At 49.4% G+C, this 133,665-nt stretch overlaps 6 protein-coding genes across 13 annotated transcripts; 1 reads left to right on the top strand and 5 right to left on the bottom strand.

Moving 5' to 3' along the window:
* Positions 1 to 5,354: 5,354 nt before the first annotated feature.
* Positions 5,355 to 17,729, bottom strand: RNF40 (ring finger protein 40). Its single transcript, XM_082856513.1, has 20 exons — positions 17,643 to 17,729; positions 17,330 to 17,533; positions 16,734 to 16,901; positions 16,458 to 16,599; positions 15,595 to 15,801; positions 14,906 to 15,027; positions 14,638 to 14,784; positions 14,466 to 14,540; positions 13,355 to 13,474; positions 13,078 to 13,257; positions 12,736 to 12,871; positions 11,763 to 11,884; positions 11,250 to 11,677; positions 11,046 to 11,163; positions 10,774 to 10,923; positions 10,383 to 10,595; positions 10,177 to 10,302; positions 8,797 to 8,937; positions 8,605 to 8,706; positions 5,355 to 6,587 (listed from the first exon to the last, which is right to left on the bottom strand). Exons 2-20 carry the CDS (start codon positions 17,459 to 17,461, stop codon positions 6,411 to 6,413), a joined length of 3,006 nt encoding a protein of 1,001 aa, XP_082712639.1. The 5' UTR covers positions 17,462 to 17,533; positions 17,643 to 17,729; the 3' UTR covers positions 5,355 to 6,410.
* A 497-nt stretch (positions 17,730 to 18,226) lies between these two features.
* On the top strand, positions 18,227 to 22,303 carry CFAP119 (cilia and flagella associated protein 119; the record flags this gene model as incomplete). Its single annotated transcript, XM_082858259.1, has 9 exons — positions 18,227 to 18,430; positions 18,764 to 18,795; positions 19,378 to 19,443; positions 19,616 to 19,785; positions 20,326 to 20,396; positions 20,581 to 20,697; positions 20,779 to 20,848; positions 20,921 to 21,010; positions 22,128 to 22,303. The coding sequence occupies 9 exons, from the start codon at positions 18,227 to 18,229 to the stop codon at positions 22,301 to 22,303; spliced, it is 996 nt and encodes a 331-aa protein (XP_082714385.1).
* Positions 22,304 to 22,429: 126 nt separating this feature from the next.
* LOC309973179 (phosphorylase b kinase gamma catalytic chain, liver/testis isoform) lies at positions 22,430 to 41,769 on the bottom strand. Of its 5 annotated transcripts, XM_082857197.1 has the most exons (11): positions 41,734 to 41,769; positions 40,515 to 40,685; positions 33,812 to 33,924; positions 27,075 to 27,250; positions 26,765 to 26,819; positions 25,669 to 25,734; positions 25,422 to 25,585; positions 23,521 to 23,611; positions 23,272 to 23,425; positions 23,074 to 23,199; positions 22,430 to 22,975 (listed from the first exon to the last, which is right to left on the bottom strand). In XM_082857197.1, the coding sequence occupies exons 2-11, from the start codon at positions 40,680 to 40,682 to the stop codon at positions 22,682 to 22,684; spliced, it is 1,407 nt and encodes a 468-aa protein (XP_082713323.1). In that variant the 5' UTR covers positions 40,683 to 40,685; positions 41,734 to 41,769; the 3' UTR covers positions 22,430 to 22,681. The 5 variants fall into 5 exon arrangements, with proteins under 5 accessions (XP_082713323.1, XP_082713320.1, XP_082713319.1 ...); XM_082857194.1 differs by lacking the exons at positions 40,515 to 40,685; positions 41,734 to 41,769 and adding an exon at positions 34,329 to 34,363; XM_082857193.1 differs by lacking the exons at positions 40,515 to 40,685; positions 41,734 to 41,769 and adding an exon at positions 34,256 to 34,324.
* Positions 41,770 to 42,076: 307 nt separating this feature from the next.
* On the bottom strand, positions 42,077 to 74,508 carry SRCAP (Snf2 related CREBBP activator protein). Of its 2 annotated transcripts, none has more exons than XM_082858116.1 (33): positions 74,495 to 74,508; positions 72,980 to 73,053; positions 72,149 to 72,411; positions 70,709 to 70,960; positions 69,192 to 69,377; positions 68,814 to 68,954; positions 67,224 to 67,446; positions 66,831 to 67,108; positions 66,095 to 66,188; positions 65,867 to 65,956; positions 65,186 to 65,374; positions 64,768 to 65,096; positions 64,118 to 64,295; positions 63,086 to 63,222; positions 62,690 to 62,859; positions 62,381 to 62,573; positions 60,474 to 60,610; positions 60,199 to 60,385; positions 58,520 to 58,689; positions 57,837 to 58,102; positions 57,338 to 57,625; positions 56,651 to 56,815; positions 55,707 to 55,973; positions 53,866 to 55,361; positions 50,459 to 50,724; positions 50,120 to 50,322; positions 48,162 to 48,331; positions 47,816 to 48,012; positions 47,606 to 47,720; positions 47,278 to 47,397; positions 45,746 to 45,940; positions 45,506 to 45,589; positions 42,077 to 45,402 (listed from the first exon to the last, which is right to left on the bottom strand). In XM_082858116.1, exons 3-33 carry the CDS (start codon positions 72,200 to 72,202, stop codon positions 42,712 to 42,714), a joined length of 9,531 nt encoding a protein of 3,176 aa, XP_082714242.1. In that variant the 5' UTR covers positions 72,203 to 72,411; positions 72,980 to 73,053; positions 74,495 to 74,508; the 3' UTR covers positions 42,077 to 42,711. The 2 variants fall into 2 exon arrangements, with proteins under 2 accessions (XP_082714242.1, XP_082714243.1); XM_082858117.1 differs by lacking the exon at positions 74,495 to 74,508 and adding an exon at positions 74,201 to 74,213.
* Positions 74,509 to 103,294: 28,786 nt separating this feature from the next.
* Positions 103,295 to 115,660, bottom strand: FBRS (fibrosin). Its single transcript, XM_082857106.1, has 18 exons — positions 114,145 to 115,660; positions 113,683 to 113,862; positions 112,908 to 112,943; positions 112,758 to 112,787; positions 111,643 to 111,691; positions 111,251 to 111,551; positions 109,580 to 109,881; positions 109,169 to 109,374; positions 109,009 to 109,053; positions 108,638 to 108,733; positions 108,333 to 108,401; positions 107,523 to 107,552; positions 107,071 to 107,142; positions 106,640 to 106,760; positions 106,454 to 106,534; positions 105,467 to 105,550; positions 105,134 to 105,341; positions 103,295 to 105,035 (listed from the first exon to the last, which is right to left on the bottom strand). The coding sequence occupies exons 1-18, from the start codon at positions 114,598 to 114,600 to the stop codon at positions 104,444 to 104,446; spliced, it is 2,958 nt and encodes a 985-aa protein (XP_082713232.1). The 5' UTR covers positions 114,601 to 115,660; the 3' UTR covers positions 103,295 to 104,443.
* Positions 115,661 to 117,162: 1,502 nt separating this feature from the next.
* PRR14 (proline rich 14) lies at positions 117,163 to 122,253 on the bottom strand. 3 transcript variants are annotated; one of them, XM_082856330.1, is made up of 12 exons: positions 122,074 to 122,253; positions 121,210 to 121,281; positions 120,917 to 121,085; positions 120,152 to 120,273; positions 119,890 to 120,079; positions 119,560 to 119,603; positions 119,248 to 119,357; positions 118,360 to 118,948; positions 118,154 to 118,223; positions 117,980 to 118,071; positions 117,636 to 117,707; positions 117,163 to 117,545 (listed from the first exon to the last, which is right to left on the bottom strand). In XM_082856330.1, the coding sequence occupies exons 2-12, from the start codon at positions 121,230 to 121,232 to the stop codon at positions 117,266 to 117,268; spliced, it is 1,761 nt and encodes a 586-aa protein (XP_082712456.1). In that variant the 5' UTR covers positions 121,233 to 121,281; positions 122,074 to 122,253; the 3' UTR covers positions 117,163 to 117,265. The 3 variants fall into 3 exon arrangements, with proteins under 3 accessions (XP_082712456.1, XP_082712455.1, XP_082712454.1); XM_082856329.1 differs by having other exon boundaries at positions 117,163 to 117,485; positions 118,148 to 118,223; positions 122,074 to 122,103; XM_082856328.1 differs by having other exon boundaries at positions 118,148 to 118,223; positions 122,074 to 122,103.
* Between the last annotated feature and the right edge of the window lie 11,412 nt (positions 122,254 to 133,665).

Here is a 133,665-nt window from a genome sequence, read left to right on the forward strand (position 1 = left end):
GGCTCTCTGTGGCAACGAGGGACAGCAAGTTGACAGAATAGAGAGCTTTGATTAGCCAGCAACCTGATTTTAAACCTCACTCTTTCATCTGAGCTGTTAGCAAGGCTGCTAGCAGGACAAGCCAGCCTGCACACTGTGATGGGTGTCCAAACGCTCCACAGACTGGACCGTGGGTCCCTGAAGAGTATATGGAGACCTGACCACCTGACCACCTCACCCTGGTACCTGGAGCCCTCTGAGGTTGTTAACAACCCAGCCCGACTGTGGGCTTGCAAAGGGACAGATTCCACCCACTTGGCTCCTTTCCTCCTTAGCCAGAAACCTTCAGAGGGAAATGGAAGGATGAGAAACACACTCCCTGGCCAGGCTTGTCTCCAGTCCTCACACACCACACACAGTGACATACTTTCATTAACCCAGCCAAACCCGCTCACATGACTGGGAGTGTGTGGCAGGGGAAACAGACTGTTTTCTTCTAAAATGGTTGGAGAGAGAAAACTCTTGAAACATCTGTAACAAGAACCCCATCCCCTAACCCTAGAGACCCTTAAAGAAGGAGAGGACTCCGTCCAGTGCTGGGTTCAATGGAAGTGCCCACTGACCCCACGCTGGCCCCTGTAACGCACTGTGGTCCTGAAGTAAGAGGACTGAGATGCCAGGTGAGGAGTCACATCCCTGGAGAGGGTGACCCAGCTTCCTACAAACTTGTGGAAGAGACCTCTGATTCCACTACCTAAAAGTTCAAAAGGTGAAAGTCCTTCACCCTTCGTCTATCCTGTTCCCAAAGGGATGACCCTCAAATTCAAAGATCGAAGTCATAGAACGCTGTAGGAGGAAGAAGCGAGGCCTGCTGGGGAGAAGGAAAAGGCAGGCCTTGGATGACTACGGGGAGACCCTTGTTAACATCTGCATAAAGCCCCGCCCCACCCAAGTGCCAGGTCAGAGAGCACCACCAAGAGGGGAGAAGAAGGCTGCCTGCCTCTACTGACAGCATGGACCAAGGGGGTGTCCCTCTGAGACTGAGGAAGAGGAGACGATTCTCCAAGCAGGTTTTTTTCCCTGTAAGATGGCAGCAGAAAGAAACTTCAGTTGTAGAGACAAACCCCTTGTAAAGCTAGAAGCAGATCCTCTCAGAAACAGGTCTGAGGAATCTGTCTCCAGAAGGGTCCTGGAGAGCCCTTGGGGCTCCAGGGTCAGTCCAGGGGAAGATGGTCAGTGTGGTCAAAGGCCGACTGAAGGCCAACCGAGGACTAGGGTGTAGCATATGTAGTAGGATGCTCGCATGTTGTAGGGTGAGGGCCAGAGGTCTTGGCTCCGGTACTGAATGGATGATGTGGACACGATTAGTTGGGGTCTGGGGTTTCATAGCAAGAAAGGGGGCAGAGTCAGAGACCTTTGGGGCGTCACCTGTTCTCTGTTGCCCACCTCCCCAAACTCTTTTAGCTGGGTACTTTCCTCCCAGAGCAAGCTACATCTTGGGAGGAACTAAACAGGGAACAGGCTGGGGGAGGTGGCAGTGTCCAGAGTCCCTCTGACCAGCTCAGGCCAAGGCCCAGGTGTCGTGGCACTTTCCCACCAGAACTGGGTCTGGAAGGCAGAGCGTAGCCAAACCCTCTCGTTCAACTCCACGCAAGCCTGACTCTTAAGAAGGGCCCTCGTGGAGGAGTGCGACACAGGGTCACAGCGTCATTGGTGAAAGCAGAGGGGAGAATAGAAACTGATCTGAGCTTAGGCTGAAACTTGAAACTGCTATGGATATGGAGGTCAGAAGGGAGCATGGGCATGAATCCTGAATGGTGGGGCAACTCGAAACCATCACAACCAAGAGGTGGGTTCCATGGCACCCGCCCCTCAGGTGAGCAGTCCCGACTCCTTTGCCCCCGTGAGGGAAGCCCCACTCACCTGACTTGTCCCCCCTGGAGTGAAGAGAGGCCCCACTTTTGAGTGTTGTGTGTCAATAACAGTGTTGTGTCACTGGTGGTCATGTTGAATAGTTGAAGAGAATAAAGGGAATAAGATTTCCCAGGTGGTTTCTGTCTTCTCTTTCAAGCCTAGAGCAAGCTGAGAGAGCCCGTCCTCTCCCAGGGCAGCTTCCATGTGTAACCTCAAAAGCTCAGCCCAGCCCCAGGCCGCCCTTGCAGCCCTCTTCCCAGAGGCCTAAAATCCCCATCCAGAGCTTGCTGGTGGGAGCCTGAGGGTTTATGGAGTTTTAAAATCTGCTCCCTTGGGAGACAGGGGCAGAAATGTGTTGAGAAGGTGGCAGAGCCAAGCAGCACGACATGCCGACTTCTGGGTGGCAGCCTGGTGACTCTGGCACTCGCTGGCTCAGGTCCAGCTGTGCTGCCCCAGGGAGGCCTCTTGGACCCCAACACCTGCACCCTCCCCAGATGGCCACAAGGCAAAGTGCCTAAGATTCTAGTTCCAGAAGCCGGCAGCCACCTCCCCTGGTTCGTCTGGGTCCTGGCCCTGGCCCAGCTCTTCCTCTGGACCAGAGCCTCCTAGCCCCCGAGGAGAGGTGGGTGGTGACCTGGCTCGTCATCTCACTCTCAGGATGTAGCCCGTGAGCCCCCAACGTGTGGAGAGGCTGAGGCTAACAGGAGGCAGCCATTTGCCTAAGATGCGAGGGAAACCAGAATGGCCAGGAGCAAGCTCTGCACCCAACCAAGCCTCTCCTCCCCCACCGCTGGGCCTGCCTGGGCCTGGCCTGGGCTCCACACTGTCTGGGCCAGGCAGGGGTTGCTCCGCTGAATCCGCCTTGCAGGCTTGCCTCAGCGCTATCTCCTGAACCTAGACCTGGCCATGGCCCCTGAGTGGCTGCTTGAGGTCAATACTTGCTCTAACCTGTTGCCTGCCTCTGCCGCAGTCTGCCGGGGGCCCCTGCCCCAGCCAGGAAGCTGTCTCCCCACCTTCCCTGTGCTTCTCTGACCCAGACTCCCAAGGCAGACTCAATTGTCTCTCCTTCCCCTTTTCCATCTGGAAAGCAAGGGGTGGGGGACGGTGGGGAAGGGGGGAAGAGAGGAGGGAATTGTGTTTCACGTAGAAGCGAGTAAAGAAGGCTATTCTATATTCCCTGGGGACACTGAGGTACCTCAGCACAGGAGGATCCTCAGCAAAGTGAGGGGACTACAGGGGAAGAACAGACACTGGAGCACATTGGTTCATACTTAGCAGAAGGGGCTGTGTATCCAGACGTGGTACCTGCCACAGCAGAGGGTCAGGAAACTGGCAGAGGAAGTGACCTGAAGGTTGAGGGCTGCAGGAACAGGAAATAGTAAGTGTAGGGGCCAGGGGTGTGGTGGGGGATAGAAGGTGCATAACAGTTAGGTGTAGGCTTAGAGCATAGTGGAGTAGAAACTGAGAAAAGGGAGAGAGCAGAGCCTGGAGTGTAGAGCATCCTGTTTGAGTAACTTTGGAATAAGGGCACCATTGGGGGAGAGGGGGTTAAGGAGAGTGATGTGATCTTATCCCCCTCACCCAACCCTGGCCACGAATGGTGGTGATTTACCAGGTCTGGAGCTCAGGAAAGAACTGGGTTGGAGGACTTGGGCCTTAGCAGCCTAGCTGTAGCCATGGTCCTGGATAAACACACCCAGGGAGAGCAGTAGAGTAGAAAGGAGAGGGTCTAGCTTATAGGTAGAGGAGGACCATGAGAAGATAGTAAGTATGAGGAAAAGCAGGAGAGTGCAGCACCACAGGACCCAAGGGAAGTTTTAAAGAGAGTGGTTAATGTCAAATGCTCCCCTGGACCCTGTGGCCACAGACAGCAGCCTTAATTCTGGCTAAAACACGTAACTTTGCCACTGAGGCCAGCATCTGCTTACCCTCCGAGGCCAGCCAAGGTCAAGATTGGTTCAGGAGGAGCTTTGGCCTGCCCATCCCAAGGGCCCAGGGTATCACACAGCCACTGAGGTTGTAAGGGATCAAACATCCTGAGTGCAAGGGGCTGACCAGCCCCTAAGGCAGATCCTCCCAGCACTGGGCAGGCTCATTGCAAACCAACGTTTACGGTGAGTTTACTCTGTTCTTCCTGCAGCATCAGTGCTTGCTCTTCCCACAAACTCTGGGATTTTTATCCCACTCCCTTGGTCTGGAGCTTGAGAAAGTGGTTTGGGCATACTTTATTAAGTATGAGGACTCAGAGATTTTAGCCCTACTGGATATGGAGACTAGCCCAGGAGAGATATTTGGGGAGGTGTCGCAGTCACTTGCATTTGTTAAGGAGCTCACGTGGAGGTGACTCCTGGGAAAGAGGGTAGTGCTCACAGAAGACTGGCGGACCCCGGCCCGCTCCAGGGCGCAGCGCTCCCCTCAGAGCCAGACGGCATCTCTATGATGCAATGTGCTGCGTTTTTTCCCACCTTGGCCACCACTGCCGGGAGCCACGGACACCTCCTCGACGGCCCGATGCCATCCCCCGCCACGGCGAGAGCCTCAGCGAGCGCGCCCACTGCCGCCAGCCCTGAGCCGGAAGTCACTGTAGCCCCCGTCTCCGGTCCGACCTGGTCCAACCGCTGCGGCCCCGCCGATACCTTGGGCACCATGTGGAGCCCGAAAGCGGACAAGGCCGCGAGCCCCAGCAAAGGTGAGACCTCTGATAAAGCCTCAGCTTCGCGCAAGGGCGTAACTGCTGACAAGTCGGCGGCCGCTCCCGTGGCCATGGCTCCAGCTCCAGCTCCGGCACCAAGCCCGGTCAACACCGGCCCGAGCGCGAGCCCCAGTGCAGCCTCCGGCCGCGGACTCGACAGCACACTGAACCCACAGGCGCCGCTGGACACACAGTTCCCGAGAACAAGGCCAGTGGCCAGTGCAGGTCGCAATGAAATAAGTGACCCGCTGAGGCGTCCTGCTTGTCCGCCCGAGGGGGAAGGGCGGGTGAAGCCATTGGGGAAAAACGGCCCACAGACTGGGCCCAGGCCCGCCTCTGGCCAGCACAACCGGGGAACCGGCTCTCCCCTCTGAGGATCTTGCCTAGAAGCACCAATGCAGAACTACATTTCCCAGGATGCACCTCGGGGTTCCCAGCACCCCTGCCGCCAATGACTGCGCGGGCTGCGGCGAGCCCGCACGGACCGGGCCGGCAGAGATGCGGAGATCCAGGGTGTCAGCCCCTCCCCATGGGAACAGGTGGGGCCGGCTGGCGACAGAGTGCTGACCACGACGCTTTCTCCCTGCAGACGCGCCCCTCCCAAAGGCCCAGTCTAACCAGCTGTTGGGAGTGGGGTCACATCTGTGCAGGCCCTCCAGGTTCACACGCCAGCCAGGGCAGCGCTGGGAACAAGTGTAACAGCCAAAATCCGGAACCACATTTAGGGCAGGAAGCCTGGCTACCCGGACTATAGGCTGAGGGTTGGACGTTTATTCAAAACAATTAACAGCCTATACAAGACATCTCTAGAGCAGGGGCCGAGAGGAGCCTTGCACCTCTCAGCAGCTCCACCTTCCAGGCCCCTGCATATTGCCTTCACAGCCCATAGTGTGTGCTTGGGCAGGCAACACAGGAAGCATTGTGGGTATAGGCTCAGTCACAGGGTGTTAGATGCTCTTCTACCTGGAATGATTGGAAGTCGGCCCAGCACGCTAGTCTGTCCCTTTTTCCCCCTGGAAGTTCTGCCTCCACTAAAGTTAAGGCCACCAGGATGAAAGCAGGGTCAGGGCTGGGGACCCAGCGGAGCCCTGGGAAGCATCAGGGCTGTAAGTGGGGCCTGGGAGCGAAGTAGAGATTGGGAGAGGTCTGATTAGAATAGAAACTGATGATCTTAGTTCAGCACTCCCAAGATGAGTGCAAGGTGACTGCAGCAACCTTAGAGCTTCCCAGAAGACAGTGCCCCCATCAAGGAGGTGCTCTTAGTATAAGACCAGACCAAAGAGCCCAAGGAACTCCACAGGAGGGAAGGTCTGCCTAGGTCTGGGGAGCAGAGGGTAAAGAAACTCCCTGGGCCCCAGAGCCCAGTCTCAGAGCAAGGAGCTGGGGATCTGACCCATCCCTGGTCCTTACTTGTGGGTGTGTAAGCAGGTAGTGAACTTCCACTTGTGTGGGAAGTCACAGCCTGGGGAATTTCCCCTTTAGGGCTGGGATGGGCCCGTGGAGTCAGTTGGAGAAGGTTTAGGGCCAGGTTCCAAGAAGTTCTGTTGAGTGCTCTGGGCCCCTCAGGCCTCTCACAGCAGACCTTTTGTGCAGGGCAAGTGCCCCCTAGGCTGTAGTTCTGACCTTGGGGAAAAGGTGAAACTGAGCTTGGTTAATCCCACTCCCACTAGCATGCACTGGGGCCCCCAAAACCAACTACATGGGGAGGGGCTGGGCCCACAGGGTCCGGAATGGAGGGTGGGGGCCACTGGGTGTGGGGTGGGGAGGGACTGGAGGCACAGCCCCCAGGGTCCATGGGTGTTCCAAAGTCCCCTGAGTTACGGGTTCAGCTGATGTAGACACGGTGGAAGTCATGGGCACCAAAGGCTGCGTTGCACTTGGGGCACTTCCTCTGGCGGGCCTCATAGCGGCCCCGTACGCACTCGAAGCAGAAAACGTGGAAGCACTTGGTGAGGACTGCATCCTTCTTGCGGGTGTTACAGCAGGGGCAGGTCAACCGCGCCTGGGCAGGGCACAGGCATCAGCTCAGGAACAATCCTGACAGGGCCCGGATCCCAAGCTGATAGCAAGAGGTGGTCCAGACTAAGGCCACCACAGAGCAGACTGCACCTAACTCTCACCATAGCCCTAGGAGGTAGGGATAAGCATCCTCCAGATGAGGAAACTGAGGCTCAAAAGCCCAGGTTTCAAAACTAGAAAGTAGCACAGTCTAGCCTCTAATCTGGGTGGTGATGGCCAGTGGTCACATGTCCCCTCTAAAGGTCAATGACCCACAGGCTCCAACCTGAGCTCCTCTGCCCTGGGGCTTCATCTCTTGCCCCTTTGGCCTTCTCTGGCAAAACCCCAATCCTGGCTTAAGCCGACTGTCTACCTTCTCTCCACCTGCATCTGGTAAGTCACAGCTGGGCATGGCAGTGCCACTAGAAATCTGCTGTTCTCAACCCTCAACTGGGCCCATCCCTGGTGCTGCCCAGAAATCCTGCTGTGGGTCCTGGGATTCATTTCTCTCTAAGGAGGTTTTACAAATCTCCTCTCCTATCTTGAGACTTCCCACCTGCCACCAGGTCTCACTTCCAACTCCAGACAGGAAATTCCCACAACTCAGCATTCCCAACATTCATCCTCTGCCCTGCCCGCCACCTCAGCAACTCCCCACAAGCATCACCTCTTCCCTAGCTCTCAGAACCCTACCCATCAGCATTTGACAGGCTGCAGTCTGTTGTTTCTCCAAAAACCCTTCCCTGCTCCCTCATGGCTGCCTCGAGCTGCCTCTGCCCCTTCAAGGCCAAACTGCTTCAACAGGTTGTCTACTTACTGACTCACTCTCCACCCTTTCCTCACTGCAGTAGGTGAGAGTCCAGGTGATCTGACCTCCACCTCCACCTCTGCCCAAGAACTCCCACCAAGGCTGCCAAATCCAAGAGGCATCTCTCAACACCTGCTTCATTTGCCTTCTTGGCAGTTCTGAGCTCACCCCTGCCTCCTTGAAACTCTTCCCCAATCAATTCCCTCTAGATCGCTCTCCTTCCTCCTAAGCTACAGGCTCCTCTTCCTCTGTCCATCATTTAAGTTTCGAGGCTCCTCAGGGGGAGTGACGGCCGATGCCATCCCCCGCCACGGCGGGGGAGGAGTCAGAGCTCCTCAAAGGCCCTACCTGCCCTCACCTCATGACACTGTTCCGTGTCATGCCACAGACCCTCCCTGGGTGACGACAGTTATATGTGGCTTCTACCTTTGCCTCTGCTGACAATCCCCCACAAACTCCTGTCCTCCACACCAGCCCTTTTGCTTTGAGTGCCTTCCCAGACAGCCTCCCAAGAAGTCCCACAGGCACCTCATCCTCAACATCCTTGAGACATCGCTCTCTGCACACTGACTACAGGATACGCCAAGCAGCTCAACCTGGTTTACAAACCCTTCAGGATCTAACACTGCCCAACCCCCACCAGGCTTGTCACTCACCACAAAACCCATGTTCTGTCCTCCAACTACGACTGTCCAGCTCTGTCCTCCAGCACGCCTCTCTCAACTAAAGGCCTCCACCTCTGCCTTTCCCTTTGCTGGAACCCTTTCATCCCCGTTCATCACGGCCAACGCTGACTCACTCTTCAGTTTTTCTTTGGATGATATTCCTTCCAGGAAGCCTGCTGACCACCAGGGCTGTTAAGGGGCTCCCCTGATTTCCCACAGCTCCTCTGGCCTCTGCCATCACACTGCTCATCACTCAGATGGGAGAATTACTTGGCTGCCTCCTCCAACAGACTGTCAGTTTCAAGAGATCTGAGACCAGGTCTAGTGCCTAGCCCTCTCATACCTAGCCAGGCACTCTGCCTGGCACGTAGTATGTGTACCATACTTGACAGTTATCTGATTCTCCACATCGGGTTCTGCGCAGGTTTTGCCATCCTACCTTATTTCTGGGTTCCCCAGACTACCCACCAGAGCTCTCACCAACCCCCCATCTAAGATTCCTAGGTCACCTAAGATTCCTGGAGCACAACCCAGCCCCAAGGCCCCACCTTGTACTCCTTGATCTCCTCCTGGAGGATTTCATCGGCATCTGCGTAAACCTCCACCTTCCTCTGCTTCTCCAGCTTGCGCCGCAGCCGTGAGATGTCCTCCTGGGGCAGGAGAGGGGCTAGGCTGAGTGCAAGGGTCCTCAATCTGAACCTCCTGCCCCCACCCCGCCCCCACCCCTGCCCACCACACACCTGAGCCCTCTTGAGGTTGAAGCTCTCTTTCTCACGGGCAGCCCGGCTCTCTGCCAGGCAAGGCTGGATCTCTCGCAGCCGTGTCTGTACGTGCTCCAGCTGTACCTTCAGGTCCTCGGCCAGCTGAGCTGCTTCCACAGCCTGAGGTGGGTGGAGCGGGGAGGAGGGGCACCGTTTGCCTGAGCCTGGGGAGTCAGGCATGTGGAGCCATGGCCCACAGATGCTAGTGTCAACCATCCAGTGATACCTGCTCTTGGGGTAAGTCCAGTATCTTCACTGGAACTGGTTCTGTCTCCTGACCTCTGAACCCTCACCTCCTCCTAGTCTACCTCATTCCCAACACCTTCAGTTCCTCACCTGCATAACGCTCTCTACTGTCTTTGAGGCTTCACTGGGCTCCTCTTTCTGCTCCCCTCAACACACATTTTTTTCCTGCAACCCCCTGAGGCCTCAGCTCAAATGTCACCTCCTGAGACACACTGTCCTATTTTTCTTTCATCCGCCCCTATTTCCTTCATAAGACATACTGTGAGTTCCCTGGTGGCCTAGTAGTTAGGATTCCAGGCTTTCACTGCCGTGGCCCACAAGTTGTGCAGCGTGCCACCCCACACACACACACACAAAACACATGCCATGATCTGTAATGATGTTATTTTGTCTGTGGGATTATCGGCTTGCTATCTGCCCCTCAAAACTGGAAGTTCCCACTTCCAGCAGGGCGGTCTTGTTCCCGTGATCTCCCCAGCACTCAGTGCAGGTCCTGGGATATAACAAGGGTATGACTAATACTGCTTAAATGAATGAGCCAAATGGAGAAGAAAAAAAGTCCAGGAGGGGAAAAAAGATGAAAGTCAATGTTAATCTTAAGCCTTTACCATAAGCTAGAGGAGTGATATCACCAAGAGGGCGCCACAGATCATTCCTAACTCTGTTACCCTCAGAAGAACAACTACCACAAGCTAAACATTTCTTAGGTTTAATACAACTACATGACAGAGACCACCATGCACATTTCACAGCTAACCAATGCAGTCAGGACGTGGGCTGAGGAGCCAAGGAGACCCCGGGCCCAAATTCCAGTTCCACTCTTTCTTGAGCAAGTCAGCTACCTCCCTGAGCCTCAATCTTCTCACTTATGAAAGGTAATAACAAAAACTGTTGTAGGATTATTTTCAGACTGAAATGTGACCAAGCATGCAAAGTCCTCCAGCACACAGTTTGGAACACAGTAAGTGTCTGAGACCTGAGCTGGGCTGTGAGATGAAGCAGAGCCAGACTTCGGCCCAGGTCATCTGCTTCAAGTTCTCTAGGCAGAGTCACGAAGTGAGGCTGTGAGCCAGCATCCCAGGTTGCTGTCCCCTCGCATAGGTCTGGCCTCACCTTCCTCTTGTTGAGCTCCAGGGCCTGGCTGCGCAGTGTCAGCTCCTTCTCCACACCCCCGAGGCTGCCCTGCAAGGCCCGCTCTTTTTCCTCCAGCTTCTGCACGGTCAGCAGCTGGGCATCCACCTGAGGACAGGGGTGGGGACTCAGTGCTGGGGAGCCCCTGCCTCTCCAGCTCCACTCTAACAAGCCCAGGGCAGCCATACCTGAGACTTGAGGCCAAGAACCTGCTCGCCCAGCTCATCCTTCTCCTCCCGCAGTAGCTTATGAATCTGGTTGGCCTTGATCCGCTCTGACATCAGCTTAAAGTTGGCATCGTCCTTTTCCCGCAACTGCTGTAGCAGCCGCCCATTCTGCTCCTGCATGTCCTCAAAAGCCTGGCCTGTCACATCCATCTCTGAGAGCAGAGCCTCCTCCTCCTGCAGCAAGTGGGCAAAGACAAGATGGAATATAGTAGATGGACAAGACGACAGTGGGGAAACCACAGGAAAACATGGCTGAGCAAAGAACCACAGAATGGACCCAGGCCATGTGCTAGAACAGGAGATTTAGGGAATTCCAATATTCAGAAGCAAGGGGACCAGAACAGGGTCGCACCTGCTTGGTGGCACCCAACTTGCGTTGCAGGTGTTCTATCTGCTCCTCTGCCTGACGAATGCGCCGCAGGGCATCCTCATCCGCGATCTTCTTGCTCTCCCTCCGATCCCTCTCCTCTAATTCCCGGATACGGCTCCGTAGCTCATCGACCTATAACCACCAGAAGGAGGGAGCTCTCTTGTCACTGCTTCCTGCTGACCTAGGGCTCTGCTCTGGTTACAACCCCCTGGGGCAGCCTCTCTGCACACCTCATAGGCCCTACCTGCCCTCACCTCAGCCTTGGCCTTGCGTTCTGCTGCCATGAGCTGCACCTTATCCCGCTGCTCCTTGGGTGCAGACTTATACATGTCCAGCAGCAGTTTCATCTCCTTCTGACTTTCCTGGGCCTTCCTGGGGGAGGCATAGGAGGAAGCCTTGGTGAGTAGGGTTGGAGGCCACTTGGCAGGGGTGGGAAGGAGAAAGGAACAGGGCCTCACTTGAGCTCTGCTCGGAGACCTTTGAGGAGCTCTGACTCCTTCCTCTTGGCCTCCTCCACCTTGACCTTCTCCCGATCAGTCCTTGAGAGAGCTGAGGCTACAGATGGGGGTCCCAGCCCAGGCCCTTCCCGTTCCCGAAGCTCCCGCTTGGGTTTAGCCTCAGGTTCTCGGGCCCGGGAGGAGGGGCCCTGGGCCCCGGGGGTCAGGGCCTGGGCCTCTTCCTCAGAAGGGACCAGGTCTTCCTTCTTCACCAAGGAGGTAGTAATGGCAGTGCCAGGCATTGAAGCCATCTCCTTTCTGGCATCAGGGGCACCAACAGGGCCTGGCCCACCCTCTTCTTTCCCTGGGGCTGGGGCACTCAGGCCAGAGTCCTCCGGGTGGCCCAGGGTGGGGATGGAGTGGGTAGAGCCACTGGCCTGGGCCCGGAGCTGCAAAGCACAGAGAGAACAGGGCTGAGGTGAGACGTGCTCACTGGGGTCTAGCCGCAGCTTTCCCCAGGCAGCCCCTCCTCACCTTGGCAATCTCAGCCTGCACTTCCCGCAGCTTCCGCTTGTATCGCTGAGCGTCCCCCTTTAGCTGGTGGTTGTGGTTTTGGAGGCTGCTGATCAGGTGGCGCATCTCCCGGTTGATGGGCCCTGGAAGAGTACAGGAAACCAAGGCTGGGTTGAAGGCTGGGTTGGTCCCTGGGTTAGGGGCCCAACCCCTCAGTGGGGGAAGGGGCAGGGCCAGAGCCATCACTCTCATTACGAAGGAGATAACAACTGAAGCCTTATGTAGAGAGTGTGATCTCATCAAACAAATGAAGAGAATTCACCTAAACATAACTTGACACTGCCTATGTGTGTTATTTCTGCTAATGCAGACTTCTAAAATATTTCCAAATTTCCTTTCAAAGGAACACGTGACTAACCGTAAATTCATAAAAGTAAGTTAGTCCACTTCTTTTAGCTTTTTAAACAAATATCATCTTCTTAGTTACATTTCCCCGGCATTTCTCATAATACTTCCTATCTTCCCTCCCTGCTTTATTTTTCTTGATATATTTGTCACAACCCCAATACACGTTCAATTTTTTCCTCCTTTGTTGTCTGTCTTCCCTCACTATAACACTGCTCCACAACAGGGATCCGTCGTGTTTTGTTCACTGGTATCATCCCAAAGCCTAGAACTGAGCCTGGGTCATAGAAAGTGTTCAATAAATCTGTGAAAAATGAATTAGTATCTCAGAGAGGCACCATAAGGCCAGAGAAGTATGGATGAGGGTGACAGCTCCCGTTCTGCCTGAGTCTGCTCCATGAGCCACCTCATCTGGCTGTAAGCCTCACTGCGCCTTTGAGTCAGGTGGTGTGGTCCCCATTTTCCACAGAGAGATGAGGCTCTGGGAGAAGAAAGGACTTAACCTCTTACATCTGGATAAGCATCTGGCCACACCAGGGCCCAGCAATCCCAGATAAGGCCCCACCTCAACCCTGTCCTCACCACATACCCGCCTGCTCGTTGGCCGCCAGGTTCTGTTCAAACTCGATGCGCAGCATCTCGTACTCCTTGCGTACCTGGGCCAGCGTATCCTCCAGCTGGATAACCTCTGTGCGCAGCTTCTTCTGCAGCCCCAGCTCATCACTCTGTGGGTTGAGGCATTAAGGACCCACCCAACCCCTTAGTTCCTGGCAAGCCCCCCCTACCTCAGGCCTCAGCAGCTCAGGAGGAATTTACTCCCAAGGGACCTCTGGCAGGCACACAGGGCCTCTGACACCCTTGACCCAGGAACAATCTGACCCTAAGGGTCTGGCCTTTACCCCTGTCCCCTGCCCCTGTTCCAAGGGCATACCTCCATGTGCTCAATGTGCCTCAGGTGGGAATTCTTGGTGGCCAGCAGCAGCCCACGGGCCTCGTCCAGCTGGGTCTTCACTTGCAGAGACTCATTGTAGAGCAGTGAGAACTGCGCCTGCAGCATTCGGTACTCCCCTGTCTCCCGTACCACCTCCTCAGGAAGACTCCGCAGGGCTACCTAGGAGTAGGGATGTCCAAAGGCAATCAGCAAGAGGTTTCAGAGCTCAGCTCCTACCGTGCAGGCTCAGGCCCTCCCAGCCCCAAACACAGCTCACCTTGAGGCGCTCATTGGTCCGCACAGCCCCCTGAAGTTCTGCCTGCAGCTTCTCCAGCTCTGCCATGCGGCTATTGGCCAATTCCTGGTTTTCCTCCAACTCCGCATTCAGCATCTCAAACTGAGGAGTGGGAAGGGCAGTGGGAGGCAGGGCCAGGCCAGGACGCATGCTTCCCTCATAGCCCCACCATATGCCCTACCCAAGCTCCCATCTGCAGAGCAGTGATGTACTCTGAAGGCCCAGTGACAAGCCGGACCCAGGCACTTTCCTAAGGGCTCCCAGACAAGTAGGAGAAAACTCAGTACTGCCTGGTCAGTGCTGGGAAGCAAGGCTTGTAACTGACAGGGGGTCAGGGAAGCCTTCCTGGAAGACCTGAAGAGCAAGCTGAGCAAGGGGAGACAGGGCGCAGTGACCCTGTAGCACCAAAAAAGTGTGCAACGACCAAGAATTGAGAGAGCAAAAGCAGGACAAGGAATGAGACAGCGGCAGCAAGGCCCTTTCTCAGCTACACAACTGAGAATGCCAATTGACTCCAACATACCCCAACATCTCTTTTCTAAGTGGTACTTTTTTTTTTTTTTTTTTTTTTTTGCAGTACGCGGGCCTCTCACTGTTGTGGTCTCTCCCGCTGTGGAGCACAGGCTCCGGACGCGCAGGCTCAGCGGCCGTGGCTCACGGGCCCAGCTGCTCCGCGGCATGTGGGATCCTCCCGGACCGGGGCACGAACCCGTGTCCCCTGCATCGGCAGGCGGACTCTCAACCACTGCGCCACCAGGGAAGCCCCTAAGTGGTACTTTTAACCAGCTGATGTACATACGACCTTACCTAATTCTCGTCAGTTACCCAAACTAGAAATTAAGCTCCATGAAAGGTTTAATTCCTGTCTGTTTCGTTCTCCAAAATGCCTGCTTCCTACACAGTACCTAGCACTTAGTGTTCAGCATTTACTTACTGAATACACATATGAAACAATGAAATAAAGAGCACTGTGAGTAACGGGGAAAGACCTCCGAGACCACAGCTGGACGTCTGTCCTTAATCCTGAGGGGATGTTCAAGGGTAGGGTAGAGAAAAGGTTGTGGGAGGGACGAGGAAGAATGCTGCTGCTCACCTTCTGCATGCTGAGTGTGATCTGGCCCCCCTGAAAGCCTGAGGAGCTCCCAGATACATAGTAGCCAGAGTTGAGCTGTGGAGAGAAGACAGAGGAGACAGGGTGTGGAGGAGAGAAGCGAGGGCCCCAAGTACCCTGCTCTGGCTCCATCTGACCCAATGTCTGACCCCACCTGCTCCAAGGCCTCCGCTAGGTGCTTATTGAGCTTTTGCTCACGCTTCCGCAACTTCTCAATGTCCCACTGCAGGTCTTCTACTGTCGTCTCCATCTCCAGCACTTTGGTCTCTGCAGATGTCACTTTATCCTGGAGCTCAGAGTACTGGGGACAAGGAAGGGGACAGGTACTTAGATAAGAGACCCGGCTCCCTGAGATCCTTGGGTGCCCATCTAATCCAAACCCTGCCCTGGTTCTAATCCCACCCTAAAAGCCCAACTCCCACCTCCAACGAGATGCGGTGGTGCTTCTCCTGTAGCTGGGTGGCCAAGTCCTGCAGTCGCCGGTTCTCACGGCCCAGCTCCCGGGTGCGTGCCCGAGCCGCCTCACTGGGGGGCTCACTGTCCCCTGTGAAGGGAGGGCTCGGGTAAGAGCCAAGTCCAAGGCAATGGGTCAAAGTACTAACTCATCCTGGAGTCTGCTAGGTCATTGCCCAGTGTGATCCACCAGCTGTCTTGCCATTTTCTCATGACAAAGCCAGGAGTCTTTGTCCCCACTGCACAAAGGAGGAAACCAGCTCAGAGAGGAGAGCCATCTGCTCAGAACGCCCAGGCTGGACTGACAGAACTAAGGCTGAGAGAAGTCAGTCTGCCTGCAAAGCCTGGGCACTTGCTGCTATGCCTCGTGGGTCAGCAACTGCCACCAAGATTTGTGCACAATGCTCCCAAGAGGTCTCCAGCCACAAGGGGGAGGCGCCCCCAGCATCAACAACTCCTCCCACCCGTCTCTCTAGAGCTCAACTCCAGGAATCAAAGCGAGAGCCACCATCAACAGCCTGAGCCTGCACCTGAAAACATGGCTGATTTATTCCTTGGGGAACTGTGGCTGCCTCTGGGCCAGGAGCACTGAGGAGGGGATACCATAAAGATGCAAATGGAGTTGGACACCTCTGGGGTGGGGGCACAAAGAACTAACCTCGGCTGTATACTCGCTGACAGAGTTCCTCCACCTGGCGCTGTAGGCGGTCAGAGGCCTCCACGACACGGGACACAGCTGCCTTGGAGAATTCCATGCGGCCCTGCAGCTGCAGCTCCACCTCCTCACTACTGCTTGCACCCAGGGCCACCACAAAAGCCAAGGCTGGCTCACTGAGAGGTGGCCGCAGCTGCATTGGCAGGGGCTCTGGGAGGGACGGACAGACCCTCATGAGGATAATGGTAACAGTTACCACCACTCTTTACCAAGTTCCAGATCGCCTCCTTCAACTCTCTATGGCTCACTGAGTCAACATAACCAACCCCTGTAGTACTGTTGTTATCCCCATCTTAAAAGTGAAATAACTGCTGTTCAGTGAGGTAATTTCCTCAAAGCCAGAGAGCTACCAAATCACTTCCTCAGGGAAGGCCTTCTCTGCCTTCCTAAACTAAACTAGTGTGCATACACACTAATTCCCATTCAGGGATCCCTATACTTTTTTTTATGGTTTATAACCACTTCCTCCCTAATGGCTGGGGCAGAGTAAGTATTTCTTTTTTATTTTCTTTGTCTCCTCCAAAGCTACAACAATGTCAACTACACAGTCAGCATTTAATACTTTTTTGAACTAAGAATGTCAAAACATGAATTGCACTCTTAACCATGTCACTCAGATTCCAAAACCTGTGTTCTTACCCACTGCCCTTTGCTGCCCAGATATGAAATCAATTTGTGTGTGTGTGTGTGTGTGTGCGCGCGCGCGCAAGCAGGGAATTCAGCAGCCTAATGTCAAAGTTCCCTCCTCTCCAGGACCTTCCCCAGAACTTAATTAAGCTTCCCAGATCCCAGGGCTCTGGCCCTACCCCTCAGCTCCGATGTTCCTGGCTCTGTGAGAGGGGTCTCATCACGTGTTGGCCCCTCCTGGGTCCCAGGCGCCTCTGTCCCTGAAGACAGCTCCCCCTGGCTCTCATGGTGTCGGAGAAGGGCTTCCACAGTTTCATCCAGCTGAAGGGAGAAAGCACCAAAAATGTTATGAATCCCTCAGGTGCCTCCCAGCATGATACTCCTTTCCTAGCAGAGGAGTCTGAGGATTGGCAGCTGGGTCAAGGCCAGGTCTTGGAAAGTAGAAGGGCATCCACCTGGGCCCAGTAGCGATTGACAATGAGAAGTGTGGCGTCATCTGTGGCCTGCCGCTTCTCCAACTTCTCAATTCGTTCTCGGAGTTCATCTTCACAAGCCTGTCTCTGTTCCAACCGCTCTGCCAGTTTCTTATTCTTGAACTGCAAAACCTTCAAGTCCATCTCCTCCTACCAAGGAAACAAAGGGGCCGAGAAGATGGTCAAGCAGGGACCAAGAACCCAATCATAGAAAGAGACAAAGAAAAGCAAAATGGAATGGATGGGAGAGGGGAGTAACCCCAGACTAACTGCTAACAGGATTTAAAGAGACTCAGACACCCACAGAGAAAGCGTCTCGGTTGTGAGGAGGGTCACGTTCTGCTTCTGCCTCTTCCTAACTCTGAAGTCTTTGACAAGTCACACGCCCTCTGGAAACCTGTTTTCCTATCTGTAAAGGGAAGGCAGACGTCGTGTCCTCGGTTTCTTTCAACAGAGTGTTCTGAAAAGTGGATCTTGCTAAACCTGGGGAACTGGGAGTAAGGTTCTGGACGACGTGGACGGAGAACAGAGATGGGAGTTCTGGTAAGTTGTGAGGCCTGAAACAGGAGCCCACGAACCGTGGAAGAGATGCCCCCAAGACGAATGGGCTCTATAAGCGTGGTTGTGGTCTTCTCCTCGCGACTCAGTTTCTTCTCTGGGGGCCCCGAGCCCCCATCGCCGGCGGCGCGTTTGTTGCCGGGCCCAGACATGGCCGCGGCGGGGAGGAGCGGCGCAGGCTCTCCCGAGGCACGTCAGGCAGGCGGAGGCGACGCTTCCGTCACCTGCAGAACACAGAGAGCAGAGATGTGGAAGCGGCCGGAGCTCCTGCGGCCCCGAGCCTCCTCCGCACCCACCTGCTGGACCCCGCCCCGCCGGCCCCGGGCCCCTCACCGGCAGCAGAATCACCCCACCGCCGCCATCTTGGACTCCCCTGGACGTCACTGGCCTCCCCAGCACAGAGCGCAGGCGCCACAGGCAGTACCGGATGTGGAGAAATCTTCTCCACTTCCTGTTTCTATTGGTCGCGCTTTGTGCCGCCTTTCGGGTCCCGTTTGGTTTCTTCCTGAACACCGCCTCTTCCTCTCAGTGATTGGCCAGTAGACAGTTCCTATGGTAACCGACAACACACTTCCACTCTCCAGTCCTAATGACATCGCCTGCCTCAGAATAGCAACTTTGAAGCGAGGGCACGGGGGCGGGCCTTGCGGCTTATTACGCACGCGCATTCTCTTCTCACTGATTGGCGAGCGCCGTACACTTTCTCTCTTGCTCCAAGAACCCCCTTAGCAACGGTCACCGTTGAGACGGAGGAAGACGCCCCCAGCGGATTGGCTGCACCGGGCTTCTCTGCAGCGTAGATTGGCTGAAGCGTCGATAGAGGGCCAGGCCTTGGCAGCCTCTGCCGGAGAACCGGCTGTCCCAGAACCGAGGCAGGACAGAACCTGTGGTGCCCCGCAGCACAGAGGAGCGACAAGATGATCCGCCGGAAGTCCAGCCAATTCCAGGGACTGAAAATGCAATCGGAGCTTGAACAGCACTACGAACTGCGGAGAGAACCCAAGAAAGACCTCAGGTCATTGGATGAATCGGCCACGCGGATGGGAACAGGTGTGCATACCGAGTCGGGAACCGTGGCTTCGGTGAATGCGGATGAGGATCCTGCAGCCGACTTGTTCCCGGTGAGGACTGGACAGAGTCGTCCGCTCATGAATGTTTATAAAAGGGCTCCCCAGCAGGGCGCCACCCGTCGTTATGCTTTCTAACGTTCAAGACGTTTCCCGGGCTGCCTTGGTGAAGAGACGGGGGTGTGTGACCCCCCCCTTGTTAATATGCTCATGAATAGTACTTAGGGGTCGCTGAAGCCCAGCCCGCCAGCATTGCTCGTAGCTAGTCTTTAAGATGAGAAGGCAAGTTAGCGCGTTCTTAGGCCCGCTAGAGATTCGCAACGGCTCAAGAACTAGGGGCCATGAACAACACAGCTCTGCCTTTCCCAATGCGCTTTCTCTCTGCAGCCGCCACTGCCCCAGCCCCGGATCTGCATATGGTGAGTGTGAAGAGCTTTGGGGGAAAGTTACCCTTCACACTTGTATTACTCCTTTAGGGCTTCCCCACAATCCTGTCAAACAGCAACGGTATCCTCATTTTACAGATGAGGAGACTGAGGCCCAGAGATGCAATTACCCGAGATGACTAAGTCAGGTCTCCTGCTGCCCCAGTCCAAAGAGAGTGTGAGAAGAGGGGAGCCAAAGACTGAGAATGTAAATGTAGTATCAGTGCCTCTGCGGAGCATTGTACAAATGGGGACACTGAGGTTCACAGAGGGAGACTTGCCCAGTTATACGGTAGGGAGTGGCAGAGACCAGAACTCAAGTTTCCTAACCCTACACTTTAGAAATGAAGAGGATCATAAGAGTTCATTTTGGCCATACCCTCTATTTACAGATGGAGAAAGTGAGGCCCAGAGAGGGAAGTGACCTGCCTAAGGTTACACAGCAATTCAGTGGAAGGGCCAAACCTCTAACTCAGGTCTCTTGGTTCCCAGTCCAGTGCTCTAGCCATCATAGCCCTGTTATGAGGGTAATGCATAATGGCCACCAACACCTTTTCCCCTCTTTTCCTATGACAGGAAGTACCTGGACATCCATTCCATGCACAGGCTGGAGAAGACAGCCAATGTTGAGGAGATGAGGGAGTATGCAAGGGGAGCAGGGAAGGGAATAAGAGCTAGCTCTTGGGGAAGGCTGGGAGGTGGATGGGCTGGGAAGGCATGAGGAATGCCTGGCTCCAAAGCCTGTTGTACACTAGTGTGGGGCGGTGAAGAGAGGCTCCGGTTGTCACTCATTCCTTCCTCTCTCCCTCCCAAGGGTGCTGGCCGAGCTGTTGGGACTAGGCTCTCCTGCGCAGAGCCTGCGGGACGCCATCACCCTGGACCTCTTCTCCCATGCACTCATCTTCTGCCGCCAACAAGGCTTCTCCCTGGAGCAGACATCAACGGCTTGTGCCCTGCTCCAAGATCTTCACAAGGCCTGTATTGGTAAGAGAAGGCCCCCGAAGGCTGTGAGTCCAGGGGAGAGGAGAAGGCTGGCATAAGTGACCAGGGGAAGTAAAAGCAGGATTAGCACCTGAAATCTTTGTTCTGTCATCACTAGCAGCAGTATCACACCCGTTATTTCACCTTTGAAATCCTCTATTTCCTTATCTATAATAAGGCTACAGCACTAACGTTATGAAACTGTTCTGAGAAATATTATATATAATAGATGTAGATATATGCACAGTGCTCAATAAAACAGCTCTTGCTTTACTCCTGGAACTAATTTTCTACAGAATGTTTAACGAGAGCTAAACTATGTATTTCTTGGTTTATTGTCTGTCACTTCCACTAGAAAATACGCTTCTTAAGGGCAGGAACTTGTCTGGTTCAGTGCCCAGAACAGTGCATAGTGGGTACTCAATATTTGTTGCCTATATCTTTCTACTTCTAAAGCTCATGCTCAATAAGTAGCTGTTGAGTGACTAAAATGAATGATTATCAGGGAGAGTACTCACTGTCACATCTTGCCTTCCCTCCCAGCAACCCCCTTGGGCAACGTGGAGGAATGTTACCGCTACTTCACCAGTGTTCTTTTTTGCCACGGAATCAGGGTCAGTTTCACTCTCCCCCCAGATAAGGTCTAGCCCAGCCTCCCACCCTCTCTTACACACATGACCCTCATCTTCCTCTGAAGGCCACAGTGGGCTCTTCCTGCTCCTGGATTGCCGGGCACTTGGAGAAAAGGTGAGGGCTTCAGGAGGTGGTCAGTCCTTTAACTCCCAATCATCCCCACAGCGGCCCCCCTTCAGTATCAACCTCTTTAAGGAGGAACAGCTGCTGGCCCTGGCAGATTATGTGGTCAACACCTACTTCCGCCACTTCAAGCTCTACAAATATGTCTTCACACCCCAGGTACTGGGCCATGGGCTACAAGAGGCCACCCCTCATCTCCCCCCTTTCCCTCAGTGCAGACGTCTTCCTCCCTCTTCCCAGGTGCGGCTGGATCTATCTTTGACTTACATGGGGCTACAGGCACCCAAGCTCTGGCCAAAGGATGAGACGGGTAAGGGAGAATGCCGGGGCGAGGGCTAGACTGGGCTGGGGCTGAAGCCTCCTCCTGCCTTCTGGCTTGCAGAGAAAGAAGAGGGCGAAGAGGTGGAGGAGCAGGCACTCACCCCAGATGAGGAGGAACCGGAAACAGTGGTCCAGCCAGAGCCAGAGCCAAGTGAGGACCTGGAGGGGTTAGGGTTCCCTGTGACTTTGGGCAGGTGTGAAATGAAGGGTTTAGACCATATCAGGACTTCAGAATTTTTGTTTTAGTCATGGTGTCCTTTCTCCAAATGATTCCTTATGCAGAAGTCCAAGATGGCAAACAGATAAAAGCACAGCTGCTGGGGGTGAGGCAGGAGTCCCAGAAAAGGATTATAAAACCAATGACAATAGGGCTTCCCTGGCGGTGCAGTGGTTAAGAATCCACCTGCCAATGCAAGGGACACGGGTTCAAGCCCTGGTCCGGGAAGATCCCACATGTCGTGGAGCAACTAAGCCTGTGAGCCACAACTACTGAAGCCCGCGTGCCTAGAGCCTGTGCTCCACAACAAGAGAAGCCACCACAATGAGAAATCCGCGTGCCACAAGGAAGAGTACCCCCGCTCGCCACAACTAAAGAAAGCCCATGCACGGCAATGGAGACCCAACACAGCCAAAAGTAAATAAATAAATAAATAAATATTAGAAAAAAAAAAAACCAACCCAATGACAATAATAGCCAGCACACATTTGACAACACTATGTGCCAGGCAGGCCCCATTTTAAGCATATATATATATATATATATATATATATATATATATATATATATATATATAGACCTTTTTTTTTTTTTTTTTTGTCTGTGCCATGTGGCTTGCAGGATCTTAGCTCCCTGACCAGGAATCGAACCCGTGCCCCCTGCAGTGGAATTCTGGAGTTGTAACCACTGGACTGCCAGGGAATTCCCACATTTTACATCTATTAACCCATTTAATCCTCTCTCAATCCTAGTTGCTAGGTGCTATCACTATCTGCATTTTACACAGAGGAAACTGAGGCATGGAAAGGTTAAGTCACCTGCCTAAGGTCACAAGGCTACTAAGTAGCAATCCAGAAAATGCAGCAGCACAGCCACTCTGCCCATCTTTCTCTCACAGAAGGACTGGCTGACATTTTCTGAATTGAAGCAACACCGCCACTAGTGTAGCTCCCAGGGGCACCCTGGAAGGTTGTGTTTGCCTGGCTAGGGGCAATCCCTCAGCCCCAGACGGCATCTCTTCTGACATGTCCCTTCTTCCCTGCCCCTGCAGGCCAGGTCTCCATCCTCCGGGCCTACATCAAGACCCAGATGAACAAGGAACTGGAGGAGCTCCAACAACTGGTGGAGGAATGGCTCAAGGCCAGTGAGGAAAGGCTCAGCAGCAAGCTGACCGCACTCGAGCGGCCCCTCCAGCTACCTCCAGGCAAAGGCAAGAACAAGACCTAGTGACCCCCACCCTCTTCCCCAATAAAGACCTGGACCAAAGTGGCCCTACCCTGCCCCCATCCTGAGCACCTTCTGGGCTTCCCTGCACCAGACACAGGACGCTGGCTCTCCCTGGCGTGTAGATTTTATTGCATACGTGGCACAGGCAGCATGGATAAGGCCAGGCATGGCACTCTGGGTGGCTCTCTTCCTCTTCAGCTCTGATCTCAAAGCCCTGGCCAGTGTGGGTAGGTGTACAGGGCTGGTCTCTATGATACTTTGATCAGTGGCGTGCCTGGCCAGGCATGGGGGCCTGAGGCCATAGCCCAGAGGGGCTGGAATGATAAAAATCCTCCTCCTGGAGAGTTCTGCTTCCTGGGATTCCTCAGGGCTGAAGTACTAGCCCAGCACCAGCATGGCCTCATCTTCAGTGATAGTAGCTGAGTCCCCCTCCTCTTCAGGGCCCATCATGGATAAAGGCCCTGGGGGCCGGTGCTGGAAGAGGGCTGCCCGGTTCTGCTGCTCACCCTTCTTCACCCAGTGTCCATAGAGCCGGAAGGCACAGCTGTCAATGAGGCGCCGCACTGGCCGCAGCGCATAAGGGTCCCTCAACAGTGCACTCTTGGTCAGCGGCCGTACACGGTGGGTGCTTAAGGCCACCCGTCCAGCAGCCAGCACTGTCCACACTGCCACCTGGGAAAGGGGGCAGTGTGAGCTCCACGGGCACATCCACCAAAAGAAAAATCATGGGACAGAGGAGCAGGCCCACACCCTGACACTCTCAGGCTTACCCGGAACCGCTGGCGGGGGCTGAGGTTCCAGGGTTGGCTGCCTTCACAGCGCTCAAAGAATGGGTGCTGTAGGGCTTGCTCAGCTGTCAGGCGCTCCTCAGGATCCACCTGCAGCAGCCTCGAGATCTACGGGAAATGCCAGAGCATGAAGGGCAGCTCTTGGGCCTCCCTCCTTGCCCTCTCATGGCCCCAGCTCACCAGGTCTTTCACAGTGTCAGAACGGTCATCCCACTCAGGTGAACTAAACTGGTACTGGCCCTCCATGATCATGCGTAACATCAGGATCTGGCGTCGGTGCCAGAATGGTGGCGAGCCAGCCAGGAGTGTGAACAAGATCACCCCACAGGCCCAGCTGAGAAAGAGACCACAGTCAGGGAGGACTAGGTGAGCGAATGTGTTGAAGGACATTACACAAAGGAGGAGGGAAGGGGGAGACCAGAAACTCACAGATCGACCTCCTTGCCGTAGCCTGGGTGGGTTTCATCCATGGAGCACTTAAGGATCTCTGGTGCTAGATACCCTGGAGTCCCACACAACTCTGGGGAGAGAGGCCTGAGATTGATGGGATGTCACAGCCCCCTCAAGGACCCTTAACACCAGACCTCTGCTGGAGCCTCAACACCACCAGAGCCCCAAGTGTTCCCATTCTGCTCCTGCCTGCCTTCTGCCAAGCCTCGGTATTAGACCCTAGCCCTGCTGAACAATTCAAGGACCCACCAAGGCTCCTGGTGGCCTTCTTGGGAAAACCCGATTTTTAGATTGACTTAAAGGTGCTATCCAACTGTATCACTTGCCTCCCCCAACCCTCCAGCCAACCCAATCCTCACACAACTTTTTACCACGTTTTTACATATATACACACATAGAAAACAAAACTTAAATCTTTTCTGCATTCCTTTCTGCCCAAATCTATTCCTCCTCCTATAATCTCTACTGCAGTTAGTGGAACCACCACTCAACCAAGGGGAATGAGTAGGAATATGGGATTTCTTAAGGCACATTCTGGGTAAATTGTTTGTTTAAAACCCTTCCCTGGCTTCCCATCATGGCCTCAGGATCAAGTCTAGACTCCTACAGCACAGAGCCCTCCATGACTTGATCTAAGCCTGTATTTTTAGTTTCTTCTGGCACCAAGTCTTCCATCTCAGCAATTTCCAAACTGTGATCCATGGCACACTTCGAAGAGATCTTAATAGGCCTGAATTGAGAAACTGAATTTCTCTGGGGAAATTCATTCCAAGTCATACTATTTACTGAACGCCTACCATGTGCCAAGCACCACACTAGACACAGTGGCGAATTTGATGTGCCCTTACCAAGCTCACCACCTACCAGAAAGCAAACAAATAACAGAGTAAGACATGTATCATGAAGTGGGGGAGATATAAGAGCAAAAAGCAAGGGCTCTAACCTGACATAGAACTTTAAAGTAAAAGCTGAATTTTCCAAGCCAAGGGAGAGGCTGGAGTGGGCAGGGGCAAAAATGATGCAGAATAGGGAAGTGTATGTGGCAGCCCAAAGGGACACAAAGCACAGCATCTGGAAGATGTGTAAGTCCACAGATTAAGACCATGAACTCTGGAGTCATACCGCCCAAGTTCAAATCACACCTATGTGACCTTGGGCAAGTCACCTCACCTCATTAAGCCCACTTATAAAATAGAGACACAAATACTATTTCAGAGCTGTTGAGAGGATCTAGAGAAATAAGCCATGTAGACTCAGCGTGGTGCCTTACTCACAATAAGTGCCCAGTGAATGTTAGCTATTAGTAAGTCCAATGCAGAGCCACTGAAGGAGAGGAAGTAGTATATTAAAGGCTCTGAGGAGTCTCACAGTTGAACTTTGTTTAGTTTTCCACTTGCACTAGAAATGGTTTTCACAACAAATGTGTGGGCACGAGGTGAGAAGGGCTGTTGCGCCACACCAGGCTCCTCATAGCACCTAAGCAGCACACTGTGGACCTGCCTCCGCCAGACCCCAAAGGCACAGCTGAGCCCTGCTATCCCTCGCCCCCTCTTTTTCCTCCTGTGACAAGCCCAGCCTCCCCAGGCCGAGGTCCGAGCCCCTTCCTCTGTGGGTCCCTACAGCTGAATCAGGTACTCCTTCCTGGCTTCCTGGCATGGCCCCTTGCCTGCTGCGTGCCATGATCTGCTCACTTGTCTGCCTCCAGGTCAGGAAGCCCACACTGATTTGCACACGAGGCTCTGCACCCAGTGGGGACCTGGCAAGTGCTCACTGACCTTCCTTTCCTTGGTAGTTGGGACCCAGTTCTCAGACCCAGCCAACCAGCCCCAGGCCTGAGCCTCTTTCCCTCCCAAGCCTCTCAGGGTACCAGGTCCCCTCACCTCGAAGCTTCTCGTCAGGTTCCAAGTGGCAGGAGAACCCAAAATCTGACAGTCGGATCTGCATATTGTCATCTAGGAGAATATTCTCAGGCTTCAGGTCTCGGTGTACAATGTTGTTGGCGTGGAGAAAGCTCACTGCTTCCAGCAGAGACCTCATGATGGACCTGAGGGAGGCACAGTCTCCTTTGCTTCTCCCTGTCCCGCCCCACCCCCTGCTCATCCCAGGGGTTGCAGGCTCACCCATTACCTGGTTTCCTTTTCTGAGAGGGCCACCTTCTCTGTGAGATAGTCAAACAGCTCTCCCTTCCGCATCCTAAGGGATAGGAGGGGTTGGGAGATAGGTGCACCTCACAGTGGCGGCTGAGAAAAGAAGCCAGTGCTCACAGAAAATACCACAGAAGAGGCCAGTAAAGAGATCCCTCTGTAGACAAATGAAAGGGTCTCGAGACAGAGCACTCCAAGAGTGAACCGGGTGTCAGGGGCACTTTGGCCCAATAGGTTGGCCGTCGAAATATCTGCACTGTGCCACAAGGGGGCTATTTTAGCAAGAATAAGTGCCTTATGATAATAATCATTTACAGGAAGTCTGTGTTATCTGAGAATACACTCACAAAACGCCTTCTGAAGTGAATCTATTTAGACCACGGACCAAAATTTTCCAGTTAATAGTAGCAAGAAAGTTGAATGGGACTTTACTTTGAATTTTGCTTATTTTATCTTGTCTTTAAAAACTGAGGTTATAATTGCAACTCTGCATCAATCCTTGAAATAAAGCACACACCAGGTTCTGCAAAGTTGCATGTGGTGTAACAGACGCTTCCCACTTCCCCTCGACTTTTGCAGAGGGTCATTTCTTGTCTGAAGACTTTGTAAATTTCTTCCAAGGGCCTCTCTTAAACATCTGGTATCCAAACCATTCTCTTTTGAAGTACCTTTGCAACTGGTTTGCATTATAGCACTGTATAATATCTGACATTCAGCTTTAGACCGACCAGAAAAAGAACTGATGGGCAGACAGAGACTCCAGTGGAGGGTGTTAAAACACTGGGAGACTGGTGAGGGAGAGTCTATTTACATGTGGTCAGCTCACGAATAAACACTCTCCTCCTAAAACAGGGTCTCATGAAGACCCTTTGTACTTAGCTGGTCACTATGACTCTTGAAGAACTTGCCTCAATCTGGGCACCTAGGGAGAAGGGCCAGAGCCCTGAGCTGGCAGGCAGGCCTGAGCGGGAGCAGAGGAAGGTGTGAGCAGGGTGGTCTTCAGCCCACTGTGCTGTAAGGCTGGGGCCATGCATGGAGGTGAGGAGGAGGCTTCTCGATTGGGGCTGGGAGATACTCACAGGTCAAACACCAGGAACATGAAGCTAGAAGACTCGTAGGAATCGATGAGAGTGACTGGGGAAAGAGGCAGAAAGGCAGAGAGACAGAGATGGAAAGGAGCAGATGCACATTAAAGGGCCTTTTCCACCCTGAGGCAGCAGTGGGCTGTTACTGGGAAGGAAGGAGAACCAAAGGAGGCAGTAGGGACCCAAAGGCTGGCCACACCTTGAGGTGCAGCGGAGCCAGGACTAAGGGAGCAGAGGCATGGAGGCAGTGCTGGGGGAAGTGGGCTGTGGGCAGGGCTAACAGGAGCAGGGAATGCAGCCTCACTGATGTGGGGGTGGCCGGCGACCTGGCGAAGGATGTGTGTCTCTCGCCGCGTGGCTTCTCGCACCTCCTCCAGCTGCTCAGGACTCAGCCGCTCAGCTGTCACCTCCATGATCTTCACCGCAAACTCCCGGCCAGTAACTCGATGAACGCAACGGCGGACTACAGAGCTCACTCCTCTGCCAGAGTCAGACAACGCGCAAGTCAGGGCCTCCTGCTCTCTCATTTCCACGCAGAGTAGGGCCTTGGCAGCCTCACACCCACTACGCCACACTCTGGAAACCCATTTAGACAACAGGGTGAACTCCCAAGGAGCTCACCCTGGCCTGCAGGAGCTTCACAGCAGCATCAGCAAGCAACCTGGGTATCCAGCAATGTGCAACACAAAGCTCATAAGGCAGGCAGGCAGGGGTCCTGGGTTCCAGTCTCTGCCACTCCCTCCATGGGTGAGCCTAGGCACTGGGCCCCAGAACCTGCCCCTTGCCCTAGAACCCCACAAGGAGAAAGTGGGAAGGCTTCCTCCAGATTTTACCCACTTCCACGGTTACCCCATCTAAATCCCAAAGTTCCCCTACAATACCTCAAGCGAAGGAGGCTCCAAATAAATATTGGGCCACTGACCAGAAGACCAAAGTTGAGAAGTAGGAGATCTCGGTTTAGGCCCCAAATCTGTCACTAATTAACCTCCAAGTGACCCACTGACATAAGGTCTCTGGGCTTCCACTTCACCTGCTCTGAAACGTAGCCAACAATATCTTGAAGGGATGCTGAAAGGCGTTAATGAGGTAGAGAGAGGAAAGCCCATTTGGCTTTGTAAAGACAAAGTCCTAGGGAATTCCATGTGGTCCAGTGGTTAGGACTCCACTCTTCCACTGCAGAGGGCTCGGGTTCGATCCCTGGTCGGGGAACTAAGATTACACAAGCCGCATGGCACGGCCGAAAAAAAGACAAAGTCCTAGACAGGGATTTCCTTGCTTGGCTCTGTCACCAACTCCGTGTGACCCTACAAGTATTTCAGGCTAAGGTGAAAATCTCTCCAGGATCTGACCTCATACCACATTTCGCATGCTGGTTCCCTGGATGCCATTCACATAACCTCACTGCCGTGCTCCCAGGGCCTCCTTGCCTTTATATAACTCCTTTTGCTGGAAATGCCTGTCATCCACATCTCTGGTTCAATCAGTGGATGCAAACCATTGACCCTCCAGGCAAACACAGCCCACAGATATATTACACTGTGGTCAGTGCATTGTTATTTACAAATCTGAATTCACATATCTTAGCTGGAACAAGAACGCTCCAGCTGCCACAATGCTCACCACTTCCTACTCTTTTTTTTTTTTTGCAGTACGCGGGCCTCTCACTGTTGTGGCCTCTCCCGTTGTGGAGCATAGGCTCCGGACGCGGACGCGCAGGCTCAGCGGCCATGGCTCACGGGCCCAGCTGCTCCGCGGCATGTGGGATCTTCTCAGACTGGGGCACAAACCCGCGTCCCTTGCATCGGCAGGCGGACTCTCAACCACTGCGCCACCAGGGAAGCCCACCACTTCCTACTCTTTTACTCTTGGCCACTTCACAGTTTTCATTTTCTGCCCAACTACTAAGGGCACCTGAGTTCGAGGTCCCTGGTCTAATTATTACTCATCTTTTAATGAACCTCTGAGAATTTGTGGAAAGCTGGAGACCTCTGCCACATATATCCAACATTTTTATTATTTCGGGGCGGCGGGGGTGGTCAAAGATCCTTTGAAGCCATAAAGCAAAGAATCCCCGCTTTAAGGCCCAAAATGAATGCTGCGTCTACCAATTCTTTGTTTATTCTCCAGGAGGGAGGGACCACTCCCTTCGCTGGTATCCTATAGCATGTTAACTGTAGGAGCATTCCCCTTTTTTTCTTTTCTTAATTAATTTATTTATTCTTTTTTTTTTTTTTTTTTGGCTGCATTGGGTCTTCGTTGCTATGCGTGAAGTTCTCTAGTTGAGGTGAGCGGGGGCTACTCTTCATTGCGGTGCGCGGGCTTCTCACCGCAGTAGCTTCTCTTGTTGCGGAGCATGGGCTCTAGGCAGGCGGGCTTCAGTAGCTGTGGCTCGTGGGCTCTAGAGAGCAGGCTCAGTAGTTGTGGCGCATGGGCTTAGTTGCTCCTTGGCACGTGGGATCTTCCCGGACCAGGGCTCGAACCCATGTCCCCTGCATTGGCAGGTGGATTCTCAACCACTGCGCCACCAGGGAAGCCCCTACCTGTAGGAGCATTCTCTTTTAATTAAGCCTTCCTACTATGTGTCATGACTATCTACATGGGAAACCTGGGTGTTCAGACTCAAAGTCCAAACTCTTCCTACTGATGCACCCCAGTACCTTGTTCTCTGCCCACCCCTTAAATGTTAAGACTTCCCCAGGATCCCATCCTTGGCCCTGTTCTCAGGCTATATACACTCTCAGTAATCTTATCCACCTCCATGACTTCGACATTCATGCCGAGATGTCTACCCCACCCCCCCGCCTTTTTTTTTTTTTATTTTTGGCTGAACCACACAGCTTGCGAGATCTCAGTTCCTCGACCAGGGATTGAACTCGGACCATGGCAGTGAAAGCCCGGAAACCTAACCACTAGGCCACCAGGGAACTCCCCTAGATGTCAGGCCAACACATCTTACTGAATAAATTGCTTCCCAAGGGTCCTAGAGACCTCTCACTGTCATCATGACCACTGAACACTTCATCTTCCCGACACTAGCTCCTCAATTCCTGATCTCAGTTAATAGCAATGCCATTCAATCCGACTCCCAAACTAGAAACCCTGGTGCCATTCTTGGCTTCGCCCTCTCCTTCACAATCTACAACATCCAACCAGTCCAGCCCATCCTGTATTATCTCTCAAATCTGTTTCCTAGTACTCCAACCCCACCACCACGATGGCCTCCTAACTGATCTCCCTGCTGCTAATCTCAACCACTGCCACCCATCTGCCACACTGCTTTGAGAACTAGCTTCTTAAAACAGCCCCAATCGTGTCATTCACTGCTTAAAAACTTCCCTGTTTAAATTCTTTACTAAGTTCTGTGTCCCCTCATTCCTCAGCAGTACCCCTAAAGCAACTGTCCTCTTTTTAAATGATACCTAATACTTTCAACCTTATAGTTACCTGTGGAATGCATTCAAAATTCTTGTTTTCTTTCCATACTGCCTCCCTATTAACTACAACATAAAAATCAAATCCAAATTCCTTCGTCTGTCACTCAAGGCCTTCACCAACTTCTTAGTCTCTTTTCAGCCTCATCCCTGGCTATAACCCTGCTCTTCAACCTTTGTTTCACGACTTATAACTTGTCACCAATTTCCAGAATGTGTCAAGCTCTTTTAAAGCTTCAGGTCTGAAATTGGTACTCTGGAAAAAGTAATTTAGTTAGAGTGTGCAGGAAAAACAAGAGGGAAAAGGTAGAAGAGAGAGACGAGGGATGATGCTACCACAGTAATCTTGGAATGAAATGATAAGGACCCTACTCTCTGATCTGCCTTCTTCAAAACTGGTCCTTCTGTGCCCTTGGCAGTGGAACCACTGTTTTTACCTAAGGGCTCTTCCTAGCCTCAGTGCATCTTCCCTCACCTGGTCCTGAAACCTTGTAGCATCTCAGGACTTGGATCTCAGCTCTCTTCTTTTCCCAATATTCTCTCTTCCCTGTGACCTCCAACCAGACCCAGGAGTTTTTTTTTTTTTTTTTTAATTTTGGTCACGCCATGCGCGGCATGTGGGATCTTAGTCCCCTGACCAGGGATCAAATCCATGCCCCCTTCAGTGGAAGCACAGAGTCCTAACCACTAGACCGCAGGGAATTCCCCCCAGGGGCTTTAAATACCAACTATGTGCAAATGCTTCCTGCTACGCTGTCTCAAGCCTTGATTTCTCTCCAGAATTCCTGATTCCAACAACCTTTTTGACATCTCCATGTGCTATCTAAAAGGAGTCTGAACAAATCTAACGGTCACACCACCATTGGATTTCCTGGCCTCAGCAGCATGTGTCACAGCAGACCATGCCAACCTTCCAGAAACATACTCTTCCTTTTTTTTAAAGTTGGTGGGTTTTTAAAAAAAATAATTTATTAATTTATTTTTGGCTGCATTGGGTCTTTGTTGCTGCGCGCGGGCTTTCTCTAGTTGCAGCAAGCGGAGGGGGGAGGGCTACTCTTCGTTGCGGTGCGCGGGCTTTTCACTGCCGTGGCTTCTCTTGTTGTGGAGCACGGGCTCTAGGCGCGCGGGCTTCAGTAGTTGTGGCATGTGGGCTCAGCAGTTGTGGCTCACGGGCTCTAGAATGCAGGCTCAGTAGTTGTGGCGCACGGGCTTCATTGCTCTGTGGCATATGGGATCTTCCTGGACCAGGGATTGAACCCATGTCCCCTGCATTGGCAGGGAGATTCTTAACCACTGCACACCAGGGAAGTCCCAAACATACTCTTGTGTTTTTCTTTCTAACTCACAGATGGCATCTCTATAGTTTCCCTTGCTGGCTCTTCCTTCTCTAACTCTTTAATGGTGACATGCCCCACAGTCTGAGCCTAGGTCTCTTTCACTACTTCACATTTCTCTTGCCAACTACTATCTATATGCTGATGCCTCCCAAGTTAACAGCTCTAGCCCAGCGCTCTTGCTTGAGTTCCAGACTCACATGCCCACTGGACAGCTCCAGTTGGTGGAACTCTTGACTTGCTCACACCTCCCTCCAGACTGATCTTCCCCAGTCTTCTTCATTTCAGTAAATGGTACTCAAGCACTCAAATCCAAACCTTAGAATTTATTCTTGTTTTCTTCCCTTTCCCTTGTGGTCCATATCCAATCCTTCAGGAAATTGTATCAAGTCTCCCTTCAAGCCATCACCTAAATTATCCACTTCTCTCCATCTCTACCACTACCACTCTATTCTAAACCATCACCATCTCTAGCCTGAATGAATCAATAGCTTCCTAGCTGGTCTCTATGCTTCCATTCTTGCCCCTCTCCTATCCACTCTCCACATAAGAGCCAGAATGATCTTTTTTAAATGTAGCAACACACCTGTATTAAGCACTCACCATGTGCCAGGACGTGTCCTAAGAGTACCATATTAACTCTTTCTGTCCTCACAGCAACCTACAAGGTAGGCTCTTTTTTTAATTCTCTCATTTACAATGGAGACACTTTGAGGCATAGAAAGGTTAAGTTCCTAGGCCCCAAATCACAGAAATGTAAATCAGACCATATTACTACCCTACTGGAAACCACCAGTATCACCAGAGTAAACTTTACATTCCTTACCCTAGGGAATTCCCTGGCAGTCCAGTGGTTAAGACTTTGCCTTCCAATGCAGGGGGTGCGGGTTCGATCCCTGGGGAGCTAGGATCCCACGTGCCTTGCGGCCAAAAAACCAAAACATAAAACAGAAGCAATATTGTAACAATCAGTAAAGAATTTAAAGATGGTCCGCATCAAAAAAAATCTTAAAAAAAAAATTCCTGGAACTTCACTGGTGGCGCAGTGGTTAAGAATCCGCCTGCCAATGCAGGGGACACAGGTTCGAGCCCTGGTCCAGGAAGACCCCACATGCCGTGGAGCAACTGGGCCCGTGCACCACAACTACTGAGCCTGCGCTCTAGAGCCCACAAGCCACAACTACTGAAGCCCAGGTGCCTATAGCCTGTGCTCCGCAACAAGGGAAGCCACCGCGATGAGAAGCCCGTGCACCGCAACGAAGAGTAGCCCCCACTCGCCGCAACTAGAGAAAAGCCCGAGGCAGCAACGAAGACCCAACACAGCCAAAAATAAATAATAAATAAATAAATTTATTTTTAAAAAAATTCCTTATCCTGGCCCAAGGCTCTACATAATCCAACCTCTATTTACCTCTCCAACTTAATTTCCTCCACCTTTTCCCACTCTTACAACATTCTAGTCACTATGATCTTCTATCTGTTGCTTGAATAGGCCCTTTCCTATGCTGAGCCTTTGAACACGGCAGTTCCCTCTGCCCGGAATATATCCTGCCTCAGCTCATGACCTGTTCATTCTCATCGTCCAAGTCTCAGCTCCATTAATTACTCTTGTTCCATAACCCTATTTATTTTCTCCCTAGCACTTACAATGAACTTTAACTTGTTTTCGTGTCTATTGTCTCTCTCTACCACTGGAACATAAACTCCAGGAGAACAGAAATCTTGTAAGATGTTAAGGTGTGGGTCTTACATCTCCAGTGCCTAGCACAGTGCACCCAGCACATTGTACATGCTTAGGAAACCTTGATGAATAAATGTATCGGCCACTGCCTCTACAGGTGACGGCTTCCTTCTATTTGGTGTGTGCTGAACTCCTACTCATCCTTCAAGACCCAAATATCACCACTTCTGGGAAGATGTGGTTTTCTGAGACCCAGCAGCACTTTTTACACAGCCTGATACTTTTCATATGTTCATGTGTCTCCTTCAGTCACATCACTTGGAGTACCTCCAAGGCATAAACATCTCTTCTACACTCCCCATGTTTATCTTTGTGTCTGGCACCCAGTAGGTACTTGAATTATGTTTGTTGAACACATAAATGAATGAATTCGTGAAAAAATGGGGGTTGACCCAGAGTAAGAGTCTAGTCACCAAATGTTCCTCCACTCACCACTGACCCTTCTCATTTAGAACTCTTCAGCCCTCAGAGGGAACTGTGTACCCTGGCTAGGACCTGACCTCTCTGGACCTCTGTTTCCCTGCCGTGGGCTCACCTGCCAATGACGTCCTTAGGGTCGTACTTCTGGTAAAACTCCTTGGCCGCAGCCCAGTCGGGCAGCTCATCCTCCGGCCCCACGTCTAGCGTCATTTTGAAGTAGGTGGGGGCCTGTGTGGAGGAAACGGAGGGCAGTGAAGGCAGGGAGGCCCACAGGCTCTGAGAAGACGAACATCGCGGCTCGCAGAGGCGCAGCCCTTGCGGCTGGGGAGCCAGGATCCTGTGGGATGGGGACGGGGTGGGGGAAGGACAGGGACTAGGGAGACCCCACGAAAGGGCCTTAGGGGTCGGGACAGGATGGCAAGGCAGGGAGGGGGGCGGGGGAGAGGAAGGGAAAAGGTGCGGAGGAAGAGGGGAAGGGGCAGTCGGGCTGGTGGCTGTTGCTGCGCAGGCGCACTTGGGCGGGCGCTGGGAGGGGGCGCGGGGTCTCGCGCGGGCTCACCCGCGGGGGCGGGGAGAGAAGTCAGAGTCGACGCGATGCCTCCTTGTCGCCGGGTTCGCCTCTAGTCCCTTACCTTATCCACAGGCAGTGCCGGCGACGACCTCAGGCCCCGCCCCCATTCTGTCCGCCAATGGCCAGCGCCACCCGAAGACTGAGGTTCAAAAACCCTTCCGATTGGAAACTGGTAGTCCAATAAGAAGCCGAGAGTCCCGAGGCTGGCGCGGGAGTTGGAGCTCGGAGTTACCTGAGGTTGCGACGCTAGGGCGGGGCTTCAGATACGGCCAATCAGGGCACGGCATCTGCTGGGGCCAGCAGGGGGCGGAGCTTATTGACCAGTGGGGCTGGAGGCCTGGAACGGGACCCGGAAGTTAGATTTACCGGTAAGTGTGACCTCCGGGTACCTGGGACGCGGGACTCGCTGCGCCTTCGACTCCCGGAGTTGGGCATGGTCCCCTCAGTCTCTCAGAATCCCTATCTCAATTCGGCTTTTAAAAATATTAGCAGCCTAGTCCAAAGCGCCTGCTTTGAGGGGCAGAGCATGCAGCTTGGACCTCAACTTGGCTACTTGGTACGAACTTGTACGAGCCACGGCCCGTCAGGCAGAAGAGGCTTTGTCGTCCTGTGGCTGCTCCGACTCTTGAATACCTCCAAAGCCCTAGTGCTCACCATCTGGGGTTATACATTTTCCCAGTCTTCCACTACCACCTCCCGAAAGCCTTGGGGAATATCACACTTTGTTCGAAGCCTACCAGTTTATGAGATTCTGCCAGGAGCGACTCACTTCATAAATATTCTCAGTGCACAGCTCAACCCTGGCATTCACTTACTCATTCAACAAATATTTGTTGAGCGTCTAAGAGTTAGACTAATAGCAATGAAAAAAAATAAGGTCCCTACCCTTGTGGAGGTTGTGTTCCAGGAGGCAGAGAATGAATTCATTTAATCTTCTATCTTAGAAATGTCACTTTGGGATTGCAAGCATGTAAGAGGAGAAAAACGAATCCAAGTAACTTTTTAACAGAGTACTTTGACCTTATACCATTAATCTAAAGACAAAATAGTTGCAAAGAAATCTTGTACTTAGTAGACTTGTTGTTTGGTAGCATAATGGGATAATTATTTTGAAATTGAGCAAGTCAATAAAGATTGATGTAGTTGGCGGCCTAGATTCTTACTGTGGGAATATGGAATTTGGAATAGGGAAAGGAGAGCACCTTATGATTGATTGAAATTGGAGGTATGATTTTAAGAAATGACTTAAGATAGATAAAATTCGATATTTTCTAGCTCTAACCTCTGAAAGGGCCTAGAAGCAATAATGTCCCAGTAGAGTGAGCATAGCTAGTGTCTAGATACTGATTTCAAAGTAACAGTCCTCAATAAAAGAAACCAGGGCTCCTTGGGAGAAATGACCAATTCCCAGGCTGGAGCAGAGAAAGTACAAGATGAGCCTGGAATAATTTGTGCCAGAAAGCAAGTGAAGTAAGACGGGGACTTAAACACAAGAACCAGGTTGAAATCAGGGACAAAAAGGATAATGAGACTGAGAGGGCTATGAGGGAGCCTTCTGATGTACTAGAAATGTTCTATTCACCTAGGTGGTGATTACACAGGTGTGTTCGTGTAAAAACATTCACCATTCGGCACACATAAGATCTGTGTACTTTACTATAGGTAAATTATACCTCAACAAAACAATTTAAGAAGGCTAATGACAGTAATGGGTATAACAAATTGAATTTAAAAACAATCTGAGACCATACTGACACTAAAAATTGTAAATAAATAAAGAGAAAAAGACCTTCTTTATAGTAGAATGCCAACTAATAAGTATAGAAAGAATGATAAAGTTAAAACATCAACATTTTGTAAGCCTCAGAATAACTGACTTGGGCAAAATGGACATTAAAGTTACTGGTAAAAATTTGCTGAGGTATTTATACAGGTAACTTTTTTTTTTGGTAAATTTATTTATTTTATTTTTGTCTGCATTGGGTCTTCGTTGCTGCACACGGGCTTTCTCTGGTTGTGGTGAGCAGGGGCTACTCTTCGTTGCGGTGCGTGGGCTTCACACTGTGGTGGCTTCTCTTGTTGCAGAGCATGGACTCTAGGCTTGCAGGCTTCCGTAGTTGCAGCACGCAGGCTCAGTAGTTGTGGCGCACGGGCTTAGTTGCTCCGCGGCATGTGGGATCTTCCCAGACCAGGGCTTGAACCCGTGTCCCCTGCATTGGCAGGCGGATTCTTAAGCACTGCGCCACCAGGGAAGTCCCTATACAGATAACTTTTTAATTACAAAGGAAAAAAAGTATCTTTACCTCTGCAGAAATCTGACAGACACTACCTTAAAATCAAGTTGTCAATGTTACCTCCACCAGTAAAAGGGCAAATTGACATATGCCTCTCGATGTGATGTATTGAGGACATACAGCTTATGTAATATTTTAGCCAAAAATGCATAACCTGAATTCAGTCATAAGAACCCAAACTGAGAGACATTCTACAAATGGCCTCACCTCAAAAATGTCATGAAAGACAAAAAAAGAAAGGATGAGGACCTACTAAAAATTGAAGAATGCTAAAGAGATATGACAAACTAAATGCAGTAAGTGTTCCCACACTGGACCCTAAAGCAGAAATTGCTATACAGGACATTATTGGGACAACTGGCAAGTTTGAATATGGACTATATATTAGAAGATAATATTGTACTGATGTTAACTTCTCTGAATTATATAATTGTACTGTAGTTATGTGAGAGAATATCCTTGTTCTTAGGAGATATAGATCATGAGGTATTTAGAGATGAAGGGCCTTCAACTTACCCTCAAATGATTCAGCAGTAACAATTACGTATATTTAGAAAGATATAAAGCAAATGTGGTGAAGTTAAACATTATAAATCTAGGTAAGAGTACACATGAGTTCATTGTACTGTTATTGTTCTATAGATTTGAAATTTTTTCAAAATAAGGAGTTAAAAAATAGCAAGACCTCATGTAATCAGTTTGGGGAAATGGGATATTCTAGTAAACTGAAGCTGCTAATTAATCAAATACTAGCTTTAAAAATTTTTTGTAGAAAATCTCTCTAAAATGAGTTATCCTGATGCCCAGGCAGCACCTCACACAAATTAAATCAGAATCTCGGGGCGGGGCGGGGGGGGGGTAAAGCTCAGGCATAAGTTACTTTTTAAGGCTCCCCAGGAGGTTCCATTGTGAAGTCAAGGTTCAGAACCACTGCTGTTTATATGGCTTCTACCCATTGTTGTAATTCTAACCTCTGGACCAACAATGGATTCCCTTCACTTTTCCTTCCTGAAACACTCTGGAACACTGAAAACAACCATCATGTGCCCCTCCTTCCCCTTTAATCTTCATTGTGCAACATCTCTAATTCCTTTAGGTGCTCTGTTGGTCTCTCTGCTGGTGAAATCACCCCAAAATTTCATTCCCAGGGTACATGTACTTCAAAGAACATGTACAAGAATGTCCAAAGCAGCATGATTCATAATATCCTAATGGGAAACATTCCAAAAGTCCACTAACAGAAAATCGGTAAATTGTAATATAGTCATATAATGGAATACTATACAGTAATGAAAACTACAGCTACACCAAATATTGATCAATCTCACAAGCAACGTTAAGTAAAAGAAGCAAGACATAAAAAGAATACATATGATTCCATTTATATAGTGTTCAAATGCAGGCAAAACTAAACTACATTGTTAGAAGTCAGAATACTTGTGGGTAACAAACAGAAAGTTACCTGTGGGAAGAAACGAAGGTGTAGTGATTGGGAGGGGTATAAAGGAGGCTTTGGAGTGCTGGCAATGTTAAATTGGTTACATTGACTGAATGGTGGTTTTTCAGATGTTTTCTTTGTGTTAACTTATTGAGCTGTCTATTCTGTTTTGGATATTTTGCTTTGTGTACCTCACAATTTTAAAAATGTTTAAAATATTATCACAAGGCCCAAGATAAAGGATATGAAAATTCATCATAATCATACAAGTTTCTACATACAGGGTGGTGGTTGCTATTATCCAATCCTTTCACTCCTCTCTCAGCTCTGGAACTAACTGTCTAGGTTGAATTCCAGCTCTGCCACTTACTAGCTGTGTGACCTTGGATAATCTGTGGCTGTTTCCTCAACTATAAAATAAAAACAGTAGTACCTACTATTGAGTGATTTTGAGGACTGAAGAAATTAAGAAATATAAAATGCTTAGCACACAGCCTGGAATACAGTAAGCACTCAATAACTAGTAGCTGCTGCTACGACTTTTCCTCTGTGGCCTAAGGGTCTCTGTTGATAGGTAAGGGAGAAGTTTGGGTCTTTCCAAGAAGGGAAACTTCCAGAAGAAGAAGGAAAAGGGGGAAAAAAATCCTTTCCTCCTCTTGAAGCCCCTAGGTAAGGGGAGATGCAGGCTTCTCCCATCAGTCAGATGTCCAGTCTGGCTCTCACTAAGGGCCCAGGGAAAAGCAGGGGAAGAACAATTAGACAGGAGCATTTCGCCACTAAAAAAGACTTTTATTACAAAACAAATACTAATAAAATCAGGCCTGGGCTTCAATCCCACCTCCTAGAGGCCCCTAGGATGGAGGAGATTGGGGGGAATAGGGGATGGTGGGCACTGAAAGAACAGAGCAGGCTGACCTCCCCTCATCAGTCTCAGCTGCTGCCTCTCTCTTCCAAAGCCCTTTGAGAGAGGCACCATCCTTCCAGCCAGGAAGTACCATTGTTGGCACCAGACCCTAGCAATGCCGCATTGCAGGATTCAGGATGTCTCGGCTGACTCTCAGCAAAGGCCAGCTAGGGTCACTCAGCCTGGGCGATGGCGTAGGAGAGCAGCCATAGAAGCAGCGGGCCCAGAACAAGGACAGCAAGCCAGACGGCAAAGCTGGCCAGGATGAACCTCCGGGCCCGGGCCCCCCAGTGCACTGCCTCCTCCAACCGGCCTGCCTTATGCCGCTCTTCCGCCTGTGGGGGCAGGTTTTTGGTTAGGTTCTCCCCCTGCTTCTGCCCCAAAATGCCCTCTGCCCCACTCCAATCCTACATCCTCGTCTTGGCTCAAAATCTCACACCCAAACCCTCCACCTCCCTTTCCAGTTTCTAACTCTCATGTCTCAACCGCAAAGTAAGGTACCCACTCTGCTCTGCCTCCTTTTCAGGATGGCTTTTGTTTTGCTCAGAAGATCACGTATGGAAAAATACTTTTCATTTTATTCCCCATCCTTTTCTACTCATTTCAGATTCATTCAGAATTTGGAATTCTTGGCAAGAAACAGTGACCAATCTTGGAGTATTTCACTCATGTCGAACCAAACAACACTCCGTTCTCATTAGCCCAATGGGCCTCCTCTTTTTCATTAAGGATTCTTTTTATGATTTTGCCCTAATGAAATCCAGAAATTATGACGATAAGAAAACAGTTTCTGATAAAAATACAGCTAGGGTCGAGGAAATTCCGAAAGGTACACATGAGGTTTCTGTTAGATGTTTTGAAATGGTGAAGCCCTCTCAAAAACTTCATAGCTTCTTCCGAACTCCTATACATTGTTCTAGTTACTGCTCGGCTGCCCCGACTCTTGCCCCTTCCCATTCATCCTCTTTATAGGCCTTGAGAGTGGACCTTAACTACAACACAAATCTGACCATGTCATTCTCCTTTGCAGAAATCCTTGAAAGGCTCCCCAGTACTTCCCAGATAAAGCTGAAACTCCTAAGCACAGCACTGGAGGCTCTTGGGAATCTAGATCCTCTGGCTTCATCTCTCACTGTTCCTTACTGGTTCATCCACGCTGAACTAATAGTCCAGGTTGCCTTTGTATAGGCTGCCTGTGCTCCCTTCGCCTGGAATGCGCTTCTACCCTTATTCACTCATCCTTTAAGATTACTTTCTTTTTACTCCCTTAGGATGCCTTTCCTGTTCACCTACTCTATTATACACATACATGTACTTACATACATCTATATACACATACATAGCTCCTGGAATACACTGTGCTTCCTCTATCATAGTACTGATGAGCTGTATTCCATTAATAGTTACCCATTTTCACAGCCATCTCTTTTGCTAGACTGTGGGCCCTTTGACGGCAGGAACCATGTCTTATTCCTATTTCTGGCACCAGGCCCACAGCCAGGCTCTGGCAGGTACTTATTAACTGTTTGATCAATATAGACAGATCGGGTATACAGAACCATTGCCTTACTACACCCACACCCCTGCTTCCATAGGAATTGCTTTCCTCACCTTGATGGCAAACACAAGGGCCACGACTCCCAGGCAAGAGCAGCCACATATAATGCTAGTAGCTGCCAAGTAGCGGAGGCGGAGCGAGCAGCAGCGAATGGGGGATGGAGAACGAGCAGCTTCCGTGTTGCTCACCAAGCTCTCCACTGCCTTCTCCTCGTCCTCCATCACCTGTAGGCGATACAGTCAAGATACTTGTAAGCCCAACAACTGAACCCCTGGTAGAGTCTTGCTCAGACTCTACCCGCCTCTCTGATCATGTCATGGCCTAGTCGAACTCTCAGAAATGCTGCCTTACCTGGGGAATTCCCCTAGTGACTCATAGACTGAGAGGAAATGTGTGTCTGGAATCCTTTTTCCTCAGCCTAAGGTTCCCAGTCTTTAAAGGCAAGCTGGTGTCAATGTAGCATTATCTGTTTTACTTACTGTTTTGGCAAGTGGGGAAAAGCAAAATGACAGGTGCATGCTGAGAGGCAGTAGAAAAACACAGAATCTCAAAAACTGCTAGGAGTCTGAGACTACCCAATTCAGTGATTTTAAACTGTATTTCAAAGGGCCCTGAAGTTCCTTAGAGGCTGCCCTCAAATATTAAGGAGGAATCAGAGAATGGCATCCTAGGTCCTCTACTCCACTTTAAGGATATCAGCCATTTCATGTGAAAACACAGTGCTGGGGATGGGGGAAAGTAGGGGAAAAGTACCCATCTAAGCTCTCTTTGTAGCTAAGGAAACTCAACTTCAGAAACACCTCACCCTCCCCAAATCAGAGCCTCCCTTGCTATGCTGACTCCCTTCCACCTCCTCTCTCCATTTAACCCAGGTCATACAACACAATCAGATTAACACTGAGTCCGAATGACCTCATAAGCCACACAGAAACCTGCATAATGATGCCCTAATCATTTCTCATCTCCCTATTTCCCAAGCCCTCAGAGCCCTGGCATCAAACTGCCTTTCTACCTTCATCCCCAACCATTCCCCTTCACCCTAGACAAAATGAAAACATGTGCAGTTCTCAGAACACAAGTAACAAGGGATAGGAAAGGTTAAAAAGAAGAGGCAAGAGCCAAGAATGATATGTGCCACAAAGCTGCAGGAGAATGGATGTGAGGAAAGAACTGAGATGAGATAAACACAGTACAGTCATCAGGGGAGAACACAAGGAGAGGGTCCAGGGAATTGAGGTCAGAGAAAATGTAAAAACAAATGGGGACTCTTACCTGGCTATAGGCCTTGAGGAACTGTGAGTTTCGGCTCCTGCCTCAGGTTTGATTTGGCTTGGGTGGAGATGGAGCTGACTCAGGGCTCCAAGCCAAGCCCAGGGGTGGGGTTGAGTGGCCAGCCACCATCCGAAGAGCCCCAGAAGCTCGGAAGGGGGTGTGGCTGATTCAAACCAGTCTGGCTAGATGGAGTAACTGGAGGTAGAATGCCTGCCTTCTGGAAAGGGAGTGAAAGCACCTGAGCAAGAGGGAGTAAAGCAGGGAAAAGTCTGAGGCATCAGATAGCTCCCAAGGAAAGTCCAGCAACCAAGGGAATAGAAGGGAGGAGAGGAAAAGTATGAGTCTGAATGACTTAAAATTGAAACTTTAGGGAAAGGTACCCTACCAGATAAGATTTGCCATTCTTCCCTCTTCTTGCGTGGAGATTTCTGCCTCAAAGATACATAATTCTGAGTTAGAGATCGGGTACTAGGGTCTTAGCAAGAGCAAGAGAGAAGAGAAAACTGATACCCAAGTTCCCACCCAACCCTCCACCAGACCAGAAAATCAGAAGCCTCCTTACGCGGATGCTCATACAGAAACTAAGTTTATTATTTTTTTCTTCTTAAAAAAAAAAAAAAAAAGAAAAAAAGAAAAAAACTCATTGTAGAGAAGCCCCTCCCCCTTCCCCTAAGGGTGGGGGGCTGTGAAAGATAGCTGGGGAAATCAAGTACAAGGGGGTGGGGACAAAGACTATCTTGCCACCCTTAACACTGCCCAGCCATGTGGGGTGGAAGGGAAGGGGATATGTGAAGAGCCCCGTTTCCATGACAACCAGTTGCCTACCCCCTACTTTGGTGGAAAGAAGGGAGAAGGCCCCTATGTCTCCCTGGAGGATTCCCCCCTCAAAAGACTTCAAGTAGTGGTTAACAGAGTCAGGCCTGGTCATGGAGGGAGAGGGGCCATGGCAGAAAGCCTAGGTGAAGGGGGGCAGCCCACTCACGTCTTGGCTTTACGGCCTCTGTGACTAATGGTAGGGCCAGCCAAGTGGGAAGGGGCGCTGCTGCGCAAGATACGCTGGTCCCCTTGGTTGGTGGCCCCACCAAGCCGGCGGGGGCCAGGCCGGCGCCGTGGGGTCCCATCCCCTTCCTCCTCCTCACCTGAGGCTTCAGCCTCAGACTCCTCTACTGAACCCTCAGGCCCCAGGGGACTTGGGGGCTGCAGGCGGCTCCGCTTTGCCAGCCCAGGACCACAGCCAACTGGGGCCCCTGCCCGTTTGCGAGGCACCTTCTCAGTCTCTAGCGGGGGCACTAGAGACCCTGGACGCAGCCGGGTCGAACGCAGTTTTGGAGCCAATGAGACCACGGGAGGTGTCAATTCTAACCCGCCTGGCCCACTATCCGCTAAATCCAGATCATCCTGAATTACAGCCACTACCATGGACCCTTCACTCTTTCGTCCCCTCATTCCTTCTGCTTCAAGACGTAAGCGGGCCAGGCGGGTGAGGGGGCGGCTTCCATCCTCATCAGATGAACTACCCTCACTCTCCCCCTGGCCCTGGGGTTGCCGCTGCTTCCCCAATCCACAGCTCTCAAGGACAGGAGAGCTGTCGCGGTCCAAGACAGGGAGCTGGCTGGGCCGAGGTGACGGTGGATTCTTGGGAGGTCGGCCCCGCTTCCGCTTGGGTGGGGATGTTGAAATGGTGAGAGTGGTGACAGTGTTGGCGACAGTAGCAGTGGGACAGGCTAGGAGTGGTGGGAGCGGTGGCAGGGGTGGCGGTATCGGGAGTGGCTGTGTCCGGCTCTCTAAGCTGCCATCCCCTGGAGAGGAAATGGTCCCAGGAATGGGCAAATCTCGGGCCTTAGGGGGCCGCCCACGCCTTCTTTTCTCCACAGGTGATAGGATGACAGGCTCGGGTCTATGAACTGGCTGGGGTCCAAGAGGCTGGGGCCCAGGAATAAGCTGGGGTGCCAGGACAGGCTCCGCAACAATAAGGGTCTCAGCCCCAGGGACTGAGTCAGCCCCACTGGTTTTTCCCTTAGAGGTGGATGAAGGTGCCTCATCCACCCCTCGCCCAGCATCTGCTGGAGACCTGTTCTTCTTGGGGGGCCTCCCCCTGCGACGTTTCACAGCAGGAGGGGTGATGGCAAGTAGTGCCCCTTCTCCATTTTCTGGGCTGCCCCCACCAGTCAGCCCCAGCTCAATGTGACGGCGAGCTATGAAGGGCTGCTGGGTTGGGGTGGGCAGTGTGGATGGGGGAGCAGCTTCACAGGGACCACTGGTGGGAGGTGAGGATTCTGGCCCCGACATGCTGCGGGTAGATGGGCTTCCCGGGCTGGCACCAGTCTCAGAGACCCCAGGCACTAGGGTGCTGGCAGTTCCCCGCTGCTGTCGCCGTCGCCTCACCAGTTCCTTTTCCTCTACCACAGTCACTAGCCGTCCTGGCAGCTTGCGAAGCACTTTGGGACCTGGAGGCTGCCCTGGCCGACCAGCCCCCTGACCCCTAATTTCTACATCGGCACTGGTGCGACGCCGAGGGGGCCGGGCAGGCGAAGGACCCTCAGGTGTGGAGGTGGCCGAGGATGAGGTTGACGGGGCTGCGGCCTCAGCTGAAACAAGTTCCTGTGGTTTCTCTGGGGTAGACGTTGGGGTCTGGGCTTCCACCAGCTCTTCTGAGTTCTTGTCAGCCTCCAGTGGCTCCTGAAGTAGCTCATCAGATGCTGCTGAGGGTGGGAGCTCCAGCCTATTGCTCTCACTCAGACACGTGGCCACTTCCTCACCATCAGGCAGCACTGAGAGGATGGTCGCCTCAGCAGGCTCGGGCACCTCCTGCTCTTGACCGTTGGGGACGCTGCCAGCTGCCAGGTTTGGGCTAGGTGCAGAAGAGGTGAGAGAAAGGTTCTTCTCTGACATAGGCAGGATCTCAACAGCAACTGGCAACAGATCCTTAGGGGGCACAAGAGTAATTGGGGAAGTCTCGGAACTGGCCATATCAGCCAGCTCCAGGGACTCAGTAGATGCCATTGCTTGTGCACACAGCTCTGCCTCAGGCCCCATGCCCAAGGGGAGGTTGGTGACTGGTGGGGAAATGGGCACAGAAGGTAGACCAAGCAAGAGAGGGGAGGAAGGAGTTAAGAGAGAAGTTTGGGCTGGAGGTGGGGTATGAGCTGGTGGAGGGGTACAGGCAGGAGGAGGGGTACAGGCAGAAGAACAAGAAGGAGGAATCTGTGCAGAAGGAAGAGGGGGAGAAGGCAAGATATGGACAGGAAGCATGGTTATTGGATTTGGGGCTGAAATGGGGATTGGGGCAGAGATTGGGGCAGGGACTGGGGCAGGAATTGCAGCAGGAGCTGAAGCTGGAGTGGGTCGAGGCCTAGGCGCTGGCCGGGGAACTCGGTCCCTGGCAGGGCTGCAGCGGGGGGGTGTGGAGGTGCTGCGGGGGTGATGCGTGGATGTGACAGGAGTGTGGTTTGCCCCTTGAGTTTCAGCCCGGGCTCCACGAAGACGCTCACTGACGCGAGTCCCTGGCCTTTCGGGGGCCTTGGCCTTCTTACTGCGCCGGTGGCTGCCTCCACCAGTCCCACAGGAAACCTCATCCCCAGCCCCTGGCCCCTCCTCCTCCTCCTGGGGTAGGCGGAACACCTCCTCCTTCGCTTGGTCCAGGTCCTTGCGGGCAGCTTCCACTTGCTCCTACCAAAAACAGAGCCCAATGAGTGGTCAGAGGGAGGCAAGAGGCATGGGGAGTGGGTGGAAAGCAGCCACTTTCCACTTCTATCCCCACCCCCATACTCACTTCTGCCTGCTTGAGCTCCTCTCGGCTCACCTCCTCCAGTGAGGCTTCCAGGAATTTCATGGCATAGCGCTCAATGGGGGTCAGCTGTGGGGAAGAGCAGCGATGATGAACATAGGGACCTGGTGCCCAGGGCCCATCACCCTTGATTATTTTCACCAGAGAAGACAGAAAGAAGGTCGCAGAGTCCAGAGGAAGGAGTTGTGGAGGGTGAGGTTGAGAACTAGTGGATCCAACACAGACCTGTTCTACAAGGGCAGCAATTTCCTGCTCAGCCCGGGACATCTCCTCATCTTCAGCCCCAGGCCGACCAGCCTCCTCTCCGTCAGCAGCAGGAAACCCATCATTCTCATTGAATTCTGCAAGCTCAGCCACCTGTTCAGCCTTGGCCTGGGTGGCCGCACGGATATCCTCTTCATCCTCTGCCCGACACAATGCCTATGAGGGTGTGGGGAAGAATAATCATGAGAATTAAAGAACTTTACATCCTGTGATTTGATTCTGGCAAATGTTTGAGGCCACGTTTACACCAAACCAGATTTACATCAGAACTCAACTCTCTTCTGGGCCCCCAAAATTACCAAAGCAACACAGTGGTCCACAAAGAATGGAACAGATTCAACCAGGAGAGCCACCAGAGACAAAATAACTGTTTTAGAGACCTCTAGTTCCACTTACTTTCCATTCAAGTAAGCCTCAAATCTCTTTAAAAAAGCAATCCCAGAAGTGGTGAATACAAAATAATCCACAATTCTTTTTTGCGCTGAGATGCCTCATGACAACAGGTTAACATATGATCATTCCCCTGAGATGAATATCCAGGGAGATCACAGCAGAGTCACTGAGGGAAGTAGCCTAGAGCATGAGAGGAAGGCACTTGGTAGGGGAAAATTTCTCCATGATAATCCACATCTACAGTTCCCAAACATCTGTCTACTTCTGAAAAAATACAAATGCCCAGACCTCACCACTCAAAATCATGATTTAAGTAGACTGTGAGATGGGACTCAGGAATCAATCTTTTTCAAAGCCTTCCAAGTGATTCCAGTATGCATTAATATTTGGGAAATGAGAGTTTTACACCATATACAAAGCACTTCTTACATCCACTATGCTATTTAACCTTCAGTTACTTCCTTCTAATTTAGCATTTCAGAAAAGTCGGAAGTGAGGCTCAGAAGATTAAATGGATGTGGCTTAATGAACACTATTAAGAAGCACTGTTGGGGCTTCCCTGGTGGTGCAGTGGTTGAGAGTCCACCTGCCGATGGAGGGGACACGGGTTCGTGCCCCGGTCCGGGAGGATCCCACGTGCCGCGGAGCGGCTGGGCCCGTGAGCCATGGCCGCTGAGCCTGCGTGTCCGGAGCCTGTGCTCCGCAACGGGAGAGGCCACAACAGTGAGAGGCCCGCGTACCGCAAAAAAAAAAAAAAAAAAAAAGCAGCACTGTTGGAGCTCAAACCTAGAACCGTGGACTCCATATCCTGTGTTATATCTATGAAATCATGTGAACCAATAAACAATCTACTCACAACTATCAAAGGCCAACTGTAATCTGGGAAGAAGCAGAAATAGTTCTTTCCCCTTGGACAAACTCAAAAGACTGAGAGACAACACACACTACAACCATTAGCTCTACTCTAGGGACTGCCCACTCTTTTTCTGCGGCGGGATCTTTGTTCCCCGACCAGGGATCGAACCCGTGCCCCCTGCAGTGGAAGCACAGAGTCTTAACCACTGGATGGCCAGTGAAGTCCCTGCCCACTCTTTTTTCACCTGCTCCAGGATATGGGTCTGCTTGCTGGCCACAGTCTCTTCCTCATCTTCAGGGGCAGAGGGTATAGATGAGCCAGATGGTTCCTCCAGAGGCATATCAAACAGCTCTCGGATGGTCTGCTTTGGAAAGAACATATGAAAAGTGTCAGAGCCAACGGAATGTTGGTCCCAGGTCTATAGCTATGAAGCTGATAGCTCTTAGTAGTATCAGAAGCACCACTAGTTGAAGAGGCAGATCTGTGGAGGCCAAAGCATCCTTTTTAATAAGCAGTAGTAACTCCTACAGGCATAGCAGTTCTCTCTTGCACAGACTGGAAGATCTTAGTACCTGTTTAAAATAGGCTGTGGTGAAGTTGCCTCCCTCAATTGCCATGTCTCCCAACATTCTCTTCTGGTTTGCCTTTTTTAGGATGTTCTCTTCCACTGTCCGTTCACTGATAAGCCTAGGGGGTGATAAAGGACATGTATAAACAGCCAAATACATCAGTAAAACCCTATTAGCAAAGGGAAAGTAAGGTAAGGGGAGACTAGGCAATACCTATATATGTGGACATCTCGGGTCTGGCCAATTCGGTGACAGCGATCCTGGGCCTGAGCATCCATGGTAGGATTCCAGTCGCTGTCATAAAAAACAACAGTGTCTGCCCCCGTCAGGTTCACGCCCACACCCCCACTCCGAGTTGAAAGGATGAAGCAGAATATGCGTTTGTCTGCATTGAATCGTTCCATCAAGGCCTAGAGGAAAAGGAAAAAAAGATAGTATTGGGAGACATATCCCCAAAAACACACCAAGGCTTAGTGGGGGCCCCTCCTGGGACTCTGAACCCTGGAAAAAGGAGACAGAGCTGAGGCGAGCCTCTAAGGGCCAGAGATGCCTGGGTTACCTGTCTCTGTTCAACTCTAGTAGACCCATCCAGACGCAAGTAGAGGTGGCCATGGTAGGTGAGAAACTGCTCCAACACATCCAGCATTCGGGTCATCTGGGTGAATATGAGCACCCGGTGGCCCTCCGCCTTGAGCTGTCGCAACAGCACTGCCAACGTTTGCAACTTTCCTAAAGAGATATGAAGGGGTACAGGGAGCTAGCTATAAACTGGAGTGGGAAAAACACAGCACTGGAAGCCTGTGTAGTTGAAAGATCAAGTTTTACGCCAGGGTTTCGATCAACCCAGGGGAATCAAAAATATTTAACTTTATATATTTTCTTCTCTTAAGGGTTCTTCCTCTTCAGTCTGCTCCTGTCTTGGATCTGACTTCTTTCAGTCTAACTAGGGGCAGGGTAATACAGACCCTCAGGGGGAAAAAAGAAATCCTCAATGGTGTATGAGCAAGAAAAGACCTTCAAGTACTACACTGAGTTATACCAGCTGCAGCACAAGCCATTCACAAGATAAACATCAACAAATCCATTGATGTCATAGCTCACTTGGATGGAAGGTCACTGAGATAAGAACCAGAGAGGCAGGATCTTATGAGGTTATCTAGTTTAACCTCCCATCAAACACGAAAATAGTGATTCAATCAGTTTGAACACTTTTAACAAAGACTTTCAATTCACCTATTCTGAATGGTTTCAAATGTTATAAAATTATCTTTTTACTAAAATATTTATTGAACACATATTAATAAAAATTCTGCTGACTTTCTTATGTTCTAAGACATTTAAGAAATCTGCAAACATATTACTATAGAAATCTACAAACATATTACTATAGAAATACCTGTGCACAGTTGTGGCAGAAACTATTCGCTACTGTCCAACAGCCATTCTCAGTTAACAGAACCCGATTAATCCTATGGACACCTGGCAGAGATCCCTTGATACCCACGGAAGGCGCACGCCAAACCAACCCCAGAAAATGAATCATTATTGTTCTAAATAAGCCTCAGTTCCTTTTTCCCTTTGTCAGTGATTACTCTAAGGATGGGCATATGGCCCAATCTGAGCCAATGAATTTTGAATCAAAGTCAACTGGGAGGGCTTTCTTTCCCAGAAAAAAATGAAAGACTTGCGAGTGTTTTATTTCAACCCCTTGCTTCCTGCTTGGAGCACTGGTGTGCTCCCTGGAGTTATAGCAGCTATCTTAAGACCATGAAGAAATAACCATGAGAATAAAAAGATAAAAGCTAAGGATAGTAGGTAAAGTCCCGGGTCCATGAAGATACCACTAAGCTGCTGAACCAGCCATATACCACCATTCTCGGCATTTCTCATTTAGTAAACAATAAATGATCTTGTGGTTTAAGTCACCGTTGGTTGGTTTTCTGTTACCTGCAGCCAAATTTCTTCTAACCAATAAGATTCTATTCAAAAGGCAAGCATCCTTGTTCAAATCTTTCCCCAAAACAAAATCTACTATTTACTTTTTTCTTTTGGCCACCTGGCTTACAAGATCTTAATTCCCCAACCAGGGAGGGAACCTGTGCCCTCAGCAGTGAAAGCGTGGAGTCCTACCACTGGACCACCAGGGAATTCCCCAAAATCTACTATTTACTGTGCAGTCTTATACCACCACACACCTTTCCCCATAAATCTGAAAACTCCACGCTGTGCTATGTCATTTGCCATTGTATCCCAAATGATGTAACATGTTCACAAAATAATCACTGAATAAATGAGTTAGCAAACATTTTCAACTTTCATCAAAGTCAAATTCATGAATGCCAAGAATCTATCATGAGGCCTACATTTCTTCATCTCACCCAGAAGCATAACCTAAAAGACTATCTGATGTTTAATGAAATCCACAGAGACCTTATGTACAGCATCCCTTTGATGTAACAGTCTTCAGGCTAAGACAAGAAAAGAGGTCAAGAGACCCTCACTGGCCAAAGAACTCACCGCAATCATACTGGATAAGCCTCAGGTCAGGAAACTGGGTACGCATGTTACACACAATACGGTGCAAAGGACGAGCCCGGGGCCAGAGCTCACGAGCCAATTGCTCCTGGAAGGCTGCCTGACGAGGGGCCAGCCAAGGAGGTGGGTGGCAGGCGTGCAAGGAAGGGGGAGGTGCCTCCACAGGAGGCATGACAAAGATGAACCTGTAAAAAGAAGGCAAGCAGTATAAAATATGGAACTCTGAATGGCCCCAGAAGTTAGCACCTTTACCAGCCCTAACCACTATATCCACTCAGAGGCCCCAAGACCCACTTCCCATTAGCACTTAGCCCTGCCAACCTCTCAATGATTTCTGACAGCTGGTCTAGTCGTTGCTGGGGAAACAGTACAGCCTGGCGGGCAGCCTCGGTATAAGTCCAAAAGGTGGGGTGGCTGGGGCCAGGAGAACGAGGGCCGATGGGGCTGGCAACAGGTTGGGGCAGGGTACAGAAATCCAAGACTTCAGTCCCATACACGGGTGCCAGGGCCCCATGAGCCTCACTAAGTTGGAAAATCCGTTCCAGGCGTTCAGACCGCTGCTGCTTCCGCTTTTCCTCCAGAGAGTCCTGAGGATAAGAGGAGAAAAACACAGAAAAAGTGATCAGCGTCCTTATAGAAAATCTGGCAGTTCCTCCCAGAATTAAACATAATCTGTGGAAACCATAAGATTCAATAATACACTATTTTGGTTCTTCCAAATTGTCAATAATGGGAGTTATTCTTTTCCCAATGTTAAATGAAATAACTTCTCCACAAAAGAAAACTGATCTTCCCTGTATGCTACCAAAGCAGGTGCCTGAATATTCAAAATTAAGATCCGTATGTTTGACAAACTTATAGAATGGATGATTTGCGTGAGTTTTCCCATGTAACACTTAAATCCAGAATATCCAAGTTAATTTATCTTCTTGCAGTAGATCCAAAACAATTATTAAAATCCCTCCTCAAATCACTGACCAGGATACAGAGAGGCTAATCAAATCCATGGCAGGTTTTTGTCCAAGGTCAGACTGGAATGGGGTGGGATGGGAACAGCTAACCAGACATCTAGGTAACCCCAAGAGAGAAAAGGGGAGTGCCCTGGCTGACAGGATACCTGTATGACTTTGACCCAATCCTTTCCCATCTTTGTGCTTCCAGTTTCACAGGCTATAAAACCACCTAACTCTTTTGTAGCACTTATCACACTTGTAGTTTTACATGTATAGGATTCTTTGATTAACATCTTCTACCCACTAAACTGTAAGCCCCTCACTGTAATCATCCAGTATCCAACTCAGTATCTGGCACAAAGTAGGCTTTCAATAAATATGTTATTAGAATGAACAAATAATGAAGGAGACTGGACCCTACAAGATGGTCCTGAAAAAAAGCAGTGTCCCAAATCTCCCTTCCTGACTGCTACCTTAAGCTTGACCTCTTGGCTCCTGGTGGTCTAATAAGTGAGGAAGGAAAGCATCCTAGCAGAGGGAAAAATCATTAAGGCCAGCTCTCATTAAGTAGCAGCAAAGGAGACAATATTTGCAAATCATCTACCTGAAAAAGGACTTGTATCAAGAATAAAGAACTCTTACAACTCAATAACAAAAAGGAAAAGAATAAAATAACCCAATTAAAAAAGGGAAAGGATCTGAATAGACATTTCTTCAAAGAAGATATACAAATGGCTAACAACCACTGAAAAGATGCTCAACATCATTAGCCATCAGAAAAATGCAAATCAAAACCACAAAAGGGACTTCCCTGGTGGTGCAGTGGATAAGACTCTACTCTGTGCTCCCAATACAGGAGGCCCGGGTTCGATCCCTGGTCAGGGAACTAGATCCCACATGCATACCTCAACTAAGCGTTCGCATGCCACAACTAAGGAGCTGGCGAGCTGCAACTGCAGTGCCCTGGAGCTGCAACTAAGGAGCCCCCCGCTGCAACTAAGGCCCGGCGCAACCAAATAAATAAATATTTAAAAACCACAGGATACCACTTCAAACCCACTAGGATGGCTATAATCAAAAAAGACAAATAATAACAAGTTTTTGGCAAAGATGTAGACAACCTGGAACCCTCACAAGCGCTGGTGGGAATGTAAAATGGTACAGCCACTTTGGAAAACAGTTTGTCAGTTCCTCGAACAAACATAGTTACCATAACCCAGTTAATTCCACTCCTAAATTTACATCCAATATAACCGAACATATATGAAAAGATACAAAATCTTATACATGAATGTTCACAGCAGCATTATTCATAACAGCCAAAAAGAAGAAACAAACCAAATGTCCCCCAATCAACTGATGAATAGATATATAAAATGTGGTATATTCATACAATGGCATATTATTCAACAATTTTTAAAAAATGAAGTACTGATATATATACATATATATATGTCAGTTATAGCATAACATGGATGAACCTCAAAAATATTAAGTAAAAGAAGCCAGTCACAAAAAACCGTATATGACTCCATAAGTAAATCTACAGATACAAGTTACTTAGAGCTAGGAGGGATGGAAAGGTCAGGGATGATGGTTAAGGGTGTGGGGTTTCTTTTTTTTTAGGGCAATGAAAATGTTCTAAAGTTGATTGTTGTCATGGTTGCATAACTCTGTGAATATACTAAAAGCCAATGAACTGTATGGTTTAAATAGGTGAACTGTATGGTATGTGATTTATATCTCAAACTGTTTAAAGAAAAAGTATCAAGAAGCTGCTACCTACTTGCAGAGCAATGAAAATTTAACACAGACCATGGGGTTGCACCCTTGGGCTAGGATCTAGGCTCTCCTCTCTCTACTTCCAAAAAGCCAGACCAACCTGGCAGCATTAGAGAAAGACCAAAGGTGGAAGCAAGTGGCAAAGATGGGAGGGTGGGGGACTGGGGCTGAGAATAAGCAGCTCTATTATCAGAGTGAGAAAGACAAGAGGGCCTGGAAGGACTCACTAGATCTTTCTCATTATTGGGTCCTGGGTTACTTACTCTGAGTTGCAACTTTTATTTAACCAAACATATATACAACTATATATATGATAGAAAAAAATGGCTACCAGAAAGCTCATGAAGGGACAGAGATCTTTTTATTTCCCACTTAATCACCATGGAGGTAAAAAACTACAGCAAATGACCATCAAAGTCAAACGCTCATGATCTTTAGGGAACTGTATTCCGTGGTGTCCTTTCTCCCCTAGAAGTTCAAATACTTAATGGTGACAGTTTTAGCAACTGAGAAAAATCCTCCTGTCTCTGAGGACTGCCTCTTGTGGGGAAGAAGAGAAAGCAATGGAGCCAGCACATCTGTGTTCTCACAAGTTGTATAAATTTTAAAACATCATTTAGTAGGCTAGTTTCATCTGTAAAATGGGGCAATTAGATGCCAACACTAACTCAAAAGAGTAAGCAAGAACCAAAGAGACCAAATGTAACAAGAAAGCCTTGAACACATCAGTGATTAATAGTTTTAAAAGCACATTATGTCCTCAATTACTTCCTCTGTGAAAAGTAGGACATGGATTATTCTTCCCATTTTACAAATAAGAGTAAAGGCCCAGGGAAGGGCTTTGTCCAGTGACATTCAAGTATTAGGTCCACAAAACTAGGCTTCGTAATTTACCAAGATAAAGGTGACATTATTTTGTTCCATCCACTCTGTAGCAACACTCCAAAGAAATTCAATTTCCTGTTCCCTCTCCTTTGAGGCAGTAAAACTTACCAGATAGAAAGGGGAACGAGGTGGTGGTGGGGGCTGGCGTCGAGGTCGGGGACCACTGAACGAGGTAGCAGTGGAGGGAGGGCTGGGGGGACCAGAGCGTAATGTCAGTGTCTCAGGCTCATCCTTGGAAACAGGCAGCCGGGATACCATGGTGACAGGCAAGGGAGCGGCACCGGTTGCCGAAACCACGAGGGAAGATGCCTGGGAAGCTGGGGCCTGTGTTGAGGCTGGGGCCAGTGCCAGAGTCTGAGCTGCCGCTGGGCCCAAGGTGGGCACCGGCACTGGGGCAGGGCTCAAGGTCAGTGTTTGCACTGAAGCTGGGGCCAGGAGTGAAGCAGATGACGACACCGTAGCCAAAGTCAGTGTGTGAGCTGGGGCCGGGCCCATTGGAGAAACTGGAGCCAGAGGGGGTGCTGGAGCCAAAGACAGCGTCTGAGATGGACACAGTGGTGGTCCCGGTGCCAAAGACAGTGTCTGGGCTGGAGCTGGTACTAGGGATGCTGCTGGAGTCAATGACAATGTCTGAGCTGGAAAAGAACCTTGGGGGTTCCCAGTTCCCAAAGTGAGTGTCTGAGATGGAGACGATCCGCCAAGAGTGGATGCTAAAGCTGGGGGTAAAGCCAGTGTCTGCGTAGAAGCCGGACTCGGGAGAGGTGACGGAACCGGGGCTGGTACCATAGTTTGAGCTGATGATGGAACCAACACAGGAGCTGGGGCTGGCACCAGTGAGGAAGCTGAGGCTAAAGGAGTTCCTGGAGTAGATGATGAAGCCAGAAGTGGAACCGAAGTCTGCGATGGAGCCAGTACAGGAGTAGGACCTAGTGATGGAGCCAGGACTGGAAGAGGAGCCAGAGAAGGAGCTGGAGAAGGAGCCAGGATTGCTGTCTGTGGAGCCACCATGGGAGCCAGAGAGGTGGCTAGAGCCTGAGATGCAGTAGGTGCTGGAGCCAAAAGGGAAGCCTGAGCTGGAGCTTGATTTGATGCTGCCGGAAAAGGACTGGCCAGAGCAGAAGCTGGCACCAGGACAGGTGAACATGCTGGGGCCACGGCTGAGTTCAACCCTGGAACATGTGAAGAGGCTGGAGCCAACAACAGAGGGTGACCAGGTGCCTGAGATGGGGACAGGGATGGAGTTGTGGCCAAACCTAGAGTCAAGGCTGACGCTGATGGAGAAGTCCCAACTGGTGCCAAAGAGGGAGGTCCAGGAGCCGCTGCCAGTGTTGGAGTCACATTAGTCAACAGAGCTGGGCCCGAAGCCGAAACAGGCAAGGGGGCTGAGATGGGGATGGTGAGTGGAGCTGAGGCTGGGGACGGAAGCGTTGTGCAGACAGAGATGGGGAGTGAAGATGATACTGGAACTGGGACTGTAGAAGACACAGGACTAGCAAGGGGAGAGGAGTTGGGAACTGGCATTGGAGAAGAGGCTGGCCCAGGTAGTGAGGATGGCACGGGGAGAGGAGAAGAGATGGTCAAGGGAGCAGCTCCGGGTGCTGAAGCTGTGGAGACAGAGGATAAGTTAGCCCCCAAATTCTTTTCTTGCTCCTTCTATTACCCTGTCCCACCCCTTCCCTTACCCCCAAGCTTCACCTGTTTCCCAGAAGACCTTCACTCCCACACCATGAGATCAAAGATTCAAGGAATCTAACAATTCAACATTTCCTTTCCCTCCAAAGTTCCAACTTATGTATCTTGGAATTAGGCAAGGGCTCAGCAGACCATTTTGGGGGCTAATGCAAATCAGTATACTGATAACAAAAGGATCTACTGTGACTTAGAAACCCTCTGGGCCACCCTATCTCCATTCCTGACAAAAATTTGTGGCCTCAGCCACCTGAACTCACCACTGACTTCAGGCGTAGGACTGTGGACCAGCTTGAGAAGTGGCCTCACCAGAGTGGATGTGGGTATGGGAGCCCGGGCAGTACCCAGAGCAGGTGTGGGTAGCCGGCCAGGGGTTAATGTGGGGCGTGGAGTCAACACAGCTGGAAGCCCAGAGCTCGGAGGCCGGGGTGCTGGGGCCAACGGAGGAACAGGAGTCAGTCCATCCCGAGGGGCCTGTCTCACTACAATCTTCACCACGCCTGTATTATTCACCATGGTTGGTGGCACTGCAAGAGGAAGCTAGATTGAGGGGAAGGTAGAAAAGAAACAAGAGACCCAAAGGATGGAAGAAGTCCAAGGGCAGGAGAGGGTAGCAGACAGATATCAGAGATACTGGCAAAGGAAAACAACACTGAGGGAAGGCTAGACAGACAGTAGCCCAGGGCATGCCTGGAAGGACCAAGGCCAGCAGGGCTAAGTAAGTAGGAAGGCCAGAAGCCTCACCCTGGTTAGCAGCAAGCGGAAGGCTGAGGCCAGTGGGGGCAGGGGTGGTGCTGGGGGTCGAAGAAGGCAGCACAGAGACAGGGGTAGGGCCAGGGGTCGGGGCCACGGCCTGGATGAGGGCCACATGGGCAGGCTGGCTGATGAGGTGGTGCTGCCCCCCTGCTGACACCAGGTGCACCACATTCCCTGGGTTAAGGGAAGAGAGAAAGAAAGAAAGAAGCAGCTATCAGCCGGAGGAGGGCAGAGGCAAGAGAAGAGAGAAAGAACGAAGAAGGAATAACTTCTCCAGAATAAACTCATACCTATCTTGATCAAAAGACCCCCTCCAACCATTCCCCTTGGCCCCACCCACCAAAAGGTAAGGAAAGAAACATAAAGGCTGACATCTGAAAAGAGCCACAAAAACAAAGGGACAAAGAGGAGGAGGAAAAAGGCAGGACAGGGGGTGGGTTTTACCTACTTTGCAGCGGGCGGGGCTGCCCCACAGCAAGCTGGCGCACCTGCGCACCAGTCAAAGTCAGCTTGTTGCCCTGGATTTGGAAGGTGAGAGGTTTGCTTCCCCCTGTACTAGCCACTGGCCGCTGTGCCAGTGAGGCTAACTGCCCGATGCTGACCACTTCACCTGCTATGAATAAAGAAGAGGCTTAATGTACATGGGGCCCACTCTGCTCAAACTCACTTCACAGACCTTCATGTGGCACATGTCTCCAGTTTCTCCAACCCTCCCCCTCAACTTACCATGTTCCAATAAGCTTAGCCTCCACCTACAGCCTTTGAGCTTTTGACATGCTACTCCTTCCAATCCCACCTGTTTGCTTTGCAATCTCCTTTACACCCTCTAACAGCTTTCCACCATACTGAGCTAATCACCACCTGCCTCCTCTACACTGCCCTTTTACCCCAAATAATTTTCTACTGCTAGGCTTACCACTATTTATTCATCTATGGATCATCTCCCCAACTAGAGACTGTGAACTACTTGAGGGCTCTTACTTGATTATGAATTACCAATGCCTGGCAAAATACCTAATATATGTTAGCCACCATGATACACTCATGGTCCTGAGCTTTTCCTCTCCAGCTCCATGGCATGTAGGCTTTCCTCCCATCTCAAGTCCTTCACCCTCACAGAGCCCTGGGAACTTACAGGGCAGGCGAGCTTGCATATCGGGAGACAGGATGAGGCGCTGTGGAGCAGGAGTAGGAGCTGGCACTGCCGTGGTGGGAGCCGTGGCTGTGGTGGTACAGGTGGTGGTGACAGCAGCAGAAGGGAAGGTATAGCCCGGTGGCACGGTAAGGGGCTTCAACAGGCTGGAGGAGCCTGGGGGTGGGGCAGGGCTCAGGCGAACAGGAGCAGGTGGGGCTGGCTTCAAGGATAGGGTTGGCGTGGGAGGCCGTGAGGTCCCACTCAAGACCCCCAGAGGGGATGGCATCACTGTAAACACAAAGCAAACACCTGTCAGATATACCTTGACTAAAGCCTCAGCCTGGTCCTAGAAACCTCCATACATAATCCCTTGTAGCCCATCAAACACCACACCCCTGTCTCCAACCCAGCTCCTCAAACACTAATTTCATTACTTCTCCCCCAATCTGAACAATCTGCCTGAAGTATCCCCCAGCATCCTGGCTCCCTTGGAACTCACCCTGGGGAAGAGGCCCACCGTTTGGCTGCAGTGGGGGCAAAAGAACAGGGCCAGGAGGCCGGGATGCCGGAATGAGTGGGGGCCCAGAAGGCGAGGCCGACACCATCAGTGGTGCTGGCAGCACTGGGGGGGTTGGGCCAGGCGTGGGCTGGGCTGAGAGCTCAGGGCCTGGAGGGGGTCGGACTGGGACAGGGCCCAGGGGAGTCCGTGGACTGTTCACCACCACCACTGTCCGGCCTTCTTGCTTGGGCATTGGCTGCAGCATCCTACGAGGAAAAAACAAGGGGATGGGTAGGGAAGGAGGGAGAGTGAAGAATAGGAAAAGAAATTAATAAGGAAGATGAGGCAGAAAAACAGACAGATTATGAAAGCAAAGGAGAGAAAGGTAAGACCCAATGGAGAAAGCGGGAAAGAAATCCGATAACCAAAAAGCACAAAGCGAAAAAAGAAAAAGCACGAAGCAGAGAGAGGAGGGAGAAAAAAAAATCAGTGACAAACACAAGGGCCTCTCCCAAAACCATCTTCTGGTTATTCTATCCCCCGATTCCTCCAAGTATTTTTCATCCATCTATATGAACATTCCAGCCTAGCCTCCAACTCTTACCTTTCCACCCCAATTCCCCCCAGCCAGCTGCAGCCACTTTTTTCTAGGAACCCACTTCCTTATTCCTCGGCCCTGGTACCTGTTGACCTTCATCTTGACTGGCTTGGGCCGGGGTGGGGGGTCCGGAGCAGTAGCCACCTCTAGCAGAACCCGGCGGGAAAGGCGGTGCTGGGGTAGAAATGTGTCGGCCTCATATCTAGAGACACGACCCTCCAGGCCAATGAGATCAAATCGACCCATGTCTATCCGCTGACATAAGAAGGAACACAAGAGCATAGTGTCAAAGGAGCCAATTTGGCAATGATTTCTTGGATATCACACCAAAAGCACAGACAACAAAAGAAAAAAACTGATAAATTAGACTGCATCAAAAGACACTATTAATAAAGTGAAAAGGCAACCCACAGATTAGAACCAAAATTATTTGCAAATCATGTATCTGGTAAGAGGCTAACATCCAGAACACACAAAGTCCTACTACAACTCAACAAAAAAAACAAACAATCCAATTTAAAAACTGGCGGGAATTTCCTGGCGGTCCAGTGGTTAGGACTCTGTACTTTCACTGCTGAAGGACCAGGTTCAAGCCCTGCTCGGGGATTTAAGATCCCACAGGCCCCACAGCGTGGCCAAAAATAAAAATAAAAATTGGCAAAGGTCTCAAACAGACATTTCTCCAGAGAAAATATACAATAAGCACGTGAAAAGATGTTCAACATAACTAATCATTAGGGAAATCAAAATCACAATGAGATACCACCTCACCTACTCAGAGAGCCGTTATCAAAAAAACAGAAAACAGGTGTTGGCAATGATGTGGAGAACTCAGAACCTTTGCAAAATGCTGGTAGGAATGTAAAATAGTGCAGCTGCTACGGAAATCAGTATAGCTGTTGCTCAAAAAATTAAAAATAGAATAATCATATGATGCAGCAATTCCATTTCTGTGTATATATACCCAGAAGAATTGAAAGTAGGGACTTAAACACACATTTGTACACCTATGCTCACAGCAGCATTATTCACAGTAACCAAAAGGTGGAAACAACCGCAGTGTCCACTGATGAACAGATAAACGTGGTATTTGTCTCTATGTATGTAAATGTATACATGTGCATACCCACATACATGTATACACATACACAAGAACATGTACAATAGAATATTACCCAACCAAGGAAATCCTTACACATGCTTGAAGACATTCTACTAAGTAAATATGCCAGTCACAAAAGGACAAATACTGTATGATCACACATACATGAAGTACCTAGAATAGTAAGTTTACAGAAACAGAAAGTAGAATGGTGGCTGCCAGGTGCTGGGAACAGAGGGAGAATGGGGAGTTATTATTTAATGGGTATGGAGTTTCAGTTTAGAAAGATGAAAAAATTTCTGAAGATGGATGATAGTGATGGCTGTACAACTATGTGAATGTACTTAGTGCCACTGTACCATATGCTTAGAAACAGTTAAAATATTTAAGCATTATTAATATGCCAGGCAATTCTAAAAATATTAACACAATTCTCACAAACATACTGCAGAATAGGCCTTATAACCCCAGTTTTGAAGGGCAAGCAAATTTAGGGTTAAAGGTTAATAATTAGCTTGCCCAAAGTGACACAGTTAGAAAACGATGAAACTGGAATAATGCTGAGGTGACAGGGCAAGTAAGTATGCAAAAGGTCAGACTCCAGCATAAAGAAAAGAGGTGCAGGGGTGGTAGGGCCAATAACCTTGGAGGCAACTGCTTACCTGGAGAGGGTGGACATCAGTGGCCCTTAGCACCAGAGAGGCGGTGCTGAAACAGATGCCTGGAGTGATGAAGGGGGAGGTAACGGGTCGAGGGTCAAACAGGTTTGGATGATTGCAGACTTTTCGCAGCTGCATCAAAATGTTGATGACGCTCATGAAATGGCCCGTGGCTAGTGTCTCCTTAGTTCTGGGAGAAAGGAGAAATAAATGGGACATCTTGATAGTCACCTCCGCTCCACTGTAGGGTCCCAGGCCCACCCTTGGTCCTCCCTTACGTGGTCTGTGCCATGAAGTCATCATAGAGACAGCGCTGGCGCTTGGAGAGCCGGCAGCGGATAACATGCTCATATTTTTTGGGCATCTGCTTCTCAACATCCACCTTAACTCGGCGCAGCAAAAAAGGCCGCAAAACCTAAAAGCAAATAAGCAGGAGGCTGACAGGAGAACAGCGGGCACTATACCCCAGCCTAGACCCTCTACCTGGGTCTTGGCCTGATGACCAGCAGAGCGCTGGCTTAGCCCATCAGTAAACACTCATGGAGCCATGCAGCATGCCGGGAACCAATCACACAAAGGTGAATCAGATGCAAGCCCTCCTCTCAAGGAATTTATTACAATGAAAGAGACGAACATAAAGATAATACCACAACACAAGAAGTGATAAAGAAGGCACTGAGGACAGAGCAACTAACTAAGCAGAAGGGATGAGTCAAACTACAGTTCCAAGGAGTAACTGTAAATTTACAAGATTGTGAAAGTAAATCCAGCCAAGAAGCTGAGAACAAATCTGTGGCACTGACAGCAGCAAAGAAAACCAAAGACAAATCTGAGATCTCAGGAGATAAAATCTGATATGACACAGTCATCAACTTGACATGGAAGAAGTGAAAAAAGAGAAAATAAAGAGGTATAGTTTCACTAAATCTAGTGTGGTAATCATTTCATGATGTATATAAGTCAAATCATTATGTTGTACACCTTAAACTTATACAGTGCTATATGTTAATTATATCTCAATAAAATAGGAACAAATAATATTAAAAATATTTTAAAACTTTAAAAACGAGGAAGTATAGTTAAGGAAGACATCTTGGTTTCTACTGAATAGTTTGATTTACCAAACTGATGGTGTGATTGACCAAAATGGAGTAGAAATAATAGGCTATAAGGCTTGAGATGTTTGGCTTATAACAGAGTGAGTTCAAGAGGAACTTTCTGGCAGGGTAGGCGACAGCTGCCAAGGCAGGGCTGAGCCCCAGGGGCTAAGGAGAGAGGGAAGTGCCCCTTGTATTCCAAAAATGTCAGGCTGAAGGCACCAAGCTGAGAGGGAAATTTTTTTTTTTTTTTTTTTTGCGGTACGCAGGCCTCTCACTGTTGTGGCCTCTCCCACTGCGGAGCACAGGCTCTGGACGCGCAGGCTCAGCGGCCATGGCTCACGGGCCCAGCCGCTCCGCGGCATGTGGGATCTTCCTGACAGGGCACGAACCCGTGTCCCCTGCATCGGCAGGCGGACTCTCAACCACTGCGCCACCAGGGAAGCCCTGAGAGGGAAATTTTTATTGTTTTCTGTATAAAAATGTCCATCAGATGGGGTTCAAAGGGGTTGGGGGCAGATAACAAAAATAAATAAATAAAATTTCACAAAAAGAGGAACTTTCAATTAAAAGACATTATCAGAAATTTAAATACAGGTTGAGTGGTCTAGAGAGTCAAGGAATTATATAAATCAGTATGCCGATGAGATAAGTAAACTGGGTGACAAAAAAAAAGTAAAGATCAGAATGCTGAGAGATGTTATTTAAAAGCTGGACACTGGACAAAGGAAGAGGAGCCAGAGAAGACCAAAAATAAAAAAATAAAAGAAGAAAAGAAAAAGAGAACACAACAAAACTATGTAATCGTGGAAAGTCAGGTAAAGAGAAACCCAAGCCAGGAACTGATCAGCATTATCATTCTACTCAAAGAATAAAAACAGAAATGCTACCATTAAAGAAAACAAGCAGAATGATGACTAAGATGGGGTCACTCAATCTGGCAATGAGTTAAGTCACTGGAACACTGCAGTTTGACAACTGGGTAAATTCAACCTAGCACTGACTTCCCTCTTCCTAAGGCTTTTCTGAGTATTGCCCTTAGTTCCTTGCCATTCCCAATGCCCTTGACAAACTGGTACAGGCCCTACCTTGTGAAGCCGTTTGACTAGACCTTCATTGTACTCTTGGCTGCCCTCAATCATGCCAGTTAGGGGATTAGAGAACCATTCCTTGAACTCGCGATGAGACTGGAAGACATGGGGCATCAAAAAGTGCATCAAGGACCACAGTTCCATGAGGCTGTTCTGCAAGGGTGTTCCTGTCAGGAGCAGGCGTCTCTGGCTGCAAAGAGACAGGGAATTACAGGGAGGATGGTCAGCAAAGTCCCAACTGTGCAAGCATCCCACCCGGCAGGCCAAGTCAACCCTCCCATGAATCTCAGACATCTCCATCTCCACCTGTTGAAGTTGAGCAATGACTGCCAGCGCTGAGACTTGAAGTTCTTGATGTTCTGAGCCTCATCCAGAATGAGATAGCGCCAGTTCTTGCGGCGGAAGGCCTGGTGGTCCTGCAGCACCAGCTTGTAAGATGTGATACACACATGGAAGGCATTGGGCTTGGTCCAGCCCTGCAGTATCAGGAGAAAGTAGCAGAAAGTGGGGTAAAAAGTAAGAGCAAAAAGAAGACATCCTAAGATCTTCAAGGGACAGAAATCACGTTGGGAGAAAGGAGAAAAGTCCCAGGAGCAGAATGGGGTAACAGAAAGGGAAGGGAAAGGAACTCATTTGAGGAAAGGGCCTAAAAGTATAGGAAACATCAATAGGGGAAGGGAGCAAACACATGGGGAAGCAAACCTGCCGCTTGAGCTTCCTCTCCTTCTGGGCTCCATAGTAAGTAAGGATTTTAAAGCTGGGGCACCAACGTTTCAGCTCCATCTCCCAGTTCAACATCACGCTGGTGGGGACAATGATCAAATGGGGACCCCAGTTACCTGTTTAGCGAAAGAATGAGAGATGTACAACACGGTGACTGCAGTTAATAATACTGTATTGCACATGTGAAATTACTAAGAGTAAATCTTAAAAGTTCTCACCACAGGAAAAAACAAAATGTTTTGTAACTATGTATGATGATGGACCTTAATTAGTCTTACTATGATGATCATTCTGCAGTGTATACACATACCAAATCTTTATACTGTACATCTGAAATATAGTGTTAAATGTTAATTATACCTCAGTTTTAAAAAATAAAGTAAGATTCGGAGAGATCTGGGGCAGAGGAATTTTAAAAAGATGAGAGATGGTAAGGAAATACAAACTTTGGGGTTCTGGAACTCAAGTATAAAACCCTGATGATTCTGTCCTAATGGCCCTTCCTAAGAATCCTAGCACCATAGTACAAATGAACTTATTTACAAAACAGAAACAGACGTATAGACACAGAAAACAAAATTATGGTTACCCAAAGGGAAAGGGGAGAAGGGATAAATTAGGCGTATGGGAATGACAGATACACACTACTACATGTAAAATAAATAAAAAGAATTTACTACATAGCACAATAAATTACATTCAATATCTTACAATAACCTAAAAGAAAAAGAATCTGAAAAAGAACATATACATACATACGTATAACCAAATCACTTTGCTGTACCCCCTGAAACTAACCGAAAATTGTAAATCAACTAAGTCAAAATTTGGGGGGGGGGGGTTGGGGAATCCTAGTGCCTACAATGACCTCTCTATACAGTTATTGACCAGAGTCAATGAAGCTACTTATCAGCAAGAGACTGTTTCACCGTGCTACAGTTGAAGTCATTAAATAAGCTTCCCAGGAAATTGGCCAAGGGAGACCCAAGAAGAAGGGCCCGGCCTAGTTACCTTTCTCACAGGCCAAGTGGGCAAGCAGGGAAATGGTCTGGATCGTCTTGCCTAGCCCCATCTCATCAGCAAGAATGCCATTAAGCTTCTTCTCATACATAGTAACCAGCCAGTCCAGCCCAATGTGTTGGTACTCCCGGAGCTGGCCCCGTAGGAGCAGGGGGATGGGTGTCTTCACCTAGTAGGTAGGAGGAGAGGTAACACAATGGAATTGAGGAATGTCACTGAGAAACAGGAGACTCAAGATATGAGAAAGCAGGGGCTTCCCTGGTGGCGCAGTGGTTAAGAATCCACCTGCCAATGCAGGGGACACGGGTTCGAGCCCTGGTCCGGGAAGATCCCACATGCCATGGAGCAATGAAGCCAGTGTGCCACAACTACTGAGCCTGCTCTCTAGAGCCCGCCAGCCACAACTACTGAGCCCAAGTGCCACAACCACTGAAGCCTGCATGCCTAGAGCCCATGCTCCACAACGAGAGAAGCCACCGCAATGAGAAGCCCGCACACCACAACGAAGAGTAGCCCCCACTCGCCGCAACAAGAGAAAGCCCGCACGCAGCAACGAAGACCCTAGGCAGCCAAAAATAAATAAATAAATTAATTAAAAAAAAAAAAGATATGAGAAAGCAGAAGCTTGGGCCTGGAAATACCTGGGTAGTGGCCAAGGTATAACCCTTGGGCTGGAGACTTTCAGCTGCTGCAGCGATGTCAGTAATTTCTTTCTTAGGGCCTAGAGTGGTGGTGGGCCCTGGGGTGGGAGGTCCACTGCCTCCATCTGCCTCACTCTGCTCTTCGTCCCTGGCAAGCAAGTACTCCACCCCAAAGTCATCATCTTCCTCCTCTTCCTCATCTGCTTGGCTCTGTGACTGGGACTCCTCAGATTCCTCAGACTCAGATTCCTCCGATTCCGAACTCCCGCTTGTTTCTTCCTCTTCTGAGTGCTCATCTTCCTCATCCTCACTCTGTTCCTCAGCAGAGTCTAAAGCACAAGATCAAGGCTTAGTGTTCACCATACCTACTCCTCCAGTCTTGCCCTCCCCAGCTCTTGCCTCATGACCACACATTCACCTGACTGACTGCTACTATCCTCTTGAGTAGCCTCTTCAGCTTCTGTGGCCCCCTCTGGTTCACAGTCAGAGCTGTTAGCCTCAACTTCATCTTCATCTTCCTCTTCACTACTCCCAGAACCTGGGGCAGAGGCATCAGAGGCATAGGCTCCTGCGTACTGCTGCAGTAGCTCCTCCACAGACAGCTCACCTGGAAGAGAAGTGAAGGATAAGCCTTCACATGCTTCACGGGTAAGAAGGGGAGGTCTGAGTGGTGCCAGTTCATTTTACCTCAGCTTCTACAGACACTGCTAGGCCCAGGTCTGAAGGGAGGCAAAAGAGTTTACTTTCAGCAGCAGCTATTTTCAGCCAAGCCCCGTAACGTGGGCTAGAACTGTGGATGGTCCTGCCTTCCACTGGGAAGGACGGCATCAATCTGAGGAACCTCCCCTTTAAGGTTCAGATCAAACATGGCCACTATCCTCTTCCAATAGTTCTTCCCTCCACTCAGCTCTCACATCACTTTGTTCAAACTTCCATCATAACCAATCATAATTTGCTACTTATAACCATCTATAAATCTGTCTCTGTCATTAGATCTAGAGTATCTCCAGAAGGGATAAGAGTGTCTTATTCATTTCTTTATCTCTGGCATTCTGCACAGAGACACCAAGTGGGTACTCAGTAAAATGTCTGGTGTCACCTTCTCGAGCCAACTCGCTCAGCTCCATGGCATGATCCACCTCCCCTTCCAACTGCTCCTCAGCTGCTATGGTATCCTCTTCATCCTCCGCTAGGAAAGAGAATGAACCAAGATCAACGGGGACAGAGGCTCAGAACACAGTCCAAGTGGAAGAGGTGAGAAAGTCTGAAATATTAGGTCCAGACAATTTAAGGGGTAAGAGGCAACAGGACTGAGAACAGGCCTGACCTTCATCTTCATTGGCAGCAAACTCTTCATCATCCTCATCTGGATGCCAAGGCTGTTTGTTGCGCTGTGTGACAGAGGAGGGTGGGGGCTTTACCTGTTTGGCAGAGGATGAAAAAGGAGAAGGCCTATGGTTAGAGCAGCAAGAGAAAGACACAACGTTGAATAAGATGTCACAGAATAGTCTCTCTGTCCCACTGAGTGACAGTTGCCACTGACACCGTCCCAGGACAAGGATACAATCAAGGGTTTTCAATTTCAGTACCAGCTACCAAATCCTGGCCCCACTGCCCGGGGGAGGACCTGTGAAAGTGCCAGAAGAGAAACACAGGCCCCCAACACCAACCCCATGCACTCGGACACATGGAAAAACAAAAAGCTTAGGTCCAGAAGAGACTTCAAGGTTACCATCTCAGCTCCGAACCTACAAACCAGCAAGTGAGTATTAGGGCCATTTCACAGAAACGACAAGGACCAAAGTAAGTTTTTTTTCAAGCTCACACAGCAATTCTAAGAGTACAGTACACTCTTCCACACATCAGAAACCTGGCCATCTCACACTGTAACTTGCCCCAAACCCAGGTTCTTTCCTATCCAACCTCAAATGAGAGCCCAAATGCTCACACCACGGAGGACTCCTAAAAACCACAACCAACCTCATAGACTGGAAGAACTCAGTCCTTAAGGCTCTCCCTCTGCTCCCACTCTGAACCCACCTTCTATCCCCTTCTGCCCATACCTTCAACACCTGAGAGGACTCTTCTTCACCACCTTCTTCAGGCCCATCTCGGGTGTCACTATCATGAGATGAGGGGGTTCTTGAGGGGCTGGAAGGCCCTCCTAGCAGCTGAGGGGGGAGGGAACGGAGCAGCTCTTCCAGTGGCAGTTCTCCCTCACGTCGAAGTAGCTCAATCTCACGCCTCTGGGTCTCTGCATCATTGCCTTCCTGTTGTTCTTCAACCTCAATCGTCTCCTCATCATCCTCTTCCTCCTCCTCTTGGGGTTGGAAGTCCCCATCTATAGCAGGAGAACAAGGTCACAAAGTCCACGGGGCCCTGCAAGCCACAGGGTGGGTTTTCAGCTCTGGAAAGGGTACATGAGGAAGAGTAACAGAGCTAAAGAGGACACACACCTTCATCATCCATCCGGGAAACTGGGGGTGGAGGACTAGAGGCAGCTGAGGAAGAGCCAAGGCAAGGGGAGGAACCAGCTTTGCTGGAGGTTAGTGGCTGGTTGAGGCTCTGAGACAGAAGGTCTGAGTACTTTTCAGTTTGCCCCACGATGAAGTCCAGGTGCAGGTCCAGGGCTTTTTTCCGCTTTTCCTCAAGCCGGGACTGTTGTTTGAATTGCACCACCTGACACAAGCATGAAATGGAGGGATCACCGAGATAATCTTTTACTCATGTATTCTTACTCAACATTTAGGGAAGCCTCCACTATGCTAGGCCCTGGGCTGGCTTTTCAGGAGGGAAGAGCTAAATGACCTTAAGGGTGCTTCTGAGGAAAGCAGAAAGGAAGCACAGGATAGAGAAGAGCCAGCTTAGTCTCTGGCAGTGGGGAAAGACTTACAAATGTATCTGGAGCTGAATCTTAAAGATTAAGTAGGTGTTCCCTAAGTGAAGATGAGGAAAAAGGCATCCCCTGCAGCAGAAAAAGCATGTGTAAATGGCCACGGACATACAAGAGAATGTTTGAAGTGGAAAGAAGAAAAGGGGGCTTCCCTGGTGGCGCAGTGGTTGAGAGTCCGCCTGCCGATGCAGGGGACACGGGTTCGTGTCCCGGTCCGGGAAGATCCCTCATGCTGTGGAGCGGCTGGACCCGTGAGCCATGGCCACTGAGCCTGCGCATCCGGAGCCTGTGCTCCGCAACGGGAGAGGCCACGACAGTGAGAGGCCCGCGTACGGCCAAAAAAAAAAAAAAAAAAAGAAAGAAAAGAAAAGAAAAGAAAAGGAACTGGCAGAATACAAGAATGAAAATATAGACAGAAGCCAGGTAATACTTAAGAAATAATTACAGGAACTTCCCTGGTGGTCCAGTGGTAAAGAATCCCCCTTACAATGCAGGGGACATGGGTTCGATCCCTGGTTGGGGAACTAAGATCCCACATGCCGTGGTTCAACTAAGTCCACGCACCATGACTACTGAGCTCGCACGCCTCAATGACAGAGCCCACGTGCTGCAAACTACAGAGCCCATGTGCCCTGGAGCCCAGGCGCCACAACTAGAGAGAGAAAACCCACACATCACAACTAGAGAGAAGCTCACACACCGCAACTAGAGAGAAGCCTGTGCACCACAACGAAGACCCTGACACAGCCCAAAAAGATAAAAGAAAATAAACAAAATAACATTTAAAAAAAAGAAACAATTACAACTTAATAAATGAGAACAATTCAGTTAACGAGAACTTTGATGGTATTTAAGCAGGTAAATGGCACACACTTGAAAAAGCACGCTGAACGGGCTGCAAAGGACAGATGGCCAAGGGGAGTCAAGAAGTCCTATTAGCAATCCCCAAATGCAGGACCCATATTTTTCCATTGTACTTCTCTCTTCCTCGTAGAACTCAATGCTTGAAAGGTCCAGCACACAACAGAAACGTCATCAGAGTTGCATGAAATAATTATCCACTCTCCCCAGGAGAACTTTTGATCATTCCTGCTACCATGCTACCCACCAGTCAACCCCAAGGCATTTCCCTTTCCCAATCTCTGCTGCCTACCTTCTCCACATTGCTCCAAAACTGCCTAACATCCTTGGCCATGGTGGAGGCGATTCGGCGCAGCTTGGCCTGCTCCTCCCTCCGGGCCCGTTCCTCTTTCTGCCGCTGCTCCTCGTGGTGCCGGATCACCATTCGCACCACCTGTGGGGATGAGGTGAAAACACTCCAAGGCCAGACGCTTGGCCCGTCCCCAAGTCAAGGGTAAAGAGAAAAGTCAAAGCCAAGAAACCTGGGAAGTCAGAGCTTGCCTCTCGAGACTAGAAGCATTTACAAGCACTGTACACCATTATGTTTGGTTCCCTTCCAACCAACCTACCCATCAAGAAAAAGCAAACCTGAAAACAAAATGGAAGGTAGTAGGTCCAGTTGAGGACATACCTTACGGGCCACACCCCGTTTCCAACGGCGCTCCTGAGCAAAGTCGGCAGAGAGCCACTGCATCTCCTCACACAGATAGTCCCAGTGGCCCTTGGGGCGGGGAGGCTCGGGCACTTTAGGCAGTCTCTTCAGTGACCAGAAACCCTCCTTCCGCAGCTCAGCAATCCGAGTCTCAATCTCAGCCTCCTAATGAGGAAGAGCTAGGTCAATCAAGTTACTTGACATATACTTCACCTCATGACCATGGCTGAATCCCTGACCTCTGACTATGTACAGGCACTGACTGGACTGAGTGTTATATGCTTGTCTTGAGTCCACATACCAATCCTATGAGTTGATATTATACGCTCTTCAGGTGAGCAAAAAGAAGATCAGGGAGATTGAGTGATTTACTTGAGATTACAAAGATAGGAGCTGATAAGTACTGGGAATTAAAAATACGTCTGACTCCACACACCAGATTTCATGCTTTTTCCATTTTTTCACACTCCATACCTTATGAATATAGGCACAACTTAGGAAAACATATCCAAGGGAAGCTTCCCAGAGAACAAGGAAAGCATGCTTCCTTACTGACTCTAGATACACTGAAGGGACCTTCACTGCCGCAGAATTCTACTTACACAAGAGTATATGTTCGTACTTAAAAATATGCTATAAAATCCCATTTACATAATCCAGTTAGTTTTTAAAAAATATTATTTTTATAAAAATGTACTTTTTTTAAAAAATGTACTTTTTTGTGGAAAATACTGAACAGTTATACACAAAAAGATTAACAGTGGTTAGTATTACAAAAAGATAACAATGTTTCTACATTCGTTATATCATAAAAAGAAAAATGAAAGCACCTGAAATTTTTATTTAACAGAGGTGACTTATAAACTCAGGACAACTGCCCTCATTATTTTTGTCCTCTCCTGACAAAAACTAAATCAAAGGAACTAACAGCCACAGATGAGACAAGGAACTAAATGGCCTGATGGTCACCAAGGAAACACCAAGAAAGACATGGATATTAGACCAATGGCTCTCAAGTTTGAGCATGCATCAGAATCATCTGTAGTGCTTTTTAAGACAGTGCTGGACCCCACGCCTAGAGTTTTAAATGGGTAGGTAGAAGAAGGGTACGAAGAATTTGCATTTCTAATAAGTTCCCAGGTAATGCTGATGTTGCTGGCCCAGAGACAACATTTACCTCTGGTAAGTTTAACAGAGACTACAGGAGAAAAACGTGAAGTAGAAACCAATAAATCTTAGGAGGCTCATAGCTTACAAAGCACTTTTGTGTCTATTTTCTCCTTTAACTTAAACCTTTTATCAGCCTATTCACTACTACACCATCCCTATTTTAAAAAAAAGAAAATGAGGCTCAGAGTTCAAGAAACTTGTTCAAGATCAAAGCAGAGACTGTACTGTAAATCAAAGATAAGGAAAGAAATGTAAAATACCCATGGGACATAGGAGTTCAGGGAGGAAGACTCCCAAGAAGCCTCATGGGCCTTCCCAATACATACATGCTTGGCCTGCTCTGCAATCTCAGCATGGCTCTTCTCCCACTTTGGGCCCTTGTTAGCCAGGTCAGCAGCCTGGGGTAAGCTGAGCCCCTCCAGGGGCACTGTGGCACCATCTGGGGGCCCTGGAGGTCCATCCAAAGAGGAATCTTGAGCTATATGCTGGGGGGAGATGCCACCTGCCCCACTAGAGGCTGGGGAACTGGATGAGGCAGGGGACACAGGATTGCTGCCTGTCATGCCGTCCGACACCATCTAGAAAAGGGAGAAATGACAGATAAGATGAATGCTTAGCAGCACTCTACCATGGGTTTTAAGTACATTCCTTCATTCTATCTCCACAAGAAAAAGCTCTGGAGTAAGGTATCAACCTCATTTTTATAAACACAACATTTGGGATAAAGTTTTAATAAGGTACTCAAGACGGCAAAGCCAAGTTTCCAGTAAACACTTGGCATGCAAGAGGAATTAGAGCCTGACATTTACATGATTCCCAAATTCAAGACTACTACTATAGCACATGACCTCAAATTTTAATGATCTTTTCAGAACCTCAATGATTTCACTCACATAAACAACTCCCTGTTTTTCCCTCCTTTTCACAGCAAGTATGACAGATTCACCCATGCGAATAAATCTGAGCTACCACCAAATTCAAAAAGCATCAAAAAATCCAAGATCACCTAAACCTCTTTATGTTCATCACCAGCCTCGGCAGTTTCCTTTACTGGAGAGGTAGATGGGGAAAGGGAGGATTAGTCACTGTTCTCAAATATCCACCTATTACAAGGTACCGCATAAGCAATAATGAGTATAGAACAAAGTCCTACTTAAATGTGCATAGTGAGGGAACTCATGAAATTCACTCTGGCACACAAGCCTCATAGTGGGCCACTCAAATTCCTACCTCAACTAAATGAAGAAAAACATTTGTCGCATAATTTCCCAGCTGCTCAGGAAAATAATATCAAACCCATAACCATCAAAAGCCTACTGTACGGGAAACCTAGGTCTGTCCAGTTTTTTAAAAGTCATGATTTTCTTCTACCTCCAGCACTCCCTCAGTATGAGAAAACAATGAATACTACACACCATCCATAAGGCTTACCTCATTCCAGTTCCAAAAGAAACCGAGCTATTCTCAAAGTACGCAGTCTTAAAAGCATTTTGTCACAAACCCCATTTCCAACCTGGCTTAATTCAACTTTTTTCAGGTAACGAGGAATTTCCATGCTCTTAGAGATCAACATTATATTAATGTCAAGTAGAATATGAGTATCCAACAGGCTTGACAGCCCACCTGAGCATCAAAGATTCTCCAAACTCAGTTACCAAGGTAGCTAGGATCATGGAAACCCGGCTAAGACCTGCCACATTTCTTCTGCCTCAAAGCCAGCAGCCCACAAAGCAGAAGCAGAGAAGGAACCCTCCCCACTTTCAAACCTGTGTTTGCAAGATTGGGAGCTGAGGGTGAGCAGGGGAGGGGCTGCTCTGCATGGTCCCACTCCCAGGCTCCTCTTTGGATGCCTGAAGAACGACTGGGTCGTTGTCACCACTGCTGCTGGCCGAGGGGCTGGCGTCCGGCTGCAGGGCATGCTGGGAGCTGGCCTCATTCTGGGCCACCGGCCACCGGGACCCGCCTTCCAGGGCCCGGGGCCCACTAGGGCGTCCCAGCCTCCACTCAGGTTCACCGGCCTCTGGAGCACCTAAAGTAGGGTAAAAAAGAGTAGAAATGGGATTTAGAAAGATTAAAGAATCTTCTTAAAAAACAGGGATAACACTAACAAATAAAGATAATCAAACACAGTGATTATAGCTTACGTTTCTTGAGCATCTACTATGTGTCAAATACTTTACTGAGTACTTACTTGATGTGTTCTATAATCCTCACATCTACCTTATAAACCAGATACATTTCATGCTATGATAAATGCTTACTTAGTTCCTTCTACATACCAAAAACAGAGCTACGCAGAAAAGACCGCTGACATAAACTTAGCTTACATTCTAATATTTCCTGTTTTATAAATTACGAAATCAGAATACAAAGAGACCAGAAGACTTGCATAAGGTCACAGTAAGGAAGTAGGAGGAGGAGGACAAACCTAGACAGTCTGATGCCAAAACCAAGAGAACGTGCTACTCTCCTTGGTAGAGTCAGGGTGATCAGATCTTTCTCTCTCCATAGTCCCAGATCTGTTATTGCACCACAATCATTATCTCAAACATCTTTCCCATTAGCATCAGCACATGAAATGGTATATGAGCCCTCACCTGTGTGAGCTGAGACCACACCCCCTGTGAAAGTCTGTACTTCCACGGTGCCGCCGTACTGAGGGGAATCACGCCTGAAACAAAAAGGGAGGAAAACGGCAGTGAGGAACTAATCCACATTTACCAACACCCATCAAAGCCTTCTTTACACCAACTTTTGAGGCTTTTAAATATACCCAAATCAGTTTAAAGGCGGAAGAGAACTACAGTAAAAAAAAAAAATCACATTTCAGAAAAATAAAAACAAACCACGTTTTGTGAAAACAGAATTCCCTAGTAACATGAGATTCTGGCTGGGGAGGAGAAGCAGGGAAGTGAAGCCCCCCAAACAAGTTTAAAAAGCTTAAGGGTAAAAGGCTCCAACTTCTGAATGGAGGACAAATTAACAAAGCCAAAAAAGCTGTCACATCCAGGAGCTCAAAAGGTGCTGGCTGCCTGGCAGCCGGCTCTCCTTTCCAGTGAGGGCTAAACGTAGGAGGATCCACCCTTCCTCAGGGCAGGCCCTGCGACTCCTATACCTGCGCCATATGACACTTCCCCAAACAGCAGAACTAGAGCAGGAGACCTTAGAGGAGCAAAGGTAAGGAAGCCCTAGCAGCAAAGAACCATACCCCGGAAATAGGCAGGGTAAACCCACACAAGGCCCGGAAGTGTTTCTCCAGTGTTTAAGGAAATTCTTTAACCACAGTGCAGCCTTCGATTCACTCCACCTTCCACAACAGAGTCACTGGAATCGAACTAACCAGAATTCAAGAAGCTTGAACTCTCGACCCCCGGCTTTATTACCGTCTCCCAACCCGTCCCCACAGCCTGACCCAGCGTGACCCCTGACCTCTGCCCCAACTTGCCACTAGCCCTATGATAGCCCCGCCCCCTCCTAGACTCCCACCCCACCCAACGTGCGCGACTGGGGGAGGGGCCCGCGCGTGCGCGCCTGGAGGCGGAGAGAGCCGGCTGCGCGCACCGCCCGGGGGCTCCCGCCAGAACCCAAGCCCACGCACCCAAGGGTCGCAGGACTAGGAAGCCTCTCATCCCTGCCCGTCAGGGAGCCCCCACCACCAGACCGCGAAAGGCTGAGATAAGGGAGGGTTCGTGCCGCCAGGTCCTGGCTCCTGACTGGATATGGTGGGCGCGGGCCCCGACTACTCGTCCCACGCCCCCCTTCCTCTTCCCGCGCGCCCCTTAGGGGGGACTGGGGTTGGTGGGCGGGCAGGAGCGCACCTGGGTCCGTCCTCTCAGGGCTCGCTCGCTCGCTCAGGCACGCGTGCGCAGACGGGCAGGAGGGGAGAGGAGACGCGCCCGGGCCCAGAACCGGCCGGCCTGGCCCCCCTCAGCCTGTCGCTATGGGCGCGCGCCGACAGCCTCGCGCACCGGCCCCGGGGCCCCGGCCGAAGGTGCGCGCGCAGCACCCCGGGAAGGTGGGAGGGGAGGCGGTGGCGGAAAGATGCGCGCGCAGTCACCCGTAAGGGGAGGGGGAGCTGTGGGGCGTCCGCCATCTTGTCTCCCTCTCCTTACCTGCGTCCTCGGGGGCGTGCGCACCACCCCCCTCCCGCCGAGGAGGGGGGAGGGCCCCCTCTTGGCCGCCGCCTTCGCGGCCTTTAAATTCCCCTGGGGCCCGCGGTTACTGTCACCGCCTTGCTTCCACTGCTTCCTCTCGCGGCACAGAGATGCGGGCGGTGGGTGGGAAAAATGGGAGACGCTACTCGCAGCGAACCGCCACCGCCGCTTCCGAGGCCTCACCAAAATGGCCGCCGCCGTCTCGGCCGCCACCACCAACACCACCGCCACCACCACAGCTCACTATCGCTACCGCCGGCGCGGCCCGTCCTCTCGCGAGAGACAGTAACAGGAGGTTCGGGGAGCGGAGAGGTTCGCGTGCTAGCGTAGGGCGCTGTCCGAAGCGCAAGGCAGGCTGGGAGATGTAGTCCTCCCGGAGGCTCGCCGCTTGCTCCGCGGCGGAAAGCTTTTACCCTCCACCGCGGAACCTGCCGCTGGGGCTGCTTTGCGGCTGCCAACTCGGATCGATACACCCCACTTTTTTTTAATAGATCACCCAGAAAGCTGAAGCAATTTCTCAGGTACTTTCAACAAGTTAGTAGTGGAACCTGGGCCTCTGGATTCCCACGACAGTCCACTTATGTAGAGCTGCTTCGTTTTACACAAGGATGGTATTCCCAGTAACTCCTAAGCACTTATGCCATCTGTTAGCCAACTTTTTAGGTTAAGAGCCCCTTTGGGAATATGATACCCTCACCCCGAAATAAAATAATAATAACAGATACCTTCTATTGAGGCCACTTTGTGCACTTGATTATCTCTTTTAATCCCAGCAGTGCTCCATTTTACAAATGATTTGAGGCTCATAGATTAACTAGTGACAGAGTTCAGAACGAAGATTCATAACAAAGCAGTCAAAGTCACAAGGATACAAACACAAAATTTACCACCTAAAGCCCACCCTAGGAGCCAGGTACAGAATCCCAGATAAAGCTCTCATTCAGCTCCTCTTCATCCACTCAGTTGAGCTCTTCCCCATTCTACTCAAAGAGCTGATTCTCTCTCTGTGTCGTTGATTTGAAGTACTGTTTTTGTTACAGCAAAAACCAGGGGTTGAAAACTCAAAAACCTAGGAGGACCAGGAAGGTAGTATAAATAAAGCAAAGAGGGGCAAAATACATCAGATTCAGCCACAGGCTGTCAGTTTGCTACCTCTGTCCTATGCTGGAGCCTCAGGGCACACAGAAGTATCGAGGATGGATTGTTTGATTGAAAAAGTGGGTAAGTGCCCATCCATTTAGGCCCAGTTCAAAATCTTCCCAGGCCAAGCTTACATATTTCTGAGACTCCATAGAACCGCACTGAACTCCCAAGAGAGCTCACATTTCTTGGCCTTCCCATATACTTTTTTATCCTTTTTCAATATTTTTCCTTCAGAATTTAGCTCAAGGGCCACAACCCCCAGATGATCTCTCTTGACTACCCTTCTGGCTCCCATAGCCTCCTGGGCACCATAAAGAACTGATTGCATTGTATCTGGATTCATGGTCTGTCCACCCCACGCCCAAAACTGTTGTTAACCCCTTGAGGGTAAAGACATGGTTTATACCTGACAATTCACTATGCCAGTCTCAAAAAGATTATTCAGGAAATTTACTAGTATTGTCACACCTTATGAAACACAGAAATAGCGTATTGGATATGTGAGCTCAAACTCAAGGTAAGTCTAAAGTCTGCCTTCCATTTTCATTGACTATAACCCTGGTCCAGCCACCATCATCTCTTGGCTTGGATTACTCCTGACTGGGCCTCCCACTTCCACTCCTGTTTCCCTTTACTCCGTTCTCCACACAGCAACCAGAGTGACCTTTTCATATAAATCAGATCATCATGCTCTCACACTTAAGATCATCTTAGTTCTCTTAAATGAAAATGATGTATCATGGTTTAAAATTCCCATAGGACAGACATTATGTTGAGCCGAAGAAGCCAGACACGAGAGTAAATGCATATGATTCCAATTATATAAAGTTCAAGAGCAGACAAAATTAATTGATGGTGATAAAAATCAGAACAATAACCATTGGGAGAGAAAGGTTTTAACTGGAAAGATGCACAAGGGGGATACTAGAAATGTATCAGGTTGGTAAACTATGGCCCAAAGGGCAAGTCTTGCCCACCACCTGTTTCTGTACAGCTGGCAAGCTAAGAATGGTTTTTACATTTTCAAATGGTTGAGGAAAAAATCAAAAGAAGAAAAAATGTTTTGTGATACGTTAAAATTACAAGTAATTCAAATTTCAGTGTCCGCAACTAAAGGTTTTTGGGAATCTGACCATGCCACTTCGTTACATAGCAACTGTGGCTGCTTTCCTGCTATAGTAGCAGAGCTGAGTAGTTGCAGCAGAGACCATAGCCCACAAAGCCTAAACTATTTTCTATCTGGCATCTTACAATAAAAAGTTTGCTGACTCCTGTTCTATATCTTCATCTGGATGAGGTCACATCCAGGGGTGTATACAGATGTAAACATTCACTGAAATGTGCACGTAAAATTTGTACACTTTATGTATCTCACAACATATATTTTATACTTTTTTTATCAATAAAATAACCCTACAGAATATGATCCCTATTTTTTTTACCCTCATTTACCCCTTGTTCACTATACTACAGCCACCATGCCCTTCTCCAAACCATCCATCCAATTCACTTCTGCTTCCAGAGCCTTCATCTCCATTGTTCCCTCCATCTAAAAATTTTTCTTGGAATTCCCTGGCGATCCAGTGGTTAAAACTAAGCGCTTTCACTGCGTGGGCCTGGGTTCAGTCCCTGGTCGGGGAACTCAGATCCCCCAAAATAATAATAATAATAATTTTTCTCATGGCCAACTCTTCCTTTTCATGAAGGTCGTAGTTCAAATGTTGCCTCCTCAGAGAAGTTCCCTGACATTAAATAGCGCTTTCACTGCCTGTCACTCTTTATCACATGCCTTTTTCACAACCCTTACCTGAAGTTATTAATTTATTTGTATGTTTGTTTATTGTCTGCCCCCTTCCCACTAAAAGATAAACTCCTTGAGAGCAGGTACATTGTCACAGCATTCACTGTATCTCTAGATAATTAATATATGAAAACCATTTCAAACAACCCTGTGAAGAAGAGATTGTTCCATTAGGCAAATGAAATTTTGGTTGAATGAAAAGTGAATAATGAAGACTCAATATTGTCAAGATGCCAGTTCTTCCCAACTTGATCTATAGATTCAACGCAATCCAATCAAAATCCCAGCAAGTTACTTTGTGGACATCAACAAGCTGATTCTAAAATTTGTATGGAGAAGCAAAAGATCAGAATAGCCAAAACAGTATTGAAGGAGAACGAAGTTGCAAGACTGACACTACCAGACTTCAAGCCTTACTATAAAGCTGCAGTAATCAAGACAGTGTGGTATTGGCAAAAGAATAGACAGATCAATGGAACAGAAAAGAGAGCCCAGAAATAGACCCACATAAATATAGTCTACTGGTCTTTGACAAAGGAGCAAAGGCGATACAATAGAACAAAGGTAGTCTTTTCAACAAATGGCGCTGGAACGACTGGACATCCACATGCAAAAATTTAATCTAGACACAGATCTTATACCCTTCACAAAAATTAACTCAAAATGGATCACACACTTAAATGTAAAGCACAAAACTATAAAATTCCTAGAAGATAACACAGGAGAAAATCTAGATGACCTTGTATGTGGCAATGATGACTTTTTTTTTTTTTTGGCTGCGTTGGGTCTTCGTTGCTGTGCACACGCTTTCTCTAGTTGTGGTGAGTTGTGGCTGCGTTGGGTCTTCGTTGCAGTGCTCGGGCTTTTTATAAAAAATAAATTTATTTATTTTTGGCTGTGTTGGGTCTTCGTTGCTGTGTGCAGGCTTTCTCTAGTTGCAGTGAGCAGGGGCTACTCTTCGTTGCGGTTCGCGGGCTTCTCCTTGCGGTGGCTTCTCTTGTTGTGGAGCACTGGCTCCAGGTGCGTGGGCTTCAGTAGTTGTGGCACGTGGGCTCAGTAGGTGTGGTTTGCAGGCTTCTAGAGCGCAGGCTCAGTAGTTGTGGCGCATGGGCTTAGTTGCTCCGCGGCATGTGGGATCTTCCCGGACCAGGGCTCGAACTGTGTGTCCCCTGCATTGGCAGGCGGGTTCTTAACCACTGTGCCACCAGGGAAGTCCAATGATGACTTTTTAGATGCAACAACAAAGGTATGATCCATGAAATAAATAATTGATAAACCGGATTTCACTGAAATGAAAAACTGCTCTGTGAAAGACAATGTCAAGGGAATGAGAAGATAAGTCACAGACAGAGGGGGAAATATTTGCAGAAGACCCATCTGATAAAGGACTGTTATCCAAAATATACAAAGAACTCTTAAAACTCAAAAATAAGAAAACAACCCGTTTAAAAAAAAATGGGTCAAAGACCTTAACAGACATCTCACCAAAAAAGATACACAGACAGCAAATAAGCATATGAAAAGATGCTCCACATCATATGTCATCAGGGAAAGGCAAATTAAAACAAAAATGACATGCCACTACACATCTATTAGAATGCTCCAAATCCAGAACACTGACAACATCAAATGCTGATGAGAACGTGGAGCAGTGGGAACTCTCATGCATTGCTGGTGGGAATGCAAAATGGTACAGCCACTGTGGAAGACAACTTAGTATTTTTTTACAAAAGTAAATATACTCTTACCATACAAACCAGTAATCACTCCCTTTAAACACCCAAAGGAGTTGAAAATTTATGTCCACACAAAACCTGCACATGGATGTCTACAGCAGTTTTATGTAGAACTGCCAGAACTTAGAAGCAACCAAAATGTCCTTCAATGGGTGAATGGTTAAATAAGCTGTGGTACACTCAGACAATGGGCTATTTATTATTCAACGCTAAAAAGAAGTGAGCTATCAAGCTATGAAAAGACATGGTGGAATCTTAAACACATTACTAAGTGAAAAAAATAAATCTGAAAAGACTGCATACTGGGACTTCCCTGGTGGTGCAGTGGTTAAGAATCCGCCTGCCAGTTCAGGCGACACGAGTTCGAGCCCTGGTCAGGGAAGATCCCACATGCCACGGAGCAACTAAGCCCGCGCGCCACAACTACTGAGCCTGCGCGACACAACTACTGGAGCGCACGCACCTAGAGCCCATGCTCCGCAACAAGAAAAGCCACCACAATGAGAAGCCCGCACACCACAATGAAGAGCAGCCCCCGCTCGCCGCAACTAGAGAAAGCCCGCTCAGCAACGAAGACCCAATGCAGCCGATAAATAAATGAATTTTAAAAATTAAAAAAAAAAGACTGCATACTGTATGATTCCAACTATATGACATTCTGGAAAAGGCAACACTATGGAGATAGTAAAAAGATCAGTGGTTGTCAGGGATTGGGGGTGGGGAGATGGGACGAATAGGAGCACAGAGGATTTTTAGGGCAAAGAATACTCTGTATGATACTTACTGGCGGGTACATGTCATTATACACTTGTCCAAACCCATAAAATGCACACCAGGAGTGAACCATAATGTAAACTATGGACTTCGGGTGATAACGTGTCAGTGTAGGTTCGTCAATTATAACAAATGTACCACTCTCATGGGAGATGTTGAAAATGGGGCGATACTATGCATGTGTGGGGGCAGGGGCTATAGAGGAAATCTCTGTACCTTCCCCTCAACGCTGTGAACCTGAAACTGTTCTAAAAAATAAAGTCGTGGGGAATTCCCTGGTGGTCCAGTGGTTAGGACTTGGTGCTTCCACTGCAGGGGCCTGGGTTCTATCCCTGGTCGGGGAACTAAGATCCCGCAAGCGGGATAAATAAATAAATAAATAAAATAAAGTCTTAATTTAAAAAAAGGTGAATGATGCCCATCTTTTTAGACCCTCCTCCCATCATCCTCAGAAGACGAGGCCAAGCCAGAGTCTGAATGGATTGAACATAGCCTTGTACTACTAATTCCTTACTATGTGACCTTGAGCAATTCATCTCACCTCTCTGAGCCTCTCTGCCCTCATCTGTAAAGTGGGGCTAGAGTTGCTGATGTAAAATTGCTTTGAAAGCTCTAAAGAACCAGCTAAATGCAGGGGTGTATTTTAAACCTCTATTTCAGAGTCTCAAACTCATGATCTTCAGGTCAAGTTTAGCCTTCAGATGTGCTTTACATAATGTTTTGATATTCTGAGTATTATTAATACTTTAGGCAGGAGAATGAAGGTTCTTACTTGCCATAAGCCCCACCATTTCTAATTGTCTTTTACTGGGCGACCTCACACATTCATCATATCTGCCTGGCTCCTGAAGGCAGTTGAATCTGCAACTTCTTGTTCCTACACGTGAGTGGGAGAGACGGGAGCAAAGATGACACAGCCCTTGCTCTCAAGAATTTAGTCTCATTACGGAATGAGCTGTGAGCTTGGTAAAAAGTTAGGGCAGAGCGTTTTGATGCCACGGTGGTCAAGGGTCGTGTCAGATCCAGTGGGGAGGACTTCCAAGGGAAGTCGTCGTTTGAGTCTGACCTTGAAAAGTTTAGGCATGAAGGGTAGGCACTTCAAGAAGATGACATGGCCTCAGTGAAGCTGAGGGTTGTGGGGGACAGTGAGTAGATCAGCTTATTTTCTTTATAAGGGAACAGATTGAGACAGATAGGTCACATGGAGCCAGGCTGCCAAAGGCCCAGCATGCCACGCTAGGTAGTAAGGGATTCGTTCAGAGGTTACAGGGAGCTATTGAAAGTTGTTGAGCAGGAATTGGCATGGTCCAGACTCCACTTTCCAAAGGACAATCTAACAGAATGAATGGGGTGGCTGTAAAGATAGCTGTAAGGCTGGAGATAAGAGAGGCCAGAGCTGTTTCCCAGTTGTAATGGGGGCTACTGGCCAGCAGGTGGCAGTGGAGATGGAGGGAGAGACACTGAAGAGGAAGAATTAGCAGGATTTGGCAGACAGTTGATTGCTAGTGATAACGATCCTCTAAACAGCAGTTCCTCTTGCCTTCTGTGAAGCTAGCCTTTCCCAGTCTCCTCCTACCTCCTACCTCCCTGGACGCTCCTTCTCAGTCTTGCTTACAGGCCACTTCTCCTGGACACCTCCATCAATTGTAGGGGGTCCTCAGCATACTTCCCTCAATTGCCTTCTCTCATCCAGCACGTTCTCAAGGGCAGAGGCAGGTACCCCAAAGCTTCAGGACCCCTCCCTTACAGGGACCCTTCATTACTCGAAGTATCTGGGGGTTATAGAACAGTCTAGGTGAGGTGGGAAAGCCAGGTTGCAACCCGAAAGCATTTGCACATAAGCATTTCTGATAATTTGCCTAAAGCATAAAATGCCTAAAGCATTTGCACATAAGCATTTCTGATAATTTCCCTAATTTGCCTAAAGAGAAGAAAAAGACACTAATCCCTAAGGCTCCAGTAATTTGTCATGATTTCATCATGCAGTCCAATGACCACCTCTTAAGTCAAGGACTCGCAAGGGTTATTCCCACCTTGGAACCTGGTTTCCCATCTAACTCGTGGATTCCTCCTGCAGGCATCCCAGGCACTTTGGACACATACATTTAAAACTAACTCTGGTGGTCCAGTGGTTAAGACTCCAGGCTTCCACTGCAGGCGGTGCGGGTTCGAACCCTGGTTGGGGAGCTAAGCTCCTGCATGCCTCATGGTGCGGCCAAAAATTAATTAATTAATTGATTAAACTGAATTCATGATCTGAACCACAAATCCGCTCTGCAGTCCACCACTATCCACCCAGTTCAAACCAGAATGGAAGGCAACACCTTCCCTTTCCCTTACACCTCACATCAAGCCACCGAGTATTTTCCATTACATCTGAAATATTTCTCTCCAATGGATATTTCTATCCATTTCCCTCCAGTCCCACACCCAGTTCTTAGCCCTTGATGACCTATACCAAGTGACAGTACCAAGAACTGGCTTGTTGGGACTGCAGGGACTTTAGTCCTCCCCTGCCCCACTACCAATATCTCTAACTGCCTCCCCACCCCATTCTTTGATATGGACAATGACTGTTTTCTCAGTCTTATGTAAAGTGATATGCAAATGAAGTTTCTAGGGGAGTCTAGTCCTCTAGCCTTCTGCTCTCTACCAGCCAGACAGCTGTTCCTAACCCTCCTCCAGACAGCTGTTCCTAACCCTCCTAGGGCTTGCGCTGTCTTCACCAGCCCCCTGAGTGGTCTCCCTGTGGCCAGTCTCTCCTCCCGCTAAAGTCCCAGCTCTGGCAGGGTTTCCATTCCAATGGGGGTAAACAGAGAACAGGCATGAGAGAGTGTAGTACAATGTCAGGGCCTCATAACGTGGTAAAGCAGGTGGAGAGGGGCAGAGATGGGGGGTCTGGGAGATGTCATATTAGACGAGGTAGTCTCTGGTGAGGTGGCAGTTGAACAGAGACTTGGAGGTTTCTCCTCCACACAGCAGCCAGGGAAAACCTCTCTAACTTCAAAGCTGATAAAGTCACTCGACTTCAAATCCTTTCTTGGTTCCCATGAAACTCCTTTCTGAGACCCACAAAGCCCTGCTTGGTGGCCTTTGCCAAATCCTCCAGCCTCATCTCTCCCAGCCCTCCACACACCAGCCACGCCGGTCTTCCCACTCGTGTCCCTTTATAGGCTCTTTCTCTACTCTGGGCTTTCTCACACATGGTTCTCTTTCCTTTCTACCCAGTCAAAGCTTACAGAGTAACATCACTGCCTCCAGAATCCTTCTCTGGTTCTCAGACTACATTATATCTCCTATTACATTCTGTGCTTTTTTTTTTTTTTTTTTTTTTTGCCTCTCAGCACTTTAACACTGGAAATAATTACTCGACTTCCTGAAGGCTCATGGCAAGAGAGGGGTCACATTTGTCTTGTTCACTTATGTGCACATGTCTATACCCATTGTCTGGAAGAGTGACAGGCACATACTAAATATCAATGGATAGGGGTTGGTTGTTGACTCTACGGGTTTTTTTTGCGGTACGCGGGCCTCTCACTGTTGTGGCCTCTCCCGTTGCGGAGCACAGGCTCCGGACGCGTAGGCTCAGCGGCCATGGCTCACGGGCACAGCCGCTCCGCGGCATGTGGGATCCTCCCGGACCGGGGCACGAACCCGCGTCCCCTGCATTGGCAGGCGGACTCTCAACCACTGCGCCACCAGGGAAGCCCGGTTATTGTCTCTATGACCCACATATGTGAGATTCACTCAAAAAATATGACAGTGACAAACACTGTAAGCACCAACCTGTGTTTTTACACAAATTAATTCTCACAAAACCTTATTCAGTAGATTGTCATCCTCGTTTTTACAGATGGTAAAAAAAAGATGGTTAACTAACTAGTCCCAAGTGACAGAGCTGGGAAGCAGCAGAGCAGGGACTCGAACCCAGAGAGACTGGCTCACGTGTGTGCCCTTAACTGCTGTGCAACACAGCCTAACAAATCCAGGTCTATGAAGCTCCAAGTATTATTCTAGGCACCAGGAAGATAGTATTGGAAAAACAAACCAGTAAAAACTCAACATTCAGGTTTTTATTGAGCTGATATTCCTGATGGAGAAAAACAAAGAACAAATTTATAAGCAAGTAAAAGTATAAAATAACGGTAGATAACATGTGTTATGAAAAAATAAAGCGGGGCTGGGGAGAGGGAGTGAGGGGCACGGGTGGTGCTTTTTTGGACAAGGCGGTCTGGTAAGGCATCTCTGGTGTGCTGACATTTGAACAGAGAATGCTTTGGGGGAAGAACATTCTAAGCGAAGGTAAGTTAGTACAAAGAGGCTGCCCAGCTTATCCTGACAGGAAACAACCAGAAGGCTCAGGAGGCTGCAGGGGACAGGAGAACAGTAGGAGATGAGGCCGGAGAGGGGGGTCAGGCTTGGATCTAGTAGGGTTTTGAAGGAGTTTAGATGGAATTATAAGTGTAGCAGGGGGGCTCTGAGCAGAAGCCAGTGTTGAGAATGGATTATAGAGGTGAGATTAGAAGGCGACTGCCGTAGACTAGGTGAGAGGTGATGGACACCAAACTGTTTACGTAGCATGGGAACCCAGGGATAGGGTTGCCAGATTTAACAAATAATTCCTCCAGGGGTCCTCCCAGAGGAGCCTCCAGAAGTCAGCTGTGCAGTGGGTGAGGTCCCAGGAGCCTAGGAGAGGGTGGCAAGCTGCTAGAATACCTCTCTCCTCTCTGGGAGGACTGGGAACTTGTGAGAACACAGCCAAGCACAGAGACTTTATGGGTTGATTCCAGCACATCTTAAGTTAGCACAGCAATCAAAAGCATCCCCAGCACTAAAAGAGGGAAACTAAAATCATGATGCGTGGTTCTAGGAAGGGTGTGAAAACAGGCACTCACATGCTGCAGGGGGAGTGTACATGGGCACAATCATTTTGATTTGGTTTTTTTTTTTTTTTCGGTTGTACCAGGTCTTAGCTGCGGCTCGCTGCCTCCTTAGTTGCGGCTCATGGGCTCTTTAGTTGTGGCACGCGGGCTCCTTAGTTGTGGCATGCAAACTCTTAGTTGCAGCATGCATGTGGGATCTAGTTCCCTGACCAGGGGTGGAACCCGGGACCCCTGCATTGGGAGCGCTTAGTCTTATCCACTGTGCCACCAGGGAAGTCCTGATTTGGATTTTTTTTAAAGACTGTTTTTTAAAAAAAGAAAATAAAAGTATTAAATTTAAAAACTATTCTTTGGGAATTCCCTGGTGGTGCAGTGGTTAAGAATCCGCCTGCCAATGCAGGGGACACGGGTTCGAGCCCTGGTCCGGGAAGATCCCACATAATGAGGATCAACTAAGCCCCTGCGCCACAACTACTGAAACCTGTGCGCTTAGAGCCTGTGCTCTGCAACAAGAGAAGCCACCGCTCGCCGCAACTAGAGAAATCCCGCGTGCAGCAACGAAGACCCAACGCAGCCAAAAGTAAAGAGATAAATAAATTTATTTTAAAAATAAAAAAAACACTATTTTTCCCCAGAAATCACACTTTTAGAAATTTATTTAAGGAATCAATCCGAAAAATGAGCAAATATCCATGGACAAAGAAATCCATCACAGCATTGTTTATAAAGGCAAAAAAATTTGTATATGACATAAAGTTTCAACAAAAGAAAAATAGGGAATTCCCTGGCAGTCCTGTGGTTAGGACTTGGAGCTTTCACTGCTAGGGCCTGGGTTTAATACCTGGTCGGGGAACTAAGATCCCACAAACCACAAGACGAGGAAAAAAAAAAAAAAAGACAAGTATGTGAAGAAGTAGTTGGGAGACAAGGAAAGTCAAATCACCAATAAATATATTGAAAAGATGGTCACCCTCATGAATAATCAGGGAAATGTAAAAGTGATAACATTACCATTTCACAAAACTAGGAGGACTTCGTCTTTACCTGTAAAGTTGCATTTTATTTAACAATTCTGCACCCCAGCAATGCACCTTAGCACCCAGATTATGGTCTCTAACTAGGGCTGGTTGCAGAAAAGGCCAAGTCTATGTCTAGGGCTGAAAGGTACAAGATGAGCCTGGAACATCTTGTAGACCCAGGAAGCAAGGAAATTTTCAAAGATTAACATAATCTTGTTGGAAAGACAAGAATCTTGACAAAGGGGCTCCCGCTGGCCAATGCTAAGACCATTAAAACCCTAAAAAAAAACCTGTTGGGCTGAGGTCAGTGTTGGGCTTGGCCCACTAAAGTATTCACAGAAGAGTGAACATAAAGTTCTGAACTCTTTAAAAAGGGTGAATAGAATAAAATAATCCTATTTTGTCGTCTTGTTAGTGAAAAAAAATTTTTTTTAATGAAAGCAAAAAAATAACAAAATGTATGTTTGTTAATTCTAGGAGATGGTACACACGTGCTTGTTTTAGTTTTCTTTTTTTAACTTAATAACAATTTTTAAGTGTGTCTAGGATAGAGGTAACACTAATGTTTGCTTTATAATTACTTCGTAAGAAGTACATGCGCTTTATACATTCTTCTGATGTATGTTGTATTTTACAATTTAAAAGTTTTTGTTAAAAGAATTCAACAGTGAGGGATTGCTTGATTAAATTTCAATGTAGCTGTTACATGGCATAATGTGCAATCATTAGAATGATGTACTGACATGGAACATATTGAAAACAGCAGGGTACAGAGTAGTGCATTTTGTGTAATTGCAACTTATAAATTGAGAGGATGAATATATTTGTATAGGCAGACAAGGAAATGTGAGTGTGCTCACCAATGTGTCGACTGGGGTTATCTCTGCGTGGTAGGATTTGGGATAATTTCAATTTTTTGTGAGCTTGTCTGAATTTTAAAATATTTTGATCACAGGCATGTATCATCATTATGAAAGCAACATGCTATAAAAATCCAAACAACCTCAATCCAATCTCCCATACATAACGACTCTAAACAGAGTTTAATGACTATTGCTCCTCGACTGTTCTTTCAGACCTCACACACACGTTTTCTTTTCTCTTTTTTTTAATAAAAATGAGAGGACACTGTACCTATTGTTCTACAACCTGCATTTCTTATTTAACAACACTGTTATAGAGATATTTTGTTTGTGAATCACACTTGTACAGTCAGAAAAAAGCACAATTATTTATGGTTTTGGAAACAAAATGCTGTAGGTATATATTATTAACATGACAAAATGTGAAAAAAAAGACTAACAACATATGTAATATGATTCCATTTCATAAAAATAACTAAATCTAAATAGGCAAACAAAAACGCAGACAAAAATTTTTAGAAGAATATCCCAAACTGTTAAATGTGATCATCTTGTTGAGGATGAGAAGGCAAAGCTGTTGATCTTTTCTTCTTTATATTCTTCTTTATTTTCTTTAAAAACTTTTTTGCAATGAACATACATTGCTTCTTTTTAATTTATGAACTTTACCCCTCCCCAGGTTTATTGAGATATAATTGACATTGTGTTTTGAACTCTTAAAATCTTTTTTTTTTAAATCGCGGTAATAAATGTTTGCTCTTCATCAAACATAAAATCCAGTACTTTGAAGTATAAACCAAAAGGTATGTCTTTCCTTCACCTTCTTAATTCCACTCCCCAGAGGTAATCAGTGTTGTTACTTGTATTTCCTCAGAAATTTTCCATGAGTATGTCTTTTATACCTAGAAATGATATCATACTGTATATATTGTTCTACATCTTGCCTTTTTACACTTAATATATGTGTAACATCTTTCCACATCAATACATACAGACTTATCTCTTACTTTTTTAAAAATAAATTTATTTATTATATTTTTATTTTTGGCTGTGTTGGGTGTTCGTTGCTGCACACGGGCTTTCGCGAGTTGCAGCGAGCGGGAGCTACTCTTCTTTATGGTGCACAGGCTTCTCATTGCGGTGGCTTCTTTTGCTGCGGAGCACGGGCTCTAGGCGCGTGGGCTTCAGTAGTTGCGGTGTGCGGGCTCAGTAGTCGTGGTGCACGGGCCTAGCTGTTCCTCGGCCTGTGGGGTCTTCGCGGACCAGGGCTCGAACCCGTGTCCCCTACATTGGCAGGCGGATTCTTACCCACTGAGCCACCAGGGAAGTCCATATCTCTTACTTTTAAATAGCTGCCCGTCAATTGTGTGCATATAACATGATGTCTAGCTAACTTTGTACCATGCTGTGGTGGACAACGTTGTACGTTTATATCCTGAGTTGTACAAGTAAATCTATAAGGTAAATTCTTAAAGTGGAAGAGAATTGCTGGGTCAAAGATATGTGCATTTAAGATTTCCATAGACACTACTAAATATTGCCCTCCTAAGGTGCTACCCTAATTTCTAGTGCCACCAACAGGGTACGAACGGTGCCCCTTTGCCCCTCCCTCATTAATATCACTAATTAGCAGGCTTTTATTTTTTTAATAAAATTATTTATTTTTGGCTGTGTTGGGTCTTCGTTGCTGCACGTGGGCTTTCTCTAGTTGCGGTTCGCAGGCTTCTCATTGCGGTGGCTTCTCTTGTTGTGGAGCATGGGCTCTTGGCGCTCGGGCTTCAGCAGTTGTGGCACGTGGGCTCAGTAGTTGTGGCTCGCGAGCTCTACAGCGCAGGTTCAGTAGTTGTGGCGCACGGGCTTAGATGCTCCACGGCATGTGGGATCTTCCCTGACCAGGGCTCGAACCCGTGTCCCCGGCATTGGCAGGCAGATTCCCAACCACTGCACCACCAGGAAAGTCCCTAGTAGGCTTTTAAAACATCGCCTGTGAGGGCTTCCCTTCCCTGGTGGCGCAGTGGTTGAGAGTCCGCCTGCCGATGCAAGGTACACGGGCTCGCGACCCGGTCCGGGAAGTCCGGGAAGATCCCACATGCCGCGGAGCGGCTAGGCCCGTGAGCCATGGCCGCTGAGCCTGCGCGTCCGGAGCCTGTGCTCCGCAACGGGAGAGGCCACAACAGTGAGAGGCCCGCGTACCGCAAACAACAACAACAACAACAACAACAACAAAAAAACATCTCCCGTGAAACATCAACTCTACCGAATAAAAAGCTGGTTTTTATTTTAATTTTTTCATCTTGACACAAACCCTTGTTGAAAAGACATTCTATGCACAAAGTAAAACAAAAATTCCAAACAGTACACAAAGGTATACAGTAAAGAGAAAGTCTCCCTATATGACCCTCCTACCCCATCCAACCCAGATACCCTGTGAAAGGCTGGTGTATAAAAATAAAAAGTTCTGTGTATAGTGAATGAATATTTCCCCCGCTAGTGTTTTTTAGTGTAAGGTACTTGCTTGTTTTTTTAGAAAAGACTTCAGGTACTAAGAATTGGATTAATTAAAATCCTTAATAACACATTGTTATTATCTGTTTATAGCCCTCTTTTATTTCTTTATCCACTTGTTTTATGTTTTTATTTGTTTATTCATCTATTTATATATTTACTTATTAATATTACAATAATATTGACAATAATTCCCATCTTCTGATGGGCTCTACCTTTTACCTGTTCAAGCTGCTTCCCCTTCCCCACACCAGGAAACCACTATCTGGAACTTTGTGTTTATTGTTTTCTTGCCTTTAGTTTTGTAGTTTTGTCCTATCTATGATGATTAAACAATATATTGTTTAGTTTTAGTTATTTCTGAATTTTTTAAAAGGTTATCACGGTGTAGGAGTCCTCAGGTTCTCACTTTCTGTTTTTACACTCAATGGTCTATTAATGAAATTCATTCGTACGGTTATGTGTAGCTGTGGTTACTTCCAATTCCACTCTTGTGTACTACTTCATTTTGTCAGGATGCCCCAATGCATTTATCCATTCTCCTGTTGAAGGGCTTTTCGGGTTCATTCTGGGTTTTGGCCATTTGTTCACTGTTGTTATGAATATTCATAGACATGTCTCCTGGAGCACTTAAGCAAGACTTGTTCCTGGATACCTGCCCAAGAGTGGAAGTGCTAGGCTTTAAGGTGTGTAAATGTTCAATTTGACAAGAAAGAATGATGAATTGTTTTCCAAAATGGTTGTATGGCTATGTATTCCCACCAGCAATGTATAGAAGTTCTTCTCCAGTACTTGGTGTTTTAATTCTTGCCGTAGACTGGATATCTCATTATGATGTTGATTTGTATCTCCTTGAATGATGTTGAACATCTCTCAGTAAGTTTCTTAGCCATGCTTCCTCTTCTTTGAAATACACGTTCGAGTCTTTTGCCCATTTTTCTGTTGACTTATTATGCTTTGTTGGTTCATAGACGGTCTTTAGATCATCTCAATATATATATCCTTGAATAGTGATATGTGTTTGCAAATATCTTCCTCAAATTTGTAGCTTATAATTTTGTTTTAATTTTAATATAGTTTTATTTATCAATATTTTATTTTATAACTAACCTTTTGTGTTTTGAGATTCGTTATTACTCCAAGGTCAGAAAGAAATTCTCTTATATTTTCTCCTAAAACTTTTAAGGCTTTGCCTTTGATAATTAAGTCCTTATATCTGGAGTTGATTTTTGTGTATAGTGTGAGGCAATGATCTAATTTCATTTTTTCCTATAGGGAGGACTTTTTTTCCAGCTCCACTTATTGGATAGACCCTCCTAGCATCTGCCGTGCCACCCCTGTCATTTATCAAATTTCTTTTATTCATGAGTTGATTTTGGTGAATTTCTGTCACTACCAACACCATCTTGTCTTCATTGCAATAGCTTTTTAACAATTCTGGTAGAGCAAGTCTCTTCTCTTTATTCTTCTTCAGAAGTATCTACCTGTTCTTAGCTCCTACTTCTCTGTATATATTTTTTAATTGGCTTGTTGAGTTTCATGAAAAACCCTGTTGTAAGCTTTATTAACATTGCATTGACGGTTACAGATCAATTTGGAGAGAACTGTATATTTACAATATTGTCTTCCTATCCATGAACACAAGATAGCCCCATTTGCTTATTAATAATAAATGTTGAAGATTATCCCAGATCTGCATGTTGGGATCTACCTTATATTTTATTTTACCTTATATTTTAAAAGGCCATACTAGACCATTTTGTGAATGTTGAGTGATTTATTTAATCACTCTCCTATTTTGGACAGTTGAATTATTTTCATTCTCTAGCTCTAGGAACAATATTTTTGTGGAAAACCTGTAGTGAATATCTTGACATACATGAAAAACAGTGTTTGATTTTTTTTTTTTTTTTTTTTTTTTTTTTTGCGGTACGCGGGCCTCTCACTGTTGTGGCCTCTCCCATTGCGGAGCAGAGGCTCTGGACGCGCAGGCTCAGCGGCCATGGCTCATGGGCCCAGCCGCTCCGCGGCATGTGAGATCTTCCCGGACCGGGGCACGAACCCGCGTCCCCCGCATCAGCAGGCGGACTCCCAACCGCTGCGCCACCAGGGAAGCCCTGATTTTGTTTTTTAAGTCTCTCTTTATTGCTAACTTTAGCCTGTTCTGCACCCAGAACAATGGCTCTAGATGTCCTCCGTCTTTTTTCATCACCGTCTTCCTCCTGCTGTGTCTTCCCCAGGAGACTGGCAACGGCTCTGTGATCCCTAAGTATTGGGGTCAGGGTCCCCTACAGAGTCTACAATGGCTTCTCCTGAGGCTAGGGGTGGGGTGGGGAGATTTGGAGTAAAATAAAGTGATTTTGTTAGGTAAGAAAAATTGCTTCATTTCTAAGGTGTGTCAAGTGTTTCATACACATTTCATCACAGCCGCCCGGCCCAGCCCTGAGAGGTGAGCATCATTACATCGCTGTTATTCCTACATTAGCCTGAGACACTGAGGCCCCAGTTCACCCAGCGTTTTAGAGACCTCAGCTGGATTCCAAGCTGGGGTTGTCCCAGCTGGCCTCAGGAAATGTTTATTGACAGTAAAGCAGGGTGTGAGTATATCAACAAACACTTATTAACCAATCTTTCTCCTTTTTCAAAGTTCCAAACATTTCCATCAAGGGCTCATTTTCTCGTTAATGAAAAGAGTAAACGCTCATTTGCATCACTGAAGACCTCTTCTCCTTCACAGCTTGGGAGGGCAGGGGCTGGTATTAGGGAGAGAGTTAGAGACCATGAGACCTGGTCTCTAGGCACCTAACATAGGCTCTGACACCTGGTTCCGTAAATGTTATAATCATTCAGGACATTTACAGAATAATGACCCTAACAGCTGCTATTTCCTGGGCATTTACTATGTCCCCAGCACTGTGCGAGGCCTTCTTCTTTTGCCGCAGCTTTTAGTCCTCCAGGCTTTTGAGGTCCAAGGACTTGTCCCTTTTTTGGTAGGTGTGGTTAACTCTCAGGTTCAGAGAGGTAACTAGCCTAAAATCACAAAGCAAACAGCTAGCAAAGCAGGCATTCAAACCCATATTTTGTCTGACCCTAAAGTCTGTCCCTCTTGAATTTTTCACTAAATTTGCATGAGCCTTTTTCATCGTTGCACCTCAGTATACACTGAGGATACTCATCCCAGTCTTACCTGCCTTGCAAGCAAGCCTCGTGGGCATTACATTCTTAGTATTAAATAACCAACTCAAGCAAGCTGGTGCTAGAGGCAGTCTAATATCAGTAACCATCTTAACCATTTTTAGAACACCAGTGATTCTCACAGCAACTCCATTGAGATACGCTGTATTACTATTCTCATTTTGCGGATGAGGGAACTAAGGTCCAGAAAGGTAAAGTCATTGGCTCAAGGTCACTCAGCTCAAGCCTACTCTGGATTTGATGGGTCCTGGAGAAAAGGTGGGAGAAGGGGGGAAGGAAGGCAAGAGAGGACTCCCTCCAAGAGCCAGGGCAGGGCCTCCCACCAGTTGGTGGGAGGGTTTGGGAGGAACTAGCAGCTTGGTGAAGGCATTTGTCAGTCTTACCCACCACTGCCCACGCACAACCCCACAGCGAAATGCCTGGCATGTAGAAAGTGCTCCACAAACACTGCTCCCAGGCTCTTCTTCACTCGGTAGCCGGCAACAGCCCACACGGCTCCCCTCGCTGAGGCTCCAGCTCACCCAGCACGCTCCCACCTCAAGGACTGGCTGGGCACTGCTCCCCCTTCTGCCTGAAGCATTCCTCTCCCAATTTTTGTATTTTTAATTTTTGTTGCGATAATTAAATTTTATGTTTTTGTAAAAGTTTTACATATAAATATATATTTTTTAAGTAGAAAGAGTAGAACATGATCCGTAAAGGTGAAACCCTATCTCCACTCCCTAGAAGTTCCTATTGAGCAATTCTCAAATATCTTTCTAGAAACACTCTATGCATGCATAGGTATATACTTTTCTCACATACATGGTAGCAAACTATACACACAGTTCTTCCCTTAATATATATATATATATATATTTTTTTTTTTTTTTTTTTTTTTTTTTTTTGCGGTACGCGGGCCTCTCACTGTTGTGGCCTCTCCCGTTGTGGAGCACAGGCTCCGGACGCGCAGGCTCAGCGGCCATGGCTCACGGGCACAGCCGCTCCGCGGCATGTGGGATCCTCCCGGACCAGGGCACGAACCCGCGTCCCCTGCATCGGCAGGCGGACTCTCAACCACTGCGCCACCAGGGAAGCCCTTCCCTTAATTTTTTTAACTTAACACTACATCACAGGGAGCTTTCCTTATCTGCCACACCAACCAGTACAGACACACCTCATTCTTGTTAACTGTTCCATATTTATCCATTGATGATCCTACAAGTTTAACAGATGCCTGTGGCTAGACATTTGGGTTGTTTCCAGTCTTTCCACGATAACAAACAGGGTTTCCGGGAACATTACTATTATTATTGACTTATAATTCATATACCATAAGTTCACCCTTTTAAAGTATACAATTCAAGGGTCTGGGGTTTTAGTATATTCACAAAGTTGTGCACCTACTACCACTATCTAATTCTGGGAACATTCTTTTTTTAAAAAATATTTATTTATTTATTTTTTAAAAAGTTCCAACTCACTTCTTCTTTTAAAAATTAATTAATTAATTTTTGGCTGCGTTGGGCCTTTGTTGCTGCACGCGAGCTTTCTTTAGTTGCGGTGAGCAGGGGCTACTGTTTGTTGTGGTGCATGGGGTTCTCATTGCGGTGGCTTCTTTTGTTGAGGAGCACAGGCTCTAGGATGCGTGGGCTTCAGTAGTTGTGGCTCATGGGCTCTAGAGCGCAGGTTCAGTAGTTGTGGCCCACAGGCTTAGATGCTGCGCGGCATGTGGGATCTTTCCAGAGCAAGGCTGGAACGCGGGTCCCCTGCATTGGCAGGAGGATTCTTAACCACTGCGCCATCAGGGAAGCCCCTTTAATATTTACTTTATTTATTTATTTCATTTATTTAGTTGCACCAGGTCTTAGTTGTGGCTCTCTGGCTCCTTAGTTGCGGCATGCATGTGGGATCTAGGTCCCTGACCAGGGATCAAACCCAGGCTCCCTGAATTGGGAGCCTGGAGTCTTAACCACTGTGCCACCAGGGAAGTCCCTGGGAACATTCTTGAACACATATTCTTATGACCTTGCCTGAATGTGTCAGCAGGAGGCACCTCTAGAGGTGCGGTGGATAAGCTTTAGGGAGATGATTACTTCCAATGGGAAAAAGGGTGGGGCTTATTTATATGCAGAGAGGCTTGGGATCTCTGCATTACCCTCTCCACACTGAGCACATGCCTATGGCAATGACCACCTTGTCCCTTAGAGAAAATTAGGTCCATCTGGATTTTCACACATTGGATTTGCTTAAAGCAGGCTAGGCCCCTAAATAGTCCAGTTAGAACAGGCTAATGATGGGAAATGCCCCCATCACGTGTGGACTGTAACAACCCCCTTCACAGACCTTACTGTTGTGCCGTTGTGTGGTCCTTTAAAAAACTAAATCAGGTAATGTCTTTCCACTGTTCTGAAATTCTCAAAAAAAAAAAAAAAGTACAGCCTAAATAAACTGTAATGGCTAGCATCTCACTCAGAGTAGAAGCCAAAATCCTCAAGTCCCTACAAAGGCCTGCCAGGTCCTACACGATCTCGTCCCCGCACACCTCTTGGATCTCATCTCCCATCCCTCTCCCTCTCACTCACTCTGCTCTAGCCACACTGGTCCCCTGGCTGATCCTCCAGCTCACCCAGCACATTTCCACCTCAAGGACTTTACCCTGCTCCTCCCTCTGCCTCAAGCATTCCTCTCCCAGGTATTGCATGATTCCTTTTCTCACTTCATTCCCACTCTGCTCCCTTGGCATCCCTTAGAGAAACCTTCTTTGATCTCTCTATAGAAAATTGCACACCAGGGACTTCCCTGGTGGTCCAGTGTTTAAAAATCCATCTTGCAATGCAGTGGATGCCAGTTGGATCCCTGGTTAGGGAACTAAGATACCACATGCTGAGGGGCAACTAAGCCTGAGCTCCACAACTAGAGAGAAGCCTGTGCACTGCAACAAAAGATCCCAGGTGCCGCAACTAAGACCCAGTGCAGCCAAAAAATAAATGTTGAAAAAAATAAGAGAAAATAGCACCCCAGAACTTTCTAGCCTATATTCTACTCTTTTTCCTTAACAGTTATCGCCAACTGACATATATTTATTTCTTTACTCTTTCTGCCCCCTCTAGAATTTTAATCTCCCAGAGAAAAATACCTTTGTCTTTTCTGTTCACTGCATGTTGCTATAACACTGTAGATAATAAATATTGATGGACTTAATGAATGAGTAGCTTTCACTGAGGCACAAAACAAAGATTAGAAAAAGTCTAAAGGGCAGGGGGGGGGGGAATGGGTAGAGGATCTGAAGAGACAATTCACAGAAAAGGAGAATACAAGTGATTTGTAAACGTCTGACAAGATGTTCAGCTTCACTCATAATAAAAGAAATGCAAATTAAAACTTCAGTGAGTCACCATCTTTCACCTATCAGATTAACAAAGATCAAAAAGCTTATGGGCTTCCCTGGTGGCGCAGTGGTTGAGAGTCCGTCTGCCAGTGCAGGGAACGCGGGTTCGTGCCCCGGTCCGGGAAGATCCCACATGCCGCGGAGCGGCTGGGCCCATGAGCCATGGCCGCTGAGCCTGCGCGTCCAGAGCCTGTGCTCCGCAATGGGAGAGGCCACAGCAGTGAGAGGCCCGCGTACAGCAAATTAAAAAAAAAAAAAAAAATCGCTTGTTACTTCTCCATGTTAGCAAGGGTGTGGAGAAACAGGTCCTCTCATACACTGTTGGTGAGAATGAAAATTGGTGAAAGGTTTGTGGAGGACAATTTAGCAGCATCTAAATCTTGAAAGCATGTACTCTGGCTTAGCAATTCCTTGTCTAGAAACTGATCCTGCAGGTTTATTTGCTCAAGTATGCAAAGATGTGGGTATTCACTGCAGCACTCCTTATTCTAGTAAAACACTAAAAAGAACGTAAATGTCCATTGATGGAGACTGGTTAAATATATTATGGTATAGCCTTACAATGGAATACTATGTAGAGACTAAAATGGAGATGGATTTCTATGTGCTGAAATGGAATAACCCACAAGAGATTGTTAGTTGAAAACAGCAATGTGCTGAACAGCATGTACTATATGTAAACATTTGTTTAAAAGAAAGAAAAAAAGGAATTGTTCTGCAGAAACAAACAAGAAATCAAATGATATCTCCGGGGAAGGGGAAATGGAGCAGGGTAGGAGGGTCAGAGGAAGGAAGAAAACTTTTTATTCTACCTTTTTTAATAACCTACAAACTTTAATGTTAATTACCCTAGGCATAAAAGCAGATAATACATGCACATGAGACAAAAATCCAAAAACATAAAAGGATAATAATAAAAAGTAAGTCTCCGCTAAAAAAACCCAAAACACCCAGAACAAAAAACACAATGGGGCTTCCCTGGTGGCGCAGTGGTTGAGAATCAGCCTGCCAATGCAGGGGACACGGGTTCAAGCCCTGGTCTGGGAAGATCCCACATGCCGCGGAGCAACTAGGCCCGTGAGCCACAACTACTGAGCCTGCGCATCTGAAGCCTGTGCTCCGCAGCAAGAGAGGCCACAACAGTGAGAGGCCCGCGCACCGCGATGAAGAGTGGCCCCCGCTTGCCACAACTAGAGAAAGCCCTCGCACAGAAACGAAGACCCAACACAGCCATAAATAAATAAATAAATTTATTTTAAAAAAAAAACAAACCACAATGATGGGGGTACATCAAAGGGACACAGGAGCCAACTGAAAACTGGAGAGTAATAATTAAAGTAGTACTAGTGTTTAACCTAAAGTATAAAATGAATATCCATAAATCCATCATAATATAATATAAATAAATGATTGAATAAATAAATTCTTACTGTACAGAAGAATTCCAAATAGTTTATGTAGATATTTTTGCCCTCAAGGAGGTGGAGCATAATGTCTCAACTCCTGTAGTCTGGGCTGTGCATAGTGACTTCCTTCCTAATAGTAGGATAGGGAAAGGAGGAAAAGAATAATTTTACAGTGGAATCTGACAAGCACTACCTCAGCCAGGTGATTAAAGTTAACATCAACAGTGATAAATCATCTTGGGCCTTCCCTGGTGATCCAGTCATTAGGACTCCATGCTTCCACTGCAGGGGGCACGGGTTCAATTCCTGGTCAGGGAACTAAGATCCCGCATGCTGTGTGGTGCCAATAAATAAATAAATACAACCTGAAAAAAATTGCAAATTAAAAAAAGTGATAAATCATCTTGAAGGCATGTACCCTTGATATGATGAGATGAAAATGGCATTTTACCTCTGCCTACTCCCCAAACCTATAACCTCTAGTCTACTTCTAGGGAAAACAACATACAAATCTCAATTAAGGGACATTTTATAAAATACCTGACCAGTAATCCTCAAAGTTGTCAAGATAATCAAAAACAAGGAAACCTGGGATTTCCCTGGTGGCGCAATGGCTAAGAATCCGCCTGCCAATGCAGGGGACACAGGTTCGAGCCCTGGTCCGGGAAGATCCCACATGCCGCGGAGCAACTAAGCCCGTGCATCACAACTACTGAGCCTGCGCTCTAGAGCCCGTGAGCCACAACTACTGAGCCCGCGAGCCACAACTACTGAAGCCCGCCTGCCTAGAGCCGGTGTTCTGCAACAAGAGAAGCCACCGCAATGAGAAAACCGCGCACCGCTGCGGAGTAGCCTCCACTCATCGCAACTAGAGAAAGCCTGCACGCAGCAACGAAGACCCAACGCAGCCGAAAATAAATTAATTAATTTAAAACACACACACACACACACACACAAAAAGAAAACAAGGGGCTTCCGCGGTGGCGCAGTGGTTAAGAATCTGCCTGCCAATGCAGGGGACACGGGTTCAAGCCCTGGTCTGGGAAGATCCCACATGCCGCGGAGCAACTAAGCCCATGCGCCACAACTACTGAGCCTGCACTCTAGAGCCCGTGCTCCACAACAAGAGAAGCCACTGCAATGAGAAGCCCACACACCACAACAAAGAGTAGCTCCCTCTCGCCACAACTAGAGAAAGCCCGTACACAGCAACGAAGACCCAGCACAGCCAAAAATAAATAAATAAATAAATAAATTAAATTAAATAAAATCACTACATTATGCCAAAAAAAAGAAAAAAGAAAAGAAAACAAGGAAACCTGGAAAACTCACAGTCAAGAGAAGCCTAAGGAGACATGATGACACTGGGACAGACAAAGGGCATTAGGTAAAAACTAAGGAAATCTGAAAAAAGTATAGACTTAATAATAATAATGTATCAGTACTGATTCATTAATTGTAACAAACGTGAGATGTTAATAGAGGACTGAGTGGGGGGACATACAGGAACCCTCAGTACAATCTTTTCAATTTTTCTGTAAATCTAAAATTTCTGAATAATAAAGTTTATTTTTTTAACATCTCCACATAAGAATGTCTCCTTTCTTCTCCTGAATCCGTAAGTCATATAACTTCTCTGAACTTCAATTTCCCCATCTTGAAATAGGGAAATTATTTTGAATCCTTCCAACTACAATCAATAACAACACTCTCATTTAGTGAATGAATGTTCACTGTGTACTAAATTCTATGCTAGGCACCCTTTACATGCATTATTCCCGTGTAACCATCACAGTGAAACTGTGGGCTAAGATTGTCATTTTTCTTCTTTGTCCACCATGGAAAGAGGCTGCAACTACACCAAGACACAGAGCTTTGGTTGGTGGAAACCAAATTCAAACTCCGTTATATCTGATGTAAAAGGCTCTAAACCTGTGTTCTCCACTGGCTCAGATCCCTCCTTCCCTCTTCTATGCCCGTTGGTATATGCTTCCCACCCCAAAGCCCGTTTTGAAAGACGTGCTTCCCCAGCAAACTGCTTGTAACGAAGCATTCTCTTTCATCAATCTCTAAAAATCTCTTTCTTAAGGTTTCTTTCTTTTTTTCTTTAAATTTTTATTGGAGTGTAGTTGATTTACAATATTGTGTTAGTTTCAGGTGTACAGCAAAGTGAATCAGTTATACATATACATATATGCACTCTTTTTTAGATTCTTTTCCCATATAGGCCATTACAAAGTATTGAGTAGAGTTCCCTGTGCTATACAGTAGGTCCTTATTAGTTATCTATTTTAGATATAGTAGTGTGTATATGTCCACCCCAATCTCCCAACTTATCTCTGCACACACACCCCACCCCCTTATCCCCTGGTAACTATAAGTTTGTTTTCTACATCTGTAACTCTATTTCTGTTTTGTAGATACATTCATCTGGACCCTTTTTTTAGATTCCACGTATAAGTGATATCATATGATATTTGTCTTCCTCTGTCTGACTTACTTCACTCAGTATGACAGTCTCTAGGTCCATCCATGTTGCTGCAAAATAGCATTATTTCATTCTTTTTTATGGCTGAGTAATATTCCATTGTATATGTGTACCACATCTTCTTTATCCATTCTTCTGTTGATGGACATTTAGGTTGCTTCCATGTCCTAGCTATTGTAAATAGTGCTGCGATGAACACTGAGGTGCATGCATCTTTTTGAATTATGGTTTTCTCTGGATATATGCCCAGGAGTGGGATTGCTGAATCATATGGTAGCCCTAGTTTTAGTTTTTTAAGGAAGCTCCATACTGTTCTCCATAGTGGCTGTACCAATTTACATTCCCACCAACAGTGTAGGAGGTTTCCCTTTTCTCCACACCCTCTCCCGCATTTATTGTTTGTAATTTTTTGGGTGATGGCAATTCTGACCAGTGTGAGGTGATACCTCATTGTAGTTTTTATTCGCATTTCTCTAATAATTAGTGATGTTGAGCATCTTCTTAGCCATCTGTATGTTGTCTTTGGAGAAATGTCTATTTAGGTCTTCTGCCCATTTTTTTGATTGGGTTATTTGTTTTTTTGATATTGAGCTGCATGAGCTGCTTGCATATTTTGGAGATTAATCCCTTGTCGGTTGCTTCATTTTCAAATATTTTCTCCCATTCTGAAGGTTGTCTTTTCATTTTATTTATGGTTTCCTTTGCCGTGCAAAAGCTTTTAAGTTCTTTTTTACGGTTTCTGATCAGAAAGGCATCACCAGCAATGACAGCAGTCGTTCTTGGAGCATGTACCCTGTGCCAGACACAGTTCTAAGAACTTTATGCTTACTAACGTAGCAAATTCATGCAGTAATGGTAGAAGAAACCATTAGAACTCCAGGTTCATATATTGTTGGTGGGAATGTAAAATAGTTCAGCCACTTTGGAAACTAGTTTGGCCGTTCCGCAAAATACTAAATGTAGAGCCACCATATGACCCAGCAATTCCGCTCCAAAGTATATACCTAAGAAAACTGAAAACATGCATTCATACAAAAACTTGCACACAGATATTCACAGCCGCATTATTCGTAATAGTCAAAAGAAACAACCCAAATGTTCATCAACTGAAGAATGGATAAACACAATGTGCCATATCCATAAAATGGAGAATGTTACTTGGCAATAAAACGGAAAGAAGTACTGATGCAAGCTACGACAGGGATGAACCTTGAGACCATAATGCTAAGTGAAAGAAGCCAGTCATAAAAGACAGGTTGAATTGTACGGTATGTGAATTACATATCAGTAAATTTGTTTTTAAAACCCTCCATTTTGCAAATAAGGAAACCATGGCACAGAAATGAGCACACTGCTTAAGATTACACAGCTACTCTGCTGAGCTCATTCAGAACAAAGAAACACATTTCCAAATAGCAGCCTGATGGTGAGTGATTTGGGTTTTGTTTTGTATTTCCCCAATGTTGACAGTCGTTTCTGGACTGTCCTTTTACCTCTGCCTAAGGAGCTGCATAAGTTAGGGTCAGAACCAGAGATGGGTCAATGGAAGACAATGGTTATTGAGGATAGGCCCTAACAAGGTATAGCCCTTGGGATTCTTTCCCTTCACTCTTTCTTCGCGTATGAGTTTATTGCTCCTCTCTCACAGTAGCATGTAAGCTCCAGGGAAGCTGGACTTTTGTTTTGTTTACCTCTGTATCCCCAGTCACTAGTTCAGCGCCTGGCATGCTAGATGAAGCGAACAGCAGCTGAAAGAATAAGAGGCAGTGCAGACAGAGAATCAGACAGAGGGAGGTTTCTGACTTTGGTGCTGGTGAAACTCTCCGAGGTGGAAATGGAGTAGGGGTGGGGTGGTGTGCAGCATCAGAGATCTGAGGTACTTGCGGGAGAGATCTAGGAGAGGTTGGATATATGTATCTAGAAAATATTTCACTGAGAATTCCACACCCAAATGCTTACAGGGGCCAGGGAAGTGCCCTGAATCATGCCAATGCCCCATTCCTAGACAATAGAGTGGAAAGGACAGTGACAATCTGGAGAGAATACGCCCCATCTCAAGTGACAGTCATAGGGAGAGCAGGTACAATGTTAACAGATCTTTGGATTTTTCAAGAGAAGCTGAAAACAAGGACTGCCAGGTGAAATATTGTCTGCAAGCCAAGTTTCTCCTGGTCAACCCGTTTCTGACTTGTTGGAGCAAGGTAGACCTGAGCCCTCCCTAGAAGTCTTGGGCGTGTGTGGTGGTAGCAGAGAGTGTTGGATGCATCTTTCCTAAGGTGATGGGTATACTTGGAACGAGTCAATTCTGGGTGGCTCGGGTGGGAGCCAGCTTCTCTAGCTCAGTTTAGTCGTCACTTGGTTTTTATGATTACATCAAAGAATGATGTTAAGTGTAAAAAGACAGTTGTAAAATAGTACATTTCACAGGATCCCATTTTTTTCATTACATTTTGAGCATACAGTTAGTAAAATAACTGGAAGAATATGCCCAACAGTTAACAGTGGCATCTCTGAGGAATGGGATCATGAGGCACTTTCTCATGTATTTCTGTGTATTTGAACTGTTTTATAATGACCATGTATAAAAGAAAAACCAATACTGATTTTTTAAAAATTATAGATCTTTTATCTTTTCTAACATTAACTACTATCCATGTTCATATATATGTGCAGGTAAACACAAATACCAAATGACTGACAGTGGTTACCTTGGGAAGGGTGCAGGGCTGGGGTATGTTGACATGTGAACGGGAGATCTAGTTTTGCTGTCTTTATTGCTTGAATCTTTCTTTTTTATAAAGCATTTTTTAAATTAATTAATTTATTTATTTTTGGCTGTGTTGGGTCTTCGTTTCTGTGCGAGGGCTTTCTCTAGTTGCGGCAAGCGAGAGCCACTCTTCATCACGGTGCGCAGGCCTCTCACTATTGCGGCCTCTCTCGTTGCGGAGCACAGGCTCCAGACGCATAGGCTCAGTAGCTGTGGCTCACGGACCCAGTTGCTCCGCGGCATGTGGGATCTTCCCAGACCAGGGTTCGAACCCGTGTCCCCTGCATTGGCAGGCAGATTCTCAACCACTGCGCCACCAGGGAAGCCCTATTGCTTGAATCTTACACACAGTTGACCCTGGGGTATTGATTCCAGGACCTGCCATGGATACTAAAATCCTCAGATGCTCAAGTCCCATAGTTGGCTCTCCATATCTGTGGTCCCACATCCACAGATTCAACCAACCATTGATCATGTGGTACTGTATGAAGTATTTATTGGGAATAAAACCACGTATAAGTGGACCTGTGCAGTTCAAACCCGTGTTCAAGGGTCAACTGGAATATGTACTCCTGGACTGTAGAAAAATGTGAAAAACTTCAGTGCCCAACACTCCAATCCATCCATCCAGAAGTAGAACAAATTGCCCAGGTGGGAAGGAGGGGAAAACCTTCATCAGGACATGGACAATATTGTCCTCATCCCTCCCCAACCCCAGGACCCAGCCCAATCCCCCCCAGGTGACCCACACACAAAGAGGAGCCAAGGGGCCTCATTGTAACACTCATTTTTATATAAATATCCGCAAGTCATGTTACAGAATAAGTCCCACTGGGGAAAAAAGTCAATGTTATGTTTTTGTTAAACCAACCCCTGCCTTCTAGGTTGGGCCCCAGCCTGGGGGCACCTGCTGCTTTGGGAAGGCTGGGGCTGCTGCCAAGAGGCTGCTGAAGAAGCTGCCTGTGTTGCCCACCCCCGGGCCAACCCCCTTCTTTGGTGTGTGGTACATGGTGACCTTCTCTGGCCCCCCTTAAGGAGCCTGCGGCAGGGTTCTGGGGAACAGGGTTCTGGAGAGCAAGGCCCAGGAATCCTGGGGGCACTTGGAAATAGAGTGGGGGGGGACCAAGCCACTAAGGTGGAGTCTGAAGCTTAGAGGTTGCGCCTTTGGGGATGGGGGCACACAGAGGTAACAGGAACAGGTGGGGGGAACCTGGGCTGACAGCCAAGCAGGAAGCACTTGCCCTTCTCTCTAGCCTAGGTACCCAGGTCCCTTTTCCTGTTGGTCCACCTCCTGCTGGGCCCCAGATTTCCAGGGATAAGCCCTGGGTTCCTGCCTGTTCCCTCCCAGCTCTCCCCACTGCAATCCCCCCTCCCCCCACAGAGAGGCCAGAGGCTAGGAACACAGCACCAGTCTTAGGATTTAATTAACCAGGAAGGGGGATTATTGGGAGGGGCACCCCTGTAAAAATGTACAAAAGGTCTGGGGGGCTATGTGGAAGAGGAGATAAATATGTACATGGAACCCCCCTTCCTTTAGCCCCTCCTCCCCCAGCCCTGAGAGGGCATGAGGACTTGGGTGGTAGGTGAAGAGGAGGGGGGCACTTTGGCCTCTGGCTTAGTGAGCCCTTGGGGAGGCAGGCCAAGGGCCTAGGGGCCCTCAGAAGGGGCGATGGTGCACCTCAGGAGATCACGAGCTATGACCTCTGAAATGACCCCCACTCTCATGTACACACACACCTCTCTAAAGGCTTGTGACCTCTGCCCTCCCAGTGACCCCAAGATCCAACTGATGCTTGATCCAGTGGGGGTTGGGGCTTACTGCTCCCAGATTCCACGACCTCAGAGGTGGCTGGTGAGGTCATGACCTCTGCCCTCCAGCCCCGGCTTGAAACCTCAGCTCTAGGACCTTGTCAAAAGAAAAGGGGGATGGAGCTATGCCCCTGCCCCTCCCCTTCCCTCACCTGTCAGCCCGGGCTGGGCCAGGGGCCCGAGGTGGGGAACTAGGCCGAGGGGCGGGCACAAGTGGAGGTGGTGCCCCCAAAAGGGCTCCTGGCGGGGTCTTGCTGAGAAGGTGAGGGGTTCCCGGGGCCGCAGCTGGTGGCGGCGGTGGAGCCAAGCGGCTGTATAGCAGGGGATGGGCAGGCTCTAGACCGTAGAGGCGGGCAGCAGCCACAGCCCCTGGTCCAGTCAGCTCCTCACCCGCCTCATAGAAGCGGGGTGGCCTAGAGAGGCGAGGGGGCCCTGCCAACCAGGCTGGCTCCAGGAAGCCAGCACAGCGCTCTGGAGGACTAGGGCCCAGAAAGGGGGGTGGCCGGGGCCTCTCAAACAGCAGGTGAAGGCCTTGAGGCCCGGTGGTGGTGGCAGCGGCAGCGGCAGCGGCGGCGGCGGCGGCGGCAGCGGCGGCGGCGGCGGCAGCAGCAGCAGCCTCCTCCTTCCGCTCTTCCTTTACCCGCACCGATTCCTTGGCTGGCCTGGCCCCTTCCTCGCCAGCCCGCGCCTTGGGAGTAGCAGGAGAAACTCGGAGCTGGGGCCGTGAGAAGGGGAGGTCCCTGGGGGCAGGGAGGAGAGGATGAAGGTACTCCGGAGGTTGGACTGAAGTAAGGGAGGGAGGAGGGCAGGGCAGGTGGGGGCTGGCGGGGAAGCACACCTGTCTTTCTCCTCCTTAGTGAGAGAGGGCTCCCTCCGCTCCACAGGCCGCTCCTTGTCTGAGCCTGGTGTCCGGGCGGCCTCAGGGGGCCGGACCCAGGCAGGAAAGGCCAGAGGACTGCGGTGCAGGCGGCCCCATGGGTCTGGCGGGGAGGCGAAGGCTGGTGGGGCCCCTGGGCTTTCTTTCTGGGCAAAGACGGCGCCGGAGTCTAGACAGAAGACAAAGTAGAAAGTGATGGGAGCCAGGAGTGGGAGGTCCCACTCAGGCATCCTCCCAGTCCCCTGCCTGAGCACAGGAGCCCACTGCCCCCACCCCACCCCGCCCAGCACTCACTGAATGTGGGGCTGCCCAGGCCTCCAAAGGCCCCGTTGGAGAGGGCAGCCAAGGAGGCGAAGCTTGTGGGACGCCCAAAGGGATCTGTGGGAGAAAAGGGGGATGGTCAGAGCATTGGGCGGCCGGCTCTGAGCAGGCATCAAGGACTGGCAGGGAAGAGGCTGATCACCAAGCAGGCCCCAGAAAAGCACTGAGCTTTAAGGTGCAACGTGTTGTTTAACCTCACAAGCTCCATGAGGCAGACGGGAGCATTCCCACTTAAAGATGATTAAACAGGCTCAGAGAGGTGAAGTAACTTGCCAATCAATGGTCATCCTACCAGTGAGTGGAACCCCCAATCCAGGGCCTCTGACTCCAGAGGTCAGGCTCTTACCCCATAGCCCCCGACACCAGCCACCCAGACCAGCTCTACAGCAAGCCACTTGCCTGAAGGCCTCAGCTAGCTTCCTCCCACCTGCATGCAGGGCTGCTCCCAACCTGACCCTAACTTCGTATATATGTCACATAGCCAGTCAGAACATGTAACTAGCAAGCTGCGGGAACCTCACAATTTCCTCTTCTAGGAACACCTTTTCCTAGGCCAGCCGGCTCAACTCCTCCTCGTCCATCCAAACCCAGGATAAATCTCCCCAAGAAGCCTGCCAAGATCACTGGAAGCCAGTGACCATGCTCTCCGCTGGGCCTGCACAGCCTTCCTCCACCCCACTCTCCCAGGTGGCACACTCCCCACTACCACTGGCTAGTTTCAGAGACAGTGACTGAGCTGTCAGGGATTGGCGATTACTCTGCCCTTCCCTATCCCATTTTACAGAGGATGAGATCAAGGCTCAGAGGGGGTAGAGTAACCTGCCCAAGGTCACAAAGCAAGTGGAACCAGGTCTACCCTCCATTCCAGCTGCCTCTCAGGTCTAACTTCTATCCCCAGCTTAACACCTCCTGGAACTCAGGGACAAGGCTTAGGTTGCCCAACATGCCTTTGGCTCTTACCAATGTGGGTGCTGGGGCTCAGAAAGGGTCCGTGGGCCCCGGGAGCTGCCGTGAAAGGGTTGGCTGCAGCGTGGACGGCACCTGGGGCGGAGAGGCGGGAGATTCTGATGAGGCTGAGTGGACGCAAGGTGGGCCTCGGGCTACAGGTGGGCAACCTCAGGCCCAGAGAGGGCTGGCCAGACTCACCAGTCGCAGTGAAGAGGGAGGCGGCCGGGTGGGAGAGCTCCTGCCCAGGGGGCAGGGCCCCATAGGGCCCCGGAAGGCAGGGCAGGAGGTCGTTCCGAAAGTCAAGCTTGTGGGAGTCGCCCTGCGTGGGACAGGGAGAGGGGCAGTGAGTGAGGAGCCAGGTGTGGTCCCGCTCTTGCTCTTCCACCCCGAGGCCCCCTCCGAGGGCTGCCTGGCGCCAAGACAGGGCTTGGGTGGGCCTCTGCCTCTCTCAGAGCCTTCTCTGACCACCCCCCAGTTAGCAAGAGAACCTAGTGCTAACTGTGGACTTGCTCAGGCAGTGACCAGGGACAGGAGGGAACATTTCTGGCCAAGATTCTGCCAAGCTCTGCTGAAGGTAGACGCCCAGAGCTCAGGCAGGCCCACTCTCCCCAGCCCTCCGGCCCCAGTACCTTCATCTTTTCCTGGTGTCTCAGGATCATGTAAGCCACGCGCACGTGCATGGCACACCACTTCCCTGGTTTCTGCCGCCCCAGAAGGATGACCAAAGGGAAAGGGAAGGAAAGAATGTTCACTCATCACCCACTCCAGACCTGGCCCTGGGCCCAGCCTTGCCACACAACGTCCCCACTCATCACCCCTACACCTGAGGGATGACTAGGTTCATTTCACAGCCTAGGAAACTGAGGCTCAGAGAGATAAACTGTCTTGCCCAAGGTCCCACGGCCAGCTGTGTCTGAACCCAGGTCTGCGGTTTGCAAGCCTTTCGCTTCCTGCTGTTCCACATCTGGCTGCCTCCACGTCTTGGGCTTCTTGCTTATTCCCAAGCAAGACCCTCCCCTCACACAAACACCCTGACGCCAGCCCCCAGCCTCATGCAGCCTGAGGTCCTCACCAAACTCACCCTCAAAGGTGGCCGGAAATGGTCAGGGATCTGGGAATAGCAAAGCAGAGATTGGCAGCAGTTCAGACCTGTTTACTGACCTGGGCACCTCATCTCCACAGTCCCCAATGCCCCCCCAAACACCTCCCTGAGACCGTGTGCGGCTCCCTCAAACCTTTCCTTTCCCCATCTCTCCCACTCCAGGCACCTCCCCTCCAGCACCAAGTTACTGAACCTGGCTCCAAGGAGGTGCCCTGCTTGGAAGGCTGTGGAGTGGGTTAGTGGGCAGGCAGGACAGGTTTCTCAGAGAAGAAGAGTAGCTATCTGATAAACAGCTTTATATAATGAAGATCTGCTTAAGATTTCTTTAGAAAAAAGCCTTTACTATTGTTAAAAGAAGCTGGAAAACCTCTGGTCTAGTCTCTCCTTTAGGAAACAGATCCTGTGCTTTTCAAGATGTTCCCAAAGCCCTGGGCTTTAAGGCTGCTCCCCATGTCACTTCACAAAGAAGCAGCTTATCTTTTCATTGTTTTATGGACAGAACTTCCTGGTATGATGTCATTTGAAAAAATGAGTGCTGTGACTTAAAAAATTTGAAAACCCCTACAAAAACCACCATCCTAGGAATCTTATTTCTGGGGCGACTTCATGAAATTCCTATCCCTCATGCCTAAGAAATCCTTCATTTATAGAAATTCCCTCTTCTCAGGTCCTCAGAGACACCCCTGACCATATATTAAAGGGAGGAATCAGTGGTTCACTCTCAAGTCAACCCTGCTCTCCCTCAACAGATCTTCCAGCTACCCGAGGACCTGCCTTGGCCCCCCTCACCTGTGTCCCCTTTTGGGGAAGCCCGCTCGGCACTGGCCCCAGTCGTGGTGGCAGCTCGGGGTTCGTGCTCTGGGAAAGGGGAGTGGAGGGATCAGTCAGGAGAGCTGACACCAGGCATAAGAGGGATCTAAAACCAAGCTGGGGGCTGGGACAGGGAGGGAGCATGGCTTTGGAGAAACCTGGGTCCACAAGGGGAGGGCAGGAGGATGGGCATGGTTTTGGGGAATGGGAAGGTAAATGGATCCAGGGATATCCGGGTTTGTAAGGGGTGGGAGGTGGTGGTGTCGTCTGGATTGGGAGCTCACCTTGGGCTGGAAGGCCCCCTGCAGGGAGCCAAAGGAGACAGCCGGCGGGAGGCCCGGAGGTAGGCCGGGCACTGCGGGAGGGAAGGCCGTGTACGGCTGTGGAGAGAAGGGGACTAGTCCAAGCTGGGGGTGGAGGTGCAGCCCATCTGTGGTCTGCCCATCAGTCCTCTGGCCTCCACCCTAAATCCCCCCCAGGGAGCTCTCCCAGGCTCAAGGCTCTTGCTTTTGAAGCTGAAGACTGGACCCCAACAATCAGGGCCACACGCATTGATGCATCCATGCCCACACACCACACACACCACACACCCACACCACACACCCACCCACACACCCACACACCCACACACCCACACACACTCTCACACACTCACATTATGCCGGAAAAGGCCTTCCATCTTTCCTGGATATTTCTCAAACTAGGGAAGAGAAGGGAAGAGTAAGCTGCCAGCCAGGAACCCAGGGCCTTCCCCTGGAAGCCATACCCTCCCCCCAGGTCTCTGAGCCTCATCACCGGCCCAATGAGGAGCTCACCATGTGGGGGCCGTGGGGTGGCAGCAGGCCCGGGGGGTAAGGGGTGAAGTGCTGGTGGGTGTGCTGGTGGGTGTGCTGGTGCTGGTGGTTGTGCTGGTGGAACTGGAAGGCCAGGGGCCGGGCAGAGCCCCCTGCCCCCACCACCTCGGGGCCACCCTGGGCATTCAGGTAGCGAGAGTTCAGGTCCTGGCCGATCAGGTCCTGCTCTGTGGGAGGGGAGGGGGAGAAGGCTTTAACATCTGTAGCCACCGTGTCAGCCTCCTTGGGCCCGGGTGACTGGCCTTCCCTTCTGGCTTTGAGCCGCTCCCTCCTCACGCCCTGCTGCTTGCTAAGGTCCAGATGCCCCGAAGCCAACTGGGCCCAAGCCCGGGGCCATGGCCCCCCACCCCCCGGCCAGGACCCCAAACTCACCAGAAAGGGCGTTAGCGGCTGAGGCCCCAGGGTGCCCTGGCACCTGCAGCAGGGGAGGGGGCGGGGGCAGGGCGGGGCCAGGGGAGAATAAGGAGGGGTGGGGGGGTGGGGGTGCGGGCCGCAGCCCGGGTGGGGGGAAGCTGTGGGTGGACAAAGGCAGGGGCAGTGAGGGCGTCGGGGGCCGGTGGGTGAGCTGCGCGGACGAGGAGGAGGCAGATGAGGAGGAAGAGGACGAAGAGGATGATGAGGGGGGAGGCTGAGCCACGGGAGGGGCCGGGGCCTTGGGGGGCGGCCGTGAAGAGCTGGGGAGAGAAGTGGGGAGATGAGTGAGGGGTTGGGAGGTGCCAGCTCTGACGGGAGGGGGTCAGAAGCCTGGGCGATACCTTGACCCTGGTTCTCCAACATGGAAGGTGGTAGAACCTGGCCCCCAGGACCCCCACCCGCCGACCCGGAGAACCCAGCCTCAGACTGAGGTACCTCCCACACCCAACAGCCCCCTCTCTCCTTCTCTAGGTCTCTTTTTCCACACAGCTGCCTCTGACGCCTCTGGCCACGTGACTTTCCCTTTTCTGACTCGACCACAGCACAAAACATATCGTTCACTTTGACGCTTAATTACGACAGGCTACCTGGGTTCCCACCCTAAGACAGTGGAAGCAGCACCGCCCTGGCCTGGCCTAGGAGTCAGGAGACCTGAATTCTAGGCCCATCTTGCCATTAACACCCTGGGTGACCTTGAGCAAGTCACTGCCCCTCTCTGAGCCTTAGTTTTCCCAATAATAAGAGAATGATAATGATGATAACAATAATAACAAAGACAGCATCGATGATAATAACAGTGTCAGTGATTCTTACCCTTTAGTGAGCACTTACTGTAGGCCAAGTGCTGTCACCTGCTTTATATGCTAATCCAAGTCTCCAACATTCCACATCACCTTCCCAATTGCTGCCGCATCCATGGAACCCCCTGTACCGCTTACTTCTTTAACTTAACTCAGTTTGTTTTTACTTAGCCTCACCAAGCAGTAACACGTGAAATAAAGGGATTGAGGAACTATTCATATTTTTTTAAAACACATCAGAGCTGAAAAAATTTTACTCGCATAACATCTAAAATGCACTTACATACCACTAACAAAGAGCGTACACACTTTGGGAAACACTGCATTAATTCGTAATTAATCCTCACAACAGCTTTACAATGAAGGTACTATTATTTCACTTTACAGAAAGAAGAAATCAAGGCTCAGAGAGGTTAAGTGACTTGTCGAAAATCACACAGCCATTAAGTGGCAGAACAAGAATTTGAATCCAGGTCTGACTGACACCAAAGCCAGCACTCTTAATCATGATGTCAGCATTTCCCAAAGTATGTTCCAAAGAACACTATACCTAGCAGATGTGCCTTGAGAAAATGTCTCACCAGCAAATAAAATTGGGAAACGACACAAACTGGATTCCCCTCTATGTGAATATATAAGGGTTCTGATAAGTCCTGTAGTAATCTCTTCAGATGTGTTCCACCCAGCATCTCTCAAGCTTTTTAGCCTCCGAATCCCTTTTCAAGTCATATCCCACAGGTACCATCCCATATCCCAGCCACAGAATGCAGGGGCTGACACCAAAATGACCAGGCCTTTCCAGACCAGGCCAAACCCCTGGACCACTCACCTGCCAGTGCTGAGGTCCAGGCTGCTGCCATAGGGGGAAGTGCGGAGGCCGAAAGGCGAGACCCGAAGCTGCAGCTGGGGCTGGGGTGGGGGTGGCAGACTGGGGGCGGCCGGCAAGGGTGCAGGGGGTGAGATAGGAGGCCGAGGGGCCGGTGGAGGCGGTGGTTCCTTCGGGGGGAAAGGCACTAGCAGCGGGTCGGGCCCTGGGGGCTGTTCCTGGCTCCGCTCCAGGCCCGACACTTTAGGGACTACGGAGAGTTTTGCTTCACAGTTCCCATTGAAGGCGCCATGGGGGCCCGAGGCTGTGAAGGCAGGACAGCAGATATATTCAGTTGAGGTCCACGCTCACCCAATTTCCCTCCCTTGTCTCCAACCCCAGCCCTTGGGACCAACCTTTGCTGGTTGAGACAGTAAAGGACGGGTCAAGGTCATCATCGGAGACCTGGGGAAGAAGGACAGGGACAGGGACAGGGTCAGGTTCTGGTCAGGTCGGGCCCTCACTCAGGAAGGCCAACAGCCTCTGGAGTCTGCTAGGAACTGGTAGTGGTGACAAGTCTATTCCATCAACTTAGCTGAAATCCACCAAAGATTGTGGGCTCTAGGGGGCCCTATGCTTGGGGAAAAGGGTAGAGCAACCGAGCCTGAGAATCTGATAGGCTGGGAGGACTGAACTGAGGCAGCATGAAGTAGCAGAGAAACAAGCAAATCAAAAATGTCAGCTATCACTAACTGCTGGCTCAGATGCCTACCTGGCTTATAGATTTGTTTGGTCCATAAACGTTAGCAAAATTCTTAAACTAATTGCTTATATTTAGAAATCTGGAGATTCCTCATTAAAAACTCAGACTTGCAGGTTCTCTTGAGAATGGGCCGCTATTCTCCCAATAGTGGCTGCCCCGTTTGGATAGACAAGTACTATTTGTTTCACCACAGTTCCTGTCCAGCCAACTTTTTAAACTACAGCAAGACACACATCAGGGAGTACAAATTTAGTTAGTTACAGGAGTACAGCACCAACCGTTAGAACACACTGTTTCAAAATTAGCACATCAGCCCTAAGGATAAAATGAAATATACCTTTACAGGATATATTCTTAAACTGACTACAATGGTTTAGTGTTCTCACTGCCATGACCATCGTCTCAGCTCAGACTCTAATCTACAGGAACAGACTAATGGCTAGCAGGAAGGACCAACTGGATTCCACAGCCACTCCAGGTTTCCGTGGAGAACCACTGGTATCTCCAAGGGCTTTGGAAAGGATGGCAGAGCAAGGCATGGGCCTTTGATTCTTTGGTCAACTGGCTCTAGTTACCAAATATAATTTGTCACTTACTTTCTCAATCCCCTGCCCCATACTTCCTCCCTAAAAATCTAATTCTGGCTCAACCTAACACACGTTCCCCACTTAAGGGGAGACTCTGTCTGCTGCACAAGGAAACTTTTAAGCTGCAGTTCATTTTACGAGCTGTAATACTGCCCACCCAACAAGTTCTAGCCCCACTCACCCTCTCGTCCAGATCGCTTTCCGCGTCACACTGGGGAGAAGGAAAGACAGAGGTGTCACAAGAGGGAAGAGGAGTGGGGGCAAAGGTTGAGAGGGGAATTTCAGACAGGGAGCAAAAGGGGAGGGGCTGGTACAGGTGGAGAGCACTTACTATGTATCCAGCTTCCGGAGAATGACGGGAGGAGGCCTGAGAAAGACCAGAGTCCAGAGGTAAGGGAGGCTGACTGGCGAGGCCTTTGGATAAAGTCTAAACTGCCCGGCAAGGCACTCAAGGCCCCTCATGACCTATTCTCAATCCCTTTCTACTGCCCACCCTTGTTCTCAATGCTCTGGCAATTTTTCAAATATACCAGATTCTCACATCTCTGTGTTTTCGCCCAAAACAACTTAGCCCTGTTTCTCTTCTTAGCAAACTTATGACTATCCTTCAAGGCCTGACTAAGACATCCCAGGGGGCTTTCCCTAACCACAACCCTCCTCCCATCCCCCAGACAGAATGAGTGGCTTCCTCATGTGGGCTTCTGCAGCATCTCTCCCAGATCTCTGCCTTCTGTTGCTTCTCAGGTTTTCATCTAGGTAATTGCTCAAAGGCTGCTTCTTTCCTGCTATACTGACACCGACTTGAAAAGGTGTGCAGACACCATATCTAACTTATGATTCAACTAAGTTCCTTTGCTATATTTCTAAATTATCAATATGTTTTGAAGCAGACATAGTGTCGGCCAAAAGCAGGCAAGTCTGACTGCGGACATGTCTTTGTCAGACCTGGATGGGGCAGTGGAAGCTCAAATTTGCTCTGCCTTTCTCTTTGCCCTTAGAGACTGGGGTCACTGTTTACCATTAGCAGCACTGCTGACGGAAAATGGATCTACGTGAAGAACATTCTGCAAAGAGTTTTAAAGGACAGGGATTTGGGACAAGCTCACCTCTTTCCTTCTCCGCTTATTGGGCCATTTTCGGGCCCGATCCCCAGAGGGCCGGCCAGGCTCTCGATCAGAGCTGTCCCCTGGTTCCCCAGTTGCCCCACTGGAGCCCCCCCTCTTCCGCTTCCCAGAATGCTTCAGCCGATGCTCCAGTCGCTCTGGGGGCTGAAGAGACGCATCCTTCTGTGGAGGAGAAGGTGGAACTACAGTAGATGGAGAAAGGAAAGCTCCGACCTCTCTAGGGGTGACCAGGCTACCAAAAGTGGCTCTCAGGCCAGGTAACCTGGTTGGTCCCTGGAGACTAGCTCTACCTCCTCCCACCCCAGGGTGGGGCAGCAGCCTGGCCAGAGGAGCCGGTTGCTCTGGTTTGGGGTGCCAGCATTCCCCCCTCAACTCCACCCCCTCCAGGCACCGTACTCTTCTCTCTGGCCCTCTGAAAAGGTCCCCGGCCCCATCAGGCCCCACCTGCAAGGCCTCGAGGCTGGCGAAGCTGGCGATGGCGAAGCCATCGATCAAGTCCTCCTCTTCTTCTTCTTCCTCCTCAGGCTCCTCCTCAGCCTCCCCATCGTCTGCGCCCCCCTCCTCCTCCTCCTCCTCCTCCTCCCCGCGGCTGCCCGAGCCAGCAGGCCGCTTCCGAGCTCGGGGTCGCGGGGGCCGAGGCCTAGGACGCGGCCGCCGCCGTCTCGGGCCTCCGGGCCGCTCTCCAGACGAAGCTGACGACCAGGGCCTGGCGGGCGGCGGCGGCGACGACGACGACGAGGAGCCGCGCGGGGCGGCCAACAGGGCCCGGGGCGCGTCGCCGCCGGGACCTCGGCGGCGCCGCTGCTCCCGGTCTCGGTCTCGGCGCGAGCAGCGCCGCCGCCGCCGCTCCCCCTCAGCGGACCAGCCCGGGCCCGGAGCCGCGGCCGCTGCCGTCTCCATGGCGACCGCCCTCAGCGCCGCATCCGGAGGCGGCGGGCCCCGAAACGGCCTGTCCGGAGGCCCGGGGTCGCAGGCGCGGCGCTGGCGGCTGCACAGGGACGAGAGGGCCACGGCTTCCCCTTTAAAGCAGGATCTGGTGGCCCCGAGCTTGCCCCAAGGCCAAGGCCCGGGGAGCCGGCGCCGCCCCCGGGGCGACAAGCCTCAGAGCCCCCCCTGTGGGGCCGGCGGGGCCGAGGCGGCGAAAACGGGGCGGTCGTCCCTTTAAGGCAAGGCCTCAAGCTGTCCAGCCCCTGGCCCCTTTAAGACGACCCAACGGTGTCCGACCGGCCTAGTTCGGTGGCCGCCCCCTGCCAGGGGTCGAGACAACTCTCCCCGAGGAAGAGGAAGGGCCACCCCTTTACCAGGGGCCGAAAGCTCGCCCCGAAACGCAGACCTCCCCTTTAAAAGTGCCTCAAGTCCGCCGGCTAAAAGAGGCCACCCCTTTAAAGAGTCCAGGGTTCTCCAAACACCAGGCCACCCCTTTAAGGGCTCGGGAGTTAGTTTCTAGTCCTCCACAAGCGGCCACTTCCCCTTTAAGTTGAATTTAAAGGACTTCTTGCGTGGGGGAGAAGTGGCGGTGAGAATTCCCACTAGCTCCACTTCTCCCAACAGTACAGTTCTCAATTTGTCAGCATCTGGTTCGGTGCCTTCCCCTTTAAAGGCTGGCGTTGTAGTCCGCCGAGATCAATGGCCACCCCTTTAAGGAGATTTAAAGGGGCCTCTTCCAGGCCCAGCTCTTCCAGCCTCCGCCTCCGGTCGCCATGAAAGGCGCGAGGGGGGGGCGGGGCCGCGGGGGCCAGCCCTCCAAAGCCCCGGATGTGAGGCAACGGTGACGGGTAAAGCTTGTCTGTCTGCCGACATAAAAGTCTCTTCCTCCTTTCCTCCGTCTCTGTCTGACTTGCGTCTTAAGGGATCCGAAACGGCTGTTGGGCAGCGAGGGAACTCCAGCTCACCCTCCTGTCGTCTCCTTTGGAGTCTTGGGCCTCTTCTCCGCCAGGACTTCCCTGCCCCTCCTCCCTCTTCCTTCTCAGCCTACGCCTCCTTCCTCTCTCGGCCTCCTCCCACTCTCCGCCCCCTTCCCCCTCACCCCTCCACAGCCTTAGTCGTTGATAGGCTGAGAAGTGTACGTCAGGACGAAGGGCGGAGTCAAACTAGGGGGCGTGAGTAATATGTAACCGCCCTCAAATCTTGGATTGGGTATGTCAGATTAGCTCCGCCCTTCATCAAGTCTTGTGACTCGACTGGTTAGAAGTAGGTGCTTGGGGCGGTTCTCCAGATGACCCCGCCTCTTCCTGCTCTTCGTTCATTGGCCCGTCTCCTGACGGCGTCAAGGCGAGGATCTGGATGTAGTGCGCGAGGCCTACAGGACGGTTGGCCGCTGGGCGGCGCGCGGTCGCGGAAGGTCCCAGTCGACAGCCAGCAACGGCTTCTCTCCCTTTCCGCTGCTTGGCTTAGCCCACAGGCAGCCTGGCTTCTCGCGCACGCGCGTGGTGATACCACCATCCGGCTGGCAGCTCAGCGGGATCCCCTGCCGTGCGTGGTGGCTAGAGCACGCGGCGTGCTTTGAGAGCGCCAGCCGCGCGGGAAGGAAACCGCATCCCATTTATCGCTCGGTGCAGTGGGAGAGTGCTGGCCTGTGGTCTCCGCGTGCTAACAAGAAAAAAACAGTACCGGGCACCTCCTCACATATTAACTCATTTGACAATGAGGAGTGTCTTAGAAAAGTACTGCTATCGGCCCCATTTTACAGATGGAGAAGGGAATTGATGCACATTTAGTTTCCTAACCAAGATTTGGACTCAAGAAGCTTAGCTCCAGGCTGTGCTCTTTACCACTGCTCTGTTCTGCCTCTAAGTTATGAAAGATGTACAGTGCCGCTTGTGTCCTCTGGTTGCCTGGGTTACCCTTTTAATGTGGACATTACACTGAGAGTCAACTTGCTTTTCTTATGTATAAAATGAGTATAATTCTCACAGGGCTATGTGTAGGTCAATTACCTGTGACAGGTTGTTGTAGGTGCTTAATTACAGCTGATTACTCTTAGCTCTTGAATCCAGCAGCAGGTTCCTGGCCTGCGTGTTAGGAGGAACTCAGGACCATCTTGAACAAGGCCTTAGTCCACTCTGGGACTTTCAGTCTCCTGTGTTTTGCCGCGCTGCGTAGCTTGCGGGATATTAGTCCCCCGACCAGGGATCAAACCCGTGCCCCCTGCAGTGGAAGCACGAAGTCCTAACCACTGGACTTCCAGGAAATTCCCTCGGTCTCCTCCTTGATGTAAGTGAACTGAGAGAACCCTGACCAGGGTCACATTAGCTTCTGGAGCATACTCAGAAGTATCCCTCCACATAGGAAAATTCTCAAATCAAGAGGGTATCTCCAATGACCATTCCTTTACCCCCTCCCTATATCCAACCTTCATCATCTTCCCTGGTTCCTCCCGTTTCCCAGTTTCAGGTGCCAAAGTAGAAACATCAACCAGTACTGCCAGTTAATCTCAAACTCAGCTAGAGACATACAAAAGAATCAGAAACATATCGAAAACTTTACTAGAAACACAGAGAAAAAAATATAACTGTCTCAGAGACTTCCCCTCCCTCCAGGACGGATGGACAAACAGATGGAGCTTCTAAGTCCGATGGGGCCGCTCTCGATCCCCTTCCTCCTCCTCCAGGAGCAAGGCATCCAGCTCCTGCAGTCGCTGCTGCAGCAGGGGTCCTACATCTGGGCTGGGGGCCAGATTGGGAGTAAGGGTCCTGCCAGCTGCAGCCCGGGCCCCGCGAGATGGCCGCCGGGATCGAGGAAGACTACTGTCCCGAAACTCTACAGTTCGCCGGAGCTTCCTTGAGCTGGTGAAAATCAGAGTCCCGTTGCGCTCCCGGGGTTCCTCAAAGATGGTCTCAAAGGTCCTGGACCAGGCAGGGAGGAGTGCTGGTTACCAGCACGCCCCCTGGTTCCAGATTTCCCTCTGTCACCCCCAAGCCTTCAAAGTTTCTCACCTCCTGGTTGTGGGTGACTGGTAATTCTTGTTGGTGTAAATTTCTTCTAAGCTGAACTCCTTCTTGTTCAACCTGTGAGCAAAGAGGAGCAGAGGCCTCTGAGAAACCTGGGGCCAGTGGGCCTGGAGAAGGGATAGTCAAGGCCTGGTCTGTGTTTCAGTTTCTAGGACGTGCCAGGAGTGCTGCCTGAGGCAGACAAATGGTTCTAAGCATAAACCATGTCCAGACCAAATTGACTCCTCCAAGCTGGACTGTGCTCCCTGAGAGGAGATGAAGCCACACTCAGGGGATCTGAGCCTACACCTGTTTGGCCAAGGCAGCTCCGTGCACAAGAAGCCTCTCACCTGATTGGTCGAGGCAGCCCCATTGGTGTAAGGTTTGGTTGAGAACGGGCCGGTGTCCTGCGTATTCTGAATCGAGAAACCTTTCCCATGCTCTGCAAAAACGGGGCAGAGTGTAAAAGTGCAGCATGGGCTCAGGCTCCCACTTGTCTCCTCCCCCTTCATCTGTACCTCTACCTTGGTCTTGGGGTCTGAAAGCACCTGGTCTTCTGAGGCCCTTGGCTCCTTCCTCTTGGTTGAGCTCAACCTGCAGAGAAGGTCAAAGCTCAGGGCCAAACAGCATTCACAGCAACATCCCCATCTCCTGCCCACTGGATACTAGGGAAGGAGGCTGGGCCCAGACTATGGCCAGAGCTTTAAGGAGGGTTTATCAAGAGCACTACCTGGGTTCTGCAGGTTCAGAGAAGGAAGAAGTGGACGTGGTAGACGAGCAAGATGTGACGAGGGGAGGAGAGCCTCCCACTCCTCCAAGAGGGAAGACCTCTTTCCGGAGACAGGGCCGAGGGGGTGGCGGGGCTCGGGCCATCTCTCCACCACCCACAGTGTGCCGCCGAGGCCGTGGCCGGCTTGGGTGGGGTGGAGCAGGGGGCCAGCTGCAGGTATCTGGGCCGGGGGGCCCCAGATCAGGGCAGGAGTGGCTTCGGCCCAGAGAGGGCTTAGGGAGAGGTGCTGGGGGATTCTGGTCTTGGGCCCGCCATTGGCGGATAGGGGGCCGGGGACTGACAGATGCAGTGCCCTCAGCAGCCCCAGACTGCTCGGCCTCTGAGATGGCAATCTTCAACTCCAACTTCATGGGGGGTGATGGGGGCGGGGGCCGTGGGGCTTTGTTGGGTGTGAGGAAGATGTCAGCAAAGCTCTCCAGCTTGGAGCGGACGGAATGGAAGAGGGGGGCCAAGCCCCAGGGACTGAGGCGGGGGCGTAAAAGGCTGGATGGCGGTGGGGTCGATGGGAGCTCCAGAACAGGATCTGGGGCTGAGGAAAGGAGAGGGTCAGGTGGGTATTCCTCAGCTGCAGGTGTCTAAGCCCCACTTCAGTAGCCTTAGTCCCTCCCCAAACACTAATCTTTGCCCAAGAGGAATAAGCCCATCCCTAAAATACCAAGCCCTAAATTTAGAAGTTAAGCTTCAGGTCTCTGAAGTTTAAACCCCATCTTCATACACCAAGCTCTGCCCCAGGAGGGGGTTAAGCCCCATCCCCAACTCGTCACCTCACACTTCTAAGCTCAGCTAGAATGTTCCAGAACCCCAAGTCTCATCCATCTGAGTCCTTACCTGGTGGTGGGCTCTCCAGAGGGTTTGCAGACAGGGCAGATGGCTGGAATGAGGGTTCCACATCCCTGGGTGGAGGCTTTGGCTGGTGAACCATCATCCTTGGCTCAGTTCTGGGGTGAAGGGGCAAGTTAAAGGCTGAGGAAGCTTCCAGATTCAGATCCCACCTGAGCCAGCATATCCCCTGTCCCTTAAGGCTTCTGAAAGTGCTACAAGGAAGGACTGGACATGTAAATTCTGATGCCCCTAGCTCTGGCTGCCTGGATAATGGCTGTTGCCTGCACATCTTGATAATCCCTTCCCCAGCCCTCTCACCTTCTCGCTGGGACGGTGAAGTTGGGAGTCTCATCGGCAAAGCCCTGGATATAAACAGGGGATGGTTGTGAGGAGGCAGGGAAGCCCCCTGTAGTCTCCGTAGCTTCCCACATCCCGACTCTCTCGGTCTCCAGATTCCTGCCTGGGTTCACACTAAAGACTTTTTCATATAGGTCTTTGCTCAGACAGTGTCTTCTGCCCTAAAACGCTGTCCTCCTTGCTCTGAGCAAAATCCACCCCAGACTCAGCCCTCCTACCCCTGTCTTCTATGCCCACTGGCATGCCTGCCCCCAGCTGAACTCCTGACATCTTTCCCTGAAGTTTCCATACCTCCGCTGGGGGTCTGGAGCTGGCAATGTCCTCTAGCATCACCACCAGAGTGGGCTGGGGGGCCTGGTCCACCTTTTGTGAAGGGCCCTCCTCTGGGCCAGGTGTTGTCCTTGATCGCCGCCTCAGTGTGGAATGGGGCCGATGCACACGGCTCAAGGGCTCTCGGCATAAGTGCAGTGGGTCGGGAGGCCTAGAGAGGGACCAGGAATATCAGTGGGGCTCAGCTGTGTTCCCAGCTTACCCCCCATCCTGCCATGCTCACCTGGCTTGTGGGGACCACGTGGCCTGTCGGGGTGGTGAGGCAGGTGGATGGCTGTGGACAGAATCCCGACGGTTGCTGCAGTGCCGTGGGGTGGAGATCTCCTCTTGGGGCACCAGGGGGACCTAGGGGAGGAGGAAGTGTCAAGAGCAAGGTGACGGAATGAGGCTGGACAGGACCTCCCTGTGCCTAACAGTGCCCTATGCCACAAAAATGACACAAATCGTGGCTAGAATTCATCCAAGATCCCCAAAGAAGAGGTCAGTGATGGCCCTCAATTAAGGGCCAGATATGACAGTGTCCTGAGCTGCTGGTGTGGGAGCTGGATAATGTCACCCAGGCTATTTGAAGAAATGAAAAGGAGAGGGTGACCTGGAGTGAGTCACTGCCCTATTTGGGGCCTCAGTTTTTCTAATCTGTGCAATGGAGCCAAAGTCCTCAGCCTGCTTCCCAAGGATTGCCTAGAAGTTGGGCTGGGAAGAAAGCAGAAGGGTTTCTCATACTTAAGAGTTGTAGGGATGTGGTTTCAGCCCAACAGAGTTGGTAGTGGGGAATGGGCACTGGAGACACTGCCCAATTCCAGGCTGGAGTGAGAGCCAAGGAAAAACAAAAGACAAAAAAAAAAAATCTAGCATTAGGGAGGCTGCCTGATGGACGAGTGTGAGTGTGAGGTGTTTGGACCTCAGTTATCCTCACTAGTGATCTAGTTTGACTTTGGTACTGAGGGGACCTGAGGGAGAAGGGGGCCTCTCAGTTCAAGGGGCTCACCATGTGGGCAGCCATGACATCTTCCAGGACCACGGCCAGGACCCGCCGAGAGGCTTTTTCCAACGGCGAAGGGGCCCCGAGGGGCTGCAGCTTCGGCCGTTTGGGGCTCCTGGCTCCCCATAACGCTCGAGCCAGGGGCTGGCGGCACAGACCCTGCCGGCCAGGCGGGCTGGAGGATGAGAGAAGCAGAGGACGGTCGCCTGAGCCTGTTGTTGGCTCTGTGGTTTCCCCGGTACGGCCACCAGGCTCCCCGTTTCCCGGGCTCAAGACAGGCGGGCGGGGTGCGCTCTCACCTGGAGTCCCCGGGCAAGTCCATGGGGGAAGCGGCGGCTCCGGGGAGTCCCTGGGGGATCCCAGGCTCCAGCCTGGGGTAGGGGGGGAGCGGGGGAGCCGGGAGTGAAGGCCAGCCCCTCCCGTGGGGCTCCGCCCTTCATGGTCCGCCCGCGGCTCCCGGTAGCTCACGGGCCGGAGCCCTGGGGCGCGTAAGGGCGCCCCCGCCTGGCTGCCAGGAACGGGTGTCTTCCCGCTGCCGCCGCAGCGACCAGCGGATCACTCGCGCCCTGTCTGGGCCGCGAAAACCTGGATTGCTGCGGCCCCCGTTCTCCCACGGCCCGAGCCTCCTGGGGCCTTTGTCCCTGCAGATTCCGCCCGGAGATTCCCCCGGGATCAGCTGGGATCCCAGTCCTCGGAGGCTCAGTTTCCGCCGGAACCCTCTTCAATTCTCATCCACCCCCAGCGAGTGGCCGAGGACTCCGAAGCAATACTCCCACACGCCGACGGTTCCCCACTCCCACTAGATCCCCTAGACTAGACCCCCGCGGAAAGAATCCTACAGCGCGGTTCCTCCAAACAGACGCCGCGCGAGGATCCTCCTCTCCCTGTGAGCTTCGGCTCTGCAAAGCTCCACTCAGACAGGGGCGGCCCGAGCTTGAGCATCAGGAACTCAGTCCGGATCCCTGGGGATCCACTGTCAAGCAGATACCCCCCCTTCACTCCAATCCCGGGAGGTCCCGCCCACAGACCCCCTCCCTCCGCCCTCCCCTGATCCCCGCCCAGCTCTCTCCCCAGCCGGGGACCAGATGGTTCAAAAGTTTCTTTCCCTCCCTCCTCCCGCCCTCTCTGCAGCCGTTCGGTGCCCTCCCCCACGCGCCGCTCACCGCCGCCTCCCGCGGATCCCGGGTCTTCGACGGCTCCCACCTCCGGCTCCTTTAAAACTAGCCTTACCCAGCACTGCCCAACCGCCGAGGGCCTTCTTCTCGAAGCCTTGGGGCACCGCCCAATCGCCGGTCCCCGTCTTCCGGGGTGGTGAGAAACTAAGTGAAGCCGCCTGGCGGCCATCATCCCTAGGGGCAAGAAGCCAAATTTGGCAGCGCCGCCATTATAATTGAGGGCAGATTACGCTGAACCAGATGAACCGAAGTAGACCGGACGGCGTCATCTTCTCCGGTCAGTGAGTGGCCGAAGGCTATGGCAAGTTTCTTGAGCTATTGAGGCAACTGTCCTGAAGCTAGGTTGCCGCCACGTTTTTTAAGGGCATCTTCCGGTTCTTTCGTTTTTAGGCCAATAAACGTGAACTGAGTGCTAACGATATGTGAAATTCCCAATTTCCTAGAGAGGCCCCATTGAGCCCGTTTCCAGTACCATCGAAGGCTCCTGAACCGGGTTCTCACGTTGCAGGGAAGAGTTTGGCTAGGGCTGGTGCCGCCTCAGGCTCCTTTGCTCGCACGGTGGCCTGGAGAGACTGGGCTCGGTCAAAGTGGGGAAGAGGGTGGGGCATTGAGCTTCACTTTACCCGAGTGTTCTATAGAGGGCTCAGTACAGAGGCGTCATTGCAGGAAACCAGTAACCACCGTGGCGTGCTTGATGGGTCCGCTTTTCTCTGGGGCTCCCACGAGCCCTCTTTCAAGAGGGGCCTGGCTGATGGGGTGTGTAAATAGTCCTTAGTAGTAGGGGATCGGGGATGGAATCCTGTTGCTTAGAGAGGCTGCGTTACGGAAATTTTATACCAGGAGCCTGCTGTTGGTGGGGAGGTAGTGGGCATGTACTGGCTTCTTGTACTGTGAAGGCGCCCTCACTGCCTAACCAAAGCCCATGCCTCCACTAGTTCTCCTTCCCCAGGATTCCCTGGTCCAAGCTAGTACTCTTCTTCTTTTTCTTTATTTAAAAAAAAATTATTTATTTTTGGCCGCGCTCCCAGGGCATGCGGGATCTTAATTCCCCGACCAGGGATCGAGCCCCTGCCCCCTACAGTGGAAGCTGGGAGTCCTAACCACTAGACCGCCAGGGGATTCCCTAGTATTTATTTTCTTGATAGAACAAAAAAGCCTGGAGCCTAGAATCCTGGGTCTGAGATGAAGGTGCGGAGTGACCTACTCAGCCCAGCATAATTCTCTTTTATGGGATTGAGTGATAAGAGTAATGATCCAGAAAGGAAGATGTGGAAAGAACAGCATCGGTAAGAGTTGGTGTGGAAAATGAAGACTCCCGACTCTAACCAAGGACTCATCCAGATAGGTCTCTGGGACTACAGTGACTCTCTGTAGCACAAGGCCTGCTGGGGCCTCTGGAAATGCATGGTGAGACTTCTGGTGCGAATAAGCAACAGCTCTTCCAACTAGAAGTGTTCTCTCTCCCCGCTGGAGCAGGGCCGGCTACACAGGTGCCTGAGGATGTTCCCTGCTGGTATGGTGATGCTTCCAGCTGTGAGTAGAGCTCCCTCTCAACTTTGATGAGTTGAGAGGGCCCCTGTAGGCTTTCACTTTCCTGCTTAAATACACAGGTGTTTCCCAGACTCCAGGGCAATGAAAACCTTTCAAGGGCCGAGCAAGCCTGATCTGAGTTTTGAGGGCAAAGGAAGTAGCCTAAAGAAAGGGCCTGAGAATCTGGCGGGGAGGGCCCAGCCCTATGATCCTAACTTGGGGTGCTGGAGTTCATCAAATTGAATAAGGTGGACTGCGGTTTCTTGGCCCTCAGCCCAGGCCAGCAGTGACGAGCCTTCACACCCTCACGGCCTTGCCTCTGGAAATAACCCTAGAGGAAGGATTTCCAGTCACCTCTTTGTGACTACCATTTCAAAAACTCTTACTTTATCCACCACCTGTGTACACACCCCAGGCGTGGCCAATGTGTGCTGATCCAGTGGCAAGAGGTGTCACCCAGCCTCCTACGGGACAGGTGATGTGGCTGGAGATTGGCACATCCGTGTATCTATTCTTAAGAAACTCTGGACCCCTTTAGGCTCTGGGCTCACATCTGCTTAACTGTTCCTGGCCTTAGTGGTCTCATTTGTAAAATGGGAACAATAAACCCTATCGTGCCTGCCTCAAAATAGACTTAGAAGATCAAGTGAGAAGGCACATCTGAAAGTGCCTGATAAGTAAGTTAAGTCTCAGGCTGCAGGTAAAAAGAGGATGATAAAAACTGCCTCTTTCCCTCAGAGTGCTCTATCCCTTCTGGTTCTCAAGCCAGCTACTCTGCTCAGTATCTTTCTCTGTAGAAGCCTCTAGCCTGAGCTCTAGATCAGCCAGGGAGGATTGGGTTGGGTTGTGGCTGCAGGGTGTTGAGATGGAGGGATGTTCAGTTATAGCCCTTTGCCAAGAACCACCCCAGAGAAATGACAGGAAGTCTTGGGTTTGGGTTGCTACTCTGGTTTGCATCAACCATTCAACAAAATTTCATTACCTGTGTGCCATGCTGTGGGAACAGACAGGTGCCTGTCCCTAGGAGTTTGGAGTTTATATGCCTGTGTACAAGGTGGCCATTGCCTCTGCTGCTTCCCTCAGCCTCAGTCCCCTCCACCCTGAAGTATTTAGTCCACCAGGTGCCAGCACACTCCTGTCCAATTTAGTTCCCCTGGTGAGGAGCTTTCAAGACCACCTCTGGGGGCTCTTCCACTCTGGTCAGCTACTTGCTAGAATTTTTATTTATCTGGGGAAAGTGGTCCTGCCCATCGTCTAACTTGTCTTCCCCAGTCTAGAACCATCTGCCACCACTACTATCCTCACCTCCTTTTATTTTTTATTTATTTATTTTTTTTAAGTGGGTACGATAGGCAGGTGTCAAGTTTGGAGGAACTGAATGGTAAAGTGATAGGGCCTGGACTTCCCTGGTGGTCCAGTGGTTAAGACTCCACACTTCCCCTGCAGGGGGCACGGGTTCAATCCCTGGTCAGGGAACTAAGATGCCACTTACCCCACAGTGCGGCCAGAAAAAAAGTGATAGGGCTTATGGTGAGGATGTCAGGGGAAGGAAGAACATTGGGAGGATTAGAGAGAGAGTCAAGAAGTGTAAAGGGAGCTACCTATTAGTATCTGAAACAGATGTATGTCACTGTGCCAGTTATTCATTTATTACCTCTTGGAAAAAAATTCATTCTTTTTGCCTGCTCTGTGAAAATGGATCTGGGCCCTTTAACTACTTTTTCTTTCCCAGCTGGCACAATTAATGTTTTGTCAGTAGAGAGCTGGGGAGACATTGCAGGAAGGAAGGGCTTTGCTTCCTGGTTCCCATGAGCCCTATTGGCAGGCTCCTGAAGTACGTAATGGCCAGCGGCACCCAAATGCCAGCAGCTTCCCCTGGTACACCCCTTGGACAGTTTAATGGTACAGTGCCTCTGGTGAGACACCTTCCCATGAACAGTTTTCCCTGGCACCCTAGAGGGAAGATTTCCAGCATGTTCCACCAGAGTGACACTCCAGTGACTTCTGTGTTCTCCCCCCAAAATTCTGGATCTCAGCTCCAGGGAGGCCCAGGTAGAGGCTCTTTCTTAGGTGCAGTATCTCCAGCTGAGGGGTAGTGGCTGCTCTTATAGCTGCTATTCCTGCATTCTTTAGAATTCTCTTTCCTTCTTACTATCTATAGCAGGCAGAATTGTGTCCCTCAGAATTGTGTCCCAGTTCCTGTGACTGTGACTTTATTTGGAAATAGAGTCTTTGCAGACATAATCATTGAAATCATACTGTATTTGGTTGGGCCTCAATCCAATTACTGGTGTCCTTGTAAGAAGAAGGAAGTTTGGACACAGACTCATGAAAAGGAGAAGGCCATGTGAAGACACACAAAGAGACATGCAAGAAGAATGCCATGTGGTAACAGAGGCAGAGATTAGAGTGATGCATGTACAAATCTAAGGAATGCCAGAGATCACCAGCAAACCACCAGAAGCTAGGAAGAGGCACAGAAAGATTCCCCCTAGGGTCTCAAAGGGAGTATGGCCCTGCTGATGCCTTGATTTCAGGATTCGAGTCTCCAGAACTACGAGAGAATAGATTTATGTTGTCTTAAGGCACCCAATTTGTGGTAATTTGTCACGGCAGCCCTAGGAAACTAATACATAATCCAATCCCTCATTTCTCTAATTCCCTTTTTTAGTTGATCATTCTTTTTTTTTAAAGTATTTTTAAATTTTATTTATTTATTTATTTGGCTGAATCAGGTCCTAGTCATGGCACACAGGATCTTCGTTGCAGTGCATGGGCTTTTCTCTAGTTGCGGTGCACGAGCTCCAGAGCGTAGAGGCTTGGTTGCTCCAGAGTGCGGGGGCTTAGTTGCCCCGTGGCATGTGGGATCCCAGTTCCCCATCCAAAGGCTGAACCCATGTCCCCTGCATTGGGAGGGACCACTGGACCACCCGGAAAGTCCCGATGATTCTTTTTTTTTTTTGGCTGCGCCGCATGGCTTGCGGGATCTCAGTTCCCTGACCAGGGATTGAACCTGGGCCACAGCAGTGAAAGCCCAGAATCCTAACCACTAAGCCACCCCAATTATTGGGAACTCCCAATAATTCTGTTTAATAAACTTCTGCTTGTTGAAATTGCTATGTGGATTCTCCCAATTGCACCCACACTTATACCATCACCAACAAAAATACTAGTGTTTTAGCACTAAAGAAAATGGAATATACGAATCTTGAAAGTTCCTACTGCAATTACTATGCAGATATTTCAGAGAGTAGGCCATTTTTGAGAGAGGTTTAAAATCTGCATTGCAGACATATTCCTTAAATGCATTTTGAATGCTCCTATCGCACCTGAGAAAAAAATAATAAATGAGAGCAGATGGTGCCTGTGAGGACAGCTGGCTCAACTGAAGTGGAGAAAGTTGGACTAGACAGCTGCCATGTTATCTAAAGGCCATTCCTGACATCCTGTGGTTTCAGGTGGAGGCCAGCTCTAGACAACACTCAGAAAACAAGTCCAGGTAGAGGTTTCTAGAAATGACTGTACCTGATACTATAGGCTGAGAAGGCAGAGGGGCAGTGGTATCAGTGGCAATGCTGAGGCAGGGAGGTCCACGACACACACAAAATACATTCACCTGGCTATGAGCTTTCCTCCAGAGAAAGAGGCCTAGACATGGGAGGCAAGGGCCCTGGCTGGTCAAGAAGGCTCTAGGGCTTCCCTGGTGGCGCAATGGTTAAGAATCCACCTGCCAAGGCAGGGGACATGGGTTCGAGCCCTGGCCCGGGAGGATCCCACATGCTGCAGAGCAACGGGGCCCATGTGCCACAACTGCTAAGCCTGCGCTCTAGAACCCACGAGCCACAACTACTGAAGCCTGTGCTCCTAGAGCCCGTGTTCCACAACAAGAGAAGCCACCGCAATGAGAAGCCTGCGCACCACAACGAAGAGTAGCCCCCACTCGCCGCAACTAGAGAAAACCTGTGCGCAGCAAAGAAGACCCAACGCAGCCAAAAATAAATAATAAAAAAAGAAGGCTATAAATATGGGATGACATGTCCATTTATTTGCTCAACACATTTTTAAAACTCAAACCACATGCCAGACACAAAAAATACTGTGGTGAGCAAGACAGTGAGAGTCCTTGTCCACAGACAGACAAGTAAACAGACCAGGGCCTAGTGAGATAAATGCTAAACTCAGCTTATATGCAGGTTCCCCAAAGTGCACATAAGCAGAGCTAGAGAAACCTCAGAGAAGGTGATGAATCATCTAAGAAATGAGGGAAAGGGGGTCGGTGGGGATACTGTGCATGGGTCATCCCAACTGTGCAAAGGACCAGAGGACAAAACTCAGGAGGCTGCAAATAATTGGGTGTCAGCCTCTCAGAACTAATGCATGCCTTTTAGAATAAATATGTTGGGGCTTCCCTGATGGCGCAGTGGTTAAGAATCTGCCTGCCGATGCTGGGGACACGGGTTTGAGCCCTGGTCGAGGAAGATCCCACATGCTGCAGAGCAGCTGGGCCCATTCGCCACAGCTACTGAGCCTGCGCTATAGAGCCTGTGAGCCACAACTACTGAGGCCCGTGCTCCTAGAGCCCGTGCTCCGCAGCAAGAGAAGCCACCGCCATGAGAAGCCTGTGCGCCACAACGAAGAGTAGCACCTGCTCACCGCAACTAAAGAAAGCCCATGCGCAGCAACGAAGACCCAATTCAGCCAAAAATAAATAAAATAAATTTTTAAAAAAATAAAAAAAAAATACATTTTCCCAAGGTTCAGGCATCCAACCTCTTTTCCTTGGTTCCAACTGTCATTATATCCTCTAGGCCAGTGATTCCCCACTTGGGGGGGTGACTCCCCACTACCCCACCCCTCAGGGGGTGTTTGGCAATGTATAGAGACATGTTTTGGTTGTCCAGCATGGGGGTGGGGGTGGGGGGGAACGGAAGGTCCAGGGAGGGCTATGTGTGCGCTACTGACATCTAGTGGGTAGAGGCTAGGGATGCTTCCACTAAACATCCTACCATGCACAGGACAGCGCCTCACAACAAAGAATTCTCTGACTCAAAATATTAATAGTGCTGCGATTGAGAAATCCTCCTCTAGGCCTGCACATCTAATTGGCTGCTAAACATTTTCACATGGTTGATGAGCCGAGAGCTTCTTATTTTTTTCTAGATATTTTAGTTGACTATTCAACTACACTTTACTCCTGTTGCTAGCATATGACCTAAAATCCTGTTACCCGAGTCCTTCCTTCTCATGGTTTTCCCATGCCAGTCCCGAGTCTATTGTGTACCTGTAGTTTAGGACAAATCCATGGGGGAAAAAAACAGGCAAAGTTTCTCTCCTCAAGGAGCTTACCTTCCAAAGCGGGAGAATGGACAATTTCTAATCGACATAGATAAGGGATCCTTCCTTATCTATGGATAGTGGGTGGGCCCAGGGGTATCAGCTGTCTTGCTCAAAACCAGCCAGCCCTGCTCAGTGAAAAAGTGTCCCTTGTCCTCTACCATGCTCAGAATGCCCCGTGGACATGCGTGTAGGTGAAAACAGTTTTGTAATTATCTGAGTACAGAACCTATATTTATTTTATATAGAAGCACAAACTTACAAGTACAGTTTTAATCCTGACTTTTCCAGAGAGGCCTGTATAAATGGAGGAAAGACTGTATTTTGTTTTGTTTGGAACTTTGCCAAGAATTATTTGCCATTTTGGAAAATCATTGCACAGATGGCCACACTTGAATTTGAATCAGCAACACAGCCCATCTGTGACAGCCCGAGTTTGTAGCTGCTGTGTTCATAGAAATCCTATATGTAGTGCAAGCATATTTCCATATGATTGCTTCACTAAATCCTTTGGCAAAGCCCTGCCCAAGCATTTACATATTGAGATATACATTACTTTTTTTTTAAAGAATAATATAATACACGAAAGTGCACAAATCTTAATGAATCTCAATGTTCTTATTCTTAAATAGAGACCACAGTCCCTACCCTCACATGGAGCGTTGATCAAGGTTAGATGATTCTAAGAAGGTTGTTGTGCACCTGGGGCAATGTAGAAATTCCACAAAGGTGCTCAGCTCCCTACTGGCTTCTCTCAGGACAGGAACCCAGTTAATTTTGCGGCCAGGACGCACTCTCCGAGGCCTTGTGGGTCAGCAGAACAGACGGAGCTGAGGTGGAATAGCCCAGAGGACGCTGACCAATGCGGGCTCGCTACATGGTAACCTCCGGAGACTCCTGATCCTGTTCTTGCGAACCCGGCCTCCTGTCAGGCGTTACCTAGCAACAGCGTCCTAGAGTCTGGCCCAAGAGGCCAATCAGCACGTACTTAGTTATTTCAGTGATGGGAACAGTCCAGTCACCGGGCGCTGTCAACAGCCACCTCCTCAAGCTAATCTCCGCAAGCACCAATGAGGGGTTAGGAATTTTAAGAGCTGGAGCTGAGTATTCGGAGCTGGCTCTTATTTGATAAGACCGACTAGGGGGAGGGAATGACCAGCTTCCGACTGCATCTGAATGATGGTTGTGAAGGCAGGTCGCCGCCATATTCTCTTAGGGCGTTTTCCGGTACCATTGTCCACTCTGAGTACCAGAGTGACCCATGACGTTGTGATTCCTCTGTTTGGGCCGCAGCTTGGCCCCACGCAAAGCCAAATCCGGGCTGGCTCAGACACCGGGTCTAGCAGGGCAGTGTCTCCTTGGTCCGGAAAAGAGAGTAGCTCTTGGACTGGGGCATCTAGGACCTGGGGACTGGAAGAATTCAAGCGCCGCCCTAGTCCCGTTCCCCATCTTTAGCCCAGAGCCTGGATCCGAGCCGAGGAGGCTGTGAGCTGTGTAACTTTGCCGCGCGCCGGAGTATTTCTTCTTGGAGAAGTGGTGAAATCCGAGGCGCAGAAGGCCCTTTACCGAAAGTGATACTAGAACCCTATGGCCACCTGAGGGCGCTCCGTGAGGCCCTTTAGTGGTCTCCCTTTGCCCATTTTTGCTCACTCTTTATTCATCTATTCACGATGTACGTAAGCCAGTTCTTGGGCTAGAACTGCAGATGCGGACTACTCAGGGCAAAATGCCTGGAGCTGAGGGGAACAGAGGGGATAGTGGGCTGAGGCTTGGGGAGGGACTGTCCTAGAGTGTCTCTTGAAAGCCTTTTTTTTTTTTTTTTAATAATTTACTATGACCATCTTGCTGTGTCTATGACTACAGCATAGTTTTTTTTAAAACGGCTTTATTGAGATGTTATTCACATACCATGTACACCCATTTAAAGTGTAAAATTCAGTGTTCTTTAGTATATTTAGAGTTATGAAAACCATCACCACAATCAACTAAACACATTGTCATCACTCCAGAAAGAAACTCCCCAGCCATCACTCCCCATTCTCCTCTCCTCCAGCCCCTGGCAACCACTGATCTACTTTATCTCTCTGTAGATTTGCCTTTTCTGGACATTTCATGTAAATGGAATCATAAGACATGTGGTCTTTTTTAATCTGGCTTATTTCACTTGGCATGTTTTTAAAGTTCATCCGTGTTATAACATGAATCATTATTTAGAATTTTTTTAATAGATTTTAGTTTTAGAGTAGTTTAGAGTTCACAGTAGAATTGAGCTGAATGTACAGAGTTCCCATATTCCTCTGCCCTCCCCCCAGCCTCCCCCACTATCAACAACCCATACCAGAGTGGCACATTTGTTACAATCTATGAACCTACATTGACTCATCATTATCACTCAAAGTCCATAGTTTACATTAAGATTCACAAAACTTTAACAGGAAACCTGATGGCTTCTTCCAGATTAACAGGAATTACATGGGACTGAATGAACTGATAAATATGATTTATAATTTTATGACTTTTTGTCTAAAATATTACTGGCTGGCTTTTAATCTCTGTTTTCCAGAAAACCTTTCCTCTTATGCTATGACCTACAAAAAGTTGATAAAGTATACCTCTGTATTGTAAATGAAGATGAAACATTGCTCTTTTTCTCTCTGCCTGATCCCTCCAGAAGTTGGCTTCTCTAGCTAGCTCCCCTCTGGACTTGATGGCTTCTTGCGACCAGGTTACATCTAGTTATACTAATCATTGAAATTTGTTCTCTTTATGTTGTTCTCAAATTGCTTATGCCTTGTGTCTCTCTCTGCTGTACTATGACCTTATTAATGTTACTAGCTATATTACTTATATCCTGTCTATTTTATAAGATTGTTACCTCTTGCATTACCTAATGTATCATCAGGCCTCCAACAAAATTAATGATGGCTAAATGTCTTGAGGCAATTGATCATATACATAACCCTATGTAAAATAATTTTAACAGTGAGACTCTAGATATGGAGAAGCAACAAGGGAAAACATTTCCTGGATTATAGGAATAGACTAGTAAAACACACGATCCAGAGAATTTTAGGTTATTAATAGGGCCCAAGCCAAAAATAATACATTGGGGGACTTCCCTGGTGGCACAGTGGTTAAGACTCCGTGTTCCCAATGCAGGGAGCCTGGGTTCAACCCCTGGTCAGGGAACTAAGGTCCCACATGCATGCCGCAACAAAGAGTTCGCACGCCACAACTAAGGAGCCGGTGAGCCGCAACTAAGGAGCACATCTGCCCCAACTGGCACAACCAAATAAAAATTTAAAAAATTAAAAAAAAAAAAACAGAAGCAGCACATTGGGTGGCTGATCAATGAAATCTTCCTCTGACCTAGGAATGAGAATTCCATGACAAATTGACCATGAAAAGCCTCCCAAACCTTGGTCGAATTTATGACCAAGAGGGGGCCCTGTGCAGGAGCTCCCTGGTGGCCTAGTGGTTAGGATTCCGGGCTTTCACTGCCATGGCTTGGGTTCGATCCTTGGTCAGGGAAATGAGATCACACAAGCCGCTGGGCGTGGCCAAAAAAAAAAAAAAAGAGGGGGCCCTGTGGAAAGGGAAACTTGCCTGCCATTTGGTAAACAACAAATGCTGCCGGCCATCAAGTTATCAGCCACTGCAGCCACCAGGCCCCCCTACTCCCTACCAAGGTGTGCCTTGAGGGAAATTCAAGATGGAAAAATACAGGAAACATTCTGTGTCCTGGATACTGGTTCGATAGTTAAGTTGCATATCTAAAGAACAATTTCAACAAGCCCAGACTCTTGCATTTTCCCATATATAGAAAAGCCCTAAAATCACTAACTTGAAATGTCTGTTTTTTTGTGATTAGCAATAATGTTTTGATGTTCAAATATATATATATATTTTTTTTTTCCAGCAAAAACTGCTATATATACTGGCTCCTCCCTTACCTCTTTGGAGCAGTTCCTCAGAGCTGAGAGGATAGTCCTCAGTAAGCTCCTGGAATAAAACTCAACTCGGAACTTTTAGGTTGTACGTTTTCTTCAGTTGGACAAAATCTTTGTTCTTCTCCTTACTAGCAAGTACCCTCTGAGATTTTCCTCATCAGTAGAACCAGGATGATAATCATCATTTCACACATGGTAGCAAAAAATAAATACGTTGAACGTGTAATATGTTGGGCATGGTACCTGCGCACAGGAAACGCTAACGTTAATTCCCTTCCCCAAAGGGCAAGGAGGGAGTTACCCACTATCGCAAGAGAAGGCTCCTCTGAGAAAGCCAGGAAAGGAGACCCAGGGATATTCCAGCCCCGGGTTGGCAAGAGTGGCTCCGTCGCTCAAATCCTTCCCTCCCTCGGCTAGGCTGCGCCTCCAAGAAACAGAGGACCATTACTGATCCCAGGCGGGGTCGCCCCTTCCCGCCTCCAGACTCCCGGGCCGTCACCCGACATCGAGGGTCCAGCTTTCTGCCCTTACGCTTCCGTTGGCTTCGTTCAAACAGGCCGCTTTTGGCAATACCCAATCAGAATACTCGATCTTAGGCCACCGCCCAATGACCGCGTGGAATAGGGGGGGAAAAGGGCGTGAAGCCCAATCGCAGCGCCATCACACTTGAGGGCAAAGAGGTTAGGGAGCCGGCATGGCGCTCCGGTCAATAAAATCGATAGCTGGAAGCTGCCTGTGTTTCAGGCAAAGGCGGTGCAGTAGCGGG

The sequence above is a fragment of the Leucopleurus acutus genome (genome assembly GCF_964270905.1).
Source record: "Leucopleurus acutus genome assembly, chromosome: 16".
NCBI classification, from domain to species: Eukaryota; Metazoa; Chordata; class Mammalia; order Artiodactyla; family Delphinidae; genus Leucopleurus; species Leucopleurus acutus.

Coding starts and splice junctions, on each gene's coding strand:
- RNF40 (XM_082856513.1), bottom strand. CDS start 17,461: ATGTCTGGGCCCGGCAACAAACGCGCCGCCGGCGATGGGGGCTCGGGG. Junction 11,678..11,762: donor TGCAGGCTGAGATTGCCAAG/GTGAGGAGGGGC, acceptor TGTGCTTTGCAG/CTCCGGGCCCAGGCCAGTGG. Junction 10,596..10,773: donor AGTTGGGTGCCACCAAGCAG/GTGCGACCCTGT, acceptor CACTTGCTGCAG/GAGGAGGAGGCTCTGCTCTC.
- FBRS (XM_082857106.1), bottom strand. CDS start 114,600: ATGGAGACGGCAGCGGCCGCGGCTCCGGGCCCGGGCTGGTCCGCTGAG. Junction 109,054..109,168: donor CACCCCACGGCCCCCACATG/GTGAGCTCCTCA, acceptor TCTCTTCCCTAG/TTTGAGAAATATCCAGGAAA. Junction 107,553..108,332: donor TTCCCCAAAAGGGGACACAG/GTGAGGGGGGCC, acceptor TGCTATTCCCAG/ATCCCTGACCATTTCCGGCC.
- SRCAP (XM_082858116.1), bottom strand. CDS start 72,202: ATGCAGAGCAGCCCCTCCCCTGCTCACCCTCAGCTCCCAATCTTGCAA. Junction 65,097..65,185: donor GGATAGTAGCAGTCAGTCAG/GTGAATGTGTGG, acceptor CTTGTGCTTTAG/ACTCTGCTGAGGAACAGAGT. Junction 50,725..53,865: donor CTCGTTCCCCTTTCTATCTG/GTAAGTTTTACT, acceptor TCTTATCCTCAG/GACTCTCTGGAGGAAAAGCG.
- PRR14 (XM_082856328.1), bottom strand. CDS start 121,232: ATGGACTTGCCCGGGGACTCCAG. Junction 119,604..119,889: donor GCTCCAGACCCCCAGCGGAG/GTATGGAAACTT, acceptor GTTTATATCCAG/GGCTTTGCCGATGAGACTCC. Junction 117,546..117,635: donor CAGTCACCCACAACCAGGAG/GTGAGAAACTTT, acceptor TGCCTGGTCCAG/GACCTTTGAGACCATCTTTG.
- LOC309973179 (XM_082857197.1), bottom strand. CDS start 40,682: ATGGAGGACGAGGAGAAGGCAGTGGAGAGCTTGGTGAGCAACACGGAA. Junction 26,820..27,074: donor CGCCGGCCACCCCCACATCA/GTGAGGCTGCAT, acceptor CTCTTTCCCCAG/TCACTCTCATCGATTCCTAC. Junction 23,612..25,421: donor ACCTGACGAGAAGCTTCGAG/GTGAGGGGACCT, acceptor CTCTCTCCCCAG/AGTTGTGTGGGACTCCAGGG.